This window comes from Salvia splendens, chromosome 1 (genome assembly GCF_004379255.2).
Source record: "Salvia splendens isolate huo1 chromosome 1, SspV2, whole genome shotgun sequence".
Taxonomy (NCBI): domain Eukaryota; kingdom Viridiplantae; phylum Streptophyta; class Magnoliopsida; order Lamiales; family Lamiaceae; genus Salvia; species Salvia splendens.
Genome location: NC_056032.1, coordinates 7,781,985 through 7,902,487, shown reverse-complemented (window position 1 = coordinate 7,902,487; position 120,503 = coordinate 7,781,985). Strand labels below are relative to the sequence as shown.

General features: G+C 38.7%; 11 protein-coding genes and 1 pseudogene across 13 annotated transcripts; 6 read left to right on the top strand and 6 right to left on the bottom strand.

Annotated features, from left to right (window-relative positions):
- The first annotated feature begins 3,388 nt into the window (after positions 1-3,388).
- On the top strand, positions 3,389-5,821 carry LOC121752274 (zinc finger MYM-type protein 1-like). Its single transcript, XM_042147652.1, has one exon. It carries the CDS (start codon positions 3,389-3,391, stop codon positions 5,819-5,821), a length of 2,433 nt encoding a protein of 810 aa, XP_042003586.1.
- Positions 5,822-6,205: 384 nt separating this feature from the next.
- Positions 6,206-9,210, bottom strand: LOC121795166 (flavonol synthase/flavanone 3-hydroxylase-like). The gene is made up of 3 exons (XM_042193621.1): positions 8,656-9,210; positions 6,682-7,009; positions 6,206-6,601 (listed from the first exon to the last, which is right to left on the bottom strand). Exons 1-3 carry the CDS (start codon positions 9,081-9,083, stop codon positions 6,389-6,391), a joined length of 969 nt encoding a protein of 322 aa, XP_042049555.1. The 5' UTR covers positions 9,084-9,210; the 3' UTR covers positions 6,206-6,388.
- A 6,433-nt stretch (positions 9,211-15,643) lies between these two features.
- LOC121795154 (selenoprotein K-like) lies at positions 15,644-17,499 on the bottom strand. The gene is made up of 4 exons (XM_042193613.1): positions 17,356-17,499; positions 16,175-16,278; positions 15,950-16,100; positions 15,644-15,864 (listed from the first exon to the last, which is right to left on the bottom strand). Exons 1-4 carry the CDS (start codon positions 17,372-17,374, stop codon positions 15,827-15,829), a joined length of 312 nt encoding a protein of 103 aa, XP_042049547.1. The 5' UTR covers positions 17,375-17,499; the 3' UTR covers positions 15,644-15,826.
- Positions 17,500-22,901: 5,402 nt separating this feature from the next.
- LOC121795143 (protein KRI1 homolog) lies at positions 22,902-25,069 on the bottom strand. The gene has a single exon (XM_042193603.1). It carries the CDS (start codon positions 25,013-25,015, stop codon positions 23,120-23,122), a length of 1,896 nt encoding a protein of 631 aa, XP_042049537.1. The 5' UTR covers positions 25,016-25,069; the 3' UTR covers positions 22,902-23,119.
- A 995-nt stretch (positions 25,070-26,064) lies between these two features.
- LOC121799075 lies at positions 26,065-28,446 on the top strand. Its single transcript, XM_042198407.1, has 7 exons — positions 26,065-26,207; positions 26,310-26,451; positions 26,921-27,022; positions 27,182-27,306; positions 27,434-27,720; positions 27,795-27,885; positions 27,984-28,446. Exons 1-7 carry the CDS (start codon positions 26,094-26,096, stop codon positions 28,359-28,361), a joined length of 1,239 nt encoding a protein of 412 aa, XP_042054341.1. The 5' UTR covers positions 26,065-26,093; the 3' UTR covers positions 28,362-28,446.
- A 1,980-nt stretch (positions 28,447-30,426) lies between these two features.
- LOC121751467 (uncharacterized mitochondrial protein AtMg00810-like) lies at positions 30,427-31,368 on the bottom strand. Its single transcript, XM_042146544.1, has one exon. It carries the CDS (start codon positions 31,366-31,368, stop codon positions 30,427-30,429), a length of 942 nt encoding a protein of 313 aa, XP_042002478.1.
- Positions 31,369-46,722: 15,354 nt separating this feature from the next.
- On the top strand, positions 46,723-58,960 carry LOC121811266. 2 transcript variants are annotated; one of them, XR_006052517.1, is made up of 4 exons: positions 46,723-46,875; positions 57,774-57,842; positions 58,552-58,729; positions 58,848-58,960. XR_006052517.1 is itself a non-coding variant. In XM_042212096.1 (3 exons), the coding sequence occupies exons 1-3, from the start codon at positions 46,723-46,725 to the stop codon at positions 58,642-58,644; spliced, it is 315 nt and encodes a 104-aa protein (XP_042068030.1). In that variant the 3' UTR covers positions 58,645-58,960. The 2 variants fall into 2 exon arrangements, 1 of the variants encoding a protein (XP_042068030.1); XM_042212096.1 differs by having other exon boundaries at positions 58,552-58,960.
- A 20,613-nt stretch (positions 58,961-79,573) lies between these two features.
- LOC121804645 (protein NODULATION SIGNALING PATHWAY 2-like) lies at positions 79,574-81,163 on the top strand. Its single transcript, XM_042204278.1, has one exon. It carries the CDS (start codon positions 79,624-79,626, stop codon positions 81,049-81,051), a length of 1,428 nt encoding a protein of 475 aa, XP_042060212.1. The 5' UTR covers positions 79,574-79,623; the 3' UTR covers positions 81,052-81,163.
- A 13,226-nt stretch (positions 81,164-94,389) lies between these two features.
- Positions 94,390-96,338, top strand: LOC121795136 (MORN repeat-containing protein 1-like). The gene is made up of 3 exons (XM_042193591.1): positions 94,390-95,452; positions 95,615-95,843; positions 95,926-96,338. The coding sequence occupies exons 1-3, from the start codon at positions 94,560-94,562 to the stop codon at positions 96,088-96,090; spliced, it is 1,287 nt and encodes a 428-aa protein (XP_042049525.1). The 5' UTR covers positions 94,390-94,559; the 3' UTR covers positions 96,091-96,338.
- Positions 96,339-102,602: 6,264 nt separating this feature from the next.
- Positions 102,603-104,006, top strand: LOC121811246 (probable E3 ubiquitin-protein ligase RHC1A). 2 transcript variants are annotated; one of them, XM_042212067.1, is made up of 2 exons: positions 102,603-103,727; positions 103,876-104,006. In XM_042212067.1, the coding sequence occupies exons 1-2, from the start codon at positions 102,758-102,760 to the stop codon at positions 103,905-103,907; spliced, it is 1,002 nt and encodes a 333-aa protein (XP_042068001.1). In that variant the 5' UTR covers positions 102,603-102,757; the 3' UTR covers positions 103,908-104,006. The 2 variants fall into 2 exon arrangements, with proteins under 2 accessions (XP_042068001.1, XP_042068010.1); XM_042212076.1 differs by having other exon boundaries at positions 103,879-103,996.
- An 83-nt stretch (positions 104,007-104,089) lies between these two features.
- Positions 104,090-108,926, bottom strand: LOC121747339 (annotated as a pseudogene).
- Positions 108,927-112,509: 3,583 nt separating this feature from the next.
- LOC121798493 (ethylene-responsive transcription factor ERF014-like) lies at positions 112,510-113,838 on the bottom strand. Its single transcript, XM_042197532.1, has one exon. The coding sequence runs from the start codon at positions 113,766-113,768 to the stop codon at positions 113,133-113,135; it is 636 nt and encodes a 211-aa protein (XP_042053466.1). The 5' UTR covers positions 113,769-113,838; the 3' UTR covers positions 112,510-113,132.
- Between the last annotated feature and the right edge of the window lie 6,665 nt (positions 113,839-120,503).

Sequence of the window (120,503 nt, the reverse complement as noted above, 5' to 3'; positions counted from 1 at the left end):
TTTTTGATTATTTGAAAATTTGATCAAGAAGTATATAAATTTATTTTTTCAAGTATATAAATCTCAATACATATTATTAGTATCTTTCAAATAATCAAATTAAAAATACGACCTTATATAATAAGCTATCGACAAAACTGGAGAGAACAAGTTCATGGAGCTTATTTACTCAAAATCTGCATTACAACCGCATGAACTTGATTTTCCTTATAGAATGGAAACCAAAGCCGTAAATACGTCTCACTTTACATTGATAGATGCAATAATTGATCGTATTATAGTATTGAAAAGAATTCAATTTTTTTGTTTAAATCGCTATATTTTTTGTGTGTGGGAATCTACATTTGACACGAGAAAATGTTTAAGATATTATGTTGGCCCTCAGTATTAAATCATGGCTATGTCTCTGGTTGCATAAACTGATATCTAATTTGTAGTAATAATTGTTAATTAGTTTGTACGCCATGAATTGTCGGTATGAGGTTTCTGCTCTTGAGTAGTAGATCGAATATTTGAGTTACCACAAAGATTGGTGTGTTCATGAAAGAGTCCTATTTTTTCAATCACATTGTCCACCACTTTTCTACTTAAACTATTCAAAGCACTATTAATATAAATTTTGAAATGTTTTTTATTCACAATAAATCAAACATCTTTAGTGGAGTACCACTTAGTGCTACAATTCATTATGTTTGTTTTGAAGAGAGAGGTGTGTACCACAATATTTTACTGGGCTCATTCATTCATGTATTCATTAAATTGGGTTAATCTAATGAACTTATTTGGGCCTAAAGCGGGTCATATTACTTTATGTGTTTATGGAGTTTGATACTAAATATTCATACTAGTTACTAGTAATACTCAAAGATGTTTTCTGAAATTGATGACTTATATATTTTATTATAAATATGTTATCGTATCAAATACTGGTTGCTCTATTTCTATTTTTATTTATTTATTAGAAATGTATATGCCATGGTATTGGAGCGTGACACATCGGCTCATAGCTAGAGAAATTATATTCTGTGACCTTGAATATTAGTAGAAGATCTTCTTCTACTATAAATAAATACTCACTGATTAATTAGATATTCTAACGAATTAAATAGAGTTTTAATATATATATGACAAATTAATTTTAGAAAGTTTAATAATATTTCTAGTTAAATATATACTATTAAGAATAAAAGAATTTATATGATGTCAGTAGCTCAATCTATAATTAATTCGCTAAAATAAATTCAGAAATAAAAATTATTTATGTATTCAGTTCCTACTACTACCAAATTTGCTACTACAAAATTATTTATTTGTTGTGGTTTCATTGTAAAAATATAAGAAATACTAATTTACATGAAATCTAATTTCATAAATTGTTTACTTATGTGAATTTTGCTAATTATTCAAATTTAATATGATTTGGAATTCATTAGCCAATGAGAAAATTTTAAAATTTAGACATGCAATAGTTCTATTTCACCCTCATATAGTATTAGTAATCGTATTTTATTTAATTCTAATAGATATTTGATGTGTAATTTTAGGTCTTTCTAAATCAGAATAGATATGCACTCAAGTTCACAAAATTATCCCTAATATTATCACTTCACTGCAAGAGTACAGCTTCGTGTGTAGTAATTTAAGGTGTCGATCCACAGGGAAGGTAAGTTCGTTTAACCCCAAATAAAAAAACACAGTAAAGATGAAGGCTTTTATTTGAAGTTTGTTTTCTGAAAATAATGAAAAATAAAGTTGAATTCAAATTAACACAAGTGAGACAATTGTTACTCCAAACACTTGTAAACAAGAATCCTATGCATTCAATTCTATCTTATACGTTCGGGGCAATTTAAAATTATTCAACCTGCAAGCACTAAACATGCTAAGCATCAACTAGTCAAAGAATAGTGAAACACTTACTCTTTAAACCAAATTCAATAATCCTAAGAACCATACGGAAGCGCGAGATTCAAAGTACAATTGCAATTAAGAAAAAACCATTATCAAGTTGTCATCTAAACAATTCCAATTGATAATTCATTACCACCACAATCCATCTCAATTCAAGCTAAATAGACATTAAATCAAGACTATAGAATTATCACTAAAAATGCACCTAAAGTAATAAATTCATTCAATTAAATAAGTAGTAATAACGAACATGAGATAAAAACGAGCATAGAATAAATCACGAAATCAAAATGTCATACTACGTGTTTGGAGCAATAATTGAGTTCTTAGCCTATCATAATTAAACTAGGAACAACAATAATGAATGAAACCATGGATCAATTTCGGAGAAGTTGAGGATGATGAATTGTTGAAGTTCCCTTCTTTGCAAAATTAGTCTCCAGCACTTCACGCCAAGTGCTCCCAATATATTTCTCCAAATTCCCTCAAGCAGCTCCTTCAATATCTCCAATTAATTTCCCCCTTTTTTTCTCTCAAAAGTCGCGTCCTCATCAAAAGTGGCTGCTCCCCCTTTTATATCTTTTTTTCCCTTTTCCAAATAGGTCACGCCTAGAATTAGTTGTCAAATTCCCCTAAGTCTCGCCTCCTTTTCTTGTTCTTTTAGGTATAAATATTAAAGCCAATTAAAATATCATTTTCTTTCCTTAAACCATGCGATTCCTTCCGTGAATGGAGCAGAGGCGGACATAAGAAGAGCCATGGAACCCCCAATATTTTTTAAAAATTCCAAGGGTATTTTAGTAATTTCACATTTAAATTAAATTAAATATTATTTTATATTAAATTATAGTTAAACCTAGATAATTAACCTTCTCGGCCAATATTCACTCCCGGCGCCGCTACCAATCTTCCATCTTTTTCCAATAACCAATACATAAATTTTCTCCATCTCTAGAATTAACGGCACTAAGGCAATTCCGTATTCTGATGTTCACTTCCAGTTTCCATTGTTGTCTTGTTGAATAGCTGAGTTGCTGTTGGTTTGGCAGTTCAGAAAACAAGTGAGAGAAAAATTGTTTTGCATTCTTAAAATTGGGTGTTTGTGGCTTTGAGCTTTATATTGTATTTGTATATATCTTCTAGTTCTAGATATAGAATAACATTTAATTTTGTTTGTTTGTGATTGTCATATTGAGCTTTTTATTTAATTATGTACTGTTTCATTTTCATTGAGTTAGTAGTGATGTAGTGGTCCCCCATTTAATTTTGTGGTATATTTTCATTTAACAAAAGAGGTATGTTATGCTTATATTTTAATATTGGAGTTCCCCTATGTATAATTCTGTTCGAGAAAGTTTGTAATATAATGCCTTTCCTTATTTTTGTTTTGATTTGTAAATGGCATCCTTTCATTTGGTTATGTGATTTTTTTTACAATATGCATTTATTAATTGTGCATTTTATTATATGTAGGGTGATGCATCATTTTTTCAAGAAAGTTTCTCCTGTTACCGCGGTTTTATCTCCGTCAAAGAATGAACCTCCACTTCTCCAACCACAAGAGTTACCTAATGAAGACAGAAATAAAGTTGATCTAGATGATGGATCCGCACTTCTCCAACCTCAAGAGTTACCGAGTGAAGACAAAGATAAAGTCGATTTAGAGAAGCTTCCAAGTGATCCCGAGGAACGACCTGACATAATGAGTTATCCACCAAACTCAATAGAAGACATTCGTAGAGCTTATTTACTAAGAGGTCCATGTCAACCACGCAAGCATAATTTCCTTTCTACAAGCAATGGAAATCGAAAACGTAAATTTGTCTCACTTTGGTTTGATGAATTTAAGAGCTGGTTGGAGTATAGTGTTACCAAGGAAGCTGCTTATTGCTTATATTGCTATCTTTTCTCAAGACTCCATCGAAATGGACAAGATGCCTTTGTATCTAAGGGATTTACTGCTTGGGGCAAGAAAAAAAGATTAAGAGATCATGTTGGAAATCATACAAGTGAGCATAATAGGTGTAGATTAGCATGTCAGGATTTGATGAACCAACCCCAGCACATTGAAGTCTCTCTACTAAAGCAGTCAACACAATCGAAGCTTAATTATCGTTGCAGATTGAATGCAACGATTGTTTCACTTCGTTATCTTATCATGCAAGGAATGCCTTCTCGCGGACATGATGAGTCCGAAGAATCCTTAAATCAAGGTAATTTTCTTGAGCTTTTGAAAGTTATTGCCTCTTGCAGCGATGAGATATCTAGTGTTGTACTAAAAAATGCTCCTGACAATCTCAAACTAACATCACCGAGAATTCAGAAGGACATCATAAATGCATTTGGTGTTGAGACAACAAAACTTATTGTACAAGATATGGGAAATGATTTTTTCTCCATATTAATCAATGAGTGTCGAGATATATCAGTCAAAGAGCAAATGGGTGTTGTGGTACGATATGTGGACAAGAATGGATGTGTTATGGAACGCTTTCTCGGTGTAGTGCATGTCAGAAACACGGTTGCAACCTCACTTGAGAAGGCACTTGATTCTTTGTTATCTATGTATGATTTAAGTGTATCTAGTTTGAGAGGACAAGGATATGATGGTGCAAGCAACATGAGAGGTGAATTCAATGGATTGAAAAGTTTGATACTCAGGAGAAATCCCAGTGCCTATTATGTACATTGTTTTGCTCACCAGCTTCAACTCACAATTGTCGATGTTGCCAAAAAGCATACAAGTATCGGATCTTTTTATAATGTTATCAACCGTTTGTGTAATGTTGTTGGAGGTTCTTGTAAGCGCAAAGATATACTTAGAGAAAAACAGAGAGAGAATATTCTAGAAAAGATTGCAAGTGATGAAATTACCACCGGGACAGGATTGAATCAAGAGATGTCATTAAAGCGGCCTGGAGATACTCGTTGGAGTTCACATTATGGTACGCTTATCAACTTGATTCATTTGTTTTCTTCTATTGCTGATGTTCTTGAATATGTGGGGGAGAATGGTGATGATTCGTATAGGGCTGAAGCGGATGATGTGTCAGAAATTATTAATCGCTTTGAGTTTATTTTTGTGTTACATCTTATGAAGCAAATCTTGGGAATCACACATGAGCTCTCTCAAGTGCTACAAAAAAAGGATCAAGACATTGTTAACGCAATGAATCTTGTCAAAGTAGCAAAAGCACGTTTGCAAATAATGAGGGAAGAAGGTTGGGAAGTTTTGCTTACTGATGTTTCTAAGTTTTGTGACAAATATGAGATAATTGTGCTTGACATGGATAATGAGTTTGTACCTCGAGGAAGAGTACGTAGAACTCAAAAAATGAAGAATCTCCACTATTATCGAGTTGAGATATTTTGTTCTGTGATTGACATGCAAGCTCAAGAGTTAAATCATCGTTTTGGTGAAACTAACACGGACTTACTTTTATGTATGGCATGTTTCGATCCTAGAGATTCATTTTCTGCATTTGATTTGGAGAAGCTGCTTCGCCTTGCTAGTTATTATCCATCAGAATTTTCTGGAGTTGCTTTGGATGAGCTTGAAAATCAACTTCAAAGCTTTATTTTTGATATGCGGATAGATGAAAATTTTTCACAGGTATCTGGAATCGGTGGTCTTGCTCAGAAGATGGTTTCTACAAGAAATCATGAAATCTTCCCATTGGTTTATTTGTTAGTCAAGTTGTCATTGATCTTGTCGGTTGCTACTGCCTCAGTGGAAAGAGCATTTTCAGCAATGAAATTCATCAAGAGTTCTCTACGTAATAGTATGGGAGACCAACTGTTACAAGATTGCTTAGTTCCTTACATTGAAAATGATGTATTTGTTAATGTTACTAATGAAACTATTATGCAGCGATTCCAGAAGATGAAGAATAGAAGAGAAATGTTATGATATGTTTGTTTTTTACTTTAATATTTAAACATTAATATTTAATTTTATATTTTTCTAATTTTATTATAAATTATTTTTGGACCCCCATCGTTAAAATCCTGCGTCCGCCACTGGATTGGAGTGCCTTTTTCAATCATGATTCTGCAATATTATAGCACCTCCTACCAAGAAAACATATAATATAAATTAGGCTTCTACTAATCAATTAATAAACCAACAATCCCATTCCATGCATCCAAAAATCAATTAACAAAAGATAGTCAGATTTAAATTATTAATTGACATGTACAGATGATTTAATTAAAAATGCAGGAAATATTAGAATAACATAATCAACTATTTGATTTACATCAATATTCAATTTATAAAAAGACACCCAACAACAACTGCAATATTTATCAATTAATACAACCCATGCCAAAATACATAGCCGAAAGTTCGTACAAATCTAACTAATTAATCTCCAAACATTTTCACATATAGTACAATGGATGTTTATTGTTGATTACCCTCGTTATTAATAGTTAATTTAAGGAAATGTAAAAGAGGGTAATTAATTAATTAAAGTCACTGAGGTATATTGTTGAGCTTGCAATAGGCATAATCACTAAACTTCTTGGTCTTATATTTGGGCTGATTTTCTTGATTTAGAAGCTTAGGAAGAGGTCCAATTTCAAGATGTGGAGGTGGCTCCATGAAAACTGGCCATGATATTCTTGTAACATCCTTGTTTACTACTGATCTGTGTAGCACTGCTTTGTATTTTCCATTGCTCAATATCTATCCAAAACAAAAAGATTATTATGTAAATTAAACCCTAATAATATAATGTATAAAGTTTAAAATGTACTATTAAGTACCTCAATTTGGTCTCCAATGTGGATGATCAATGCATTAGGGATGTATGCAACATCGTACCAATGTTGGTCTCGGTGGACTTGGAGTCCTTGGACTTGATTCGGCACTAAAATTGTTACGGCACAGAGATCGGTGTGTGCGGGCACCCCGAGAACTAAGTCAGGGCGGGGGCACGGCGGGTAGTAGTTGATCTTCAAGTTGTAGACGAGCTCATCGCCTCCCACCGCTATCTTCAACTCGTCCGGCGCTAGCCCTAGCCCTAATGACAGGCACCCGAGCAGCTTCTCCACCACTTGATGCAGATTTTTTCCGTACTCTTCGGTCGCTTTCCTGTCATTTCAATAATAATCATTCATCGTTTATGCCTGTTACAGACCAATCAGAAGAACTTGTCTAAGAAAACTAGCATTTTAGGTGAGATAACAGATGTGTTCTATTAACCTCATACCAATTGCTTTACACAATCAATTCTCCTTTTAAGTATTGTTTGGTATCCATGTTTAACTAGAATAAATGGATTAATCCACACTCTACTTGCTATTTTTGCGAATTAAATTATCCACATAGCTTGTGGTAGGTCCCTAGCCCGAAAGGGCTCGCATTTTGATTTTGTTGAGTTATTTAACCCACTAAATTAGTCCGTTAATATACTTGCATCGAAACAACCTGATTAACAATACTCCTATACCCTTGTCTTTTTCTAATACATGTACTGCTGTCTCACTCTAAGTGACACATTTTCCTTTTTGAGATGTCACACTTTAAATGATACTAGTATATTTCTAAATATAGAAATATAACTTTATCTACTTTTTCCTCTCTCTTACTTAATTCTCTCCATTATACTCATAAAACAACGATACATAAAATCATGTGCTGAATTAGAAATGTTCAAGTTAAAGTGGGACGGAGGGAGTGTTAAATATGTAAGTAAATATTGATATTTAATAAGGTTAACTTTGTCCGGTCACAATTTAAACACGTACTAGTATACTACCTATAACCTATTATAGCAGACTAAGTAATTTAAACACGTAGTATTAACTATTATAGCAGACAAAGTAATTTACTACTTAATTAATTTAACACACCAAAAACCCATCCTAGCTATTATAGCAGACTTAGTACTTTAAAACCTACTATAGCATAGTAAGTAATTTACTTCATTAATTTAACATAAAACACCCATTAACATAATTTATAACTTACCAGACCTATCTCAACCTAGCTATCAAATGAGCTCCTAACTGCCAATAGGGGTGGCAAATCGTGCGGGTTGGGTCGTTATCGAGCCAACTTGATAGCAATCCAACCCAATAAGCCTAACCCATACCGACCTGTTAAGAAAACTGTCAATCTGAATACGAACCCGACCTACTACCTTCAAACCCAAACACGACCCGCACCCGACACGAAGTCGTTAATGACACGATATAATATGGGCCCACATGACACAATAACAACACGAACCTTATATTATATGATTAAACCTGATTTTAAACTTGATTCACGTGATAAAATCCGTTAACAAGAAATTAAACAATTAAATTAAAAAATAATATTTAAAAAATAACAAAAATAATAATACTATTAATGAGTTAACCATATCCAACCCGGACCCAATCCGAAATAATCGGATTCTTAGCGGGTCGATAAGGACGCAAACCCAATGAAGCTTGACTCAAACGCATTAATTTCGGGCGAATTCGTGTCGGATTATCGTTTAATGTCAAAAATTGTTGGCCCTAAGTGTCAGTGTCTTAGTTGGTCAAGGTTGGTTCCTTTGCCACCTCTCTGAATCATTGGGCCTCAACGAAAGCACTAATATTACAAACAAAATGAGAGAGAGTTTATCTAGTCTATAAACCTCATCCGAGTTGCTTCGCACAACCGATACGAAACACCATTAACAAACACGCAATCCAAGAACCAAGCAACGCCACAACCCAATAATGCAAACAAAAAGAAAACAATACCTATAATCGGATGGATTCTTTGGCCAGAAACGATAATCAACAGCTTTAGGAGGCCATATTTTGTTGAACAAATGATCAACCCAACCATTCCTCAGCCTACTCCCATACCCATCGATGTTCTTGCTCTCCGGATCCTTCGCATACGCCATCTTCTCATCGTTCGAAAGCTCGAAGAACTGCCGCCCAACCCTCTGCAAATCCTCAATCACTTCCCCAGAAATTCTGTGATTCACAATCTGGAAAAGCCCCCATTTGCTGCTCGCCTCAAACACCGCCTTCACCAGGGTTTCCGAGTCGCCAGCGCCGCTGAAATCCACCACCGGGACCTCTGCCGCCGCCCCCTGGAACGTCGTGAAGCGGGGCTGCTCCGCCTCCGGCCGGATGAACTCCGGAGGCAGTTCTTGATTTAGGTCTGCAACATTTTCCATTTTTTTTCTCTTTCTAATATAGTAGTATCTAAATTTTTGGTTTTTGCTATGTAGTTGGTTTCGTATCCTTAAATAGTTGAGAATAGCGATCTTACATCATTCTAGAAAAACAGAAATAACAGAAATAACAACTTGTCGTCACATCTATCACATAGAATTGGTGGAAGGAATTAATTATAAGTGGAGTACATAAATTATAATGTAATATTCTTAAGTTTTTTTAATTTAATTGAATTTAATTAAAAATTAGTTTTCTTATTTATTGTGTTATATGTAGCAATAAGAAAGAAGTGATATAGAAAATTTATGTCAATTCGTAACATGATTTTTAACTTGATTCGAATGAAATTGTATTTAAATTTATAAATATTTAAGTTAAAATTTCAATTTTTTTTGAAGTGTTGCAAAATTCTTAGTATGAAATTTATTTTAAATCAATTAATATTTATAAATCGATTTTCAATGTAAAATATTTTTAAAAAGTTCGATTATGTACGTACAATTATGTACATTTATCACTACCCAAGTAAGTATTAGGGTTCATTTTGTTGTTGGGATAAATTTTAATCAGCATTAGAGAATGATTAAACTAATATATAAAAGTGAAACTCGCATTCCACTAACTTTTTCTATCCACTTTACACAATTTCTTAAAAACTGCACTGAACTAAAATGAGACTCTTATTCGCGGACGGAGGGAGTATATACAAACTCAAATACAAAATTTATGAAAAGAGAAATAAAATTTTATAAATAAAACAAATACAAAATGTGTCCGAGTCCTTGAAAAAAGTGGAAATTTTAACTTTACAAAATCAATCGATATCCAATAACACCATAAGAACCAATAAACATAAAATTAAATAAAATCCAATCCAATTACCAACAATAAATATAATTATATATCCAAAATATATGAAAAAAAGTTCATACTCAAACATCTCAACGTTATACGTAGTGGAGTAATAAATATACAAACATTCCAAATTCCACATTTTAATTGTTTAATGTATTTGAGAACTAACAATTGAATTAAACTAAATTCACAAAGACAATCTCAATAACTATAAGAGCTATAAATCTAGGATTCTAAATAATCCGTTCTAATAAAATGAAAAGATTAATATCTATAGTCTAAATTACAAAAAGTTAGCATTTACTCCATTAATAAATTCGATCACTTTAAATGGATACCAGTTTAAAAGTTTTATGATTTAATTATTGGGTCTGCATAGACCATTTGGCACATGTCCCTCTCTTGATCTCACTTTATATACTAATAGTTCGATCTCTACTCATTAATTTAAAATATAATTTAATATCATAACCATCAACACGGATACCAAAAATTTATTAATTTTGAAACCCTAATAGTCCTTTAATTCCAAGTTATTCATTTTCATTTATTTCTCTATATTTTAGGAAGAAAACATGTGTGGAATAAAAAGAATAATTGCAAATAAATTATAAAATAACATAAAAAAGAATATATTGTGTCAGTTAAATTGTTACGTGGAATAAAATAATTAATAAAGTTGTATCAAATCATTAATAGGGTAAGTGATATAATGAAAACCATATATCTAATACAAACTCAAAACTTTAATCCTAGTCACTAATTATTATAGATCAAGATCAACGCTTATTAGAGCACCCACAACCGTGCTCTTGCCAGCGAGCACGGTTGTGGGCCCGGCCCCACTTTTTCCGCCTGCTCTTCGACAAGAGCACAACACCCACAGTTGTGCTCTTCCGCAAGGACGAGCACAATTCAATTTAAAATTTAATTAAATAAAAACATTTTCTTAATATTAAAATTCATTAAATAACCGAAATAATATTACAAATTACAAATAAAATAAAAAAGACATAATTAAAATCCTAAAAATTAAAAATTACATAATTAAATTCGTAAAATTAAAAAAAAAACACTACTCGTTGCCGAATTTCGCCCACATGTGTTTGATTAAGTCATCTTGTAGCTCAATGTGGGTTCGGGTATCGCGCATTGTGTGCCTTGTTTCGAGCCTCTCCCCCACCGTCGTATGCCGACCTCGGCGTGGGGGAGACCTCGCGGTTGAGCTTCCGGCTTCATCCTCGTCGTAGAAGCTAGTCGCCCTCGGTCCTTCGTCGGCTATAATCATGTTGTGTAAGATAATACACGTGTATATGATGTCGGCGATATTATTCACGTACCATAGCCGAGTCGGGGCCTTCACAATGTTGAATCGGGCTTGAAGGACCCCAAAGACTCTTTCGACGTCTTTCCGCGTGAACTCTTGACGCTGCGCAAAAAGAACCCCGTCTCGGGTCTTGCGGGTTGCTGAGCGTCTTCACGAAAGTCGACCACCTTGGGTAGATACCATCGGCGAGATAGTAACACATGTGGTATGTATTTCCGTTAATGGTGAAGTCGATCGCCGGTGCTACACCATTTATCACATCATTGAAGAGTGGTGAAGAATAGAGCACGTTCAAGTCGTTGTTGGATCCGACAACGCCGAAATATGCATGTCAAATCCATAGGCGGTAGTCGGCGACCGCCTCAAGGATAAGTGTTGGGCCGCCTCCTTTGTGACCGCTTAAGTGTTGCCCCCTCCAAGCAGTCGGGCAATTCTTCCACCTCCAATGCATGCAGTCAATGCTGCCAAGCATTCCGGGAAAGCCATGGACTGATTCGTGAAGACGAAGCAACCATTGGCAATCATCGGTGGTGGGTACCCGAAGGAATTCATCACCGAAAGCTGTACAAACGCCCTCGCAAAAATTTTTTAGACAAAGGATTCCAGTGGACTCACCGACATGCAAATACTCGTCGAAGAGGACGGCTGTTTGCCCAGTAGCGAGTTGTTGGATGGCACACGTACACTTCTGCAATGACGTGATACTTTGCCGGCCGGCTGCATCTGGACCTGTTTGGAAGAATTCAACACGTGCGGACAATGTGTTGACAATTTGCATAAACAATCACTTTGACATGCGAAAACGGCGCCTAAAGTAATCTGCCGGAAACCGCGGCTGGTCGGTAAAATAGTCGACAACGAGCCTTTCGTGGGCTCCCTCCCGGTCACGATGGATGTAGCGGCGAGTTGATCTAGTTCGTTGAGAAGGAGGAGCGGGGGTATTCGCCGCGACATATGCTTCATAAGCGGCACGATGTTGTTCGTAGTATTCTTGTTCTTCGCGCTCCGCTTCCGCCATAAGATGAGTGAAATCCATTTGAGGTTTTGAGTGAGAGATGAAGGTGAAGATAGGTTGTATGAAAATTATGAATGAGAGATGAATGAGAGAAGATTTGATGTGATAAATGGATGATGAATGTGTGTATTTATAGATGATTTTGGGGGAAAAAATAAAAAAAAAATACAGAAAAACGGGCAAAAAAACGGCCATATTTTTGGGATTTGGAAAATATTTTTTTATCAGTTTTTATAATTAAATACCGATTTTTTTAAAAAAATAAAAATATTCAAAGGCAACAGCTATGTCGTTGCCCAATCATAGCACGCCACGTCAGCTGCTCGCTGGCACGGACGTGCTTGATGCATCGAGCAGCGCCGTGCCAGTGGCGCGAGCGCAGCGGCGGACGACCTCCTCCGTGCCGCTTGCCGCTGGCACGGACGGACGGACGCCGTCCATCCACCGTTGCAGATGCTCTTATGTTCCAAGATTAAAATTTCAATAACTTCTATAAATCTGTCAACAGAGGGTATATTAGACACTTTCATAATACGATGAATCATTTAATCATAGAATAATTGTGTAATCCCTATTTCGTCGTTCTCTCTCCTTCCACTATTCAAGTTAATTAAACGTTTCAATTACTCCCCTTTATTCCAACTTTTTGCCTTTTCGTCGTCCTCTCCTTTTCGACTATTCTCCCCCTCGTTCTCTCAACCCTCATTCAACGGCTGCGGTGGCGATTATTTGCGAAGCAGCAGCATAACAAAAGAATCAATGCAATTTCAACGCAAAAAATTACCAACAACATAACAAAATAATCAACAAAATTTAAGCGCAAAAAATCAACACGGATTTCAGAATTCAACAAAAAAACAATAAGATCGATTCAACACAATTTCAACAAAAAACAACACAGATTTTAGAATCAACACAGAATCAATACGATTTTAAAATAATATTCAACTTCAGCAGAACAAAAAAACAACGCAATTTCAACGCAAAAATCACCAACAGCAAAACAAAAGAATCAACAAAATTTCAGCGCAAAAAACCAACAAATATTTCAGAATTCAACAAAAAAGCAACACGGTCGATTCAACACAAATTCTACAAAAAATCTTCATAAAATTAACATAGATTTAGAATCAATCCTATTTCAACACAAAATTCAATATCAACAAAAAATCAACGCAATTAAAGTTTCGACGTCAATTACAGTGGGGTTAAGATCCTTTCGATGATGTGAATATTTTCAGTTTTGGAAGGTGGGAGAGAAATTAGGAACGCATAAACCGTTCAGAAACTTAACTTACGAAAATACTCTCTGTTGACAAAATACATGCTCTTGTTGAGATAGAAATTCTACGCAATATTAACCACAGATCTATTATAATTAATGGATAGGATTAAAGTTTTGAGTTTGTATTAAATATATGGTTTGCATTGTATTAAAACATAAAATTTAATACTCATTTTGATCAATTAGTTGTAATATGAAATTTAATCAAATTGATTGACAATATATTTATGTGTCGTATTATATATAGAAAACATGATTACTATTGCAATACTCGGTTACTATTAGTTTGTAACTATTTTAAATTAATAACCGATAACTATGTCAACAATCTACGTTATAAATATCAACATGAAGACATTTGTATGTCAACAAAATGTAGTTGACATGCGTATGTCTTGTGCTGACATTTATATTTGCATGTCGACATGAAAATATTTTGTATGAAACATTTTTTTTGTTTTGACATTTATAACTTAAGTTGTTGGTATAATTATCAGTTATCAATTAGCAAATAAATATCAACCGATCACATGATTCATATCCCTGTAATACTCAATCTCAATTCTTCGGAGAAAATGTCCAGACATATCCTAGGTAAAAAATAAAATAACATTTCATGTATATATACATTATCATAAGATAAACAATTTATATAAAAAAGAGTAAAGGCCAAAACTGATCCTGAACATATGCTCATTTTATGATTTTGGTCTTATACTTTATATTTGAATTTTTGCATCCTGGACATTTCAACTCGGATCACAATTGGTCATACACTAACAATTCCGTCAATTTTTAAACTGTTTTAACCCGATTTGAACCGATTTTTAAACAGTTTTAACCCGAATGGGACTGTTAAAACCATCAAAATCGGGTTTAAACCGTTTAAAAATAGATTGAATTGTTAGTGTAGGACCAATTGTGATCCGAGTTGAAATGTTCAGGATGCAAAATTTCAAAAGATAAAGTATATGACCAAAATCATAAAATGGGCATATGTTCAGGACCAGTTCTGACCTTTACTCTATAAAAAAAGTTTAAAGATTTAAGAAATGACAAATTATTTCAATCACAGTATAACATGTTTTTAACAAATCCAAATAAAACTATTAGCACACCAGCAAAATACATACACACATATTCACAATCAAATCAAATATAGGAACTATTTAAAATAAATTAATAAAACAATATTAGCACACAAACTGAGTTATTCGACGGGCAAAATTTATAGGCTCCATTGAGAGCTGCTCAACTACCAACTAAAGCAATTACTACTAATTAACAGCCCAACATTATTGTCATATACTCAAATTTCAACAACCTTATTCATTCTACTGTATTTTCCTCAACTTCACCTAAAATCTAATGTCACTCAAGAATATAGTTATCTTCGGTGGGACGAAAGAAATAGGTAATAAACTGTGTGTGAGTTGGCTGAGCTGTAAAAAGGTAAAACCTGAAACTAAAGGTCTCGGATTTGAATCCTCCGCGGCACATATTTTAAATATAAATTCATGTATCCATAAAAAAAGGAGTAACTAACTACTACTCTTACTATTTAATTTGACAAATAAGATTAACTATGGAATTGAGCAAATGATCATTAAATAACTAGTCCCTTTGCCATAACTAGTCTCTTCTAAAAAAGAAAATGTGACATCTTTTATAGTATAAATTAAAAGGAAAGTGAAACGTCTATCATGAGACAGGGGAAGTATTTACTTTGATAAATAAGATTAAAGTCGGGTGCCATAATTGCTAATAGCCTAATTTTATTTTTCAAACGATTTGCTTCCCTTTCTATATTTTTTATTTATATTACGCTTTTCATTCTCATTCTCATTTTTTTCTCTTATTCACACATTTTATGTCAAATGGTAAAACAAAAAATTTCATTCGCATATTACTCGATCTCAAAAGATAATGCCACTCAAATTGGAATCTACTTTTAAAAATAATTATTTAAATATTTTTTTTATTTGTTGTTAATTTTTCCCATGTGATTGACCCACACGAGTTTCGTTTCCCGAATATGTCACTTACGAGCAGAGCATTTACACAGACACACCAGTTGTGAATGTAGAACTACGTAGTAGTTTATTGAAATCAAACAAGCCACTCAGAAGATTAATCTTGATACACACAACAAATAAACATGTAGCCAATTGATAAGTAGCTATTAGCCTTCGGATATACTATAAAAACTTTTTTAACACGGCCAAATTTATTATTAAAAAAACTATCTTACAATATGAAGTTAACCTCCACAGCAAGAGCCACAAGCAGGAGCTGCACCTAAAGCAAGATTTAAATATTCCAAGTCAATGACCAGAATTTGCCACAAGGGGGAACATTAGTAAAAGATGAGGGAAAAACTTACTGTGATCAATTCCTCTAACATTATCCATTCCACGGGGTGGCCCACGTGGACCACCCCCACCATATGGGCCACTTCCTGGTCCTCCTGGACCACCGCCATCCCATTTCTTGCTTGCACCGGAACCTTTCCGGTAGGCTTCAGTCTTCTCCATCTGCACAAGGTACGGGGGAATGAGGACATGATTCGCAGTGAAACTGCTATATTTAGCCAGAAGAATCGGAGTACCGAAAACATCGTGGCAAAGAAGACACCAATCAAGTTGATTATGGCCCAGAAGAAGTCTGTGATTGTTTTCAGTCGCCATATTGTTCTCTTATCTTTGATAACACCTAAAGGGCAGGACAGTCCCTAAGATGTTTTATATGATGCATAGAATGGATGTGCGTCATGTCCATCTATCCATTTATCGATGTTGATGTATGCATGAATGATGCATCAAGTCTCATATCAATGCAAATGAGTTTTTATAAAGTCTGCAGAAGTTACACAAAATAGTGCCTGAAACTAAGGTCCATCTTGGTATGATGGAATGGAATGTGATTCGTACTTCCATTCTATTCATTTGCTTGGTACGATGAATGAAAGAGGGAATGAAATGAAAATGTAAAAGACATGCAAAAATAATGTCATTTCATTCATATCCTAATTCCATTCCCACCCGTATTCCATTCCATCATACCAAGAAGAGAATGGAATGTGATTTCTACTTCCATTCTATTCATTTACTTGGTACGATGGAAATGGAATATAGATGCAAAGAAATTGTAGAAATGACTTTCTAAGAGCTATCAAATATGCTTAAATAACAGTAGAAATTCTGTTCATCTCCCCACCTAAGACAACACAGGGGCCCAAAAATCGGTTTTTTACTCTGATATCCTACGTATGCATAGAACAATAGCATTATTCATTAATTTTACAAAAAACAAACAATACTCCTCAACATGGCAACTCGACTATCATAGCAGATTAATGAGTATATGAAACAAAACTTCTCCTTCACATCTAAAACTTCGCAATACAAAATTATCCAACAATGAATTAAAAGAATTGCATTTTCATCATCTCTAATGATTAAGAATCAGACTTATCCCTAATTTCAATAAACCAAGCAGCAACAACAGGGGTGTTTCGAATTAATGAACGATCTATCATTTTAAGACGATAACACATCGTGGCAAAGGATATTTCTTATCACGAATTCAAATGAGCTGAGCATAAACTATCACTTTGATTCACAATCAATCCATCTGAACCAAAATCATGTAAAATTTGTGCAAAAATAGGATCGCGAAATACAAAAATTCGAAATGAGCATCAAATTAGCTAAAGGATCAGAAGAAAAAACACAACATAGATGAATTAATTCTTAAACGAGCTATCAAAAGGAGTGGGGGGAAATGTACCTCTCTCGACGTATGCCATGGTGGAAGCGACGACTCTTCTCCGGAGTCTTCCTCTTTGTTTATAAAGATGTGGGTAGGAATCAGGTGTTACCGATACCACAAGAGCACGGCTAGGAGGCCATCTCCGATTTTGACACGTAAGTCAACGATGGTTGAGTAGTTAGGGGGTCCACAATGGGTTGTGATCCCTACGTGCAAAATACCACGGCAGGAATGTTATGCACATCCACGCCATTCATTGCTAGAATGAAAAAAATAAAATACAAGTATGTAAACTTATTCAAAGGTGGGGATGTCCACAACATCCCATGCGGCATTTTACACAGTAGGGGATCCCAACCCGTCAACAATAGGGAGCCGCGGTTCCCGTCCAAGGACTTGGCTGAGCCGCGGCTCCCTACAGCTGAGGAAATCGAAGGCCGCGGCGGGGGGACCGACATGGGTGTGCCATGTACTCGGCGCGGAAACGGCTCTTGGGCGCAGCCCGTGGCGCCCTATTGCAGCGGCTGAGAGCCGCGACTCAGCTCAACTTTTTTTTTCTTATTTATTTCCTATAAATATACCCATTCCTCTCATTTTTTCACCTATTCAAATCTCCACTCTTTTAAATTTATCTCTATTCTACTTTCAAAAAATGAATAATTAAATTTTTATTATAGTCCGAAAATTTTTATTCTAATTAAATTAAAATATACCAACAATTGAAAAAATAATTAGATTTGTTGTTGTGGCTTGTCCTCTATTAGGGTGGACAAGTTTTTTTGTGGCCCTGGACAAAAATTTGTGGCTTGGGCTTGGGCATGGGCTAATTATTGTGGACACTCTTAGAGCCCAATCACAGCTCGCCAAATTAAAACAACACGGTTGATTTTAATCACATTGACTTTTTTTTTATACTCCATCCGTTCATGAAATATTGTCCAAGTTTGACTCGGCACGAGTTTTAAGAAATGTGAAGAAAAGTGAGTTGAAAAAGTTTGTGGAATGAGGGTCCCACATTTATAATGGAATGTGAGCATAAGAGCATGCGCAGCGGTGGCGTCCGTCGCCACCGCCGTCCGCGCCGCTGGCACGGACGCCATCCGCCGCCGCTGCGCTCGCGCCGCTGGCACGACGCTGCTCGATGTATCGAGCACGTCCGTGCCAGCGGACGCACACGTGGCGCGCTCCCATTCGTCAACGGCATAGCCGTTGTGTTTAAACATTTTTTATTTTTTAAAAAAAATCGGTATTTAATTATAAATAATGCTAAAAAATAAAAAAAAAATATTTTCCAAATCCCAAAAATATGGCCGTTTTTTCCCGTTTTTTCTGAATTTTTTTGATTTTTTTTTATTTTTTTCCCCAAAATCATCTATAAATACACACATTCATCACTCATTTATCACTTCAATTCATCTCTCATTCATCTCTCATTCATAATTTTTATACAAACTATCAACACATTCAACATTCACTCAACAGCGAGGTCTCCCCCACAGCGAGGACGAAGCCGAAGCCGGAAGCTCAACAGCGAGGTCTCCCCCACGCCGAGGCGAGCATACGACGGTTGGCCAGAGGATCGAGACAAGACACACAATGCGCAATACTCGAATCCACAATCAACTACAAGAAGACCTAATCAACCACATGTGGGCGAAATTCGGCAACGAGTAGTGGTTTTTTTAATTTTTAGGATTTTAATTATGTAATTTTTCATTTTTAGGATTTTAATTATGTAATGTTTAATTTTATTTGTCATTTGTAATATTTATTGTGGTTTTTAAATGAATTTTAATATTATGGAAATGTTATTGTTTAATTAAATTTTAAATTAATTGTGCTCGTCCTTGCGGAAGAGCACAGTTGTGGGTGTTATGCTCTTGCCAGAGAGCAGGCATGAATAGTACCGCCCGGGCCCACAACCGTGCCGCTGGCAAGAGCACGGTTGTGGATGCTCTAAAGAGTTAGTGGAAAATAAAGTCATTTACCAAAAATAGGAAAAAAAAAAGCAAAATGGACAAGTTTTCATGGACGGACTAAACTGAAAAAACTGAACAATATTTTAAGAGAGTAATTTTATTTTATTTTGCAAAATGGGCCAAGTCCATTTTAGCCTTTTTTCTGCAAATTGGAAGCCCAAAAACCCTACATGTATACATAGTTAGTTTATCAATCTGTAGTGTGTAGAATTAGCTGTTTTCTAATATTGTAGTACTACAGTTTCTTTTATAGCACTTGCTTGGCAGTGAGGAGTTATCTTTCTTATAGTGCTGAAATTTGTAATCCAACAAGTGTTATGGAAGATAGATGTGATGAATTTCTATGTATTATCAATTGCCGATTGTGAATGTAAATCCCTCCTATTTTCTTGAACTTGTGGTTTATTTATAAACACTTGGGGTTTTCGGTTTGCAAGATTGAATCCCGGATTAAATATGTAGCATGTTTGGTTCATGAGATTCAATTCCACAGTTCAATCATAGATGGATAATCAATAGATAATTAGTCATAACTAACCCCCTATGACTAATATAATTTCACACCTCAATCCTATATTGTATCTTAGTATTATTTTATCTAGGAAACCGACCACCACCTTTGAGTCATCAATATTGTTTGATTTAGTTGTACTATTGTTTGATACTTAATCTAGAGATGTAATTTATGCTCTTAAGTAATTTACGAGTCTATTCAATCTAAATTAATTTTGAGACAATTTAATCTTTAGCAATTGAAGACATTCTAAATAATGGCATATCATACGAGCTTTAATAGCAGAGAAATTCTTGTAGGTTTAGAGGAAAGTTGAATATCAATTCAAATTTTGTATCAAATATTTTTCAAGTTGCAAGATACCCCATTCGTTCTATAATAGATGTTACACTTTTACTTTTAGTTTGTCCCATTAAAGATATCATTTTTTTTAAACAAGTTTTCTTTCACATGAATATAAATATATTATTTTCTCTCTTCACCTAACATACAAAACATCTCCTAAAATCTCGTGTCATTCACAAATATGTCATCTATTAGGGCATAAATAACGCACCGGGCCGGGACCCAAGTGCGGCCCAGCCCCCGGTCTCGTGCGTTGGAGGAGTCATTTTTGCTGCCTGGGCTGCTCCCGAGGACGCAGTAGCGTCCTGGGGCCACTCCCAGGCTCCGGCCTGGCCGGCTTTGGAGGGGAGCTTTTTCCGGTCTCGGGCCCCAATTTCTTTTTTTTTTTGCATTTGGAAGAGGAAGAAGAGGGGCAACGACAGACCCCCAATTTTCTGATTTTTAATTTTATTTTTTTTTATTTTTGGAAGAGGAAGAAGAGGGAGGGGGAGAGAAAGAGGAAGAAGAGGGGCGACGACCACCCAAATTTTCTGATTTTTAATTTTTTTTAAAAGTAATTTTTTTGCATCTTTTTTTTATGTTCTCATTTTTAATACTCTATTTTTTAGTTTATAATTTATTATTTTTGAATTAAAAATGAATTTCTCATGTTATAATTGTTCAACGTTTTCAATTTTTTCAAGTAAAATAGGTTGAAGTTAGGTTATAGGAGTTGTGGCCTGAGACTCAAATTTAGGGGAATGATGACGTGGAGGGGACTTGAGGCCTGAATCCGGACCAGGGTTGTGGATGGCCTTATGAGACGGAGGAAATACATATTACCCCCCCCCCCCCCCCCCCCCCCGTCCCTGAAAAGTACGAACATTTAGTTCGCCACGGGTTTTAATATAGTAAGTGGTAAACAAAAGAGAGATAAATAATAGTGTAAGTAGTATTAGTGGAGAGTGAGCTCCGAATCATTACTAGTCCATACTTGATAAAATTATTACTCTCTTCGTCCCCAAAGAATATGCACTTTGGGTTCGTCACGTGTTTTAATACAAAATTGATAAAGTAGGAGAGAGGTAGAAAGAAAAAGTAATTAAAGTATTGTTAGTGAGGAGTGAGTCTCACCTCATTAGAGAGAAGAGAGTTTTCAAAATTAGAAAGTATATATCCTTGTGAGACAGACTAAAAAGAAAAGAGTGCATGGGACGTCTATTAAAATAACACAAACAAATTTTATATAGTATAGGAAAACAAAAAAAAGGAAGTGTGGTAAGAGAAGAATCCAGATAAAAGCTGCATACGACACCCATGATCTCTAATCAGGCAAAAATCAGCTCTCTTATATATGAAGCTTTGATGTATTTTACGCAAAGAATTGCGACGTGTGGAGCAATTGCCTCTACCTCAAATCTATATATAAATCTCACCAATGTTACTCATTTTACAACATCTAAATTCCTAATTTTATACGCCTTTGTATTTCGCATTGGAAGGTGGTAGCTGAAGTAATATTTTCATAACCTTTTCAGGTTGGTAATTTATTTATATTTTTGTGTTTTTCATCTTAATATAATTAAATCTTATTTTGCTATTCAATGTTTATCATGTTATAGTATAGTATTTAAGTTGTACTTATACTAATAAAATTGCCTTTTTTTTTCCTACGGAATTGAATCAAGATTAAGTCAGTGACTATATTTGTAGCTTCAATTATTCTTATGATGTTGATCATCACATCTTCATTGGCGGACGACTCAAGTTTTTGCGACCAGAAATGTGCGACCCAATGCTCCAAGGTGGGGCGGGCAGACCGTTGCCTGAAATATTTCCACATATGTTGCGATAAGTGTGGTTGTGTGCCATTGGGAACTTACGGAAACAAGGACAAGTGCCCTTGTTATAGAGACATGAAAAATTCTAAACAACGATATTTCTGGCACAAGAAAAAAAAATGCTCTTACCTATTCGTCTTTGCTTCTTTAAATTAGCTAACGTATCACAATCAAATTCCACTAAACAACGATATTTCTGTCACAAGAAAAAAAATAAAAATACCCGTAAAACCAAAAATCTCCACATTTAATCTTATTTACTTATATTATTTTTTTCTTCTTTTTTGTTATATATTGCATAAATATTTAATTAAGAAATTTATTAAAATAACAAAAATTACATAATTAATAAAGAATTTCTAAATTAAATATGAAAAAAATTACTCATTCTGTCCCAAAAAAATAGACAAACTTGTATATGACACGAGTTTTAATGTGCAATTGGTAGAGTAAGAAATAGATGAAAAAAGTAAGAAAAAGAGAGAAAAAATAGTGTTAGTTGATTGTGAGGTCCACATTATTAAGGATGTGTAATTGGTTAAAAAAAAATTATATTTAGACTTGATCCAATTTTAGAAGATGACCTAAAGTAGTAAAACTAGTTTATTTTTTAGATCGGGTGGAGTATATAATTAAAAAAAAATGAAAACAATGCATAATTCGATTAAAATTCCACAAACATTCGAGGGCCAAAAGAAGTGTCATTAGTTATTTTATAAATAAAATTTTGAATTACTGAAAAATTAAAAATAAATACACATGCGATCGTCCACATCGGCCACACCACCACCAAAAGCGTGCTTAAGCATGCATATGCATGAATCGGCCACATGCTCAGGGGCCTTAGCCCTTAAGCACAAAATTGCGTGCTTAACCCTACCTTAAGCACGGGGATGCAAATTGTTCTTAATAAACACGGCCAAATTCATTCATAATGTTCATCTTCCAAAATTACACACTCTTTTGCTAATGCTGAAACAACCATTCTCATCATAAATGGCCAAACAAAGAAAGAGCAGCAAGCAAAGCAAAAAAGAAAACATTACTAGGCACATCAACAAACAGATTATATGTGTGCTTGCAGAAACACAACACCTTCTAAACATCAAAGTATCCAAAAAAAATCAGTTCTTGCTCTTAGATTTGGATGGAATTTTCCCATATGCCATAAGCCTGGACTGTGATATCTTGAGCTCAGCCTGTTGCTGTTTTCTCTTCCTCTTTCTTGAAACAGTTTTCTCCTCCCCATTCGACTCCACTGGCCGTGATTTCTCACTTCCAACCGCATTAACCTCCACCTCTTTCCCCTTCCCCTTCCCCTTCCCCTTCCTGTCTTCATCAACAGCCTTAGAAGTATTACCCTTTCTGTATTTACTCTCCTTTAGCTGGATAGTCTTGATCCTAGGTACCTTCCATTCCTTCTCCCTATATGGAGCTATCTTCTTCAAAGAGACATACTGATTCAGCTCTTTGTCGTCCAGAGCAAGAATCTCTTCCGCGCTCAATCCAAATCTCTTAGCCTTAACTGGTCTGTATTTGAATCTAGTTTTCAAGTCTCCAATGGTGTCCTCATAATCTAACTTATAGTACTCATCCAATAGCTCCTCTATAACCGCCTTCTCTACTTCGCTCGGCTTGTGCTTCCTCTTCCTCTTACTTCCCCTCTGCTTTCCCTCATCCTCTCCATCTTCTTCCTCCTCCCCACTGGCTAACCTATCTTTAATAATTCGTTCTCTAAACGACTTGAACCCTTCTCCCGACTTATCCACCTCGTCCCAACCCTTGTCAAGTCCAAGCAACTCATCTTCTTTGTCGAAATCTGGTTTCTCAAGCTCCTCATCTTCATCATCATCAGTCCCAAACTGCGGATCAACATCCTCAGCACCATAATACTCCTCACCAAATGCTTCATTCATCTTTTTATCATGTGCTTCAGGATCAAATTCATCCTCCAAATCATCCTTATCTAGAAAGATCCCTTCAGTCCCAGCCACCTCCCTAATCTTCTCTAACTTTTCCTTTATCTCTTTCTTCTTCAGATTCTTCAACCTCTTCAGCTCCTCCTTCCTCTCAAACTCCGCCTGCCCAATCCTCTCCTCTTTCCTCTCCCTCTGTGACTTCCTCGCATTGTCCTTCTTCCTCACGGATCCCTCCACTTTCCTCGAATGCCCCATCACCCTGTCGCCAGCATTCTCCTCAAACCTAAAGTTGAATTCCCTCTCATAATCCTCTTGCTTCTCCACCTCATCCTCATCCTCTGAAATGTTTACATCCACATCGCCATGGCCTTGACTTTTCTCTTCATCAATCCACATCCTTTTCCGAAAATAATCCTTCAAAAACATCTCTTCGTTATCCAACTTCTCATCGTCTCCAAAATACTCATTCATCTTCTCCCCAAGCACATTATCCTCCTCTTCATCTTCCTCATCCTTGGCACTACTCTTCACTCTCAAAAAATCCCCATCATCGTCATCATCAGATTTCCCCTCCTCCAGAGATTTCACAATCTGCTTCCTCAGCTCCTCCTGCTCTTGCGAATAACTCTTCAGCTTATCATTCGCGCCGTCATCCCCAATTATGTCCTCTTCATCACTTAACTCTGGACCCGCCTCAATCAATTGCTTCGAAACGACATCTTTCAAATACATAGGCTTCCCCTTCTTCATGCTAGCAGTATCCTCGTCTTCATCGCTATCCTCGTCATCGGATTCGAACAATTTCGCATCTTGCTCCCTCAAAACCGGGTCTTGATTTTTCACCTTAATCAACGCCTCAAAAAATTTAGTGTCAGTCTTCTTACTCGGTTTCTTCAACTCCTCCTCCCCAGACGACGATTCCTCTGAATCCGAGTCCGATGAGTCGACTCTGCCCTGCTTCTTGAGCGCTTCGTACCTGTGCAGCTCCTCTCGCTTCTTGTTGTGCTCGTAGCGTTTGGCAAATTCCTGGTTGATTTCAATTTTAGATAGGTCTTCGTCTGAAGAATCGCCGTCGCTGTCGAAAAGCTTCAAACGATCCATTTCCGGAGGATTGAAACTTTGAGCAGAAAACAGGTTTTTGAATCGAATTGGGGGTTAAGGTTAGGGTTTTGGTGTATAAATCTCAGATGATTATCTTAAATCTTGTGCCGTACAATTGCAAGCAATAAGGCCCAGTAATCTCATTACAAGGCCCAAATTTAGAATAGGCTTCTCAAAAATAGAACCCATATCTTCAATGTGATGTTTTTTTTTTATATTTTTATTTATTTTTAAATTAGATAATTAATTTAAGGTAAATTGATAAAAAAAAATCGTGAAGTTTGAGTTATAAAATCCACGGAGCGGGTGTTGAAATCGTGAAGTTTGAGTTATAAAATAGTCGTAAATTATAGACGAACTAGATTTTTTGTCCCGGAACAAATCTAAAATTCATGGAATTTTCCAACTGATTATAAGTTGCAGACGGACCCCGTGCGAGGAGCACAAAGCCCAAACTATAGTGGGCTTAATCATAAAATCACATGTATTAAAATATGAGGACTTTATTTTAGTTTTTAAGGATACCGGCTCCTAATATCACGGAACTTCCAAAAAGTTTGTTTTTTTCCCACAAGCTTTCAATTTGGCAAATAATATCACATATTGTTACACGAGTTTGTTATTTTCCACTGGCAAAAAATTTTCGACTAATAATATCATGATATGACTTTTTTTTCGTAATTTCTCGACAACTCGAAATTCAAGTTCTTCAATCTCTGAGGATATTTCTTCTTGAAGCACACCCTCCAAAATTGTTCTTCAATCCATTAGTATAGCCGGAATTTTTTAGCTAGTGAGAAATAACATAATCGAGTAAAAGTTCATGATATTATTTGCCAAATGAAAAGTTTATGGGGGAAAACCAACTTTTTGAAAGTTCTGTAATGTTAGAGGCCAATATCTCTAGTTTTTGTTATCTCTAGTGTATCATAGGATAATTAATCATAGCTCCTATATGACTAAAATAATCTTAGATTATATCCTTGTACTATTATTTTATTTAAGAAACCAAACACTAGCATAAGATACTGCTATTCAAATTATAACACGAAGACGCGGCAAAGCCCTAACTGAAAAAATGGCGACGGCGATCGGCTGGTACGGACCGCTGATTGATCTCTGCAAAGCATCTTCTTATGTTGGGGATTATGTACAGCTCGTAGTCTTCGTTCACCAATTCACCCCTATACAGGTATTTTTCCAAATAATGGATATCTTATGCGTTTTCTACTGCTTAATTAAATCATGGAGTAGTAGTTTATTCATCCGTGTTGATGGATTTCTCCGAGTGCAGTATAAAATTGGTGGAAATGGAGGAGAGGTGGTGAGGATGGACGTTCTGGTGGGGGATGAAACGAGGTCGTATTTTCCGGTGACCATTTGGCAGAAGCATATGAGGTCCCTAATTTCAGTTGGGCGTGTTTTTCTGCTAAGAAGTAATGCTGCTTCTTTTAGTAACGATTACTAGTTTTCTGGTGCATTGGTTTTATTTCTTTCTGATTGTGAATTTATCATGAGCTTTGTCGAAAATGGGATGATTGTAGCATATAATTAGTCTATGGATCGTTGCTGTGATACAACAGTTGGGGAAATTTGTGATAAAGTGTTTTTCTTCTTCTTGCTAAAGGTGTTTGCTTTAGTTAACTTCTCAAGAATCAAGGCCCTGAGAGTTGTATTATTACTGTCACTCGGTCTATCTTCTCGAATCAACTAGCATACATACGAGCCAGATTTTGTTGCTATGCTGTAGTGAATTAGCGTTTTACCTCTTCCAGATTAGGACGGAAGCTCAGTATCTTGCTAATGTTATCGTCCTTCCTGTCCTAAAAGTTTTTCCATTGCTGGCTGCATTTTTATGGATTTCGTTGTTTCGTGGTCTCTTAGTAATCAGTTGAATATATGCAGATCTCAAAATCACAAGATATGGAGATACTATTGAAGCCAGGGCTCTATATTGTTCATCTTTGAAATGTTTGCTTCAGCCAGATGACTTTGTTTCACCCAAGGGTACTCTGTCTCTCTCTCTCTCTCAAATACACACAGGATGCTACACTATGCATCGCTGTCCAGCTAGGGTGCTGCTGTTTATAATATGCTTCAAGTATACTTTTATTTCCTAAGACAGCTAGTTCTTCTTGGCACATTATATTTTTCTGTGGCGTGTAGGTTTGGATAAATTGATAGGAGAGAGTCATGTGGGGATCACTGTGAAGGACAAACTCCGGAAAGTTGCTGGCTGGTTGCAGCGGGCTAACCTTGCTCACTGTGGCAGTATATTGAACTACAATGAAGTGAGTTCAGAACCCCCTTATTCCATTTCTTATACCAAATTCAGATTGGATAAAGATGTTTGAATGATGGAATTTTACTACTTTCTCTATAATGCTCCTTTTGCAAATAATGTGACATAATCCTTAGTGCAGAAGGCAATTGAAAGTAAACTGGAAATTGCATGAAGAGATATGTACCCAGGATTGCTCCTCTCTGTCCGAATTAAGCCAATGTGAGGACTCTTGCAAAGCAAGTTTTCACGCATCCGTTGGTGAAATATTTTTGCCAATTACTTGGGCAGATCTCCGAGAGCCTGAAGCAGAGAGGATGTTTATTAGCAGGCGGCTAAATTCGCTTGGTGAGAACAGTTTGGTTGACGATCTCATAACTATTGGCTGTCAGATATGCGGTGCCCCAGTGAATGACAGACTAGTGTACGTACAAGCATTTGAACGTCTTATTCGTTCAAGCAGAGCATTCATCATACTGATAAGCTTCGTTCTGGCAGGTCAAACACTGAGCATAACACCATTCCTTTATATTGCCAAAGAAGCTCAGACCGTCTCCATATGATAGGGACCATATATAGACCTTTCTTGGTACAACTAATTCTTGAATTTCCTACTGCTGATTATAGATGTTCAGCTGTGAATCCTGTAAACTTGGATTCATGACGTTGTTCTTTCTCATTCTCCAGTTATACCTGTGGGATGACTCAAAATACCTTCCCATTTCTGTGACCAACAAAGCGGCTGAACTTCTGTTTGGTAACATCCCTGCTGAGAAAGTTCTTTCTTCCTATAAACTTCACCGGCCTAGTCCGAGCCATACTGGATTCAAGAAGGATCGTTCTTGTGCCAGAAAAGAGGTCGATAACGAAGGTGAAAAGGGAGGCGGTCATAACCCGAATTTCTACATGATTTGGTTGATTTTATTGCGTAGTCTGTTTCAACATGGTAAAAACAGCCCTTTCAAATTTAAAGTAACAGTTGATACAAATATGGATTGGGAAAATGGGAGGCTTGAGATGGTATCAGTCTCCCTTCCCGCTTTTACAGGAACACCCCAAAATTGAGCATGATAGTTGGAGCCTTGTGTATGAACAATTCAATAGTGAGCAACATTTCTGTTGAAATATTGCAACTGGTTTTATATAGACACAAAATGTATTGCTGGTGTAACAATACATTCAATAATTTAACAGTTATGATCCTATTTGGAGAAGTACAAGGCAAATAAGGTGTATAAAGACTGAAAATATCTGATGGCTAAGCTACAGTACTACGCTAAGAATAAATGCACCAAAACTGGGGCATAGCTTGAACTGACCACTTGTTATAATAGGGAAGTAAAATGGCAGGCTAATCTAAGTAGTTTCTGTAGAATTTGTAAATTTAAACATACATCAAATCAATTCTCAATATAGAGAAGATAGAAAAGATATTTTTCATTGATCAAAATATATGAAAAATTACAGAGAAAGGCAGCTAGCTACTTATTTATACTATGACTCATTGAGCTAAGATGTAGCTACGGTGCACGCTGGTGCATGAGGATGATCACATACGATCATCTCTCGTTTAACTAACTACTAACTAACTAACTAACTGTCAGCTCACAACTGAACTCCTTTTTATTTCTTCGAATCTTCTTCACTTCATTGTCTTCATGCAGTGGCTCTTTTCTTCACTTTCAACACCCCTTCAAGATGGACAATATAAACTCTTAAAGTTCATCTTGTCTAATACCCCTTGAAAAGCAGCAACTCCCAAAGGTTTGGTAAATATGTCAGCTAGCTGCAAAGTATTCCGAATATGCATAGGCTTTATAATCTCATCCAAGTACTTTGCTCTCACTGTATGACAATCTATTTCAATGTGTTTTGTACGTTCATGGAAGACTGGATTAGAACAAATATGAACTGCAGCTTGGTTATCACAATATAGAGGAACAACCTTTTCTGTCTTTATTCCAAAATCTGCCAGAATAGTAGAAGCCCACACAACTTCACAACAAGCTTGAGCCATTGCTCTATATTCAGCTTCTGCTGAGGCAGTGTTGTTAGGGTCGCGGGGCGCCCCGGGGCGATGAGGGGGGACCCCGGGTCGCGGGGCGATGGGGCGACGGGGCGAGAGACCCACGAATCGGGGCGCCAAAATAGCCGAATGATGATTATATTTGTGTCTCTTTTATAAGTTTGTTGCTTGAATGTTTATCACATCAAATAAATCTACATACATCATTATTCCATATTAAAAAAAAAAGATTAGACGGAAAATATAAGTTTTTAAACAAGATAACATGACTAAATAACTGAATTTTATTATTATTATTATTATTATTATTATTATTGTTATTCATTTGTATAAATAATGTATTTACAATTTTTATAAAATGCTAGATAATGAACAAAAATTCAATAAATCTCCATTTTAAAAGTAATTATAAATTGTAAATCACAAGTTACTACATACTACATTTCTAACTTTCTATTCTTAGAAATAGAATTAATTAAAAAAATCACAAATCACTATTGTAATTACAAAAATACAATCTTAAATTGAATAAATAAATAAATTATTCAACTTTAATTTATTATACCTAAATAATTGATTATTTAATTAAAGGGGAAAACATCATTTATATAGTTGTGTTAATAAAAAATGGATTTATAAATAAAATGGAGTACTTTTATTCAGTAGAATAACTAGAAGTAAGTAAAAATACAAATTATAAATGATGAACAATATTATTGAATAGAATAAGATACGAAAATATGTCTGATTAGGTTGTAGGTGCTAGCTCTATCTATATGTGATTTGACACCTTCCACCTTTACTTTTTGTAAGTCTTCACATTTCCCACTAAAACTACTTCATTTCTCTTTCTTCTTCAATCTTTATCTGTATTTTCTATCTCAATTCTCTCACAAACACAGGCTCACTTAACGGGGAACCTAGCAGGATACTGGCCGGCGCTGTTTCCGTCAGTGAAACCGACGATCTTCTTCTTCCTCGCCCCAGCCGCTCGCCCCAGCCGCCCCAACGGCGACCCCTGAATCTCGTCCCACCCATCCACAATGGGGCGACGTCGGTCTCGACCCTTGCGACCCGCGACCCAAGCGCGCTCGGGGCGCGATTTTAACAACACTGTGCTGAGGATCTTGATATAGTATGCTGTTTCTTAGCTCTCCATGATATCAAAGAAGTTCCCAGAAACAAACAATATCCTGTCATTGATCTTCTAGTGTCTGGGCAAGCTGCCCAATCAGCATATGATAATATGCTTAAGGAAGGCTCTAATTTTCTGGAGTGAAACAATCCATGTCCTGGTGTCCCTTTCACATATCTCAGTGTTTTCTCAGCTGCAATCCAATGTTCTTCACAATGTTTAGAAACATATTGACTAAGTTTATGAACAACAAATGTTATATCTGGTCTTGTGATGCAACAATATAGAAGTCTCCCAATTAATCTTCTATATTTTGAAGACTCTTTCATTACTTCTCCTGCATCTTGTCCCAGTTGCTTTGAGGGATCCATAGGGAGTGAAGATGGCTTGCAGCCTAACAAACCAGCATCTCTCAATAAATCCATAGCATATTTTCTCTGAGATACAAGAATGCCATCTTTGCTTCTAGCAATTTCCAATCCCAGAAAATATTTAGGAGTGCCTAAGTCTTTGAACTTAAAATGCTGAGCCAAGAATTCCTTGAAACTTTCAATCTTCTTTCTGTCATTTGTGGCTACCAAGATATCATCTACATAGATTACTATGCCAAAGAATCCCGCACTATCTTTCTTAAAGAAGAATGAATGGTCTGAGGCTGACTGTTGATGCCCAAATCCACTCAAAACTTTAGATAGCTTTAAGTACCATTGTCTTGAAGCTTGTTTGAGACCATATAAAGATTTCTTAAGTCTACAAACAAGTTTGGTCCCTGGTTCACATTCGACCCCCTCAACAGACAGCCCAGGATGTATATTCATGTAAATCTCCTCTTCTAATTCTCCATACAGAAAAGCATTGTTTATATCAAGATGGCAGAGTTCCCAATCATTTATAGCTGCTAGTGGTAGCATAAACTTCACAGTAGTGAGTTTAGCTACAGAGGAAAATGTGTCCAGAAAATCTACACATTCCAATTGTGTATAACCTTTGGCAACTAGTCTTGCCTTATATCTTTCTACTGTTCCATCAGCATGAAATTTCACTTTGAAAACCCATTTACAACCAATGGGTTCTTTCCCAGGTGGAAGAGCTGTGATGTACCAAGTGTCTGTCTTTTTAAGAGCATTCAACTAATCTTGAATAGCTATATGCCATTCTGGAATTGGAGCTGCCTGGGAGTAGTTGGCTGGCTCAAATACTGCAGTCATCAGAATGACATATCGAAGGTATGTTGGGGATAGTTTTGATAAGGTGAAGTAAGATGAAATTGGGTATGGAGTAGTTGAAGAAACTGAGTTACATAGGTAATCAGTTAGATGAGCTGGTGGTGTTGTTATTCTGCCAGCTTTGGTAGTGATGGAAGAAGGTGGTTGCTGATGATTTTCTGAAGAAGATGTGAAGGGATTATTTGATGAAGAAGGATCTTTATTTTGTGCGGCTGAAATATTTTGTGAGGCTAAGTTTGGAGAGTTAGGAAAATTTGATACAGTGAGGTGAGAGTATGGAAATATGTTCTCATGGAAAACAACATTGCGAGTGATAATCTCTCGCATGCTGTCAATCTCAAGAAGTTTGTACCCTTTATATCCAGATGGATACCCAAAAATATACACTTTGAAGCTCTTGGTGAAAACTTGTCTCTGTCCCTATTAAGGGTTGAGGCATAACACAAGCAGCCAAAAACTTTCAAATGAGAATATGAAGGTTGTTTATTGTATAGGATATGGAAAGTTGTCTCTGTTCTACCCCATAACACCACTCCTTTCCATATCCTATACAATAAACAACCTTCATATTCTCATTTGAAAGTTTTTGGCTGCTTGTGTTATGCCTCAACCCTTAATAGGGACAGAGACAAGTTTTCACCAAGAGCTTCAAAGTGTATATTTTTGGGTATCCATCTGGATATAAAGGGTACAAACTTCTTGAGATTGACAGCATGCGAGAGATTATCACTCGCAATGTTGTTTTCCATGAGAACATATTTCCATACTCTCACCTCACTGTATCAAATTTTCCTAACTCTCCAAACTTAGCCTCACAAAATATTTCAGCCGCACAAAATAAAGATCCTTCTTCATCAAATAATCCCTTCACATCTTCTTCAGAAAATCATCAGCAACCACCTTCTTCCATCACTACCAAAGCTGGCAGAATAACAACACCACCAGCTCATCTAACTGATTACCTATGTAACTCAGTTTCTTCAACTACTCCATACCCAATTTCATCTTACTTCACCTTATCAAAACTATCCCCAACATACCTTCGATATGTCATTCTGATGACTGCAGTATTTGAGCCAGCCAACTACTCCCAGGCAGCTCCAATTCCAGAATGACATATAGCTATTCAAGATTAGTTGAATGCTCTTAAAAAGACAGACACTTGGTACATCACAGCTCTTCCACCTGGGAAAGAACCCATTGATTGTAAATGGGTTTTCAAAGTGAAATTTCATGCTGATGGAACAGTAGAAAGATATAAGGCAAGACTAGTTGCCAAAGGTTATACACAATTGGAAGGTGTAGATTTTCTGGACACATTTTCCTCTGTAGCTAAACTCACTACTGTGAAGTTTATGCTACCACTAGCAGCTATAAATGATTGGGAACTCTGCCATCTTGATATAAACAATGCTTTTCTGTATGGAGAATTAGAAGAGGAGATTTACATGAATATACATCCTGGGATGTCTGTTGAGGGGGTCGAATGTGAACCAGGGACCAAACTTGTTTGTAGACTTAAGAAATCTTTATATGGTCTCAAACAAGCTTCAAGACAATGGTACTTAAAGCTATCTGAAGTTTTGAGTGGATTTGAGCTTCAACAGTCAGCCTCAGACCATTCATTCTTCTTTAAGAAAGATAGTGCAGGATTCTTTGGCATAGTAATCTATGTAGATGATATCTTGGTAGCCACAAATGACAGAAAGAAGATTGAAAGTTTCAAGGAATTCTTGGCTCAGCATTTTAAGTTCAAAGACTTAGGCACTCCTAAATATTTTCTGGGATTAGAAATTGCTAGAAGCAAAGATGGCATTCTTCTATCTCAGAGAAAATATGCTATGGATTTATTGAGAGATGCTGGTTTGTTAGGCTGCAAGCCATCTTCACTCCCTATGGATCCCTCAAAGCAACTGGGACAAGATGCAGGAGAAGTAATGAAAGAGTCTTCAAAATATAGAAGATTAATTGGGAGACTTCTATATTGTTGCATCACAAGACCAGATATAACATTTGCTGTTCATAAACTTAGTCAATATGTTTCTAAACATTGTGAAGAACATTGGATAGCAGCTGAGAAAACACTGAGATATGTGAAAGGGACACCAGGACATGGATTGTTTCACTCCAGAAAATCAGAGCCTTCCTTAAGCATATTATCATATGCTGATTGGGCAGCTTGCCCAGACACTAGAAGATCAATGACAGGATATTGTTTGTTTCTGGGAACTTCTTTGATATCATGGAGAGCTAAGAAACAGCATATTATATCAAGATCCTCAGCACAGTGTTGTTAAAATCGCGCCCCGAGCGCGCTTGGGTCGCGGGTCGCAAGGGTCGAGACCGACGTCACCCCATTGTGGATGGGTGGGACGAGATTCAGGGGTTGGGGCGGCTGGGGCGAGGAAGAAGAAGATCGTCGGTTTCACTGACGGAAACAGCGCCGACCAATATCCTGCTAGGTTCCCCGTTAAGTGAGCCTGTGTTTGTGAGAGAATTGAGATAGAAAATACAGATAAAGATTGAAGAAGAAAGAGAAATGAAGTAGTTTTAGTGGGAAATGTGAAGACTTACAAAAAGTAAATGTGGAAGGTGTCAAATCACATATAGACAGAGCTAGCACCTACAACCTAATCAAACATATTTTCGTATCTTATTCTATTCAATAATATTGTTCACCATTTATAATTTGTATTTTTACTTACTTCTAGTTATTCTACTGAATAAAAGTACTCCATTTTATTTATAAATCCATTTTTTATTAACACAACTATATAAATGTTGTTTTCCCCTTTAATTAAATAATCAATTATTTAGGTATAATAAATTAAAGTTGAATAATTTATTTATTTATTCAATTTAAGATTGTATTTTTGTAATTACAATAGTGATTTGTGATTTTTTTAATTAATTCTATTTCTAAGAATAGAAAGTTAGAAATGTAGTATGTAGTAACTTGTGATTTACAATTTATAATTACTTTTAAAATGGAGATTTATTGAATTTTTGTTCATTATCTAGCATTTTATAAAAATTGTAAATACATTATTTATACAAATGAATAACAATAATAATAATAATAATAATAATAATAAAATTCAGTTATTTAGTCATGTTATCTTGTTTAAAAACTTATATTTTCCGTCTAATCTTTTTTTTTTTTAATATGGAATAATGATGTATGTAGATTTATTTGATGTGATAAACATTCAAGCAACAAACTTATAAAAGAGACACAAATATAATCATCATTCGGCTATTCTGGCGCCCCGATTCGTGGGTCTCTCGCCCCATCGCCCCGCGACCCGGGGTCCCCCCTCATCGCCCCGGGGCGCCCCGCGACCCTAACAACACTGCTATCAACCATGGTATGACTCCAATCTGCAGATGCATAAAATGAAATGTTAGAAGCCTCGTTCTTAATCAATCAAAACAGAGATCCCGACTGCTGTAACTTTTTCGAAGCTAAATTCAAGAACTCCACATCTCAGTAAACTTAGAACCAAAACCTTGGTGCTTTTCTTAAAATCAACTAAGAATTTTTAGTGTACTTTGAAAAGTCTTATAACATCAAATTGGTGTGGGCTGTAAAAAAAAGAAAAAGGGGGGAGGGTTCCATTACCACAACACTGTCTTTCAAAGAATTTCCTGCTCTCCAAGAAAGCAACCTTCCTGTAAAAGCAAGCCGACTGTATGAAGCCCCAATTAAGAATTTGGAGTATAAGTAATAAGGCATAAATCTTGCAGCAACTATCAGAATCCCATGTGCAACATCCAAGGGTGCACTAGTTGATCAGATAAGGCATAAATCTTGGAGTATAAGAATCAAGGGGTTGAATATCTTTGATACTACAAAACCAATACTATATGGGGGAGAAGCACTACCAAAAGGGTGCACTAGTTGATCAGATATTGTGGCTACGGGTATCTTCCAGAACCATAAAATCAGCACAAAATAAGAATGAAATGAATAAAAGAGCATGACTAAAAATGGTGCATCTAGGCCAGAAATGGTGCTTGCCATCTCAAGGTTACTCCATTTAAACATAAGAACAAGATAGCTTGAAAAAGTTCGTAGGCTTGACACAAGGTAGCAGCAGAATGAAGAGATGATGCTCATACTTTCTTCCAATGATAATATTAGATATACATCATACAAAAATGGCGAGAGCTGATAATATGATTTAGATCGCCTACCACCAACCACATAATACAGGCGGAACCATGTCAAAGAAGGCCGTGAAGACGAAGAATATGATGACCTTTCCCCAATTATGAACTAGGAAAGATGAAATTATATATACCAACTCTCCTTGTTCAGCAGAATATAAAATAATCATAGTGCTTCAACAATTATGAAACAAAAACTAACAGCTGGTGAAGTCAAATAATTCAGTGATTGACTGAGTAAATTTGAGAATGCAAAGGATCCCCAATCGATAAGCAAGCTGGCACGTTATTACACACATATCTCAATCTGGAAAATGTAAGATATCATAATTCACAAGGCATTTAACTATTGAAAGACTGCAAACGAGTTAATCTCCGATTTCAGAAAAACATTTCCTAGAAAAGAAAACTTGAACTGAAATTATATCCGTACATTTTGCAAGTTCCTTCTCCTTTGCAGCTGCCGTTCTTCTTAGTTTTGCAGCTTGAGCAAATGTTGAAGGCCTGAAAACAATGACAGCATTACGAGTATCCATACCCAATACAAACAGAAACTTCAAATGAAAGCAGCCCAAACTGTTAAATTGTTCGTTTCTGATTGATTGATCTAACTTAAACACTTCACTGTCACCATGTTTGATTGGTTTCCTAGACATACTTATATGCAAGATATTGTAATCGTACGATACTTTTCAAAATGAATAAACAATATGATTGTCCAAATCCAATTAGAACTCTCTCCACAACCAACCTATGGAATAATAATACATTATATTCCTACCTTCAGTAAATCATTTCATTTAATTCAAAGTCTTTTGAGCCCAAGAAGAGAATGCACTTTTACTAATAAATAATTTAATGATCATCTTGGTTCTAAAAAATGATCGTGTATATTAACAATCCAAATAATATACTGCTTCCTCGGAAAATAAGAGAATTTCAACAAGTTAACAGTCTTACTTCCCCTGAAAAATTATTAACTTGCATTAATCAAAGCTGAAATCATAAAAACAAGATAAACCTAGATATCCATTTACCAGAAATCAAGCATACAATCGGCCATATAAAAAACTTTTTTGTTATTAATCACAATCACAACCAAACACAAACTTATAATCACAAATTTATATACATATATATGCAGAGTCGCACTTACTGCGACAAAGTACTGGCCTCCTTCAATAGCTGCTTGATTTCTCGTCACAATTTAGCATCCAAGTTTTGGCCTGATCCTTTCTGTATGAGCCAAAAATACATGTTAAAACGATACCGAAATTATCTATATTTTCACATCACACATTAGATCATAGTGGACGCGGCTATAGCCGCGAGGGTGGGCGGTCAGAGGGCGGATTATAGTGGCGAGGTTGTCCGCCCCGGGGGCGGACGTGGCGGACAGGGTGGGCGGACGGGCGATCGCCGGGTGCGGGGCGAGGACGCGGCGGGGGACATAGCCGTGCCTATAGGCGCGGCGACTATAGTGCGGACATCCGCCGCGGCGCATGCGGTCGCGATTTTAATTTTTTTTTTCCTCTATAAATACCACTCCCCATCACCTATTTTTCACCATTTTCACAAAATCCATCCACTCACTATCTACACAACCACTCTCTAAAAAATGCACCGAGGAGACGACGAATCACCCGACTATCAGGAATCGGGATATGGCAGCAATCCATCAAACCCCTCGGCATATCCTTCGCAGCCATCGGGTTTTGGCGGATATGCTTCTTAGCCGTCGGGCTTTGGCGGATATGCGCCTCTGTCCCAGCATTGGAGTTGGAATTAATCTCCTCTACCGTGGGCATCGAGTCCACCCCTTCCTCCATCTCAGTTGTGGAGGTCTTCTCCAACTCCGCCACTTTTACAGCGGAATCTGAGTCGTTCCGCATTTGGAGATTACAGACCCAACCTAGACGCGCTTCACCAGCCGCGTCCGGGTTCCCCTTTCCAAGCCAGCCAATCTCCGTTCACCGAAGCAGATCAAGACGCATTTGATACTATGATGGGTCTGCTCAGTTCTGGCATCCCAGATACGCCGGCAGCAAGGGTGGAAACGCCCGTTCCGACCTGAGGAGGTAGCGGCAGTCGGGGCGGAGGCGGCAGTCGTTGCACCGGCCACGTCGGTGGGCGCACGGGCAGCGGGGCCGGCATTCCGAGTGGCGAGGGCAGTGGCACTGGCGGTAGCGGTGGCTCTGGTTCTGGGTCCAACCGGGGCAAGCCATACACCAAAGACGAGAGCATTTCCGTGGCGAAGGCTTGGGATGCTATCACTTCGGACCCCGTGGTGGGCACAGATCAGGCCGAGGGGAGCTTTTGGAGGCGCGTCATGTTTGCATATGAGGTGTTCAAACCCGACGGCGCCGAGAGGCGCGACCCAGAACAGCTCCGGAAAAAGTGGGGTAGGATTCTCCATGCGACCAAGCGGTTCGCGTCCATATACGAGAACAACCTTCACCACGCTGAGAGTGGCCGCAGCGCAGTAGATGTTAAGAACCTGTCTGAGGGCCAATACCACACGGAGGGCTGGCCGAAGTTCACCTTGTGGGAAGAGTATCTTATCCTCGCGGATTGTCCGAAATTCAGGTCGATCGTGGCGCACGAGGTGGGAACAGCTCCTGGGCCAAAGCGCACAAGGCACAACCTTGCCGGCGACTACAGCAGTGGAAGCGGCTCGCAAGAGTTCCAGCAGTCCGACGAACAAGTCGAAGAGCCAGCTGATACTCACACTAGGCGACGACGGCCCATGGGACAACAGGCCTCTATCCGCAGCGCCAGAGGGGGTAGAAGTGCCTTCCGCCTATCGGCCGGCGCGTCTGGATCGCGCATCCACCAGTCTGCCCCAATCCCACAGCCCACGGTGCAACCCCACGAGGTATTGGTCAATACCATAGACGTGCAGTTGATGCAACAACTGCAAGACGTACGCAGGTCATACGCAGGGGAAACTGACCCGTACGTCAGGAACGTCTACAAGAGGCTCATTACTCGGATTGAGAGTCGACTGGGGTTGGTTGATAATGCGTCTGGGGATACCGCGGCCGGCAACAGCGAGAGAGGAGGAGGAGAAGGAGAAGAAGAGGAAGACGAGGAAGCCGACTCCGACACCGAGTAGACGGTGGCAGAGTTTTGTAGTTGTATTTTATTTTAATTATTCGTTGTATAATTTTACCGGTTTGCAATACAATGAATATTCGGCCATAATTACCTCGTTTTCTAGTTATTTACACTGCGATTATTTAAATTACATTTGATTGAAACTAAAAATATTTTAAAATGAAAATTGATTATAAAATTTGGGGGCTATTGGAGGTGTCCACTATAGTGCCGGAAATAGAATTTTGGGGCTGTGGACAACAAAATTGGGGCTATGGACAAAAACTGGGGCGGGGCTATTGGGTGTGTCCGCCTTATAGTGGACACCCTTACGAAATGCCATTAATACAATCGATAACGTCCCGAAATTGGAAATCAAAGTCAATAATTCCCCCAAAATAGAAAAAGAAGAAACCTTGTTTTTTTGGGATTCGATGTACTTAGATATGAAGTGGAAAGCAAATACTATGAAAATTGGAAAATCAAAATGTATTGTTTAGGATTAATTAGTGTGTTTAGCCTTTAGTTTTCGGCCTATATAAGGCATCTCATTGTATTTTTGTAGTCACCATTTTGTTAAAAAATGTAGTCCATAAGAGTATCCACTATAAAGCGGACACCCCCCATAGCCTCGCCCCATTTTTTGTCCATAGCCCCAGTTTTGTTGTCCATAGTCCCAAAAAAAATTTTCCGCCACTATAGTGGACACATCCAATAGCCCCCAAATTTTATAATCAATTTTCATTTTATAATGTTTCAAGTAATTATGAATAAATTTATCGGGCTATACGTAATTAGAAGAAGACGACTATACGAATTAAAATTAAAGTTAAAATTATAATTAAAATTAATTTTAATTTTAAAATTACTTTAAAATTTAAAATTAAATTAAAAAAAATTGAAAATCGTCAACCGGCGCGGCGGACAGTGCCGCCACTATAGGCGCCGCGCCTATCGCCGCGTCCGCCCCGGAGGAGCCGCTTCCTCACCCCGTAGTCGGCTGAAGCCCGTCCGCCGCCTACCGCCCCCATTTCGGTGTCCGCCCCGTGGGCGGACACCAACTCCACTATAACCGCCCCCGCTTCCGCCCCCAACCGCGGCTATCCATAGTGGATACCCTAATAAAAACCCTCTCTTTTGTTCTCTCTATTTTCAAGCTCTTCTTCTACAATTTTTTCTTTCATTCTCCTTCAATGGAGATTCATCCTTCATCTCATTCTCTATTTTTCACATGGTATCAGAGCGCAAATCGCTGCGCATATATCGCCTCTGATTACCCCTATCCTATTTTTCTCTTTTGAATCTTCATAGTTGGGAAAATCTTCCACTAACTTTTTCACTCACATTTAATTATAAAACTAAAATACAAAAGTAAATCTATATACCACTAGCTATTTCAACTCATAATTTTTAAACCTCATGTCGAAAACATGAGACTCCTTATCGTGGGGATGGAGGGACTAGTAATTTATTTGGTTGAACAGCTATACCAATGTGGCCTTGAAGAGCTAAACTCATTTATAAAAGAGTCGACTAATTACCACAAAGAATTATCACTGTTTGTTATTCTGCATACTTTCGCAAGTAATAATCAAATTTCTTTGAAGTATTTCATCGAACAGGTTTTGTGTATGATCAATTGAAGTTGAAGTAGCTGGATTTGTTACTTTCAAAATGGCAAAATTAGCATCATTTTTTGGATGAAGGAAGTATTGTAGATGGAATTATCAATTTATAATTGATTTCAAGTGATTATAATTATTATTTTAGACAAATACATCGAACCTATAAACTGTTCGATAAAATGCGTCAAAGAAATGTGAGTGATTTTATGAAATGACAATGTCCAACACGGATACACTAGAAAACTGTTCGATAAAAGGCGTCAAAGAGATGTGAGTGATTTTATGAAAAACTGACAATGTCCAACACGGATACACTAGAAAACTATTCGATAAAATGCGTCAAAGAGATGTGAGTGATTTTATGAAATATACACTAGAAAACTGTTCGATAAAATGCGTCAAAGAGATATTCTTAACAATTAAGGGTTTCTTGTAAAAATATTATAAATAAATAGCTCTATAATCCAAAATATTGCTGGCTTAATATATACTCCACGTCCATCATCTTCTCCTCGGTCAAGGTCAGGAGCTCATGGATGATTCCGACCGCACGCTTCTCGTACCTCTCGACTCCTCCGCACGTGCGAACACGAACACGGACGCTTTCCGTCCTTTCATAAGGCTTTAGGTAGGAAAGGCGTTGCCAGTTCTTCAGCTTCTCCTTAAACCCAGCAACTATCTTAAACCCTGTTGGGAAACTAAAAGCATCTCCAGTGGGTGGATGACCCACTCGGACATCCACTAGGACTTCCCAAAAACACCTCATGCCACGTCACTAGGACTTCCCATCCCACTGCCACGTCACTAGGACATCCCTTTCACAATCCGCCCTTCCCACTAAGACTTCCCGCAATAAAAAAATCACAAATTTACAAATATACGTAACGGAATTATAATTTTGACACGGAATATGGGAAAATTGCAAATGCTTCATTAAAAAAAATTACATAAAAAAAAGAAAAAAATTACATAATAAAAAGAAAAAATTAACATTTCATAAGTATGTTGGACGTCCGATCCGGGAAAAATTAACATTTCATAAGTATACGGGAAAACGAGCCGTATATATAGAGTTTTTTAAAAAAAAATTAATACAGGACGTCCGACCCGGACGTCCGACCCACACCACAATGGCGGACGTCCGCCCGCCCGTCGCCCGCACGTCCGAGGACATCCGATGTCCTTACGGGACGTCCGTATCCTACATTCCACGCCACAATGGCGGACGTCCCGGTCGCCCGTCGCGGATGTCCGACCGGACGTCCGCCATTGGAGATGCTCTAATGGAGAATGAGTACTTCGTCTCGAATTCGCTCAGCCTTCTCTCTCTGTATTCTCTCTCCCTCCATTAATTAATTCACTAATTCCCCACACCAAACCCACACTCATGCACAACAGCCCTACGAGGGTTTCCACGCACTCGCCCACACCACCGGCTGCTCCCTCCACGAAAGGAATATTCCGGCGGCATCCCCTCTCTGCCCCATCGTCCACCCCTCCTTATACCTCCTCAGCAGCGACCTCACATCGTCGTTCACCTCCTCATTAAACGACCACCCCCCTCCATGCATGCGCTGGCACCACCTCGCCGCCGCGTCCCGCCTCTCCACCGACTCATGCGGCGGGCACGCTACCAGGTCCACCACCACCCTCCCCGCCGCCCTCTCCAGCATCAGCCGCTCGTTGCTCGCGCGAGGGAAGCTCTTCTCCAGCTCCTCGAAGTAAACCCTAAACCACCTCAGGTGGCGTTTTGTGAAACACGCCAATCCCACTGGCGTGTATAACTTGGAGAATTTTTGGCCTTTTTTTCCACAACGGAAGGCAACATTCAGTATAGACTCGCCGACCGAATTGGCGTTTTTTGAAACACGTCAGTGGGATTGGGGTTTTTTGTTAAACACGCCAGTGGGATTCGCGTTTTTCAACGTACATGCAATACGACGACACATACGGTTCTTAATTGTAAAACGCCAATACGGTTGGCGTTTTCACTTAAAAACACGCCAACGAGGGTGACGTTTTTCCCATTTATGGAATAGATAACAAAATTGGTACATTTACGTTATTTTAAAGACAAACTAGCCTAGAAACCCGATTTTCCCCTTCATAGTTAGGGTTTGTTCTTAGAATTCAGTTTTTTTTTCATCGGTGATAATCTGTCATTGTTCTTCCGCAAGTCTCTGGAGATTTCGTCTATTACTTCTCACCGGATTCCGTCTCCTCACCGCCGATGTGCTCCAGATCAGTGATTTCTCTATCTTTTGATCTCAATTGAGTTTTTAATTTTTCTTTCAATTCCGATTGTAATCGGTTCTATCTGCTTCAAATCTCTATGTTTGGTGTAGTATGTTGATGTATGGAGTTGTATGCTCCGTTTTTTTTTCAATCCTTTGTTCATTGGATTTGTATGATCCAAGTTTGTATCTCTCCGATTGTATTCGGTTGAGTGTTTTTCATTTTGAGAATACGTTTTTCTCAAATTTGTTGTTGAATCTGAATATGTTTTCTGATTTGTCTCTAATTTTCCGATTATATGTCGGATGTTTGTTTTGTTGTTCACCGATTGTTCGGTATTTCCGATTGTATGTCGGATGTTTGTTTTGTTGTTCACCGATTGTTCGGTATTTCCGATTGTATGTCGGATGTTTGTTTTGTTGTTCACCGATTGTTCGGTATTTCCGATTGTATGTCGGATGTTTGTTTTGTTGTTCACCGATTGTTCGGTTGGATTTGTATGTTGGATTGTTCGGTTTGTGAATGTTTGGGTGAGGAGGAAAGGCTATTTGGTGTTGGTGTGTGTGTTGTTGAATTGGAAATCCTTGTGGAGTGGATTTGGTGGATGGATGCTTTGTTCACAAACATGGTTGCAACTGCAAGACCTTTGTAGTTGTTGATGGTCTTGCGTTGGGTGGGGGATTGGAAGTTAATGTTGGTGATTGCAACAATTGGTGAATTTTGGTTGCAAGATTGGAGTTGCATAATCAAATTTGTTGTTGAGCCTTGATTGTTGAAGCCTGGCCATCTGCCTTGGTCCTCTCTCTGTCTGGCTTTCGGATGAAGGAGGTTGAGCTCTCTCAGCTGAAATATGAAATATGTTTTTGGCTTTGAGACTGATCTTGCGTTGAAGAAACTGATGAGCAGTCTCTGGAATCTTCTGCTTGCTTTTCTGCAAACATGGCCTGGGATAAAAGACGAGTTAGCTGACATCATTCAGCCCCAAGATTTGAAGGAGCTTTGTTCAGTGCTTGTTGTATATTCAGGAGAGGCTTGCCCGAACTCTGAGGAACAGCTACCCCTGCCCTTTCCATCTCAGCCTCTGTTTGACAAGGCTTTGATAAATGTTGGTGGTGATCTTGCGAAGCTTGAGCCTGGTCGTGTTTTCTACTGAAATCGATGCTCGTCTTGCATATGTTTTACTCAAGATGGTTTTTCTCTTGACTTGGAGTTAGAATAAGTTTTATTTAGATCTTTTCCTTTTGTATTGATTTTTTGGTCAAGATGGTTGCATTTGATATGCTTCCATCTTGAGGGAGGCTGTGAAAATTGGAAAATCGAAATGTATTGTTTAGGATTAATTAGTTTGTTTAGCCTTTAGTTTTCAGCCTATATAAGGCATCTCATTGTATTTTTGTAGTCACCATTTTGTTAAAAAATGTAGTTCATAATAAAATCCCCCTCTTTCGTTCTCTCTGTTTTCAAGCTCTTCTTCTACAATTTTTTCTTTCATTCTCCTTCAATGGAGATTCATCCTTCATCTCCTTCTCCATTTTTCACAAATACAAGGATGAAAATCACTGGAGCTGCAATTGATTTCCGTTGCTCCGTTTGAATATCTTCCATTTCTTCGCTTTTCTTTTTCTGGCTGTGTTACCTCTTGTTTTTTTTTCTTCTAATTTTGTGGGAAACAATTTCCGTTTTCCCAGAGAATGAAGAGAAGCCTTAAACGACGTCGTGGGTTGTCAATTTTATCGACGAACCTTACATATATTTACTAGTATTAAATTCTGTTTATTTTACTACACGTATTCGGATTATAAAAGATTTAATCATCAAAAACGATCAATATTGAAGCAAAAATATTTTCCTCCATTTTTTGTTGCGAAATCTTGACATAACTTGTCACTTTAAGTACCAAACTTTTGTGCCATGTAACTTTCGGAGGCCGAAAAATAGACGCAGAATATTTTAGAGATAAACTAAATAACGTGGAGTTTAATTAAATATTTCGTATAGCTTAGAACATCTTTTATAAAATTATGTGTATAGTTTAAACTTTTAATTGATATTTACCCTAATGACTTGGGTGCAAAATTATAGTAGTATTAAAATACCTATGCAAATTGTCTAACCTTTTTGGGTAACTACTACTAAATATTTTTAAAAAAACTACAACTCTATTCCTCATGTGATGTCCATTTCAAGAGCTTATCCATACTTATTTCACTAGAATTAAATTATTACCTCATTTTATTATTGCAAATATAAGTAACAATATAGCAACACTCCAAGAATGATTACCATGGGAAAATGATGTATCAAGCTAATTCAGTTTCTGCACACAAAACAGTCTCAGCTCCCTAAGATAACAGAGAAGTTATGCCAACAAGAGAGAGAAAACCAGCTTGTAACAGACAGACAGTAGAGAGTAGGCCGAGAAGGAGGTGCATCAAGATTGAGCAGTAGCATCGACTGCTGCAGCATTCTGCGCTTCCAAGAGCTTCATCTGGCGCTCTGCGTGTTCCCTCTCGCAAGCATCAATCCCCATGATTATGTCGAGCATGGTACCTGTCGTGCCAAAGAACACGAGGGGTGCCAGAGATTTCCGTTTGATTCCAACTGGGATCGCAATCAGAGCACCCGCCACTGAGAAAATCCATGTCCCCAAAGCACTGACAAACACAAAATGTTGCAAACATATCAAAATCATTACACATCAAACCAACACATATAACAGAAAATATCATTCAGCAAGAGAAATCACAATCTTCTTCCACCCAAAGATCGTTAGATGCAGAATTATAGATTCAATTTACCCATTACAACTCTGCTTAACCAACAACCAACAGATTCTAATACAATATTGTTGCTATAAACAAGCTTCTCACTTCACAACATGCCATATCCATCTCATTCTAGTAGTTAGAAGTTTACATAACCTATCAGAATCAAGACTTCTTCAGAAACCTACCACAAAATAATCATCATCCACAAGCTCTTAAGATTCCCAATCCGAACAGTCATGAGCTGCAAGTGTGTAACCAAGCCACATCACATCTTTCTCAATTGATATCAAACATAGGCCTCACCCTCGTTCAATACCTCAAGTCCTCATGTTTGCTTCTTTGCACAATTCACCGAGGACTAAAAAATAATTATAAATATGTAGTTCAGCTAATGGTTTGCTTTTCCTGTTCAATACAAGCTCAAAGTCCCATCTTTCCATATCCAATCTAATCAACGAGAGGAAGAGCCGATACCCCCATCGATACAAATTATTGATGGTAACAATCCTTCACCAGATTTAATCAATGTGTCAGGCAAAGCAACTCAATCAAGCTTCAACCAAGTACCATCAATCAACCGCCATCCAAGAATCATCAATCATATCCATCACAGCACCAATCATAAAAAAAAATTCTAGTTTTCACAAATTCATCATGCCCTAAGTCAAATCCATAGAGCTACTGCATCAAATAGAGGTTCTAAACAAGTTCCTGATGCATCAATATCCTCAATTTCCTTCTTAAGTGACAAAACCTAACCTCATTTCTACTGTCACTCAAAACAACAAACAGCCACATAATCAAGAATTCCAAGATTTACAGAAGCGAAAAGAGAGATAAGAAAAGATGCATACTTTGAAACAGTGCATTCCTCTAATTTCTTCTCCTCCACTTTACCGGCCATCTTCAATGATTATCAATCACCTTCTTCACGCCCAAAACTCCAATCTGATCAGCACAGGAAATTTCCTTTTTTTACATCAATATATTTCTAGGTAATTTAATTTAGATTAGGCTTTGAATGAGAGGGGATTTCTCACTCTTCATTGGGCTCTTAGTTCATCTATGGGCTTGAGTTCAGCCCAGGACTTGAAATTTGGGCTCAATAATAAAGAGTAAAGAGATAGAGAGGAAGAGAGAGGAAGATGAGGGGAGTTGGGGGTCCGTTATTGTGCATCAGCGATCTGCTAAGCGACGTCGGCGAAGAAAGCTCCGGCGGCCCCCACGATCACGCCTCGCCGCCTGACGCCGCCGACGTTTCTAAAATCCCGGCGTCTGAAATTCCCAAGCTATTCCAGGTATTCTCTTACGTCCACCAATTCCTTGAGCCTGCATTTCCGTCTGGATCCGTGAATTGTTTGGTTTGAAGAAAGTTTCTAGAAACATCCAGCGTCTATTTCGATTTTGGAACTGTACAGTTTTGAATTGAAGGAATTGAATTTCAGATTCATTGCTCAATTGAAGACCAAACAAGCTTTAATTATGAATATGATCAGACAAAATGATGAAACCAAATTGGTTAATGAAAACTGTTAGGATTTGCTTTGCCTAAATTCGACAATAAAAGTGGCAAACGAAAGAGAAAAACGAAAAATAAAGAACACCCAAATTTACGTGGTTCACCAAATATTGGCTACGTCCACGGGCAAAACTAGAGATCCTCGCTATTTCAGAATAGTACAACACTCAAGATAAAACTACCACAATCACTATATATAACGTTGTGCACGTTAGTGTGTGGAATGATTTGTGTGTGTTGGGATGATCTTAGAATGCTACCATGCATTCTATTTATAGGCAAGAGTGCCCACAAATTTTGACATAAATTGCCTACTAAATTTGACAAACAAGAAGTTTGTCATTAATATCCACCGCCTTAAGCCATTCAATTTGACTAACAATCTCCCACTTGAAGACTTGATGAAATCATGTCTTCACACAGTCTCTCTAGTTCTGCCATCCATGTCAGCTTACGTTTCTGCAAGACCAAATGAGGATCTACACCATAGGAACTTGTCTGTTGCGATTGGTTTGGTCAGGACATCTGCTAGATTGTCTTTAGTGTGGATTTTCTGCATATTCACTTGTCCGCTTTCTACCACTTCTCGTACAAAGTGATATTGTACATCTATGTGCTTCGTCCGGGAATGAAAGGCTGGATTCCTTGCAATGTGCAAGGCACTCTGACTATCACAATACAACGATATCACTCGTTGCTTGTGCCTGAGTTCCTCCAAAAGCCTCTGTATCCAAATTGCCTCCTTGCAAGCTTGTGTAGCAGCCATGTATTCAGCTTCCGTTGTAGATAATGCTACCACAGTCTGCAACTTGGAAATCCAGCTCACTGCTCCTCCAGCAAGTGTAAATACATATCCTGTTGTGGATTTTCGCTTATCTTGATCTCCTGCAAAGTCTGAATCGACATATCCCCTAACCGTAAAATCAGATCCCCCAAAACATAAAGCTGCATGTGAGGTCCCTTTAATGTACCCCAGAATCCTTTTTACCGTGCTCCAATGTTCTTTGCCAGGATTTGCCATGTATCTGCTGACTACTCCCACTGCTTGTGCAATGTCTGGTCTTGTGCAGATCATGGCATACATTAGACTCCCTACTGCTGATGCATACGGCATTCGAGACATCTCTTCCCTTTCCGCTTCATTGCTAGGACTCATTGTTGCGGATAACTTGAAATTGAAAGGAAGTGGGGTAGAAATTGGCTTACAGTCTTGCATGTTGAAACGTCGCAAGACCTTCTTTAAATATTTCTCCTGTGAAAGCCAAATCTTCCTTTCATTTCTGTCTCGATGGATTTGCATCCCTAGAATCTTGTTTGCTGGTCCCAAATCTTTCATGTCGAACTCCCTAGCTAACTGTGCCTTTAACTCTTGGACTCGATCTTTGTTGGGGCCTGCTACCAACATGTCGTCCACATACAACAGCAAGATAATGAAATCATTATCCCCTTTAAACCTTTTGTAATACGTACAATAGTCTGAACTGAGTCTGTCATACTCCAGGGTTAAAATGAAAGAATCAAATCTCTTGTACCAACATCTCGGCGCCTGTTTGAGACCATACAGAGATTTGTTCAACCTGCAAAACAAGTTCTCCTTGTCTTTTTCAACAAAGCCTTCTGGTTGGAGCATATAAATTTCTTCTTCAAGTTCTCCATGAAGAAATGCAGTTTTAACATCCAGCTGCTCCAAGTGCAAATCAAATGTAGCACACAAGGCCAGTACAACTCTTATAGTTGTAAGTCGAACCACGGGAGAAATATTTCACTGAAATCAATGCCTTCTTTCTGAGCATATCCTTTCACCACCAATCGAGCACGATATCGTTCCACTTGATCATTGTTATTACGCTTGATCTTGTACACCCATCTATTTCCAATAGCTTTTCTTCCAGATGGAAGTGGAACTAGATCCCATGTCTTGTTCTTATGTAGAGCCTTCACCTCCTCTTGCATTGCTGCCGTCCATTTGGATGCTTCTGGACAATTAATTGCCTCCATGAACGTTGATGGTTCATCATCCTCAATTAGAAGACAATATGCAACATTGCTCTCAGTTTCATAGTCTGAGAGCCAAGCAGGTAGTTTTCTCTCACGAGATGGCCTCTGGACTTGAGTTTCTTCAATCTCGTTTGGATCATCATTGCTCGGCTCTGGTGTTTCTGTTGAGAAAACCGGGTAATTTTCTCTCAAATAATGAAATGAACCGATTCAGTAATTTCAGAGTTAACCCAATGGGGTCTACTCGATAAAATTACTTCTCCAAATAAATTCTTTGGAAAGACTGGTGAGGACACTGTCCCTCTTAAATACCAGATTTCTAACAGAATTTATCAGTCGGTGTATTTATCACAATATAAAAACACCCAAAAGAACCGTACAAAACACTACTACCAAACCCGCAAATAATATTGAATACAATACTACTACAGAAAATAAACCCAGAAATAAATGCGGAACAAAATAGATAATAAAGAAAGAACACACCCGGAACTTTGATAACGGAGTTCGGCCAAATTGCCTACGTCTCCGAGCACCCTCTGCAGAGCCCACTTATATATTTAAATGGAGAAGAGTACAATTTGGGATGTTTTACAAATGAGGGGGGAGTTCCTTTTATAAGGCAACTTACCCCCCCAACTATTAACTCCCACCGATGTGGGAATGAAATTTGTCAAATTTCAACAAATCTCCACCTTGACAAAATTTCAAATTCCACCGAACACAAATCTTCTCCCCCAAAACAAACGACTCGCGGTGCTTTCATATTGGCGCAGTTAAGCGCCAGCTCCAAATCGCAGAATATTAACCAAGTCCAAACAATGTTCAAACTTGGTTCTCGTTACCACCTTAGTCAACATATCTGCAGGATTCTCCAAAGTCGGAACCTTTCTGATGACAATTTCCTCTTCTTCGAGAATTTCCCGCATAAAATGATAGCGAACATCAATGTGCTTCGTCCTTGCATGAAAGACCTGATTCTTTGCTAAATGAATAGCACTCTGGCTGTTAGAATATACTTCAAGTTGTTTCTGACCAACACCCAATTCTTTCAGCAACCCGTGAAGCCAAATCGCCTCCTTCACAGCTTCAGTAATGGCCATGTACTCTGCCTCTGTCGTAGACAAAGCTACCGTTGACTGCAAGGTAGACTTCCAACTAATTGGCGCATTCGCTAAAGTGAACAAATAGCCCGTAGTAGATCTTCGCTTATCCAAATCACCAGCATAGTGGGAATCACAATATCCAACTGCAAAATGACCAAGTGATTTATCCTGCTCAAACAACAAACCAATATCTACAGTATCTTTGATATACCGCAGGATCCATTTCACAGCTTGCCAATGACCCTTTCCTGGATCATGCATGTATCTGCTCACAGTACCAACGGCCTGTGAAATGTCTGATCTTGTACACACCATTGCATACATCAAGCTTCCAACTGCGTTAGCATAGGGAACCTTCGCCATATATTCTCGCTCATCTTCCGTATTTGGAGATAACTGAGAACTAAGTTTCAAATGAGGAGCAAGTGGGGTACTTACAGGTTTGGAATCATCATTTATATCAAAACGCTGTAGTACTTTGGTCAAATACTGCTTCTGTGTCAGCCAAAGCTTGCCTCCCTCTCTATCCCTAGTAATCTCCATACCGAGAATCTTCTTGGCTTCCCCCAAATCCTTCATCTCGAACTCTTTACTCAACTGAGCCTTCAATCTGTCAATTTCAACTTGGCTCTTTGATGCTATCAGCATATCATCAACGTATAAGAGTAGGTAGATGTAGGAACCATCTTGAAGTCTGCGCAAATACACACAGTGGTCGTATTTGCTTCTTGTGTACATCTGATCCTTCATAAACTTGTCAAACCGTTTGTACCACTGTCTTGAAGACTGCTTCAATCCGTACAACGATTTGTTCAACTTGCAAACCCAATTTTCTTTACCAGCAACCTTGAATCCCTCCGGTTGGGTCATATAGATTTCCTCCTTCAGATCACCGTGTAAAAACGCGGTCTTCACATCAAGTTGAGCTAGCTCCAAATTCAACTGCGCTACCAAAGCCAACAAAATTCTAATGGAGGAATGTTTAACAACAGGAGAAAATACCTCATTGTAATCAATTCCCTCCTTCTGGGCGTAGCCTTTAGCTACCAATCTTGCTTTGTAGCGAACATCATTTCTGTCAGGAAATCCCTCTTTCTTTGCAAAAACCCATTTACATCCAATTGTCTTCCTGCCTTCCGGCAATGGCATCAGCTTCCATGTCTTGTTCTTCTGAAGAGATTGCATCTCTTCTTCCAAAGCACCTTTCCAACCGTCGCTTTCTGAACTTTCAATAGCTTTCGAAAAGATACATGGAACATCATCAACAACTGGAAGCGCATATGCTACCATATCCGCAAATCGAGCAGGTTTCTTATTTTCCCGCCTCGTTCGCCTGACTGCAATTGGCTCTGATTGCTGCGAAGGTTCTTGGGGTGGAACCTCTTCATCATCTGACTCTTCTTCTTCCATAGGAGAGTCATTTGTGGTGTTCGTAGTTGGGATCACAACTGCTTCTTCGAACTCCACCTGCTTCGGTGTATACTCCACCTGCTGCGAAGTATCACTACTATTTGGATTTACCTTATTCAACATGGAAGATTCATCAAAGGTAACATCCCTACTTACAATCGTCTTCTTAGACTCCAAACACCATAACCGATATCCTTTAACACCAGCACTGAAACCCATAAACAAAGCCTTCTTTGCACGTGGATCCAATTTTGACTCAGTCACATGATAATATGCAATAGAACCAAAAATAAGCAAAGAATCATAATCAGTTGCAGGTTTACCGGACCATACCTCTAAAGGAGTCTTGCCATCAATGGCAGAACATGGCAAACGATTGACAATGTGTTGAGCGTATGTGATGGCCTCAGCCCAAAATTTTCTGTCTAGCCCAGCATTAGACAGCATACAACGAACTTTCTCCACTAGTGTTCGATTCATACGCTCTGACACTCCATTCTGTTGTGGTGTATTTCTCACTGTGAAGTGCCGAACTATGCCACACTCCTGGCATACATCTTGGAAAGGATCACTCTTGTATTCTCCACCGTTGTCTGATCGGAGAACCTTGATCTTCCTCCCCATCTGATTTTCAACTTGAGCTTTCCATTTCAGAAAAATCCCAAGGACTTCATTTTTGCTCTTCATAGTGTACACCCAAACTCTCCTGGAAAAATCATCAACAAAAGTGACAAAATAGTGTCTACCTCCAAGTGACGGAGTCTTGGCAGGTCCCCACACATCTGAGTGCACGTAATCCAGAATTCCCTTCGTATTATGGATTGCAGTGCCAAATTTCACTCTTCGCTGTTTTCCCAGAACACAATGCTCGCAAAACTCTAATTTGCAAGACTTCGTACCTTTCAATAATCCTTGCTTAGCGAGAATTTGCAATGATCTCTCACCAGCATGTCCCAATCGCAAATGCCAAAGCTTCGTCGCCTCTGCATCCTTCTTATTACTCGAAGTTGCAGTTGCTACTGTCCCAACAACTGTACTACCTTGGTAGTAATACAAATTGTTCTTTCTCACGCCTTTCAACATCACCAATGCTCCTGAAGTTGCTTTAAGAATTCCATCTCGCATCATCACAACTAGGCCTTTAGATTCTAAGGCCCCCAATGAGATGAGATTCTTCTTCAACTGGGGCACGTACCGCACATCCTTCAAAATTCTGGTGGATCCATCCTGATTCCGTAGCTTGATTGAGCCTATCCCAGCTGTCTTACATGGACTGTCATTCCTTATGTAAACAAGTCCGCCATTGAGTTCTTCGAAATCAAAGAACCACTCCCTGATGGGACACATATGATAGGTGCAACCTGAATCCAATATCCACTCGTCTGGATGCGATGTTGAAGGTGAAACCGTCAAAGAAAAATCTGACTCCGCATCATTTTTGCATTCAGCAACATTTGCATCTTGCGAAGCCTTTTCTTTCTTCTTCAACTTTGGGCAGTCTTTCTTCCAATGTCCTTTCTCATAACAGAAAGCACACTCATCTTTGGCAACTCGCCTTTTCGATTTGGACCTTCCTCTTCTCTCCTTTGATCGGCCTTGTTGACGACCTCTTGCCACTAATGCTTCATCTGTAACTGCTTTGCCTTTCATTTTATCTGCCTTTCGCAATTCATGACTATACAAAGCAGAACATACAGTATCTAAAGACACATTCTCTTTACCGTGGAGTAATGTGGTCTCCAGATGTTCAAATTCATCAGGTAGAGACGACAACAGCATCAATGCCAGATCCTCATCCTCAAATTTCACATCTAAATTTAGCAGGTCTGCTACTAATTGGTTAAACAAAGTAATGTGTTCATTCATAGTGGTACCTGATCGGTATTCAAATCGGAACAACCTTTTCTTCATAAGGAGCTTATTCTGACCACTCTTCTTCAGAAATTTGTCCTCCAGTGTCTTCCACAATCTATGTGCAGAAGTCTCATTCTTGACAGCATACTTCTGCTCCCTGGATAGACACGACCGAATTGTTCCACAAGCTAACCGATTTATGGTACTCCAATCTTTATCATCTATATCTTCTGGTTTCTTTTCTTCAATGGCAATGTCAAGACCTTGCTGGAAAAGAGAGTCTAGAACCTCCCCCTGCCACATACCAAAATGGCCAGTACCGTCAAATATCTCCACCGTCAATTTCATATTTGACAGTGGAAACCTCGACCACGATGACGAAGAACTAGCCTTGTTTTCTTGATCATTACCCGCCATTACAGACTCAAAATAAAGTATTCAATATTACAGACAAATAGAACCAAGGACGAACCTTGGCTCTGATACCACTTGTTGAGAAAACCGGGTAATTTTCTCTCAAATAATGAAATGAACCGATTCAGTAATTTCAGAGTTAACCCAATGGGGTCTACTCGATAAAATTACTTCTCCAAATAAATTCTTTGGAAAGACTGGTGAGGACACTGTCCCTCTTAAATACCAGATTCCTAACAGAATTTATCAGTCGGTGTATTTATCACAATATAAAAACACCCAAAAGAACCGTACAAAACACTACTACCAAACCCGCAAATAATATTGAATACAATACTACTACAGAAAATAAACCCAGAAATAAATGCGGAACAAAATAGATAATAAAGAAAGAACACACCCGGAACTTTGATAACGGAGTTCGGCCAAATTGCCTACGTCTCCGAGCACCCTCTGCAGAGCCCACTTATATATTTAAATGGAGAAGAGTACAATTTGGGATGTTTTACAAATGAGGGGGGGAGTTCCTTTTATAAGGCAACTTACCCCCCCAACTATTAACTCCCACCGATGTGGGAATTGAAATTTGTCAAATTTCAACAGTTTCTTCAGAGGAATCCTTCTCCTTGTCGATCCAATCCACTTGAATCTCAGCAGATTGTACATTCTCATTTCTCGTGCTATCATTTTCAGCTTCTTGCAACTGATCTTCTGCAAACTTTACATCCCTGCTGATGATCACCTTGTGGTCAGTAGGATCCCACAGGCGATACCCCTTTACTCCATCAGCATACCCCAAGAAAATACATTTTCTAGATCTTGGATCTAGTTTTGTAACTTCTTGGGTGTTGTACATCACATATGCTGGACATCCAAAAGTATGAATGCGTGAATAGTTTGCTGGCTTCCCCGTCCACATCTCCATTGGTGTCTTCAACTCAATAGCTGTTGACGGTGACCGATTTACAACATAGCATGCAGTTTTTACTGCTTCTGCCCAATATGATTTAGACAATCCAGCAGTTCTTAACATGGCTCTTGTTCTATCCAGAAGAGTCCTATTCATTCGCTCCGCTACGCCGTTTTGTTGAGGAGTGTAAGGCACTGAAAATTGCCGTTTGATACCTTCCTCTTTACAAAAGCTAACGAACTCATCACTGGTGTATTCTCCACCATTGTCAGTCCTTAAGCACTTGATTTTCTTTTCGGCTTCCAGTTCTACTTGCGCCTTGAATACTTTGAAGATTGAAAATACGTCTCCCTTTCTCTTGATTGGATACACCCAACATCTCCGGGAGTAATCATCAATAAATGACACAAAGTATTCAGCTCCTCCTAAGGACTTAACCGGCGCTTTCCAGACATCAGAATGGATAAGCTCCAGTATGGATTTACTTCTAGAACTGGAGTTGTTGAACTGCAATCTGTGCTGCTTGCTTGTAACACAATGCTCACAAAAGGGTAAAGAAACCTTTGTGAGATCACGGAGCAACCCTTGCTCAGCGAGAATCTTCAAACCTCGTTCCGTCAAATGACCAAGTTTTCGGTGCCATAGCATCGTTGATTCTTCTGCTTTGCTTGTCACGACCGCTGCTTCTCCATGTTGAAATGTGTCTCCTTTAAGCATGTACAGATTGGATCCAACTTTCTCCGCCTTCATCACCACAAGTACACCTTTGATGACCTTCAAGATCCCATTTTCGATGCGACTCTTGCATCCAAGATCATCCAGTTGTCCCAAAGACAACAAATTTTTCTTGAGTCCTCTAACATGTCGTACATCCTGAATAGTACGTACTGTACCATCAAACATTTTTATTTTGATAGTACCAACTCCAGCAATCTCCAAGGCTTGATCGTTGCCCATGTACACCGATCCTCCCGGAATACATTCATATTTGTGAAACCATTCCCTCCGGGGTGTCATGTGCCATGTTGCTCCCGAGTCTAGGAGCCAGACATCAGAGTACGCCTTTCTGCCCTCTGCTTGGGTTGATACTTCACCGTACAGTACTTCTCCATCATCTGAAGCACTTGCTACACAACTTTGAGCATTTGATTTTTCATGCTCTCCACCCTTCTTCTTGTTCCAACAATCTCTCTTCAAATGACCCTTTTTGCCGCAGCCAAAGCACTTGATATTTTTCAAGTGTCTCGACTTCGATCTACCTTTGTTGTGACTCCCACTGGGGCCACGCTCCATCGATCTCCCCCTCGTTACTGATAAAGCCTCTGCTTGGTGTGAACTCACATGTTGATCTTCTTTGTTTTTGCGTCGGCTTTCTTCTTCAAGAACAGAGGCAGCAACATTGTCGAAGATTAATTGGTCCGCCACAAGGTTGTTTGTGAGGTTGATAACAAGTTGATCGTATGAATCAGGTAGACTCTGAAGCAGGAGCTCTGCGCGTTCAGCTTCTTGGATTGTGTGGCTCAACGTGGTCAGTTGAGAGAACATGGTGTTGAGAGTGTTGATATGGTCAGTCACTGTTGTTGACTCCGCCATTCTCAGGGTATATAATCTCCTTTTCAAGAAGATTTTGTTATGCAGCGACTTTGCCTCGTACAATTTGGTTAATGTGTCCCAAATTTCTTTTGATGTTTTCTTCTCCGCTACACTGGATAATACTCCATCAGCAAGTGCCAAGTGTAGATTGGCAATTGCATTGCCATCCACCTCGTTCCACTTGTCATCCGTCATGTCCGCGGGTTTGACACCAATTGCTGCAAGGCAATTGTCTTTTCTCAAAATTGCCATCATCTTCAATTTCCATAGAGCAAAATTGCTCCCATTGAACTTTTCAATGTCGAATTTGGCCGCCATGGTTTGAATCCACCACCAGAAGGAATTTCCGACTGCTATTTTATTTGAACAAAATTTCCGCTCGCCAATTAATCAAGCTAATCCTGTTGGCACAATAACCACACAAAACAATGATTTGGCGGTATAACCTGCCTTTCAGAAAATTAGCTTAGGAGGTAGCACCTTCCATAAATTATAAAATCAAGGAGGTAGAACCTTCCATAAAATAGGCGGTAGAACCATCCGTAATAAATAGCAATCCTTAACCAATTGCTCTGATACCACTGTTAGGATTTGCTTTGCCTAAATTCGACAATAAAAGTGGCAAACGAAAGAGAAAAACGAAAAATAAAGAACACCCAAATTTACGTGGTTCACCAAATATTGGCTACGTCCACGGGCAAAACTAGAGATCCTCGCTATTTCAGAATAGTACAACACTCAAGATAAAACTACCACAATCACTATATATAACGTTGTGCACGTTAGTGTGTGGAATGATTTGTGTGTGTTGGGATGATCTTAGAATGCTACCAAGCATTCTATTTATAGGCAAGAGTGCCCACAAATTTTGACATAAATTGCCTACTAAATTTGACAAACAAGAAGTTTGTCATTAATATCCACCGCCTTAAGCCATTCAATTTGACTAACAAAAACCTGTATTACTCTTTATTGTGTTACTTAATTATGTTTCTATAAAAAAAAAATCATTTCCATTAGAATTACTTTGCAATTTCTGATCTTTTAGACTCCTATACACACTTGGCAGCTAGGGATTAATTTGTTTTGGTTGAATTTATACAACATAAAACTTAACAACATACTCAAAGTTCCTTGTTGGCTTCCATATGTATTCATCATTATGCGTCTCTATCAAAATTACGTGGAATTAATGCGCTTGAAATTTGATATCTTTGTACTCTCTGAATAATAATCTTGAGAATGCTAATTCCTCAATCTGATTTTCGTATCTACATTGTTACGCTACTAGAAACCATTTGTATGTGGAAATATGAGCTAATATGCCTCAAATTATCAATCCTTGTCTAACATGAAGTTAGCTTAAACATTTGGTTTGGTTGCTATTTTCAGGAAAATTTCAATGAACTGAAAGGGGCACTTGAGGGTGACGATCACTCATGGACTGCTCTAACGCTCAAGGTAAACTGCTCCCCTTTATTGGACCTATGGTCACACGTTACCCGGTTTGTAGGTAATTTGCCATTTGCTTATTGCAGTTCTTGCAAAATTATCAACAGTTAAATGTGATGAAGAAGCTTCAGTGTTATCACGCATCTTGGAGTTCTAGATTAAAAGTTAGCAAAAGGCTAGTTAGCATTAAAGAAACCAGTCTAAAGTTTCTATCGTTTTTTATAGTACGATTTCTTTCAGTCTATTAGTTACTACTCATATTTAGTTGGAACATGAAAGTAATCTATGCTTAACTTTTTTGGACGAGTCACACATAATACCATTTCTGATCATTCAGTTGAAAACTATATAGTTCGATTGTTGCTTATGATCGCTAGATAAATGTCCTTTGCTTATTGCAATTTTCGCAAAATTACCAGCAGTTAAACGTTATGAAGAAGCTTGATTGTTGTTATCACACATCTCTGAGCTCTATATAAAAAGAAAGCTAAAGGCCAGTTAACATTAAAGAAACCAGTCGTCTTATCATTTTTTGTATGGTTTCTACCAGTTGATCACTTATGAAGTTAGAACATGAGAGTAATCTATGCTTCACTGTTTTGGACGGAGCCACACATTTCACAATTCGGATGTTGTTTATGTAGTTCTTGCTCTAGTTTTAGCATAGTATATGATAAATTTGCTAAATAATCATGCATTTTCACTGCAATATATATAGCTGTGTGCTGCGCTGGAAACTGCAAACAAGTTGGTTGATTCTACCGATTCCCATGTCGCCTCCTTGTCGGAAAAGGTTGAGGAGCTGGAATGAATTGTCACTCGGAGAGATTCTGCCATAGCAGAAGCCAAAGCTATCCAAGATTCTCCTACAGTATGAGAAGCAGCTTCGGCTAAGGGTAAGGATTTAGCTTTAGGGATGGATGATCATAGCCTATTTGTGTGTTAATGTTCATGATGAAATCAAAGGGCTATTTACATAAATCACATCTGATTATATCTCTTGGTTTTGAGCAGATTTGTGATGCTACGGATGGTGGTGTAGTGTAACATCCTATTCCTACCTTTGTTCATCTCATTTTAAAAACAAAGAAAGAAAGAAAGATAGTGTAACATCCTACCTTTGTTCATCTCATTGTTGCTTGTATGAACAGTCGTCTTTTCATGCGACAACCAAATCAAAATCAAAATCAAAATCAAAATCAAATTAAGGGAAACATTTTAAAACTTATATAGGCGTCGGTAAGTCTGAATCTATCTTGAAAATCGAATCAAACTAAAATAAAATTGTTTGTTCGGATGGATTAAATTTTCAAATTGAATTATCTCGGTTTTGGGTTCTCGACTTCTAGTTTGAGTTTTAATTAAAAGGAGTTCACTGGACGTAAAATCACGAAAGTTGTTCAAATTTTGATTAATTCTGCAGCTTTCATATATGAGAGAATAACAATGTAAATGTGTATTATTGTGATGGTGTGGATGAAGAAACAAAGTTGTTTTGAGGCTAAAATAACTTTTAAATTAAATACTAAATATAAAATAAAATAAATTTAGTTGATATAATAATTATTGGAATTTTGTGTTTAATCATACAAAACAAACCAAAAATGACCTATTCTTCGTGACTTTTTAGGAATACAAAAATTGAGACGCAATTATTTGCGTTGAATTTTTTTTTAAAATAACAACAATTTAGGACACAAAATAAAGCATTCCTAAATGAAGGACAAAGTAACTTAATCTTTTGTTTGTTTAGGACGCTTCCATTTGCATGCGTCCTCTAATTTTAGTTGTGGCACTAACAATAAGAATGTGTTTCGAAGCATTGATGGTATATTTAGAAACACAAATAAGCGTCCTTAATTGCATTAAAAAATGTCCTTCATGGTTTTTTTTAGTACGAACTTTTAGCACACCCGTCAGCTTTCCCATACCCATTACCGCATCCCATCCACAATAGGCGCCCAGCGACCGCCCAGCCGAGCGCCGGCGCTGGGCGATTCGCTGGGCGGTCTATTGCAGCCGCCCAGCGGCTGAGTGGAGAGAGAAACCGCGCAGCGCTGGGCGGTTATGTGGCGCTGGGCGGTCGGCTGGGCGGTCCGTTCGGCGCTATTGCAGCGCCCGGATCGCCCAGCGCACCGCCTAGCGCGAAAATTAATTTTTTTTTTCCGAAACACTATATATACGCGCTTTGCTCGTCATTTTCATTCGCACCACTTGTTTTAACGAGTACTCTCTCTATCTTAATTTCTGTTCAAGATCAACAACGGGAAATGGATCTCAACAACGAGCCTAGTTCCGGGAGTAGCGGGTCACAAACTCCGACGATCCCTGTGGGAAGTGGATGGGGTCAGGTGCCCGGGTACTACAACATGTACCCGTGGCAGCAGATGATGCCCGGGGCCCCAATGGGGGGGAGTCCGCCGGGGGGGTTTCCGCCGATACCGGGGTGGGTACCCGGGATGCAGATGATGCCCGGGGGAGCACCGGCGACACAGTGGACTCCGGGGGTCGTACCGGCGACACAGTGGACTCCGGGGGTCGTACCGGCTACACAGGGGACTCCGGGGGTCGTACCGGCTACACAGGGGACTCCTGGGGGGTCCCCGGCGACGGCGGGGGATGTCTATCGCCCCAGTTTTGATTTTTCGACTGGGTCTTCGCACACATCGACCCAAACACCCTTGGGGTTTGATAGTTTCTCCTTAGATGAGTTGGGGTTTGATACTCTCGGAGCTCCGGAGACTCTAGTTCAAGGGGGGGCAGTGCCGGGGCGTGGCGCCCCAAAGAAGAAGGGCAAGAAGAAGGTCGGCGAGTCGTCGCAGCCGGGTGAGGAGGAGGTACGGAGGAGGTGGACGGACGACGAGAACGTCGCGCTCAGCAAGGCGTGGGTGAGTGTTTGCGACGATCCTCTCGTTTCGAACGAGCAAAGGATCGTCAACATGTGGGGCAAGATAGCAGCAGCCTACCAGAGATTTTGCCCGGAGGGGAGGCCCCGCAACGGGGAGGATTGCCGGAAGGGCTGGAACCGAATCAGGGCGGCGGTCTCCCGATTTTCGGGTTTGTACACCAACGCACTCCGCATGATGAGCAGTGGCCAAACGGAGGATGACTGCAGGAGAATAGCGGAGAAAGCCTTCCCACTGAAGGGTTTATACAAGGACTTCACCTACTGGAACTGCTATCTTGTACTGAGCGAGTCCGAGAAGTTCCGAGTAGGTGTCGACTCTGGCTGGCCGAAGAAGCAACGACTGAACTACACCGGCGATTACAGCAGCAGCAACGGAGGTTCCCACGACCTCCCCGAGACGACGCAGGAGTTCCCCACGCCGCGTTCGGTCGGTGGCCGACCTCGCCCGATTGGGCGCAAGCGCGCTCAGCAGGAGGCGAGAGGGAACGCCGGGGCTTCCCAGGAGGTCCAGTCGGCATCCCCCCTTGGCCAATCCACCCAGGAGCTCAAATTCTTCGCTCGCGCCCAAACGCACGCTCAGTTGATCAAGACGATGGCCGAATGGCGGGTGGCGACGGATCCCGTGGAGAAGAGCGTGCTTCAAACCTTGCTCATGAGCCTGCAGGACGAGTTGGAGGCTATACGGAGGGAGACCGGTGGCGGCGGCAGCGGCGTAGGCGGCGGAGGCGACGGCGATGGTGGCGGCGGCGATGGTGGCAACGGAGGCGACAGCGACGGAGGCGACGACGACGGAGACGAGGAGTGAATTGTCACTCTTTTTTATTAATGTATTTTTTTAAAAAATTAATGTACTTTTTTTAAATTATTGTACTTGTTTAAATTTTAATAGTATTATTAAACTTTTCCCGTATATGTCTCGTAAATTAAATTCCGTATATTGTGTGATTGTTAATTATATCATTTTATATAATTGTTATTAGTGATGTGGCTATTGATGTGGCTGGGCTATTTATGATGTGGCAGGAGGATTTTTAGTGCTGATGATGTGGCAGTGGCTAGGCTATGGCTGGGCTATTGCTGGGCTATTCCTATTGTTGATGGCCTAAAGCCTTGTCTCTGTGGAGTGAGTTGTTTTTTTGGTGTGTTACATTAGCTAATCGAACTATTTAAAAGTTTCAGGATCTCTTTGAAATGCATCAATAATAGAGTAACCAGAAAAGAAGAAAAAAGAGAGAGAGCCTACAACTTTTTCCTGATGAAATCAAAATTTAAAAACTCATTGAAAAGTTGATTGGTAATATCATATTGTAATACAGAAAAACACAACAGTACTACTATAATACTATTGTTTGTATATTCGATCATAAGATAAGTTTGTAATTTGGTCATTAATTTATATGAAAGGATTCCAGGAATGGAAATAAAACAATATCATGCCACCTCCCCAAAGGGAATGTTCGAAGGATATTTCGTCCCAATTTATTTTATAAGTGAGTGGGTTGACATTATTCTTTAACAAAAATAATTTAAATATTTTGTTTAATGTGTCGATAGTTTTCGAATAAATAAATGTAGACTGATGAGCACAATTGAGAACCTTTTTTGATTGCGTCGTCACAGCTTTATATTACTCCATAAAAACCAACAACTTGGAGAATTCAAACAAATGACTGTATTTGTTTTTTCAGCAAGTTTCAGTTAATAAGATTATTATTAATATGGTCAAATATTTTTATTTTAATTAAGTGGATCTAATCTCAACTTGGAAGTACATCATATATATATTATATATAGACATATAATCGTTTAATTTATGATAAGAAAAATGAATATATTCCCATCAGATATGACATGCAAGCCCCTCTTTCTTTAGATAGCTGAATTATAAGTTAATTTAATGATTCTTAAATTGCACCAAAATTAATTATTCATTTTAAATTTTTTTGCTTATCAGAAAAACCTTATATAAATTCGAGTATTATAGTTCTCTAAAAGATGCAATAAAACGTTAATCCAATTTACTAAAAGCTAGTGAAATGGAAGATTCTTAGCATAACCAATCTCTTAATTCCTATATAAATAAATGGCCTTTGACTAAATTCTAAATTTAAGGACCAAGTACAAACACACTCATCCACAAAAAAGAAAAAAATTGTATCAACTTGTAAGAACGTTGTCACATTTTTTTATTTAATATTATTTCTATAAGTCACAATTATTAAAGTTGAGACACAACCTATCTTTTCCGACGAACGTGCTAGATTGTTTCTATTTTTCATAGAAATAGAAACTTTGGAGAAATGTTGTGACATATGATAATTAATTTAGTTTTTGTAATGTAGCAGGCGATCAGTTGTGATAGGTTGGTGTTTAGGACTAATTATAGGGATTTGACTATTGATTTCACTTATCTCATGTCATTATGATGTTAAGTCCAATTTATATATTTAGTGTGAAGATAGTTGTTGTATATTTCATTAACGATCATACTCTCTAGTAGTACATTTTTTTACTTTAGATTTTTTGTGGGAGGGGAGGGGAGGGGTTTAACTAATGTCAGAATTTAACTATGGTATTGTTTTTTTACTTTTAAGTTTATATTTAGACATTGATGAATAGTATGATTAAAAAATGAGGAATCTTTAAGATAAACTCTTGTAATTGTTCCATTATCTACTCAAATGAAATTTTAAACAAAATAACGGAAATTCAATATTACTGGAGTACTACTATTATTTACATATAAGTCAAAGAATAGAGACGAAAAGTGTTAAGCTAGAGGATTAAACATGCTTTATTAATTCCTTCTATTCATACAAATAATGTAACAATACAACTTCTATTAGCACAAGCAAGCGAGAGGAAAACGTTACACATCTTTTCTTTAGTTGCAACATCACTAGCAAGGAATACATGTTAAACGGTTCGATAAGAAACTATGGTTCTCCATGTTCTGTGTCATTGTTTCACATATTCGGATTAGACGAAGTAATGCAGTTTTTCAAAATTTCAACCACGGCCAAACAAGATATCGCATTATAGTACACCATATTGAAACCTACATGGCTAAACAAGATCACATTAAATTCACAACAAATGTAGATGAAATGAAGTTATCCACTTGACCTCAAATTACATGAATTGAGATGCTAAGACCATCTGCAACGATGTCCCTTATCCGTCCCTTAACCGTCTCTTAAATTATTATTCTTGGGCCCCACTGTACTTTTTACTCCATCTCTTAACTAAGGGACGGAACCTGCAACCCCTCATCCCTTATCCGTCCCTTAACTGTCTCTTAAATTACTATTCATTCAATTTCATTTTTTATTTTTATTTCCAACAAATTCAACTAATAAAAACACACTTCATTAAATAAAATAAAATTACAACATAAAATAAAAATACAACTTAAAATTCAAAAAAATAAAAAAAAAACACATAATTAAAATCCAAAAAAAATAAAAATTACATAATTTAAAATACAATTTTAAAGAAAATAAAAAAAAATACTCTGCCGGCGAATCATCCCCCGAAGGCGGTGGAGGTGCACTGAAGCCACCTGGAGGCGGAATACCAAGTTGTCTTGCCATAAACTCAATTCCGGCAAGATAGGCTTGGTATTGGGGAGGCGTCATGCGGGAAGTGTCCGCCATTGTGGCGGTCATGTACATGGCCATTAGGGAGTTCAAGGGTGCCCCCGAGCCCGCCTAGCTTGATTCGGCTCGGCCCCTCCTCCCTCTAGCCGCCTTCGCCGCATTTCTCACTTGCGGCTGACGGCGCCCACGGGAGGACCCCCCCTCCCAGCATCGTCTGCCATGCCCTAAACCTCCTGCAAGGCAAACTCTTGTGCGGGGCTGCCCGAACCGCCCTCACTAGACGAGTATTGGCCACCCGCAGTGTGCTTCGTGCGCTTCAAGGTAGAGCCCGAGCTGGACCGGACACCGCCAGCCCACCTTTCCTCGTCTTTGACGACCTCCCAAACATCGACATGTTTGAATTGTTTGCCAGTGTGGTCGAAGTAGACTCGCAAAGCCGACCTCAGAATGTCGGCTCCCGTTGCTCCGCTTAGGTAATGAGCTGCTTCACTCTTGTAGATGGCGCAGAATTTTTTTACCTCTCTATCGACTCGGTCAAAGTGAGCGCGGAGCATCTTAAATGTACGGCGGCGGGACCCCTTCGGCTTAATCTCGTGGTAAGCCTCGGTGACCATTTCCTAGAAGCACTTCCGGGATTGTTGATTCCCGACGATGGGATCGTACGAGACGCTGATCCAGGCGTTGTACACAGCAAGCATTTCCTTGGGGTTGTACGGATGCCGGCCTAGATCCTCCTCCTCGTCTGCCTCCGCCCTGGAGCTTCCACCGCCTCAACCCCCTTCCGGATTGGGTTCAACCGAATAATCCTCCTGAATCTGAGATAATCCCTGCGAATACCTCGGGGCGGAGGAACAGGCGTATGCATCCACATCAAAATGGGGTTGGTACCCCCCAGCGTCGACAAACCCTGGGTGCCCGGCGTCGACGAACCGGAACCACCACCCAGGACATGTACATGCCCCCAGTCGCCGAACGCGTTGATGACAAACCCGCCGGAGCCGCCACCGCCAGAGTTTCCGTCACCGGACATTTTGTGATAAGAGGTTAGATGAAAATTGGAGAGGAAATGGAGATGATTTGGGAAGAATAGATGTGTATTTGTGTGTGAAATGAGTATGAATTAGGAGTATTTATAGAGTAAAAAAATTAAATAAAAAATAAAAATAAATAAAAAATAAAAATAAATAAAAAACGGTAATATTACCATTTTTTGATTTTTGATTTTTATTTTTTAAATTCGAATTTAAAAAAATAATTTATTGCATCAGCGTGACGTGCCCACTCGCGGGCCGGCGAGTGGGCGTCACGCATGGCGCCGAAGCGCGCCACGTCGCGCGGGCGCGTGGCGAGATGGCTCGCCATCCGTCTCAGCGGGACGGGACGCTCGGCGGGCTGGGGACGAGACGAGATGCTGCAACGCGTCTCGCCGCCATCTCGTCACGGCATGACGGGTTACGAGCCACCCGCGTGACGCGTTGCGGGTGGCCTAAGAGCATGCACAACGGTGGACGCCGGCCCCGCGTCCGTCCGCGCCGCTGGCAAGGACGAGGCTCGCCGCCGTGCGCTCGCGCTGTGCTAGCGAGCAGGCGACGTGGCGGCACGCGATTGGGCAACGGCGTAGCTGTTACCTTTGAATTTTTTTATTTAAAATTCGTTATTTAATTTTTAAAAATGATAAAAAATATATTTTTTCCAAATCACAAAAATATGGCCATTTTTTTGCCCGTTTTTCTGATTTTTTTTTTTTATATTTTTTTCCCCAAAATCATCTATAAATACACACATTCATCATCCATTTATCACTTCAAATCATCTCTCATTCATCTCTAATTCATAATTCTCATACAAACTATCAACACATTCATCCATCACTCAAAACCTCAAATGGATTTCACCCATCTTTTGGCAAAGCGGAGCGCGAAAAACAAGAATACTACGAACAACATCGGGCCGCTTACGAAGCATATGTCGCGGTGAATACAGCCGCTCCTCCTCCTCAACGAACTAGATCAACTCGCCTCTACATCCATCGTGATCGGGAGGGAGCTCACGAAAGGCTCGTTACCGACTATTTTGCCGACCAGCCGCGGTTTCCGGCAGATTACTTCAGGTGCCGTTTTCGCATGTCAAAGCGCATGTTCATGCTAATTGTCAACACATTGTCCGCCCGTGTTGGATTCTTCCAAACATGTCCAGATGCAGCCAACCGGCAAAGTATCACGCCGTTGCAGAAGTGTACGTGTGTCATCCGACAACTCGCTACTGGGCAAACGGCCAACCTCTTCGACGAGTATTTGCATGTCGGTGAGTCCACTGGAATCCTTTGTCTAAAGAATTTTTGCGAGGGCATTCGTTCAGCTTTCGGTGATGAATTCCTTCGGGTACCCACCACCGATGATTGCCAACGGTTGCTTCGTCTTCACGAATCAGTCCATGGCTTTCCCGGAATGCTTGGCAGCATTGACTGCATGCATTGGAGGTGGAAGAATTGCCCGACTGCTTGGAGGGGGCAACACTTAAGCGGTCACAAAGGCGGCGGCCCAACACTTATCCTTGAGGCGGTCGCCGACTACCGCCTATGGATTTGGCATGCATATTTCGGCGTTGCCGGATCCAACAACGACTTGAACGTGCTCTATTCTTCACCACTCTTCAATGATGTGATGAATGGTGTAGCACCGGCGATCGACTTCACCGTCAACGGAACTACATACCACATGGGTTACTATCTCGCCGATGGTATCTACCCAAGGTGGTCGACTTTCGTTAAGACGCTCAGCAACCCGCACGACCCGAGATGGGTTCTTTTTGCGCAGCGTCAAGAGTCCGCGCGGAAAGACGTCGAAAGAGCCTTCGGGGTCCTTCAAGCCCGATTCAACATTGTGAAGGCCCCGGCTCGACTGTGGTACGTGAATAATATCGCCGACATCATGTTCACGTGTATTATCTTACACAACATGATTATAGCCGACGAAGGACCGAGGGCGGCTAGCTTCTACGACGAGGATGAAGCCGAAAGCTCAACCGCGAGGACTCCCCCACGTCGAGGTGCGCATACGACAGTTGGCCAGAGGATCGAGACAAGGCACACAATGCGCGATACCCGAACCCACATTCAGCTACAAGAAGACCTAATCAAACACATGTGGGCGAAATTCGGCAACGAGTAGTGGTTTTTTTAATTTTAGGATTTTAATTATGTAATTTTTAATTTCTAGTATTTTAATTATGTCTTTTTAAATTTATTTGTAATTTGTAATGTTATTTCATTTTTTTAATGAATTTTCATATTATGGAAATGTTTTTGTTTAATTGAATTTTAAATTGAATTGTGCTCGTCCTTGCGGAAGAGTACAACTGTGGGTGTTGTGCTCTTGCCAGAGAGCATGTAGGAATAGTGGCGCCGGGCCCATAACCGTGCTCGCTGGCAAGAGCACGGTTGTGGTGGATGCTCTAAAGGTGATAGAAACTGTACCAAAATATATGTATAGGGCCACTTTTTGTGATAGTAACGCCTTTGACTGGTCTTTGAAAAACAAAATGTACTACTCCATAATTCACCGACTTGTGAACCATTCATATATTTTGCATTTGTGTTGCATAGTAACTCTCTCAATTAGCTTACCCAATTAAAATGTATAGAGACACTTACCCTATTTTCTTGAATTTTCTCATTGGTTCTCCTCAGTGTGATTTCTTTAAGTTTGGGGCCCTAGATGTGATTGCATGCTTTCTTGAAATTAAAATTAGGGTTAAATTGTAACTATCAAGCAAATGCCCATATTTGACTTGCTATATGTCCAAAAAACACCTTTAACTGAAGCAAACATTATTGCACAAAATTGTAATTTAAAAAAAATCCTATTTGTGATGTGATCATTTTATTTGTTCTTTTGTATTGCCCAATGAATTTGTGATTAGGCATACGAGTGCGTGGAGATATTGAAAGTGACTCCAACGGTCCGTATTATCATTTGTTTGGGAATTGAAATAAGGATTAATATTGAATTATGTACTGAATTTTAGAGCGATATATTGTCACATTCTAAATTTATTTGTCTTTGTTAATTACTATTCTCTCCTTCCCCCATAGTTTGTCCCAATTTGACCCAGCACAAGTTTTAAAAATTGTTTGACTTTGTATTAAATGATTATAAGAGTCTCACATTAAGGAGATTGAGGGTGTATTTAATGTTTATTTTTTTGATAAGATTTCAAGTGAGACAAACTTTGTGGGACAGACGAAAATGGTAAAATGAGAGACAAACTTTGGGGGACGGAGAGAATACTAAAAAGTACTGAAAAGTACTACTCAATCTTTTCAATGCTCGATCAAATTTTGGAGGTAACTTGTTAGCTTCATGCCTAGTAAATTTAACCACAAAGAATCATTGGCAGCACACTTTGGATCTAGTAGGGATGGAGTCAGAATTTTAATGTTGAGCACTACAAATATTTTTGAATAACATTAACAAAGAAATCATTTTTAATAATTAAAAGGAAATAAGCAATCATTTATAAGTTGGTCTCTCATACATAAAGAACTATTAATGAGTTTCGTTGCTGAAAAAATTCTTTCTATTGAGGCAGCGAAACGGACAAGATTTTCAAATAATAAAGAGAAAGGATATATCAACATTCTTTTGAACTCACGTAATTGAGAGAAAATATACATACTTTGAAACATAACAATCCTCTAATTTTTTTTATCTTCCTCTTTTCCAACCATCTGCATTGATAATCACTCAGTTTATTCACGCCTCCTACCAACAATCATAGGCATTAAACAAGAGAAGAATAAAATATGTGCCGTAAAGATTTTACTATTTTTATTTTTAAAATTAAAATTACTAAAATACCCTTGACTTTTAAAAAATTATGGAGGGACCATGCCCCCAAATGTCTCCTTCCCTCCACAATTGATCTAGGGTTTCATAATCAGTCAAATAGCCGGAAAAATATCCACATCACATACTAATTAAATCACAAAATGACTATTTACATAATTAACTTAACCAATCCTTGTAAATTAAAACAACAAAATTATTTCAACATCGTACAGTAGCTCACACAATACGTCGTACGTATGAATTCACAAAGAAAAACTAAAGCAATATGTTGAAATGTTATATGGTGAAGACGTGGCCGGTCTGGCCGGCGAGAGGCTGAGCTAAAATAACACCATCACTAAACTTAAAAAAATATTCAATATTAGACTTAGTCAAACCATAATGTGGCCAGCCACACAATGGCATTTTCGTAAATAATTATAAAAGTTAATGCAAAAAATTAATAGCAATAGTTAGTGCTAAGATGTTTTTACGTGACAGCCATTTTCTCACCATTTCAAAAGATAATGAATGTTTTTGACTTTCCAATTTATATATACGTCATTCTCTCTCCATAATAATTACTAGTATTATCTTTTCTAAGAAAATTAATAGTAATAAATCTTTAAATTTGGCACAATCTTCAATACGTTAGAACAAATTATATATCATACAGTATTTGTACTGTGATATTACATTCTAGTTTTAGTTACCCATATTTGTCGTTAATGAGTAATGACTTACTTATTTTTCCTTAACATGTTAACATTCATATTTTTATTAATTTATTTCATACACTATTATTTCAAGCCCCACTAATAAAGATAATTAATTTTTGAATTATTTCATTAAATGGAATGAAATATAAAGTTTAGTACTCCTTAAGAAATAAATTGATTTAGGAACTAATTTGATACGTGCTCTGTAGTTTAGTGGTCGTTTATAATATTAACCCATGATTATTAATATAAATAAGTATATTGATCAAAGCTCAATTTTACTTAATTTTAAATATACAAACATTTAGAGTATTTTAAGTAAATATGAAAAATAAAAGTATTACCACGATGCGTTGATATTATAAATATAAGAAAGAATTAAATTAATTATCATGTAACATTAATAAATATTGAATGATCCAATTGAATAAATTCTAGTCTCTTCATATTTATATTTCATAACTAAGGGTACAATTGTACAAATAAAATTAATACTTTTTAGAAGCATTAATTTCAGCGAAATGACATTAAATACACTATCTTTTATTAATTTTTTATTTTTGTGGCTTATCATAATATGGCCATTTAGCACTACTTTTTATTTTATTTCGATTTATAATCAATCACACTTTATTGGAATAACTCGATCGTTACGGCCGTAAATAAGCGTTAGTATAGAATATGTGACACAAAACGGTTATAACCAATTTTATCAAAAACAACTGAGGTTTCGCTTTGATGATTTCCAAGCTAATAGGATAACTTAGTGGGTTTTTGAAGTTTAGTTAATTAAGTTAGTGATTTTTGGCCTGCCTGTTTTAGCAGTTATCTTCATTTTTACTTTTGCTGCAACTTTGCTTTGTTGGAACGATGAGTCATGTTTCATCAAGGTCGGAATGTAGGGGGAAAAGACAGTGAGATTTTTTTAGATTTTTGCTAAAAGTGTTTGAGAGAAGAATATTAAACGGCTGCATTAACTTTAACTAGTACTTCCTCCCGACCTCAGAGCCTAGTCCCATTCAAAGCTTAACGTGATTTTACGTAGGTATTGTTTAGCATGTTAAGTAAAATTCAAACTTATATTAAGAGGCTGTAACATTTATTTACCAGAGTGGTAAAGAAACAAGTTTATTTTACAAATGTAAATAATTAAGATTCTTTTTCTGAGTACCTTAATTTTAGTCTGATACTAGATTTATGTCAGAACCAAGACATATTCAGAGAGTTGGTGACCAGAATTCGAGAGCTGTTATATTTTCCTTATACAAATTAAATGGAATAAATGAGTGAATCGAGAGGGAAAATATGAGAAAAAAACCGTGCATTTGCATCCCTGGACATATGTATCAGGCCATCCACAACGCTGTTCCTATACCGCTCCTTAAACCACTATTTGAGGGCCCCACTGTACTTTTTTACTCCATTCCTTAACTAAGGAACGGAACCTGCAACCCTCCGTTCCTTAACCGTTCCTTAACCGTTCCTTAAATTACTATTCATTCAATTTCATTTTTTTTATTTCCAACTAAATTCAATTAAAAAAACACACTTTATTAAAAAACAAACACACTTTATTAAAAAACACACAACATTAAAAAAAATTACAACTTAAACTTAAAAAAATAAAAAACACACAATTAAAATCCTAAAAAAATAAAAGTACACAATTTTAATAATTTCATCCGCCAAAATTTGCCCAAATGTGCTCAATTAGATCCTGTTGGAGTTGGGTGTGGGCACTAGAGTCGCGTGTCCTTGCACGAATAGATAACCGTTCTTGTATAGACGGATGCGCTCCACTTCGAGGCGGACTACTTGCGGTTGAGCTTCCGGGGGATTCGTCGTCGAACCAATTTCCCGCCTCGGGTCCTTCGTCTTGGACAATCATGTTGTGCAAGTTTATGCACGTATACATGATGTCGACCATGTTTTCCATGAACCACGTACGAGCCGGGGCTTTGATGATGTTGAAGCGCGCTTGGAGAACCCCGAACGCCCTCTCCACATCCTTGCGAGCAGCCTCCTGCTTCTGCGCAAAAAGAGCCTGCTTTGGGTCTTCACGAAGGTAGGCCACTTCGGGTAGATGCCATCGGCGAGATAGTACCCCATTTTATAAAGCCGATTGTTGGCGACGAAGTTGATGGCCGGCGCTTTACCATCCAAAACTTCGGTCAAGAGGTCGGACTGGTGGAGCACGTTTACGTCGTTGTTCGACCCGGGGACCCCGAAGTACGCGTGCCAGATCCAAAGGCGGTAGTCGGCAACGGCCTCAAGTATAACGGTTGGGTGGGTGCCTTTGTGGCCGCTCGTGTAGGACCCCTTCCACGCCACCGGGCAATTCTTCCATTGACAGTGCATGCAATCGACGCTGCCGAGCATCCCGGGGAATCCGTGCACTGTTTCGTGAAGGTTGAGCAGGAACTGACAATCGGCCGTGCTTGGCCTCCGGAGAAATTCGTCGGTGAAGGCTGCCCAGACGACTTTGCAGAATTTGAGCAAGCACATTCGCCCAGTGCTGTCTCCGATGTGGAGGTATTCGTCGAACATGTTGGCCGTTTGTCCAGTCGCAAGCTGGCGGATTGCTGCAGTACATTTCTGCAGCGTCGTGTGGCTGGGACGGCCGACCGCGTCGTACCCTTCCTGGAAGAACTCTTCCCGGGCTGCCAAAGTATTCGCGATGTGGAGAAATAAAGGTTTCCCCATGCGGAAACGGCGACGGAAGTACGTATCTCCCCAAACCGGGTTATCGCAGAAGTAGTCGCGTACTAACCTTGCAGCGGCTTCCTCCCGGTTACGATGGATGTACGTACGGGAGCGTCGTTGGGGCAGCGCGGCTTCTTGAGCCGAGAAGGGAGTTCGGTCTTGAGCCGAGAAGGGAGTTCGGTCTTGAGCCGAGAAGGGAGTTCGGTCTTGAGCCGAGAAGGGAGTTCGGTCTTGAGCCGAGAAGGGAGTTCGGTCTTGAGCCGAGAAGGAAGAAGCAACCTAGCCGAACTAGCCGTTGGAGCAGCAGTTAGTTAGCTGAGATGTAGCGGTTATTCTTCTTGTTTTCTTGATTCTTGTTGTAGTTAGTTAGTAGCAGTTGCTACTTGATTGTAGAGCTTTAAATAGCTCAAAAACCGTGTATGTAGTTTAGGAGTTTAATCAATAAAGAGTTTTCCAGTTTCTCTCCAAGATTATCATCTTCAATACTCAAAGTGTGAGTGTGTGTGTTTCTGCATTGTGTGATCTCATACAACAGTGAGTGTGTGTGTGATCTTCTTGAGTGTGTGTAAGCCTTGTGTGTCTAAATCACAACAAGTGGCGCCGTCTGTGGGAAAGGGATATTGAAGCTGATTTGCAGAGGATCAAACGGTTTCAGAGATGGCAGCAAGGCTTGATGCAGAAAAGTTCACAGGCAAGAATGATTATAGCCTGTGGAAGATGAAGATGAAGGCGGTTTTGATTCAACAAGGCTTGGCTGCAGTTCTTGCAAAACCAGAGGAGAAAGGAAAGGCTCCAGTGCTTGATGATAAAGCTCAGGCAAAGATGGAGGAGATGCAGCTCAAGGCACATTCTGCAGTGATTCTGTGCCTTGGAGATAAGGTCTTGAGGGATGTTCAAGAAGCCAAGACTGCGGTGGAGATCTTGGACAAGTTGGATGAAGTTTACTTGGCCAAATCCTTGGCTAACCGGCTGTATCTCAAGAAGAGGCTGTATGCCTATAGTTTTTCTGGAGATAGGTCCATCATTGAGCAGCTAGAGGAGTTCAACAAGATCATTGATGACCTGGGATCTGTTGATGTCAAGATTTCAGATGAGGATAAGGCCATTCTCACATTGAATGCCTTGCCTAGCTCGTATGACCAGTTAAGTGATGCAATTATCTATGGAAGAGATAAACCTATCACCTATGCAGAAGTCTATTCAGCCTTGATGGCCAAAGAACTCCAGAAGACAGCCAACAGAGGCTCTGCAAGCTCCAATGTTCAAGCTGCAGAGGCCTTGAATGTGAAGAAGTTCAAGAAGCAGAACTTCAAAAAGAAGTTTGAGGGCCCTAAACCCTCAAGTTCTGATGCTCAGAAGGAGACCAGAGCTTGCTATTGGTGCAAGAAACCTGGACATTTGAAGAAAGATTGTCATGCATGGAAGAGAAAGATGGCCTCTGAGGGACACAACCAATCTGATTGTGTGGAGAGTGCTGATCCCCCGGCTCAACTTATGAATATTAGTGACAGTGGGGTCAGTCACAGGTGGATAATGGACTCGGGGTGCAGCTTCCATATGTGCCCCAATAGAAGCTGGTTTCATGATCTTCAAGAAGCATCGGGTACGGTTGTTCTTGGAAATAATCATACTTGTCAGATAAAAGGGATAGGGAAGGTGAAGCTAAGCCTACAAGATGGCTCTGTGAAGATCCTGACTGGGGTGAGGTATATTCCAGAAGTGAAGAGGAACCTCATCTCATTGGGAATGCTGGAGCAGAGGGGGTTCACTATATTAATGAGTCAAGGAAAATTGTTTGTGAAATCTGGAGATGCAGTGATGATGGAGGCTGACAGAGAGCATATTCTCTATTATTTGAAGGCTAAGGCTGTTGATGGAGAAAGCAATGCTGTGTCAGATGATTCCCTAATGCTATGGCATAAGAGGCTGGGCCATCCAGCAGAAGGAAGCTTGAAAGAACTCATCAAGAAGGGCCTGATCTCTGGAGATTTCAACAAGATGGACCCCTGTGAGCAGTGTATACTTGGAAAAGCAAAGAAGGCACCCTATCCTACAGGTATTCACTCTTCTACAGCCCCTTTAGACTACATACATAGTGATCTTTGGGGGCCTTCACCGGTGTGTTCAATTGGTGGAGGAAAGTATTATCTAGCTATCATTGATGACTATACAAGGAAGTTGTGGGTATATATTCTTAAGGAAAAATCTGAAACACTCACTAAGTTCAAGATATGGTGTAAGGAGGTGGAGCTAGAGAAAGGAAGGAGTGTTAAATGTTTAAGAACTGACAATGGCTTGGAATTCTTGTCTGCTGAATTTGATATATTTTGCAAGGAGAAGGGTATGAAGAGGCACCGTACTGTTCCTGGTAATCCCCAGCAAAATGGTGTTGTGGAGAGGATGAATAGGACTATCCTAGAGAGGGTGAGGTGCCTGCTTCTTGGCTCTGGTTTGAGCAGCAGGTTCTGGGGAGAGGCAGTGTATACAGCAGCCTATCTCATCAATAAATGCCCATCTACTGCCCTGAAATCTGAAACTCCTGATTACATGTGGTATGGAGCTCATAGTGACTACTCAAAATACAAGGTGTTTGGGTGTGCAGCCTATGCTCATGCTAGGCAAAGTAAGCTTGAAGCTAGGGCTCTGAAATGTATCTTGCTGGGATATCAGAGGGGTGTTAAGGGGTATAGGCTCTGGTGTATTGAGCCTGGTAGGCAGAAGGTGGTGGTGAGTAGGGATGTGGTGTTCTTGGAGGATCAGATGCCCTACTTGAAAGATAAGCTGGACTCCAGTGACTCCAGTGAAGTTGAGAGTGATTTCTTCAATGTGGAGCCTATGGGAGTTGGCCTAGGAGCAGGTGGAGACACTGACTCAGAAAATGAACCTGATCCAGAGGGTGATGGTGCTCCAGCTCAAGGTAGAAGAAATGATGAGCCTACAGCAGATCCTACCAGAGAGTACCAGATTGCAAGAGATAGGGGAAGGAGAAATGCAAAGCCTCCTGAGAAATTTGCAGATATGGTCTATTATGCACTGTGTGCTGCTGAGAGTATTGATATTGCTGATCCTCTCACCTATAAAGAGGCCATGAGAAGCAAAGACAGAGAGAGATGGATAGAGGCCATGAATAAAGAAATAGAGTCTTTACTCAAGAACAAAACCTGGATTTTGGTGGACAAATCCAAGCTGAATACAGATGGAAAGGAGAGGAAGCTGATCAGTTGCAAGTGGTTATTTAAAAAGAAGGTAGAGACCACTGATAAAGACAGAATCAGGTTCAAAGCAAGGCTGGTGGCAAGGGGATTTACACAGCAAGAAGGAGTTGACTTCAATGAGGTGTTTGCTCCGGTTGTTAAGCACACTTCTATTAGGATTTTGTTGGCTGTGGTGAATCAGCTAGATTGGGAATTGCAGCAGCTTGATGTGAAGACTGCCTTCCTAAATGGAGACCTAGAGGAGACTATCTTCATGGATCAGCCAGAGGGCTATGTGAAGAGTGGTGAAGAAAGCAAGGTGTGCTTGCTACAAAAGAGTCTTTATGGTCTTAAGCAAAGTCCTAGACAGTGGAACAAGAAGTTTGATGCACAAATGAAGAAGATTGGCTTCATTAGATCAGAGTTTGATGATTGCATCTACATCAAGAGGAAGGGCAAAACACCTATTGCCTATCTATTGCTATATGTGGATGATATGCTACTTGCAGGACCTTCTATGACAGAAATTCAGCAAGTCAAGGAGGATTTGAAGTCTAGCTTTGAAATGAAGGATCTAGGAGAGTCAAGGAAGATCCTAGGCATACACATTCAGAGAGACAGAGGCTGCAAGAAGCTGTGGATGCTTCAAACTGACTATATTGAGAAAGTTTTGCAGAGATTCAAAATGGAAAATGCAAAAGCTGCATCAACTCCTCTGTCCCAGAGTTTTAAGCTTTCAAAGGAGCAGGCCCCTAAATCTAAGCAAGAGGCTGAGGAGATGGAGTCTATTCCTTATGCTAGTGTGGTTGGAAGTGTTATGTATACTATGATCTGTACCAGACCAGATCTGGCACATGCTATCTCAGTGACTAGCAGATACATGGCTGACCCGGGGAAGGAGCATTGGAATGCTCTTAAGTGGATATTGAGGTACATGAAGTCAACCAGTGGCTGGGGAATTGTCTTCAATGGCTGGGAAGGTGAATCTGAGGAGGTTGTGCAGGGCTATTGTGATGCAGACTATGCTGCAAACCTGGACAACAGAAAGTCCCAAACAGGTTATCTTTTCACCATGTTTGGAACTGTAATCAGCTGGAAATCAGGTTTGCAAAGTGTTGTTGCTCTCTCAACAACAGAATCAGAGTATATAGCTCTCACTGCAGCTGTACAGGAGAGCTTTTGGATTCAGGGAGTGATTTCTGACTTTGGTTTTGACCAAAAGACAATGGTGATTCATTGTGACAGCAGCTCAGCTATGTGCTTGGCTAAACATCCGGGTTTTCATGAAAGGAGCAAGCACATAGACATAAAGTTGCATTTTATTAGGGATGAGATTGAGAAAGGGAGAGTGAAGGTGATTAAGATTAACACCTTGCACAATCCGGCTGACATGCTAACAAAGTCTCTAGGTAGAGACAAGTTTGATCATTGCAAGAAGTTGATCAATGTTTGTGCAAGAACTAAGATGAGCCCTCAGGTGGAGAATTGTAATAATGGAGTGCTCATTTCAGTTGGAAGAAGAAGGCAGAGTTCGGTAAGCTCGGCTTTGAGCTGGAACTAGCCGAGAAGAAGAAGGCAGAAGAAGGAAGCTCGGCTTTGAGCTGGAACTAGCCGAGAAGGAAGTTCGGTTGTGAGCCGAGAAGGGAGTTCGGTCTTGAGCCGAGAAGGGAGTTCGGTCTTGAGCCGAGAAGGGAGTTCGGTCTTGAGCCGAGAAGGGAGTTCGGTCTTGAGCCGAGAAGGAAGAAGCAACCTAGCCGAACTAGCCGTTGGAGCAGCAGTTAGTTAGCTGAGATGTAGCGGTTATTCTTCTTGTTTTCTTGATTCTTGTTGTAGTTAGTTAGTAGCAGTTGCTACTTGATTGTAGAGCTTTAAATAGCTCAAAAACCGTGTATGTAGTTTAGGAGTTTAATCAATAAAGAGTTTTCCAGTTTCTCTCCAAGATTATCATCTTCAATACTCAAAGTGTGAGTGTGTGTGTTTCTGCATTGTGTGATCTCATACAACAGTGAGTGTGTGTGTGATCTTCTTGAGTGTGTGTAAGCCTTGTGTGTCTAAATCACAACAGTATAGGAACGGCATGGGCACGGAATGGCGACGGAACGGAGCCTGCAACGCGTGCCGCCGCGGAACCATTCCGCCGGAACGGCATAGGAACCGCAACGGCACAGCGTTGCGGGTGCCCTCAAGATGCACAAAGATCACAGATGCAGCTAGAAATGTTAAACAATTCAAGTGTAAAAACTACTAGAGGTTCATATGAGAACCTTATTTACGGTGAGATTGTGATTAATATTTTCAGTCATTGAATTCTGGATATATATCATGAATGCATTTCACTTGTTAGATGAATCTATATATCTATGCTCCAATCTTAGAGGAATCAAAAAATTTAGTAGTACTATTTTTTTACTAAGTTTTACTGATCCGTACAAAAATGTTTCACAGGACAAGACTTATGTTCACCGTTAAATTAGCTTATATTATCATGATAAATACATATTCACACTTAACACTTAAGTAGGTGCAAACATATATACATATCACGCAGTAGAAATGTGATAAGTGGCTGACTACTCTCCGTCCCACAATAATTGTCACTCTTTTCCATTTCGATCCGTCCCACAATAATTGTCACACTTCATTTTTACCATAAATGGTAAGTATGTCTCATATTCCATTAACTCACTTTACTCACATTTTATTATAAAACCAATATAAAAAAGTGGGTCTCACATTCCACTAACTTTTCCAACCAACTTTTCCTTACATTTCTTAAAACTCGTGCCCACAATAAGAGTGACAATTATTGTAGGCACGGAGGGAGTATTTGCTAATTGCTAATTGGCTAATTATATCAACAGCCTACGTTATAAATGTTAACACGAAGACATTTGTATGTCAACTAATTACTTGACATACAAATGTCTTCGTGTTAACATCTATAATATAGGCGGTTGAAATAGGTAGCAATTAGCAATTTAAGATAGTTAGCAACATACCAGGACCTCACATAGTATATGCTACTCCTTCCGTCCCACGTTACTTGAGGTGTTTCTTTTCGGGGCGGGATTTAAGAAAGTTGTGTTTAGTGATTTAAATAAAGTAGAGGAGAGAATAAAGTAAGAGAAAAAATAAAGTAGGTGAGATTAGGTGTTTTGTTTTTAGCTAAAAAGAAAAATGACTAAGTAACTTGGGACAACCCAAAAAGAAATACTCCCTCCGTCCCCGATTAATTGTCACTCTTTTGCATTTCGATCCGTCCCTCAATAATTGTCACACTTCATTTTTTACCATAAAGGGTAAATAGATCTCACATTCCACTAATTCACTTCACTCACATTTTATTATAAAGCCAATATAAAAAAGTAGGTCTCACATTAAACTAATTTTTTCAACCAATTTTTCTTTACATTTCTTAAAACTCGTGTCCTGTCAAAGAGTGACAATTAATCGGGGACGGGGGAATACAATAATGAGTACTAACTTTTTACAATCATTGATGCCTTAACCTCCAACCAATATGGTTCAATAAATAATTCAAACTCACTCACCGGTTGGAATTGATCAGGGTGGTTCTTGTACACATTAAGGCTCTAAGAAATTATTGATCACCATGATTAAGACCTTAATTATAATAAATTTGAAGTATTAGGGTCCCATAATTACATCATAACCCCACCTCCACTAAACACCCTTTAAATTGAATCCGATCACTCTGTCCTTACCATCACCTCCTTCCCCAACCCATTCCATTTTAGTAGCTTCACATCACACACTTCTTCAAAAAAATTAAACATTTTCCACAAAAATCACGTTGTGATTTAATTCAGCTATAGCTATGTCAATGGTGATGGACCTCGGCTTTCCAAGCTTCGATTATAGCACGACCACCATGACAGCCGCATCCGCGGACGAGGGCTGCAACTGGAACACCTGGTCGCCGGTGGTCGACTGGAAGGCGCTCTCCGGCGACCAGGAAGACTTCCAAAACCTCATTGATTCAATGATGGATGAAAATGTAGTGTTGCACCCTATTGATCAACTTGAAGAAACAGAGGAAGAAGAAGAGTACAACAATTTATCCCCAGAGTACAACATGGCGGAGGCCGAGGACTCGAAGGGGGTGCGACTCATCCACCTCCTCACGGCGGCAGCGGAGGCAGTGGTGGGCCCCAACGAGTGCCGCGGATTGGCCAGGGTGATATTGGTTCGGCTCAAGGAGTTGGTGTCGCCAACCGACGGCACCAACATGGAGAGGCTCGCGGCCTACTTCACCGACGCCTTGCAGGCGCTGCTCGACGCTGCCTCCGGAGGAAAACATCCCCTCGGCGTCGAGCACCACCGGACCGACGTCCTCGCGGCGTTCCAATTGCTGCAGGACATGTCCCCTTATGTCAAATTTGGCCATTTCACGGCCAATCAAGCAATATTGGAGGCTGTGACTCATGATCGTAGGGTCCACATAGTGGACTATGACATCATGGAGGGGATCCAGTGGGCCCCACTAATGCAGGCCCTCGCCTCGAGGAAAGACGGCCCACCGGCCCCTCACCTCAGGATCACCGCGGTCTCGAGGAGTGGGACCGGGCGCCGCTCGTTCAGCGCCGTCCAGGAGACTGGGCGGCGCCTGGCGAACTTTGCGGCCTCGATTGGGAAACCGTTCTCGTTCCACCAATGCCGGCTGGATGCTGACGAGACGTTCAGGCCATCCTCTTTGAAATTGGTTAGAGGAGAAGCCCTGGTGGTCAATTGTATGTTGCACTTGCCACATTTTACTCACCGGGCCCCGGATTCAATCGCATCATTTCTATCCGGGGCTAGGACCCTAAACCCGAGGCTAATTACCCTAGTGGAGGAGGAGACGGCCCCCCCGAGCGAAGGGGGATTCTTGGGCCGGTTCATGGACCTTTTGCACCACTTCTCGGCCATTTATGACTCGTTGGAGGCAGGATTCCCGATGCAGTGGCGGGCTCGAGCTTTAGTGGAGAGAGTTTTTCTCGGGCCACGGATTATGGGGTCGTTGGCCCGGATGTACCGGGCCCGAGAGACGGGGGAAGGATGCTCTTGGGGGCAATGGATGGGTGCAGTTGGGTTTCATCCGGTGAACATAAGTTTTGCCAATCATTGTCAAGCTAAATTGCTATTGGGACTATACAATGATGGGTATAGGGTTGAGGAATTGACATCTAATAAATTAGTTCTTGGATGGAAGTTACGGCGCCTACTTTCTGCTTCTATTTGGACATCTCAAGATTGTGATTTGTAATTTAATTTAATTTGAGTTTGAGTTTGAGTTTGAGTTTGTTTTATTTGGAATTGTCGCATATTTGATATATCTATGTACATATATTTGAGATTGAGAGAATGTATATTAGAGAAATTTTGAGCTCAATTTGGTTGGATGAATCTATCTTGTTCTGAAAGTCCTGTGATTGAATTTCTTTAAGTAGTGATGTTGTTTTTTCTTGTGAAAAAACAAGAAATTTGTGATGCGATGTGTCACTTGTGAAAGAACCAAAGTTCCCAAATTTGACACAGTCTAGGCTATAGATATGAAGCAAACAAGGCAAATTGTATGATTTAACTAGTTCTTATCTTCAACAATGAAATTTAAATTATGGTTACCAATTTGAAAATAGAAAATACGGTACATATATCTTGTTAATAGTACTATATTGTGTGTGAAAAAATGTCTTCTTTTGCTATTTTAGGATGTCTGTGATTTAATGTCTTATTTATTTTTTTCTTTTTGGTAAAAGGATCTCACTATTCAACTAACTCATTTACATTCACATTTTAATTATAAAATCAATATATAAAAATGGGGACCACATTCCACTAGTTCAATTTTTTACTTTCTCTTCATAAAGTCAAACAATTTTTTAAAATTCGTATCAAGTTAAAATGAGACTATAAATGATGGACAGAAGGAGTAATCCCTTCCACCAAATTAATTGATATATTTTTGGATAAATTGTTTCAAAAGTCATGAACTTTGCCAAAAGTGTGGTTTTTCCCATCAACTTTAAAAGTTGCATGAAAAGTCATGAACTTTATCGGGTGTTGCAAATTTCCCGTCCGACCCGACCCGGTAAAGTTCATGACTTTTGAAGCAATTTACCCTATATTTTTTCATCATGCAATTCAAGAAATTGGTGTTTAATGAATTAAGTGGAATGAGATAAAATTGAGAGCTGAGTACTTCTTCCATCCCAAGTTAATAGTAGTAGTACTCTCTCCGTCTCACTCAAGAGAAAAGAGAGGAGGTTATTTCCAAAATCGGAAAGTGAATCTTGATTGGGACAAACAAAAATGGAAAGGTGGTCATCTTGAATGAGACGGAGGGTGCATTAGTTAGTTTTGGAATAACAAATTATTATATCATAATTTTGGAATATTATATTTACAGAAATAAATGTTTTGGCTGATTAATACAAAAATATGAAATATAAGTTTTGACATTCCATCATTTTATATATGCTAATCATGAAGTATTATGTGATAACAATTTTTGTATTTTAAAGCAAATATCAATACAATAGTGAAATTATAGGAGGGATACTCTGTAACACGTAGAATAGAAGATCATCTCCTCTTATTAAACGAGTCATTTCTAGTACAATTAATTTAAAACTTTTTTGTATATTTTGCGTCTCTGTGAACAAGAAGAATGGAATTAAACTTAATTAAGACACACTTATGGATAATATTCCTTCTCCGCCAAAAAAATTGGTGAGAGGGGAATATGAACGTACAAACTTGGTTGATTGTATGAGCCAATGATCTTGCATTCTATCCAATGTGGTCTACCATATTTAATAGCCCACCATCCAGCTAAATAAAAGTTTTAGTAATTAATGACAAACAATTGAAGGCACAAGAACTTGATAAATCTTAATTAACATATAGATTTATTGATTAAGAGCTCAATAAAATTACAATAACATATTATAGCATGGATCGATGTCAAAGTTTTCAGGTTCAATTCCAACATGACACGATAACTATTAACCCAAACGTCTAAAAAAACAAAATATAGCTTCCCTTTACAATTATGGCGCGGGACAATAAAATTTGAATTATACTCCAATATTTACAAAAAAAAATATAGTAAAATATTACTCAATACTTATATCTAATTTTTAGACAAGTACATAATTGTTTTATGTGACACGTATTATTAAGCAATAAAGATATCTTGATGGAAATGGTATCAGTGTAGATTCCTCGAATGTACCTTTCATTAACAAAAACTAATCGAGTCTTCCAAATTTTCATGACATCAGAACATATTAATATATTGTAAAATCTGCTTTTAATTAATTAAATACTAGTAATATTCTACTCCCCCGTCTCTGATCATGCATTCAATTTAGCTGGTAAATTAATTTTTAGCAAGGATGATGAGTTGGTTGTTACCAATTGAAACCATTATGTTAATAGAAAAATTATGTAATGGGTGATTATATGTGTTGCAGACTTCGAAAATGATTATATTGAGTTTTTAGATGAATAATTTTTCTTTTATATAGACTAATTTTTATGTGAGTTCTTATTTTGACCTATAACAATGTGCCATGAAAATGAGTAGTAAAATGATCTCTATAAACATTAATTAACATGCATGAAATAGTTTAACCAAAATATGTTTCTAAGAGTGAGCAAAAGGATTAAAGGATAGACAAATTGGTGGGCACAAAGAATATCTCTTATCACGTATTAAAACACAACCCTTTATTATAACCTAAAACGACATGACAAAAATGAAATAAGAGATGTAAAGATGATTCAGGTGTCAAAAAGAAAACTAGAAATTAAAAAGTGAAAATCTCAATAAATAAACAACAAAAATAGAGAGATGAAGGATATTCAAACTCTCAATCCGATCTAAGACATCATTCAACTTGAAATCTTAAAATAATCAAATTAGAGAGTAGCAAATGATGAAAGTTAATTTGACGAAATATAAGATTTTTATATTTCAATTTTCCACTTACGGAGGTCTTATCCAGTATTAACAGCTCACTATTTTTATGGTTCATACTAACAACTCACTATTTTTATGGTTCATACTAACACATATCTGCATATATCTCACTTATTTATATATATATATAGGGGAGTGTTATTCTCCTATTCATCCCTTAGATCCTTTATTCTTCTTAATATGGGCCGTTAGATCTCATTTATCAACGGTCCAGATGATCTGCATTACTACACTATAATGATGCATTATTAGTCGGTGTGCATTATTCAACTGAAAATCTGCATTATTACACAATAATGGTGCATGGGTTTTGATCTATGCAAAACTAGATTTAAATACAGAAACGCAGAACAATATCATAATTAGGTCACTTTTAGGTCATAATTAGGTAATTTGTAGGTCATGCTAACAAAGCATGACCTAAAACGATCTTAGCATGACATTAAATCCAAATATTATAATATGACCTAACATTGTTTAATTATGACCTTCCGTGTTTTTGGTTAATTATTGACCATTAGATCATCTAATCCTAGGGCCAAGATTTGGTCTGCATTTCTGGATTTAAACACATACTTATTTTGATCATCTCCCTATATATATATATATATATATATATATATATATATATATGTGTGTGTGTGTGTGTGTGTGATCAAATACTAACTTTTTATAGTAATAACTAATAACTAAATATCAATTTTATATGTTAAAAATATCAACACAAAAACATAAATTTATCAATCTTTCTTGTGTTGATAAATTATGTCTTTGTGATGATATTTAAATTTACATGTTGTATTGATATAATTATGTCTTTGTGTTGATAATTTTAATACGCAATATTGAAAGTTATTAGTTATTACTGTAAATTAGTTAGTACACTAACGCAACCCTATAGTATGAACTTTGAGTTAGTGACATGTAACAAATATGCATTTGTAAAAAAAATTATACTCCCTCCATCCCCAAATAGTATGAACAGTTGTTTGTCATTAATCAATAGAGTACATAAATAGTACAACAAGTTAGTTTCACTAGCTTCTTTCTTTTTTCTTCTTTTTTATTTTATTTTTCAAATTTATAGCTTAAAGTAGTTAAAAATGAAATTTAATTAGCAATTGTGAGTGGATGGAACTCATGAATAGGTGAAGTTTGGAGGACTCATTTGCAATTATGAGAAGTATTTTGAAAACTAGATAAAACGGTTATGAAACTAATTCTTGAAGTTGAAGAGCTCATCACCGTGGATATAAGAAGGGGATTAGCCGCTGCTTCATTATCAGATTCTCAATTCTTCATCGGTTACAACAAGAAAACAGAGAGCACTTTCTTTGTGAGGCATCTTCCATTCTAGGGTTTCATCGGTTGTGATTACCATGAATTCTTGTGTGCGTATGAGAGGTGTTTGAGTGCTTGTAATCTCTCGAGTGTTTGTGTTGTAGCTACCGATTTGTTTCTGTGAATAAAGTCTCCGATCACATTTTTCTCCGTGGACGTAGGTGGTAACACCGAACCACGTAAATCCTTGCCTTGTTCGTTTCTTAGCTCGTTTGCAACTCGATTTGTCGATCAATCTTCTAACAAATTGGCGTCGTCTGTGGGAACGAGGATCTTGGGTGATTGATCGACGCGATGGCTTCTGTAAAGTTCGAGATTGAAAAGTTCACTGGTAAGAATGATTTTGGATTATGGCGTCTCAAGGTGAAGGCCATAATGATGCAGCAAGGTCTGTGGGAGATCTTGAAGGATGGGAAGGAGCTGCCGCTTGATAAAGCGGATGAAAAGGAGGATGCGAAGGCGCAAGATCTCCAAAATAAGGCTTACAGCACGCTGATCCTCAGCCTCAATGATCGAGTGTTGAGGGAAGTCTCAAAGGAGAAGACTGCAGCTGCGGTGTGGAAGAAGCTTGAGTCACTTTACATGACTAAGTCTCTAGCAAACAGACTTCATCTGAAACAAAGATTGTTCACCTTCAAGATATCAGAGGGAAGGAGCATCTTGGAGCAACTTGAGGAATTTGGTAAATGCGTAGATGATCTTGAAAACATAGATGAGCAGATCAAGGATGAAGATAAGGCGCTTATGCTACTGAATTCTTTGCCGAAGTGTTATGAGCAATTTAAGGATGCTATTCTTCTTGGCAGAGATTCCAAGATCACCTATGAGGAAGTATATTCTGCCCTCAAGCTTAAGGAGTTCCAGAAGTCAGCATTTAAGCCACTGGATCAGGCTGCAGAGAGCCTGAATATCAAAGGTTCATTCTCCAAGAAGCGGTTCAAGAAGAAAGGGAATGGAACCAAGTCCAAGCAATATCAGTCTAAAGAGACTGATGTGAATGAGAGTCGAAGTTGTCACTGATGCAAAAAGCCGGGGCACACCAAGAAAGACTGCTATGGCTGGAAAAGAAAGCAAGCTGCTGAGGCTGAGAAGAGTGCCAACACCGCCGATATTACTGAAGATGTGGAAGAGGCAGAAGCCCTCAACATCACTGAGAAACACATCATGACTTCTTGGGTGATGGATTCCGGATGTAGCTTTCATATGATTTCCAAGAAGGCTTGGCTCACTGATATGGAGGAATCTAGTGGAGATCTACTGCTTGGAAACGACCACATCTGCAAGGTGGAGGGGATGGGAAAGATCAGATTCATCATGCATGATGGATCAGTGAGAACTCTCTCTGAAGTGAGGTACATCCCTTCCATTAAAAGAAATTTGATCTCTCTTGGTACATTAGAAAGAAAGGGAATGAGTTTCTCTTCCTCGGGTGGTTACATGAGGGTTATCAAGAATGGCAAGGTTGTAATGAGAGCAAAGAGAACTAACAGCCTATACTATCTTGAAAGCCAATGTTGTGGTCAATGAGCTTGGCAGAGAAGTTGAGCCTGAAGTCTTGGCACCTCAGATTGGGCCACCTAAGTGAATCTGGTCTAAAAGAGTTCGGCAAGAAAGGAGTCATCAAGCTCAATGCAGATGAAAGATTAAGCAGCTGTGAGGAATGCATTTTGAGAAAGAGCAAGAAGCAAGCCTTCAAGTCAGCAAAGCAGAATTCTGGATCACCAATAGACTATGCTCATAGTGATATCTGGGGGCCTTCTTCAGTCCAAAGTATAGGTGAAGGCAGGTACTTTCTTTCTATAATCGATGATTATTCTAGGAAGTTGTGGGTTTTCATTATGAGGGAGAAGTCAGAGGCCTTCAAGAAATTCCAAGAATGGTGTGCAGAGGTTGAACTAGAGAAGGGCAGCTGGTTAAAGTGTCTCAGAACAGACAACGGATTGGAGTACCTATCATCTGAGTTTGATCAGTTTTGCAAGGAGAAAGGGATCAAGAGGCATAGGACTGTTCCAAACAACCCACAGCAGAATGGAGTTGCTGAGAGGACTAATAGGACAGTGTTGGAGAGAGTAAGGTGCATGCTATTCTCATCTGGAATGGCCAAGAGTTTCTGGGCAGAGGCTGCATCCACAGCTGCAGTGATTATCAACAAATCTCCATCATCAGCTCTTGATTATAGTACACCCGATGAAAAGTGGTATAGATCTGCAGGAGATTACTCAAAGTTGAGGACCTTTGGTTGTAGAGCTTATGTTCATGTCAGACAGAGCAAGCTGGAACCTAGAGCTGTCAAATGTGTGATGTTAGGTTACCAAAAGGGGGTGAAGGGATATAGGCTCTGGTCCACAGAGCCTGAGGGCTCAAAGGTTGTTGTGAGCAGAGATGTAGTGTTCAGAGAGAAGGAGATGCCTTTTCTAAAGAAGAGCAAGGATACTACTCAGTTTGAGGTGGAGCTTCCAGAGAATGGAGATGAAGCTGTTGATGCTAGGCATGAGGAAAGTTCAGCTGGAGGTGACAGTAGCCCACTGGATCATAATGAAGCTCAGACAACAAGAACCAACCCTCCACTCATAGTCAAATCAAAAAGGCAGATTAAGCTTCCATCCAGATTTAATGACTATGACATGATGTATTATGCTTTGTGTGTCGCAGAAGAAATAGAGTATCATGAGCCCTCAACCTACAAAGAGGCAATGAGAAGTCGTGAGAAGGATAAGTGGATGAAAGTAATGCAAGAAGATATCGATTCACTATACAAGAACAGAACTTGGGTATTGGTGCTGAGGCCACTTCATCAGAAAGCTGATGGTTCCAAGTGGATTTTCAAGAAAAAGATAGAAGCCTTCCAGAATAATAAAGTCAGATTTAAAGCAAGATTGGTGGCAAAGGGCTATACACAAAGGGAGAGAATTGATTATAATGAGGTGTTCTCACCCGTGGTAAAGCATAGCTCCATAAGAATCCTCTTGGCCATCATTGTAGAAAAAGATTGGGAGCTTCATCAATTGGATGTCAAGACCGCTTTTCTGCATGGAACTCTGGAAGAAACCATATATATGGAGCAGCCCAAGGGTTTTGTGAAGCCAGGAGATGAAGGGAAAGTGTGTATGCTCAAAAGATCACTATATGGGTTGAAACAAAGCTCAAGACAGTGGTACTTGAGATTTGGAGAGTATATGCAGAAGATAGGATTTGAAAGGTCTTTATATGATAGCTGCGTTTTTATTAAGAAGCAGGGTGGAGTTGCTGCAGCTTATCTACTCCTATACGTGGATGATATGCTAGTGGCAGCAGCCACTGAAGCTGAAGTGAAGTCAGTGAAGAAGCAGCTGGAAGTTGAGTTTGAAATGAAAGATTTGGGGCAGGCTAAGCGCATACTTGGCATGGATATAGTGAGAGCAAGGAGTAAGAAGAAGCTTTGGCTCACCCAATCAGATTATGTCAAGAAGGTTTTAGCCAAATTTCAGATGGACTCTTCAAAGGTTGTGAGTGTTCCACTGGCCCAACAATTCAAACTGAGCAGAGAGCAATGCCCAAGGACTGAATCAGAAAGGAATGAGATGGATAAGATACCTTACTCAAGTATAGTGGGAAGCATAATGTACACTATGGTGTGTACTCGGCCAGACTCAGCCATGCAGTGAGTGTGGCTAGCAGATTCATGTCAGATCCTGGGATTGAGCATTGGCATGCTTTAAAATGGATTCTGAGGTACTTGAGAGGCACAACTGATTATGGGATTGAGTTTGGGACTGGGAAAGGAGATCAAAAGGAGGCCTTGATAGGCTTCTGCGATTCAGATTATGCAGTGAGTGTTGACACAAGAAAGTCCCAATCTGGCTATGTTTTCTGTCTTTATGGAAGTGTGGTGAGCTGGAAATCAAGTTTACAATCTGTAGTTGCATTATCTACTACGGAGGCTGAGTATATTGCTATGGCAGAGACGGTCAATGAGAGCTTTTGGCTCAAGGGAATTCTAGCAGATTTTGGTGTTGAACAAGATTCTGTGGAGATAAGATGTGACAGTAGCAGCGCTATCTGCTTGTCCAAACACCAAACCTTTCATGAGAGAAGTAAACATGTGGATGTAAGATTACATTTCATCCGGGATGAAGTGAGTAAAGGTTCAGTCAAGATTGCCAAGGTTTCCACAGAGGAGAACGCGGCAGACATGCTCACCAAGGCATTGCCGAGCTCTAAGCTGAAGTATTGCTTGGAGCTGATCAACCTGGTTCAATGCTGATGAGATAAATGAGACAAGTGGTCAGAGGCTATTCATGGGATCCAAGGTGGAGATTTGTGAGTGGATGGAACTCATGAATAGGTGAAGTTTGGAGGACTCATTTGCAATTATGAGAAGTATTTTGAAAAGTAGTTAAAACGGTTATGAAACTAATTCTTGAAGTTGAAGAGCTCATCACCGTGGATATAAGAAGGGGATTAGCCGCTGCTTCATTATCAGATTCTCAATTCTTCATCGGTTACAACAAGAAAACAGAGAGCACTTTCTTTGTGAGGCATCTTCCATTCTAGGGTTTCATCGGTTGTGATTACCATGAATTCTTGTGTGCGTATGAGAGGTGTTTGAGTGCTTGTAATCTCTCGAGTGTTTGTGTTGTAGCTACCGATTTGTTTCTGTGAATAAAGTCTCCGATCACATTTTTCTCTGTGGACGTAGGTGGTAACACCGAACCACGTAAATCCTTGCCTTGTTCGTTTCTTAGCTCGTTTGCAACTCGATTTGTCGATCAATCTTCTAACAGCAATAATCATTTTAATTCTTCCTTGCAAGATGTTTTTCTACAGCAATAATCATTTTAATTCTTCCTTGCAAGATGTTTTTCTACAAATAAACTAATAAGGCCTCTTCTTAAATTTTCACTTTAAACCAAATAATAATACACATCTTCGTAAGATACGAGTTTCAATAAAAGTAAGGTACTAATATATTTTGCGAGCGACTGAGAGACATAACACTACTTTATAATTTTTTGTTATACTAGTTAATTAATCTTGATAATGGTTGACCATATTTAATTTTTTATAAATAAATGAATAAAATAAGGAAGTATATATAAAGAAAATGTGTATACAAAGAAAAAGGCTTTTTGCTGTAATTTATGAAAGAAAATGAAGTTTAAACAACGCTTACATCTTAATTTCCTAATTTTGGGAAAATTTTAGTTCTGATTGCTTGTTTTGGTGCAATTTCAGGAGAATTAAAGAAAAATGGAAGGAATTGTCTTTAGAAAATCAAATTTTGGTTCGATTCAAAGACATAGAAAAAGGTGAAAGTTAATCGGAAAAGGGCCCATCAAAGGCACGCCCCCGACCACAGCTTATGGACCCAAAACGTGGACACGAAATATTTTTGCTCCAAATCCATGAAAGCCCAATCAATCTAAAAATAATAGGGAATTAGAAATATGGAAGGAATTTATTTAGTTTGATATTTCCTTCCTACTGTAATAATTATTCATTTTGATTTTCGGTACGAGTCTTAATAAATGTTAAGGAAAGTGGATTGAAAGTTAGTGGAATACGGGTCTCACTTTTATATATTAATTTTATAATAAAATGTGAGCGAAATGAGTTAGTGGAATGTGAGACATACTTATTATTTATGGTAAAAAATAAAAATGGACAATTAATGGGGGACAGATGAAAAATGGCAAAAGTGAAAGGTGTTTTTTATTCAATCCATTATTAGTAGAAGCAAATAAATCAAGCCAACAGAAAACGTTAATGATTAAGAGCAATAATATTTGGAGTTGTTATGAGTAGGTTTGTGCTTTGAATAGTAGTTAACTGGAATAAATAGCTAATTGATTGAGTATTAAATTGATAAAACACTAATGAATCATTAGTATTCTTTTATATGAAAATAAGTCGATTATATAGTATATTTTTCGTAAAAAACACGATATAGTTTTAAAATAAATGTGCGACTTCCAACTTGCAATTTTCGTCAACTTTCTAAGTTGTTTAGTAAGTAGTAACCTGTCTTTAGAAATGGTCAAAATAATACAGATAATAATATCCCAATTTTTATGTCAATATTTCCCAACAAACTATATTTGTTGTGCCGTTGATATTAATTCATTACAACTTAATAGAGAACTATATACTATAGTACTTATTGAAAATGAGATAATAAATGGTTGATGGTTGCTGATCTAGTACATAAATTAGTTAATCTTGTTGCAAAAGATTATGAATTCATATGTCGCGTTACAAAATAAATGGAGAATTTATTGATTTTAAAAATTTATTTATGTTCTGCAGCTTCCCAAATCCCAATTATTTCACCACACATGAGTTACTATACTTTTTTTACTTTTTTCCATTTTTGAAAATAAAAAAACAAATACAGTCATCAATTTTGGCTACTTGACGAAACAATTGGACCAACTTTTTATCCCTAAATCATTCTCTTTAAATATATTTTTTTCCCACTTGACACCCTTGTCAAACAAGGATGTTCAAATTGCCCTTTTAGAAATATAGAAACGTATTAAAGATTCTACTATCATATAATAAATGTGTATTGAACTTTTCAATTCAAACAAACTTTAGTAACTTTATTTTCCTTACATTTGTTAACAAAATTGGTGTTCCAGGTAGATAACAACTCTTACTCATTGTTGTATAGCAATATCATCCAATTTCATTCATTGCTCCAAATCATCAATAGGTAGAAAAAGGAAAACATTTAAGTTTAAACAAAAAGTACAAAAACAGAAATATCAACAGAATTGTGCAGCCAAGACACTACTACTACTAATAATACTCCTACTATCAAATACTAATAAAATAATGCTGCAACAAAATTTTCTCCCATGAATTTTCATTAAATAATGTTAGTAATATTATTTATTTTATTATTATATTTTAATAATCGATAATTTAAATTTTAGAAATAATTAATCAAATATGTTCAAATTTTGTCATTTTTTTAGCATTAGAGCATCTGCATCGGTTCTCTCTGAGACGGACGGCGTCTGTGCCGCTGGCGCGGCAGCACCGTGTTCGCCGCTGTGCTCTTGCCGCTGGCACGGCGCTGCTCGATGCATCGAGCACGTCCTTGCCGCTAAGCAGGCGACGTGGTGCGTTTCTATTCGCTAACGGATTAGCCATTGGATTTTCTATTTTTTTAAATCGAAAATAATACCAAAAATAATTTTAAAAAAATATTTTCGGATTCCCAAAAATATAGCCGTTTTATTACCGTTTTTTTTAAATTTTTTTGATTTTTTTAAAAAATATTTAATCCCAAAATCATCTATAAATACACACATTCATCATCCATTTTCACATCAAATTATCTCTCATTCATATTTTTTCATACAACTCATCTACATCTTCCTCTCTCACTCAAACCCTCTCTAAAAATTCAAAAATAGATTTCACCGATATCATGGCGGAAGCGGAGCGCGAAGAACAAGAATACTATGAACAATATCGTGCCGCCTATGAAGCCTACGTCGCCGCCGCTACCCCCGCCACTCCTCCTCGACCAACCAGATCAAATCGCTGCTACATCCCTCGTGACCGGGAGGGAGCCCACGAAAGGCTCGTTGCCGACTATTTTTCCGACCAGCCGCGGTTTCCGGAAGATTACTTCTGGCACCGTTTTCGCATGTCAAAACGGTTGTTTATGCGTATTGTTAACACATTGTCCGCCCGTGTTGAATACTTTCAATCACGTAGAGACGCAACCGGTCGGCAAAGTCTCTCGGCGTTGCAGAAGTGTACTTGTGCCCTCCGACAACTTGCTACTAGGCAAACGGCTGACCTCTTCGACGAGTATTTGCATGTGGGTGAGTCAACTGGAATCCTATGCCTCAAAAAGTTTTGAGACGGAGCTCGTTCTGCTTTCGGTGAGGAATTCCTTCGGGCATCCACCACCGAAGATTGTCAACGGTTGCTTCATCTTTACGAAACAGTCCACAGTTTTCTCGGTATGCTTGGCAGCATTGACTGCATGCATTGGAAGTAGAAGAATTGCCCGAATGCTTGGAGGGGGCAACACTTAAGCGGCCACAAAGGCGGCGACCCCACGCTTATCCTTGAAGCAGTCGCCGACTACCGCCTATGGATTTGGCATGCATATTTCGGTGTTGCCAGATCCAACAACGACTTGAACGTGCTCTATTCTTCACCATTCTTCAATGATGTTTTGAATAGTGTAGCACCGGTGATCGACTTCACCGTCAACGGAAATCCATACCACATGGGTTACTATCTCGCCGATGGTATCTACCCAAGATGGTCAACTTTCGTGAAGTCGTTCAGCAATCCGCAAGACCCGAGACAGGTTCTTTTTTCGCAGCGTCAAGTGTCTGCTCGGAAAGACGTCGAAAGAGCTTTTGGGGTCCTTCAAGGCTGATTCAACATTATGAAGGCTCCGTCTCGGCTGTGGTACGTTAAGAATATCGCCGACATCATGTACACATGTATTATCTTGCACAACATGATTATAGCTGACGAAGGACCGAGGGCGGCTAACTTTTACGATGATGATGAAGCCGGAAGCTCAACTGCGAGGTCTCCCCCACGCCGAGGTGTGCATACGACGGTCCACGAGAGGATCGAAACAAGAAACATAATGCGCAATACCAGTACCCACATTGAGCTACAAGAAGACCTAATCAAACACATTTGAGCGAAATTAGGCCACGAGTAGTGGGTTTTTTTAATTTTATGAATTTAATTATGTAATTTTTAATTTTTAGGATTTTAATTATGCAATTTTTAATTTTTAGGACTTTAATTATGTAATTTTTAATTTTTAGGATTTTAATTATGTAATTTTTTATTTTTTAGTAATTTGTAATAATATTACGGATATTTTTAATAAATTTTAATATCATGAAAATGTTTTTATTTAAATTGGATAATAGAATAGTGGGTTCGGACCCATTTCAATACTCTTGCTAAAGAGCATGGAGGCAAGAGCATGGACGAGATGCTAATGCATTTTGTTTGTTACTTTTTATGTAAATAGTTCGAAATCATGGAAAAAGAAGTTATTCCCATCCAGAGTCTTTTCAGTGGCACGTGCCAAGTCATGATAGAGAGGTGAATCTAGATCGGACGACTGAGATTTCCTGCAGGATGCCGCGATCGGACGACGTAGAATCGTAGACCAATATTGACCCGTAGATCCCTCATTCACGGTCCATATCAAGTACAGCGGGCCCCACGCCTCCTCTCCTTTCTGCGACATATAAATATCAACATTAAACTCGCCCCACTCCCTGAATAATTCCCAAACCCAAATCAAAACTATCACACGCACTTTCTCTCTCTAAAAAAAATTAAAAATATAAACTGCTCACATTCTCCACTGGTTTTCCGCCACCGGAAATGAAACCGGCGCCGGAGAAATTGACGATACGCCTATCGAGGCCGCTTTAGTTGGACGGCGGAGAAATCGAGGGCCGATGATGAAACTGGAGAGCGAATTTCATCAGAAAATGGACGGTCAGACGAAGCTCACTCGAACGAATTCATCACTCCTCCGCTCATCCCCCACCATCCGCTCATCCATCCACAGCTTGTCTTCTGTGAGCGAGATCGCGCCCGATTCCCACGCGGAGGATCTCGAGGAGCAGAAGCCCCACAGCAGGCCGCTTCCACCTCCGGCTCGCTCCGGTGCGCCGGTGGCCGTCGCCTCCCTCCTCCTTCTCTACGCGCTCTTCGCCTTCTTCACTTCGGACGATTTAGCCACTTCGGAGAATCTGCTCTCAGCTTTAATTTTCGTCGCGGTGTTGCTGTTCCTGTTGTCGAGAAACAAGGGTTTCGTGAGCAGGAATGTCAATTTCATCAAGCAAATTTGCGATGAGTATGGGAAGAGGTTAGGGTTTCTGTCGAGAACTCACTCGAAGCCTGTGCAATGGTTCATCGGCGAGGCGGAATCGGAGGAATTGGAACAATGCAGGGTGGAGAGGAGTAGTAGGAAGATTGTTCGGGAAGGTGTGGAGTTTTACAGCAATGGCGATTTCTACGAAGGGGAGTTTCATAAGGGGACGTGTAATGGGAGTGGTGTGTACAATTACTTTGTGAATGGGAGGTATGAAGGGGATTGGATCGATGGGAAATACGATGGTTATGGGATCGAGAGCTGGGCGAGAGGGAGCAGGTACAGAGGGCAGTATCGGCAGGGGTTGCGCCATGGATATGGAGTGTATAAGTTTTACACAGGGGATTCTTATGCTGGAGAGTGGTGCAATGGGCAGAGCCATGGCGTTGGAGCTCAGACTTGTGGCGATGGGAGCTGCTTCGTCGGCGAGTTCAAATGTGGGGTTAAGCATGGCCTTGGATGCTACCATTTCAGGTCAAAGGGATTTGATTGATTTTGATAAAGAAGTGATATTTGAATATGGTGATGGAGATGTTTTTGTTTGCTTGGAGATGATCTAGTGTTTATCTTGTTTGATTTATTGAATTCATTAAATGCCACTCCACTTCAACTCATACAGTATTCTTTTATATACAGGAATGGAGATAGATACTTCGGTGAGTACTTTGGGGATAAAATCCATGGCTTCGGGGTCTATCACTTCGCCAACGGCCATTTCTACGAAGGGTCGTGGCACGAAGGCCGGAAGCAAGGCTACGGAATGTACACCTTCCGAAATGGTGAGGCCAGATGTGGAGAATGGGATGATGGCAATCTCAGTATCCCACTCACCCCACTCACTGATGCAGTTCTTCGAGCAGTTCAGGTGAATCACACGAACACGAACGCCCAAAACATTAACACTCTTTTTAATGTCACAAGTATTAAATTGTTGCGTTGATCTGCAGGCTGCTAGGAAGACTGCGGAGAATGCAATCCACCTCCGCCGGGTTGATGAGCAAGTGAACAAGTCTGTGGTGGCCGCAAACAGGGCTTCCACCGCAGCCAGAGTCGCTGCCATCAAAGCTGTTCAGAATAGGATTCATGGGCAATTTTGTGATACCAACTTGTGAGATGTTAACTGGTAAATGTAAGTTTACCAGCACTGATTTTCCACATCGAAAACGGGCACCCTGCTGAAGGCTGAAAGCCAACTCCAGTGGTTGAGATTTGGTTAACTATTCTCTAACTTGTACATAGATCATCACCATGTATACTACTCCTAGTTAGTGCACATATATGTGTATGCTGAATCCAGCCCTTTGTCTAATTGTAGCCAAATTTTCAGATTTACTTTTACATGCTTTGTGTTCTTATCTTATATGGTGGGGTTGAAGTTGGATTATTGTTATTATTATTACATGGAGCATGTGGTCTGCTGTGTATTGGTGGATTGAAGAAGCAGCAATGTGTTTGAGAGGTGGAGAGAGTAATTAGTTTTTTAGGCGGGGAAAAGGGTGGATAACTCAATATCTTGTGTTTGAAGGGAAATGAGATCAATTATTGCACTCCATTTTTGTTCTCTCTCTCGATAATTATTCAGTAGTATGTACTACTACCATTTTTTCCCACTTCTATTCCTCAACCAAAGGATGCTATGTCTTGTTAGATCGATCTGTCATACGTGCGAATAGGGGTTCTATCGTCGGCCAATCCATGGATGACATGTGGCATGTTTCGATAAAAAATGTTAATAAATCTAAAAGTTGTGAATGCTAATTGAGTCATTAGGGTTATTCGCATGTAAAGTTACAAAGTCCGGTGTACGCTTAGCACCTTTCAGAATTTGAATGGTTACGTTTTTTGAGCAACTGTGATGCTGAGTTGGTGTACACATGTAAAATTTTGGCTATCTGGATATATAGCAGTGCAAACGTGTAGTAATGTGATGATGTGACTGTTAAATAATGTCGTTTTGAGACTAAGAAATTAAAAATATTAAATAAATTAAACATGGTTAGATTAGGTAGTTGGAAATTTTTGAAACTTTGTGATTTATCATTCAAATTCAAATTCCAAGAGGTGTGAACAAACTAAAAGTGATCTATTTTTTTTTTGTAATTTTGTAGGCAATAGACCCATTTTAACTTCTACTCTTTTTTAGCATAAGAACATACTACCAAATACTCCTACGTTTTAACTTTTTTTTCACATGATAGTATCCAATGTTGTTTCATTAAACATTCGAAAGAGCATCATGTGCCTTTTGATCTCAAGTGGAGATATAATGCAAGCTATCTTTTCATTGTTATATCCAAGCACATGCATAGTAGTGGCTGTGGGGTTTTCTTAGGTAAATTCTTTCCAAAAAAAATCTCAACTTTTTATTTTCATGTTTAATCAAAGTAAGATTTTTGAAATGAGGAAAAGGGCAAAAGTTTTTGCTAGTTTATAGTTTTTCTAATCTAAGCCTGTTTAGATTCGTTTGTTCTCTTTTCCCTTTTATTATTTGTTTTTTAGCTATCTTGAACCATAGATTCAAAACTATTGCGAATTTCATTTCTTTTACATCAAAGAACCAACAAAACACCTCCCACATGCAAAGCAACAAATGAAATTAAGCAATGTTTACTGTGATGAATTTAATATTTCTTCGATGATTACATAATTTTTTGCTTCTTTGACTGATGTTGTGATATATGATTGGTTATATATGGAATTTGCTTGAATAGTGTGATGTTGCACTAATTGTGTGTGCTTTGTGTTTGATCATAGTATATATAATATGGGTATAGGTTTCATAATTATCAGTATATATTTGGCAAAATGCACCACAAATAATAGTATATATCGTTTAATGTGTTACATAAGATGCTACACAAATATGTTATATGTATATGGTTCATCTTCATGGGTGTATATTATAATTGATGATAGATAAATTATAGCATAAGATTAGGGTCAAATAAATCTGTACTCATCTTAAAATTAACATTGTCCTTAATTACTCTACATAATCTTCATGTGCCATCACAATTTAGTTACAAGCTAGGAAACTCCATCAAATAAATAGTATCAATAAATGCGTGGTTGCAGATATATATAACAACCGTCTACTATTCTACTCCCAATCAATCTCATCTCTTACAGAAAACTGTATAAATTATTAAAAAATATGACAGATTTAAAATTTATTATTCTGTCGTGTAGTATATCTCTGCATTAAAAATAAGTCTAGAATTTCTCTTTAAAAAAATCCAATGCTTTCTTTTTGGGGTTCAAATTCTGAAAATTCACAACGATTGTTTATTTATGCTTTTTATGGATCTGGTCAATTTCAAAAAGAGACTTATTATTCTTTTTCCTTATATGTTATTGTGACATTATCAATCGACATTCATAATATATTATCAATATGAACATAATTCTAAAGAGTCACATTTAATGTTTATCATTAGACATTCTTTTTTTGATGAGAATATAATTCTAAAGTGTCACATTTAATGTTTATCATTAGAAATTCCTTTTATTTGGCTGGGATACATATGGTATATTCAGAAAATTCCAAATCTTGTATTGTTACTTATTGATACTTTCTTATAACAAAAAAAAATGTATTTTTTTATTATTATATCTGAAATTTTGAAAATTAAATTAGTTGGCAAAGACACTATTAGTTAGTGTAATAATAAGGCAATTTTAGTTGCCTTCTTAGTCTTAGGTGACCCTACTTATCCATCATTCCACTTGTAAATTAGTTTATTCAATTATCTTGTATGGACCATAGCAAATATATAATGTTTCATGATTCATCCTCATATATATATATCAAACATAATTGTGTACATAATATTCGACGTTGCCATAATTAATCAACAATCTAACTTTCTCCGTCCATCTTACCCTGCAATTAATTTCTTAAATAAATTATGAAAATGTAGATTACAAGCAAATATCAAAATATTTAATAAAATATCATTTAGAGTTTATACTTTGAATAAATTAGGTTTTAGACATGGTATGTGCCATAGCCACGTGCACCTCGTAATTATATCTACTTCACTAGGTATACAAATTGTTATTTATAAGATAATGATTTATCTATATATGATATGTTAATTGTGTAAAATAATTATTACTTGTTTTACTATTATGTTTTCCCATGCATAATGCTTTTTTTATTAATATTAGTATGCGAATTTGCAACAAAAAGAACAAATAGACAATGTTATCAATTTGTGACATATTCTTTGCTTTACTAAGATCTCTTTTGATGATGGCATTTTGACCTTTATTTTATGCCAGCAAAATCATTATGGAATACGGTTTTGTGAATGTCACTTCAAAGTTTATAATGGGGTGGGCAGATGTGTCACTTCAAAAAAAAAACAATTAATGAATAATAATAATAATAATAATAATAATAATAATAATAATAATAATTCAGTTTAAGAGTAAATTAGCTAATTTTGTTGTTGGGTTTAGTAGTGTTTTGCATTTTTAGAAGTGTTTTGCATTTTTTCGGATTTATTTTCTTATTATTTGTTGCGGGTCTATAAGTTTGGGATCTTTGCATTTACTCTTGCTCGTTTTATTTTTGGGCTCGAGTTTTTTCATATAAAAACAAGGTCGGGCCAACAAAAATTTAAACTAACCCTAAATTCAAACAAAAACATTATTTTCCTTTACTTTTTCTCATTTATTTATTTGTGTATTACAAGAAGACTCTGAAAATGAATTCTAACTCTCATTTAAGTTGTCTTCATGCTTCAGTCTAATTAATTGAACCTCCCAAACGGTTCACTAAATGCAAACAACTAAATTGACTTTTACTTTCATATGTAATAGATTATATTTGAAAAAAGATTTTCAAATATTGAAAAGTCAAAAAGTTTATGAATCTGACTTGATAAAAGTGGGAAAAAGAAATCTTAAGTTAATGGCAAAGAAAATGAATGAATATAGATGAATAATTTCACCATCAAATGATTTATTAATAGGTAAGTCACCTAACACAGTCCCTCCTTTTGACTTTATTGGATTTTGATTTTATTTAATGAAGGTGTCACAAAAATCAAATTTAGCTTCTACCTATCTTAGATTTCCATTATATTTTTAAGTTTTACATATGATTGCATCATTAAATTTTTAGTTTGACTAGCACTACAACAGTATATTTTAGGTTACATAAGATCAAATCCTTGTTACAATAACCTGTTAATTATGTTTACTATTACTACAGTTTTGTTTAGGAAAAATACACTAGTTTAGCTTTCACATATGAGTTTGTAATAAAATGTGTCAAAATTTCACTTTATACTAAATGCATACAAGGAAATATTATGCATATATATCCCATATGTATCAGCCAGTACGTACCGATCGATAATTAAATTATGTTATTCTATTATACATTAACAAATTGAAGTAGTACTATATTGAAAATGAAAGTTGAAACTATGTAATCCCTGTCAAAATTGGCATGCCTTTAAATTATGATTGGCCTATGTTTAATTAATCCAAAATAGGTTTATCATGCAACTTTTGACTGTTCAAAGCAGATAAGTGTTGAAATCCAGTAATTAATTTAATACATATATTTTCGTGAAAGTTAAGCTCTAGAATCTGGCGATCGAACACAATCATCATACTTCGCATCAACTTTCGTAATTCATATAAGTATAAATTTATAAATACGCGTAACTAAATTGATACAACGCTTCACATTAAATCATACAGAGGTTCAACAATATTTATGTCATTATGTGTGTATAAATCTAAAGAAAAGCTTAATTAATTATGGACACGATTACAATTCCAACAAAGTTCATTTCCATTTATCAATTAAAAATGTCGAGCAATACATCAAATTGTTCGTCATAATGATGCCAACAAAGTCCAAACATGAATCAAATAAATTGTTATACAAACAATAAATTGAAATTGTAGCTATAAACTGAAATTCATTAAAAGTTCAGGCTATAGATTATAATTAACCCTAAATTAAATGCAAAACTAAACCATTATTCAATGCCGAAAAAATTTCTAGAGTTATTTATATATAGATTGCTATTTTAAAGTAAATAAAGAATTATTTTCAGCCCTTAAATTGTAAAGAATTTCGGTGGATTATCTATTTCTCATGGAAGATGAAAGTTCTATATGTATTACTTCATTATTTTCACTACAAATTCATCACATTTCAAACTTGATTTTATTTTTCCCAACTCTTTTATCCATCTATATATCTATTCATATAGTAGTACAAAGGTAGTGGTCAACATGAAATGTTAGTTGAGAATTTGTTTCAAAACATTAATGACAATATGTTTTTTCTTTGTACTGCACAACCATGTGGTGAAAATGTTAGGTTTCTGATACTGTATATATTTAAGAGAAGCAGCATTAACCAAATCCCATTAATTAATATACACTCAGTTCTTGTGTTTCATTTAGATTTGGGTAGTCTGGTATAATATTTAATTTTTATTGGCATTATTGAAGAATAAATTAAATGGTCTGCCTCCCCAACAGAGCATTTACTTGTTTGTCATAACTTATTTTTTAGCACCAATATTACCAAGCTTTGTATTTTTATTAGTAATATTGAAACCTCAAAACTTATAGTTATGTTGCATTCCATTATAGGTTTCTTGTTTTGCAAATTTTCTTGGGCTTTACTAATATATTTTATTTTGGCGAGGGTACTTTACATATTAATTCATTAAAAGCAAATGAAAATGAGGAATTTCATAAAGTTAAGAAGCTCTTAAATAATTTAAATGCATGAACAAATGGATCATACAAGAAAGTAGTAATGGCTTACAACACAAGGAGAAAAAGGTAATATTCCTAATTTTCATAATTTATTAAATTAATTTGCCCTGGTTGAAATATTTAATAGACTACACACAAGTACAGTATTGTCTAAAATGGGCTTGGATGCAGGCCCAATCCAACTGTATTTGCTATTGGACTTAGAACATCTCCAATCATTTACGCTAAATTAAAACTTATTTTAATGTAAATGTCACATCAAATATGATTTTACTCCAATCATTTACACTAAAGTCAAACTTAAAAGAATATTCTCTATATTATGCCTTTTTTAATCACAAAATTTGAAAAACTTTTAAGTTTTGGTTTAGTATAAACCTAAAGATAGGTATTTTTTTCTCAAAAACTAAAAATGGGGTTGGTTTTTTAGTACTATTGGAGCTAATTACATATCCTCTTTTAAGTTTTAATGTACCCTTGGAGATGGTCTTAGAAACTCGAACATTTTAATTTTCTATTAAGTTAGAATTACAAACTTGACACGAGGACACCTATCATGCAACCTTATGTCTCTTTTATTTGGAGTACTGTTTATTGAGTAATCGATCATTAATAATGATTCTACCATTTTTATTAACAAATAAATAGAAATTTAAAGTTTAGAGACTCAAATTTGAGACTCATAGTCTTATGCATTAACCACTCTACCACATGTTTCTTCATAACCTATTGCTTGAAAAGGAAGAGTGTTATCAATTAAGTTGTGTTTGATAGTTTAGTTTGAAATATAAACTCGATCAAATCGATTTGCTAAGCAAGACAAGAGGACTTCCATTTTATGTGTGATGCTTTACTTTTTAAACAAGCAGAAACAAAGTAGGAATCTCTTCATGCAGCTTCAAAAAGCCATGCTTTTTCCCCTAAATAGAACAACTCTCTTATTCCATTTATATAAGCCATGCATCTCCTTGGAAATTTCAGATTCTTTTCCCATTTTCTGCGTAATATTTGCATACACTCATCATGTCTCTGAGCCCTCCAAGAGCCAACGGCAATGGGAGAAGCTCCAACCTCTACTGGTGTTACCAGTGCCACCGGACGGTCAGGATCGCGCCTGAGGACCCATCCAGTATCGTCTGTCCCCGCTGCCTAGGCCAATTTCTCTACGAAATCGACATGGCGAGGCCGCAGCCGGTTCTTGAATTCACCGCGTTCGATCCCTCTCCGGAGGCCCGGATTCTTGAAGCATTGGCCCTCATGCTGGATCATCCACTTGGGCTAGAGGACAGCCCGAATGAACGGGCCTCAATTATGGGCCAAACACGGGTTCATGGGCGGCGAAGACGGCGTCATAGGGAGCCGGAAGAGGAGGGAAATGAAAGCTGGTTCCGGAGGAGAGGTCCTTCGTTTGGTGAGGAGGAAGACGACGGTTGGGGTCCAGATAGCGGGATTATAGCCCGGCCTAGAACCTGGATTATTCTCCGGCCAACAGGCCATATCCCTGCAAACAGAAATAGGCCGAGAGAAAGGCTAGTCCCACCAGGAGTAGACCCTAGAAACTACTTCACCGGGCCAGGACTGCAAGGGCTCATCGAGGAGATAACTCAGAACGACAGGCCGGGACCGCCACCAGCTCCAGATTCAGCTATTGATGCTATTCCAACAATTAAAATTGCACAAACACATCTGGAGACAGACACTGAATGCCCAGTTTGCAAGGAAGAATTAAAAGTTGGGTTGGAAGCAAGAGAGTTACCATGCAAGCACATCTTCCATTCTGACTGCATTGTTCCATGGCTGAGGCTGCATAATTCTTGCCCAGTATGCCGCCATGAAATCCAGACTCCGAATCAAACTTGTGAAGATGAATCCAACCAAGTTCACGTTGAAGACAGGAGGTGCCCACGGCTGAGGCGGCTGGCAGACATGTGGCCATTCCGCTCTAGATATCGGCCACTTCGCCCACGTGGAAATGGGTCTGGAGATCACCACGGTGAGAACTGAACTAAACTAAGAATGGACTGCAAAGAAAACTGTACAAATTCTATAATGTGTAAATGTATACCAAATTGAAAAGCAATAATAACATCAAGCTGTCCCGATTATACTGTCATGTAATTAGTTACATCTACCTGTTTCAGCAGCTGAATCATGGAGGTGTAATATACTGTAGAGCACACAGCAAACAGACAAGAAAATTGATATTTACTATGGCTCTGGTGTTCAAGATCAGCAGTGATGATGTATTATAGAAGGCATAGGAATACTTCAGGACACTTATAATTAAGAATTGTCATGATATGTTGGAATAAAGAATCACATCATTCGAATCAAATTGCATTTGAAAAATGAAATTAGACCATTCCAGTTAGCTTTTTTTCTGATAGTTGGTTTCTACGCATTTTCTATGAATGTGGGTAATTTTACATTCTCTTTGGCTGATGATGAATGCCCGCTTTGAAGCCTTCTGTATATGCCACGTTCTTGAATATTATCTGCAACAATTTGCATGTAAGCAAAATTAATTTGGAGTCCTCACAGTTTGCAAGCTATCAGTGTTACATTAGAGATATACTACTATAATCTATACGTAATAGGAATACTGAGAAAATTTGAGACTCACATCAAGATTCTTCAACTCCATGCCAAGTTGTTTGCTTATATTGTTCGAAACTATAGTTGCAAGTTGCTCCCGATATTTCTCTATGTTCTCGTCCTCTTTTATCTGTACTGAATATGGTTAGATGTCACAGAAGAGTCACTAACTAATAGATTCAAAATACCATTATAACCGACCTCTGAGAGAACTATGGTTCTAGTCTTTTCCAGAATCTCATCAACAAATTTATCAGGGTCAGCGTAAGTGATCGACGAGTTCATAGTCCCAGAAGGTTTCTCCTTTGTGGAAGCATTGGATGGTTTGCAGGTTTTGGCCCTGTGAAAAATTAAGAATTGATGTCAAATTCCATGCTTCATCCATGACACACAGCTATTTTGAGGGGATAATAAGAAGAATATGAAAGGATGAAAGAAATTTCCCATTGCAATCTAAAATTATATTATTCATCCAGTCATTCAATCACATTTACTAATCAAAAATCAACAGCTTCCCAACAAAAAACATGCTGACATTATGCAGCCTAACAAGACTTTTGTTCCAGGAAAGTTGGCTGGTCGTCATTTGGAATCTAACAATTTATCTGGTACCAATTTGTCTTGATTAGAGTGTGGGATAGTATATCTTAAAAAACATGCATATTTTGGGCTAGAAAGTGAAATTTACGTTTTTTAAATATGTAACAGATTTTTTTAGAAATATCAGAACTGCGCAGAGTTACATCAAGGGGTGCCCAGACACTCATTTAGCATAAACTATTTTACAAACATTACTCTCCAGTCTGTACAGATATCATTCATATAAAAATCCTGACAACAATACCCCACATCACAAATTTGATCTTCCGCATCTTCCTTAAACTAACAAGACTAAATTCCTCAAATATTTTCGTAATTCTTCCAGGAAAACACTCCAACATACTGCATGTATGAAAATTCTCTAGAAAATCCCTCTTTTGGTAGTCCAGTTCTCAAAATCCAATGTGTACAGGCAAGAACTTTATTAAACTCAAAATAAACAAAATATTATGATCACGTACCAATTGACATGTCATTTGACAACGGATGGAAGAAACAGCATTCTTGACTTTTAAATCCTTTATCTAACAACAAAGAAACATGCCTTCACAAAGAGCAAAAATGAACTATTTCAATAAGCAATTTCATACTCCAGAAAGAGGCAGTGAAAACTTATATACATACATACATGAATCCAGAAAAAAATATGAAATGTACCTTGCTCATTCATTCACAAGTGCAAAGGAGTAACACAACCTAGGGGTACCTACAATAAATAAAATAAATGCATAGAGAATTAGAGATATAAGCTCAATTATCGTTAGAATCAGTAACCACATCAAGAGAATTTGACGATTATCCTACTACTCAGTGACATTGCAAGCAATACATGTCCCCATGGAAACTAATAGTAATAATTTTGAAAATAATACAGGAAAATTCAAAAGTAAAATTAGAAGTTAGTACTTACTTCTAAAAAGAAACGTATATCATTTAAATTTTTACTTCAAATGAAAAATTAATAATTAAACATGTCTACCTCACAAAATTCTCTACTATATATTCTTCTCGAAATCACTGCATGGTAGCTAAATTTGGACCATTCACTATCTCATTTGGTGCAATATGCCCAGTTAATTTACATAATAAAATACAGAATATTTAATCACGACACCAGTTGCTTCCCGAGTATGCACTAAAATTCACATAAAAATACTATATGTTCATTAATAAGTTGATAACAAAAAAACTTAGATGAGCTTAATCCAGCTGCAAATGGTAGTGAGAGCATTGCAAGAATATAAGTTTTATTCCCTCAGAAAAAAATTCACATAAACTCTAGCTATAATTAAAATATTAAATCTCACTAATAAAATAAGCCAGTGAATAACATCATTAATATAAGATTGCATAGATTAAGAAGCAAATACGTGAAGAACCTCTGAGAGTGCCTCTTCTGGAGCCATTCTTACACCTCCTTTTCCCAGACCAAGTCTCTGAGAAAGAACTGCATAGTTCTTCAACATAATTAGTAAATTGACATTACAAAGTTACTTTTCTTCAGAGACGCCAACGACACAACACACCAGAGATATGAGAGACAGATAGACTACCAATGAAAAAGCATATATACCTTTCAAATCTACCATTGTGTCCGTCAAAGCAGAAAAAATTTAGTATCTTTGTTTCTTGTCCTGGGTATAACAGGGTGCCAACATTGAGGACTTTGAGATGAATAAGCAAGAACAAGCACCTTAGCATCTATGACTATCTAACCTTCAAGAACAAGTTCTTGCTCAGTGCACCTTTCATATTCCCAACATACTTTGCCTGATGTCAACAACAAGCTCACTTCATATTAGAAAAAACAAAGAAACATAGAATTAGCCTCAACTGTCTGTTACCTGAGCTTCCACTGTCAATACAACAGGATGCCCATATTGGGAGAAACCTATTTGAAGCTCCTGAGGAGAAATCAGCAAAGAGATTACAAACGAAGCAGTAAATTTTAACAAATATACCTACCCTCTGATGGAAAACTGGAACCAACTTCATCATAAGATCACTAACTTGAAAACAGCATTTCCAGAATAACCGCAAATAATAACCCCACGGGTTATCTACAACTGTTTAATTGTTAAAACTGGATTAAAATATTCTATTTTACAACTATATACACAGATACACTTGGAGAAATCATATCTTAATAGAACAAACACACAGCAAGCCGCACTACGGCAAATTCATGACTTAAAAGTGTTCAGTTTCTGATAACCAACTTGTGTTTCAATACACTAACCTTCTTAAACTAATTTAGAACGGTTTAATGTTACTGATGCCATGCCACATTGTAATAATGACAGAAATAGCATTCCAATTAGATCAATTAAACTAATCAACCGGATGCACTTGAAACTAACCAAATAAATTAATCCAGCTCATTCTACTTCGACGCTACATTTTCTAAAAAACATAGTACAAGCAAGATGAAGTTCCGCCCTCAAATCAAAATTTACATTAATGCGAGAGCATAAAAGCATTCGCAACAAAAAAAATCCAATTCAATTTGAATATCGACTGAAACATAAACTCGCCAAATCACAAGCTTTGCTCCATTGCAACAATTGAACAATGTGATCAATGATTAGAAGAAAAAATGAAGCTGTAAGCGAGCAAGGAGCTGCTCCTTCGTATAAGACATCTCTCCTCCGGTGGTTGGATTTTTCCCAAAGCGACTGTTTGAAATTTGCAGTATTTCTTCAGTCGTGAGAGAGGGCAAAAATATTTCATTTTGTTTCAATTTGTATGTTTGTATTAATACCCTCAACCTTTTTTGTATGTATTTTATTTCAGCCCTTCGTTAGAGATTAATTTTGTGACAACATGAACTACGTTTGGTATAGAAGATATTTATGAGGTATGTTTGGTACGTAATAGGTTATGAGCGGAAGCCATGAAGTAAAGGAAAAGAAGATGATAGCTGAAAGTGGATATTTTGAATAATGATGAAATTCACAATGAGCTACAGATAACTCTACGGATATATATATAACCTATCAAAAGAAATCTAAAAGCAGAGTACTCTAACAAACTACAATTATCAATCAATAGCAATTCAACACGATGCAAGAATAGCAGGACCACATGCCACGTGCTGCATCTCTTTTCTCTTATCCAACTTCATCGGAGGTGGTCCTAGAAGCACATCTTTCCAGCTGGCTTGAGTCGTCTCCTCCTTCTTAGCTTGCTTCACATCAGCAAGGTTAACACTTCCCCTCAATTGGAGGGAGGCGAGAGAGCAAACTCCTAACTTGTTTCTGAGCCTCGTGAAGAATTGGAGACTGAGTGGCTTGGTTAGTATGTCAGCAACCTGATCAAGTGAAGGAACATGTCTGAGATCTATTTCCTTTGCAGCCAACTTGTCTCGAACAAAGTGGATATCCAGTTCAATATGCTTAGCTCTTGAGTGAAGTACAGGATTGGAGGCTAATGCAATAGTGCTCAAATTATCCTCCCAAACCACAAGAGGTGTCTACATTGGTATATCAAGCTCCTCCAGCAATGATGTTGTTGGGTATCGGTGGTGCACACCCGAACTCCACATTAGTATGATATTGTCCGCTTTGGGCAAAGCCCTTACGGTTTTGCTCTTGAGGTACTCCCCAAAAGGCCTCATACTAATGGAGTTGGGGTAGCCCATTTATATGCTTGCAACTCTTGTCTATTCTCCGATGTGGGATATGGTTTGCTTCACCACAGATATAATCCATGTAATCTCAGACACGGCATGGGCTAAGCTTCTATATTCTGCCTCAGTGCTAGACCTCGACACGACCTTTTGCTTTTTGGCACACCAAGAGATCAAATTATCACCAAAATACACACAATAACCAGTGGTTGATCTCTTATCATTAATGTCTGATGCTCAATCCGAGTCAGAAAAACCAGAGATTTTGAAATTTGAAGCCTTAACATGTAAGCCATAGTCAGCAGTGCCACTGAGGTACCTAAGAATTCTCTTAACAGCTCTCCAATTAGTATCTAGAGGGCAAGCCATGTATTGACTTACTTTGTTGACTGAAAAGCTAAGAGCATCTCCAATGGTAATAGGTCAGTCATAGGCTAGCCACAAACTCCTCCTACCATATCATCAGCACTAAAAACTCCTCCTGCCACATCATCAGGACAAGCAACTGGACAAGTAATAGGCTAGCCACAATAAACAAAATTATAAAAAACAAATAATTAACAATCACACAAAATAGGGAATTAAATTTACGACACAAATACGGGAAAATTCAATAATAATGTTTAAATTAAAAAAAGTACATTAATTAAAAAAAATCTAACGACGTGCAGTCATCCGCGCCCACAACTCTTCAATTAAATCCTTTTGGAGTCGAATATGAGCATCACTTGGCGCATGTCGGCATGTGCCTTGAGGCGGCCGACTTCATCGTAAGGTACCCCCCTTCGTACGTTGGGGGCGGCCACGCCGTGGCTTGGGCCAGCTTCATTAGCATTGTCATTGGCCCAACTAGTCAGTTGTACACCTTCATCTTCGACAATCATATTGTGCAGGATAATACAGGCGTACATTATATCAACAATGCAGTCGACATGCCACAAACGCGTATACATAGTGTTTCGAAAAAAGAAAAAAAAATTGAGTTGGTCGATCGCTCGCCGATCGGGAGCCTGCAATGGCAGCCAGCCGACCGGCGAGCGGATCGGCCAGCACCCGAAAATCGGCGTCGGGTCGCCGATTTTTTTGCCGAAATGGCGCTCGCCGGTTTCAATGGTTCGGCGAGCGGACCGGCCAGCGCCGGGAATCGGCTAGCCTGTCCGCTCGCCGCCATTGGAGATGCTCTAAGTTTAGGCCTTGTGATTGTTGCATATTGCAATGCACCAACCACACTTCTATAAAGCTTTCCATCAATGGTTGGTTCTGTTAGGATCGTCGACTGCAACATTATTTTGATATTGTCCGCTTTGGGTCAAGCCCGCACGGATTTGTTTTTGGGTCACTCCCAAAAGGCCTCAAACTAATTGGGGTTGGACAGGAATTATATACACCTTCCAACTTCCCATACTCATCCGATGTGGGATGGGTTTGTACCCCAACAAACCTCCCCTCAAACCGAGACCACATCGGGGATACCACTTGTTAGGATCGTCGACTGCAACATTAGTTTGATATTGTCCGCTTTGGGTCAAACCCGCACGGATTTGTTTTTGGGTCACTCCCAAAAGGCCTCAAACTAATTGGGGTTGGACAGGAATTATATACACCTTCCAACTTCCCATACTCATCCGATGTGGGATGGGTTTGTACCCCAACAAACCTCCCCTCAAACCGAGACCACATCGGGAACGCAGTCGACACGAACATGGGTCGTTCTAGCCCTGGCCCCTGGGTCATCCTGGGCCCGACTCTAACCCGAGTCCTTCAGGGCCCGACCCTAACCGGGGCTCATCCAGGCACAACCCATAGCCACCTGGGCTCTGATACCACTTGTTAGGATCGTCGACTGCAACATTAGTTTGATATTGTCCGCTTTGGGTCAAACCCGCACGGATTTGTTTTTTGGGTCACTCCCAAAAGGCCTCAAACTAATTGGGGTTGGACAGGAATTATATACACCTTCCAACTTCCCATACTCATCCGATGTGGGATGGGTTTGTACCCCAACAAACCTCCCCTCAAACCGAGACCACATCGGGAACGCAGTCGACACGAACATGGGTCGTTCCAGCCCTGGCCCCTGGGTCATCCTGGGCCCGACTCTAACCCGAGTCCTTCAGGGCCCGACCCTAACCGGGGCTCATCCAGGCACAACCCATAGCCACCTGGGCTCTGATACCACTTGTTAGGATCGTCGACTGCAACATTAGTTTGATATTGTCCGCTTTGGGTCAAACCCGCACGGATTTGTTTTTGGGTCACTTCCAAAAGGCCTCAAACTAATTGGGGTTGGACAGGAATTATATACACCTTCCAACTTCCCATACTCATCCGATGTGGGATGGGTTTGTACCCCAACAAACCTCCCCTCAAACCGAGACCACATTGGGAACGCAGTCGACACGAACATGGGTCGTTCCAGCCCTGGCCCCTGGGTCATCCTGGGCCCGACTCTAACCCGAGTCCTTCAGGGCCCCACCCTAACCGGGGCTCATCCAGGCACAACCCATAGCCACCTGGGCTCTGATACCACTTGTTAGGATCGTCGACTGCAACATTAGTTTGATATTGTCCGCTTTGGGTCAAGCCCGCACGGATTTGTTTTTGGCTCACTCCCAAAAGGCCTCAAACTAATTGGGGTTGGACAGGAATTATATACACCTTCAACTTCTCATACTCATCCGATGTGGGATGGGTTTGTACCCCAACAGGTTCTCCTTCTACCTTGCCTATTTGAATAAGCATAGTGGGACTCAGATAATTGGGCTTGTGGGTCTTTTATCCATAATAAAGGCCACTGTTCATAGGTGTGAAAGCTATTCGAGATTAATTGTTCCAACCACATTCAATTTTGGTTTTACACACTTTAAACATTATTATTGTGATAATAAGTAGTATTTTTTTAGATTATGGAAAATCAATATACCTGAAAAAAGTGTGGTGTAGGGTAATATTATTATTACTATTGCAACAATTAATTGTATGTGCAATTCTTTTTCATACTATCCCAATAGTTATTGGATTCATTCATAATAGGTGATAGTGGAAGCGACTTTTGTTATATAGTACTATTTGATTAAATTCGTTATTGAATTTAACTCTTTTGATGTGTGTCGAATGTATTGGATGGTAATAGGAAAGAAAAAGATGTGTCACATAGCACAACACAAGAGCGACTTAGGATTCCCCAAAGACAAATATACACACATGGCGATCACAAGCTTAGACTCATTTAAAAAAGAAGATTGGATTTCTTTTCTTTTCTTGATGAATAGATGCTCCATTGCACATGATATGTTTGCAAAGAATAAAATTCAAATAATAAGCTTTGTGGGCTCTATCCCATGTTCACTATATATCATCATCACTCACTCGAAAATCCACTTTGGTATAATTATAAAAAAAATCTTCCATATTTATTCTCATATTTAATTATTATATTATGCGTAATTACATAGCACCATGCATGATTATCAATTAGAATATGGATGCTATTGAAATGTAGTGTAGGGTAGAAACTATTTCTTCTGCCAAACCTCTCTACATACTAGCATTTAATACAATACGATAAAAATTGGTCAATTTAAAATTTTTTGAACATTTTTTTTAAAAAAAATTGACATGACCAAGTACAGTGTAAGAGAAAAGATAGGAAATGGAGCCATGCATTTTTAACTTCTCTAAAAATAGACAGATCCATGTGCAAAATCATACGATCTTGAAATAACTCTTACGTTATAGGCGTATATGTCGTTTCTATCATTTACTTTTAATTTCAAAATAATTAAAATCTATTCAAATTAAACTCGATTTCGTCACACTACAATTATCTATATATGTTTGATTTATATAAATTATTCAAGTGCGTAATTTGAAGTATATTTTAGTTTATCATATTCATCTCCTTGTCATAAAAAATAAAGATAAAAGTAGGAAGTAATATGAACTACTAGTATTTAAATACCTTGTAAAAGATCCATCAATATTCTTGGAATAACTCAGAAAATACAACTTCTTTCTATACATATGTTACTCATGTATACCATGAATGAATTACAAACAACAAAGCTCACACACTATTGACAAGGAAACCCATACGAATGAGTAAGACGTTTTTAATTTTCTTCACCCAATAGATTGGGCTCAAGTCATCACGGGACAAACGAGAACTATTATCGATCATCCTTACAGAAACCACACAGTCACACGTGAAACTTAATTAGAAAAATGGTGTATGCAGTCAATTCACTTAAAAGAGCCCATAAAACATGATACTCTATTGAATAGAACCCTCAAACAATCTATAAAAAATTCCAAAAATATATGTATGTATAATTCAGCCTAAATCAAAATTCACTTAAAAGAGCCCTTAAAACATACTCCACCACTCTATTGCGAATTGAACCCCCAAACAATCAATAATATTCCAAACATTTTTTTCCTAATCCAATATATATATGTATATATTATTCGGCCTAAGTCAGTAATGTCTTCATGAAATAAACTGAAGATCATCCAATGAATGAACAGATAAACAACAAATATATATAATAAACAGAAAAAAAAAGACTCGAATCTTCAACAGAAGCTCCAGAGAGGAATATCTCCATCTTCATAGGAATAATCCTCCATCATCAAAGGATCAAAAAACACCCCATTAAGCATCTCATTGTACTTAGGGGAATCAAAGTTGTACCACGCCGCCATGCTCGGCTCCTCCATCTGGACCTCATACGGCGCCGCCGCCGAAATCCGGTCGTCTTCGATCCGGCTCGGAGACGAAGACGACGCCGAGCTCGGAGATGGAGGGCTAGGGTTTCTAAAGCCTTCTAGAACCTCCGCATTGGCTGCAGCGGCGGCGACTCTCTGGATGGATTTGGGCGACATGTTTTGATCGGTGGTGTTGATGAGATTATTGGAAGATGAGGGGAAGTTGAGATTGGCGGATGAGCCTTTGAGGCATAGAAGGGCGGCGTCGTATGCACGTGCCGCCGCCTCCGCCGTGGAGTAGGAGCCGAGCCAAATCCTCGTTTTCTGATTGGGCGCTCTGATCTCGGAAACCCATGATCCCCAGCTTCTCATCCTCACTCCCTTGAATTTCTTCTTGCATTGGGGGATTGGGTTTTTCCGCGATGATGACGACGACAACGACGATGAAGAAGAAGAAGAAGAAGAAGATGATGATGTTGAAAGCTTGGTTTCTGTCTTCACCATTTCTGGGAGATTAAGGGGGTTTTTTGTGTGAGTTTTTTTTTTCTTGTTTTTTCCTAGTTTTGCTGCTTGAAATGGGATAATGGTGTTGTGGTGGAAGGAGGGAAGTGGTGATATTTATAGATTATTTTTAATGGGGGAGATTTAGGGAAAATATAAAAAAAATTGTAGAGTTTTAATTTGGTCAAGGTTTAGTTAAATGTGACAGATATTTGCCAGTGTTAATTCTGGGATTAATATAAAGAGAAGAGATGCTTCGTACTTACTCATATGATAATGACTTTTCTAACCTACTCATTAACACTACTACTAAAGTTTGTAACTTCTAATTAATAGAGTGGTGAAAAGTGTAAACAAAATATAATAGAGAAAGCCAGTAATTTTATACTCTATCCGTCCAAAAAAAATAAGACTAATTTTACTATTTTGAATTGTCCACCAAAATTAGATCAATTTCAAAATATGAAAATTTTTAAATAATTAAATATTAATGTGAATCTCACTGTCCACCGTCAATACTTCCATCACATTTTTTCCCTCTTTTATTTAAAACTAGTATATCATTTATGAGGCATCCATTTTGAAACTGTTGACGTGTGAAAAAGAGAATAAAAAGAGCAAATATGCTTCAATTACTAACATGGTGAGACAGCTTGATTTTTCAAAGAGCAACAGAGTTGCTCAGAAAAAGGGTAGACTTTGGCAGTTGTAGCATATGCATTACAATCAGAAACCAACATGGGAAGCTCCTAATAAATATTTTATATCATGGAATTTAATTTGTCTTTCACCATTTAAGAGTTCTTGACTTGGACAACAAGTAATCCCTTCTTACAAGATGTGTTTATGATGATAAGGTTGTCCATAGCGGTAGGAAGAGATAGTGCATAAGCCATTGCTGGCATAAAGTGGTGAAAAATAAGTGAACCTCGGGAATTTAATTTAACATACACCATTTAAAGAGTTCTTATTTGTACAGTCAAATACAGTGAATAATGTCGGTAAGCGAAGGCGGTGCCGGTGCCGGTGCCGGTGCGTCAACCATTACTGGCAACAAATGAGGAAGAAAGAAAGATAGAAAAGTTCAAGCCGAAGAATTGAGGCAAAACTGCCACGCTCATAACTTCAAAGGTCAAAATTAATTAGCAATTACAGTTTTCCGACAAGTGAGTTAGTGACCTCGTCCGCAATTGGAGCGACTAACTTTTACCCGCTTAGAGCATCCACATCCGTGCTCTTGCCAACGAGTACGGATGTGGGCCCGGTCCCACTTTTACTCCTTACTCTTAGGCAAGAGCACAACACCCACATTCGTGCTCTTCCGCAAGGACAAGCTCAATGGTCTCACCATTCTATTATTCAATTTAAATAAAAATATTTCCACAAAATTAAAATGCATTAAAAATACCTGGAATAATATTACAAAGTACAAAAAAATTAAAAATTACATAATTAAAACACTAAAAATTAAAAATTATATAATTAAAATACTTAAAATTAAAAATTACATAATTAAAATCCTAAAAATTAAAAATTACATAATTAAACACCTAAAAAATAAAGATTACCCCCGTGGATGACTATTCATCCGGCTCTACCCCCAATGTTCTTTGGACACCCCGTATCATCGCCACATGCGATCGAAGTTACTCGAGGGTCATAGTTGACCTATCGGCCAAACTGAGTTGGGCCAAAATCCCCCACAACGAGTTGGTGGGGGGTTGAGGTGGCACATAGGGAGCGAGAGCGGGGGCGGATGGAGTTGCAGCGCGACGGCGGTTGGCCGCCGCCTTCTTCATTCCTTGCGGCCAGCGTTGGGAACTGCTCGGGCTGGCATCGGGGCTACCCAAGTTAGCTCCTGCAAGTTGGCTAGCTACATCCTCGGAGTCGGCGTCAGATAGGGATAGCGACCTCGACCGTTTGGAGGAGGAGCTAGAGGAGGATGATACGCCTCCCCTATACTTCGGATGCGCCCGCATCTCCTGCCAATTGTTGAGGTACTTGAACGGCTTGTAGTTCATGGATTGGTAGGTCGCCAAGGCGGAACTGATGATGTCAAGCTCACTCCGGCCGCTCCCCGCCGACTGCTTTTCCTGGAGGTAATACCCCTGTATCTTTTGGATTTCTTCGTTGGCTCTGTATATGGCATTGCACAGCATACTCTAGTTGCGCTCGATTGTTCCAGTCGGCCGGTTTTGATTATACCGGCGACAGATGCGCCACCAATAATGGTCACCGGATTGGTTCGTGCCAACCTCCGGATCTTCGGAGATTGACAAGTACGCTTTGAATAATTGCTCCATCTCCCCCGGAGTGTACGTGGTGCGGACACCACGAGTAGGAAGAGGAGGAGTTTGAGAGGGGCCGCTCCCTCCCGCTCTAGGTACAGGTGGTTCGGGTGTCCACCCGTATTGCCCTTCAGGGGCATCTTGGTCGTCGATCAAGTAAGACCGGTAGCCACCAGGAACTTGCGAACCTTGGGTTTGAGGAGGTGCCGAATATACCATTTTCAGACTAGGAAATGGTTGTGAACCGAACCAATCGGGGTTCCAACCGTGGGAGCCGGAGGGGTGATCGCCGGAGCCGGGCATTTTTTTTGTTGCGAGTGAAAGAAAGATTGAGAATTGTAAGAATAGAAATGAGAGAATTTAGATGAGAATTGTGTAGTGTGGTGTGAATTTTTGGTGTGGAAGTGGGGGTATTTATAGATGAAAATGTGTATTTTTGGGGGAAAATTAAAAAATAAATTAAAAGTGGGTAGAAAACGGATATAATTTTTTGGGAAGTGGGAAAATATTTTTTATTTTTAATCGGATTTTTAATTAAAATCCGATTTTTTTTAAAAAATCAAATTGCCAACGACATTGCCGTTGGCCAATGGACGGCTGACACGTGGGCTGCTCGCTGGCACGGACGTGCTCGATGCATCGAGCAGCGTCGTGCCAGCGGCAAGAGCGCAGCGGCAAGCAGCGGGTGTCGCGCCGTTGGCATGGACGGCTGCGCTCAACCGTTGTGGATGCTGTTAAAAGACACTAACTCTAAGTAACATAGTACTCCATCCGTCCCCTAAAAATAGAACTTTTTTAAATGGCACAAATTTTAATGTAAAATTCTTAAACTAAGAAAGAGATAGAAAGAAAAACGTGTTAGTGAAAAATGGGTTTCACCTAATTAGAGTAAAAAAATTCTTAAAAATAAAAGTTTCTATTTTTAGGGGATGAATCAAAAAGGAAGAAAAAAATATTTTTAGGGACTGATGAAGTAATATATTACGGTGGTGTTCAATTTCCAAGATAAAATAATACCAAGATACAATCTAAGATTGAGTTGTGAGATTATTTTAGTCTAGGGGAATAGCTATGACTAATTATCCCATGATTATCCATCTAGGATTGAGTTGTGGGGTTGAATCTCATGAATCAAACACACTACAAATTTAATCTCGGATACAATCTTGCAACCGAACACCTCTTATGTACGTTAATAGTACTAGATTTTTAGATTTTTATAGTAATTTTTATGTATCTATCTAGAGAATCTTATAAAAATCACCTGGGAAAAAGACTTGGTAATAACTTGAAAAAAATTACCATAAAGTGGAGAATGGAGACATTTGATCACATGGAGTAGGGATATATTTTAATGGAGATTTAGGGTAACATATCTTAGACCAAGTACTTAATAATAATGGGCTATAATTCATGGCAATATATGTGCATATTCTACTCTACTAGTGAAGAATAATGCAATTCTAGAGAGAGAAACTTAGGATTCTGTTCATGAGCAGCTTCCAGGATTTTGCAGGATGCTTATGGGGGAGTGTGCTTCTCAGTTGTCTGAACATAATCCATCACTAAATATACATTAAATATGAATAGAATAAAATAAAACAATGAATGTAATGTAGTACTTATTTTTTTTTCTTTTTAGTACGCGTTATGATGTCTAAACATAGTATTGATACATTATTTTCTTTTAACCATTTCCAGGAAGAAAAAAACAGCTGGTGCTTTTCTGTCATCAAGAAACTCCTCAAAACGCGTTTCTCTCTCATCCTCTCCCACTCTCTCTAACACGAAATTTGAAATAATTACAAATAGTCTATTCAATTCATATATACTAGTATACTATATATGAACCGACGAAATTAGTGGAATTTGAGTTTTAATTAATCTCATTTTTTACTATTAATATTTTTCCAATGTTTTTTATTTATATTTTTACTATTTTATTAATTTTAAATTAATTTTTTTGTAGAAAAGGGATTATGTCATTTTAAAATTAAATAATGAGAAAATTAATTAACAGAAAAAATGGGACTTAATTTATTAAAATTGAAAATAAGATTTTTTTTTGGTGAGTGAAAATAAGATTTTTTTAATGGTGTATGAATCGTATGATAGATTAGGGGTGGCAAATCGTGCGTGTCGGGTCGTTATCGTGTCGACACGATAACAACAAACACGAACACGACCTGTTAAGAAAACCCCAAACACGAACACGAACACGACCCGCTACCCTCAAACCCGAACACGACACGAATACGACACGAACCCATTAACGACACGAATCACTTCGGGTCAACACGACACGATAACAACACGTATTGGAAAGTGATTAAATATTTAAATGATTTAAATGAGATATGACCATATGAGACTATGATAGTCAATTTAATAAATATTGAAAAATGAAAATAATAAGGATTAATAATATTAAAATATTATTTGTTAACGGATAACACGAACCTGACATGAACACGTATTGTTAACGGATAACACGAACCCGACACGAACACGACACGAAATTTTCGTGTCCTTAATGGGTCGATCCGATAAGGACACGAACCCAATAAGCTCTGACCCAAACCCATTAATTTCATACCGGTTCGTGTCGTGTTATCGTGTCGTGTCAAAAATTGCCAGCCCTATGATAGATCAAATGATGAAATGGGATTTTATTGAATGATGAAGAAGTAATATTTTGCAAAGAATATAACGGATTTTGTAGTGGGATTCAAATGGAGTATTAGAAAGATTATGCTTCATTTTACAATTTACTCCCTACGTCCTACTAACATGACTCAATTTCCTTTTTTAGCTTGTCTCAACCAAGATGATCTCTTACTTAAAATAAAAATATTTTTATCTCTACTTTATTTTCTTTCTCATACTTTACTTTATCCACCTAACATATAAAATAAAGATACATAAAATCATGTACCGTCCAAAAAATGGGTCATTTTCGGAGGGAGTAATTATTTTGAGTGTTTAGAGCATCCGCAATGGCGGACGTCCACGCGGAATTCCCATCGGCGTGCGGGAATTCCGTGGCAGACGTCCGTCATTGCGCATCCCAGGCACGGATACGGAATTCCGTGAAGGAATTCGCAGTTCCGCGGCGTTCCGCGGAATTCCGTGTGGACGACCGCCATTGCGTTGACGCTCGCGGAATTCCCTTTTAATGCATTAAATATTTTTTTCGGTTCCTATATATACATCCCGTTGAACTTCATTTCATTCGCACCACTTGTATTAACAAGTTTTTCTCTCTCTAAAAATACATATCTTGAGAATCAACAATGGAGCACCATTTTCTCATCGGCGGGACTACGTCGATGTCCGTTGTGATGCCTCAAATGCCGGGGATGATGCCCCAGTCTCAAATGCCATCGGGAATAATGCCCGAGTACTACAACATGTACCCGTCGTGGTACGGGATGATGCCCCAGATGCAGGGGTCGCCTGTCGCTGCGGAAGGAGTAGGCAGGGGGTCCCCCAATCGACGGTCGACAACGTCTATCGGCCCTTTATGAATTTACTAGCGACGGACAACCCGCTGAGTTCTCATCTCGAGACTCAGTTTGCTGGCGTCGACACGTTCTCGTTCGAGGAGTTGGGGCTTTCTCCGGTCCGGGATACTCCCTCCAACGCACCACCGGCGACGGGGAGGGCAGGGAGGACGGGGCGTCCCGATGTACGGAGGTGAGGTGGGGGAGGGATCCAGCGGGAGCAAGAGGACCGTCTGGAGCATGGACGAGTGCGTCGCGCTGGCAAAGGCGTGGATCAGTGTAGTGGAGGATCCATACGTCGGGGCGAACCAGCACATCAACCGGATGTGGTGGCGCATTAGCCACAGCTGCCTCCAGTTCAAACCGAAAGGGGGGAAGGTGCACAACTCGAAGCAATGCCGGAAACAGTGGGAGCGGTTGAAGAGGCAGCTCAGCCGATTTGCCGGCATTTACACAAACAACCTCCGCTCGGCAACCAGCGGCATGTTTGCCGAGGATGTGAAGCTGCTGGCTCATCGGCAGTTCCCCGACGCTGAGAAGGGCTTATTGGGCAGTGTTTCTTGTGGTGCATTCTTCACCCAAGTTCACTGCGGGTGTTGAATCCGACTGGCCGAAGCGGACGAAGATCAGTGCCTCCGGAGAGTACAGTAGAAGTGCTGGTTCCGCGGAACTTCCCCCTCCCGAGTCAGAGTTCCCCACACCCACATCTGAGGCGCGCCGCCGTCGCCCGGTTGGGCAAAAAACCGTGGCGCGGATGTCGAGGATAAGCACCAGCGGATCCGCCGAGGCCCAATCGGCAGCACCCCCCCCCCCCAAAACGATCCCGAGAACCCCTCATTCGCCTGCATCGCCGCACATGAAACCTTGTTACGTGCGATGGTTGAATGGCGCCAAGAGACCGACCCCCATTACAAGCGGAAGCTTAAGCCCCTCCTCGATAGTATGCG

What these genes read in the sequence shown, in the direction of transcription:
- LOC121752274 (XM_042147652.1), top strand. Translation starts at nt 3,389, where the DNA reads ATGCATCATTTTTTCAAGAAAGTTTCTCCTGTTACCGCGGTTTTATCT.
- LOC121795166 (XM_042193621.1), bottom strand. Translation starts at nt 9,083, where the DNA reads ATGGAAAATGTTGCAGACCTAAATCAAGAACTGCCTCCGGAGTTCATC. An exon ending in AAGAATCCATCCGATTATAG is followed by an intron (nt 7,010 to 8,655) that starts GTATTGTTTTCT and finishes TTGAAATGACAG; the next exon opens with GAAAGCGACCGAAGAGTACG. An exon ending in ACATTGGAGACCAAATTGAG is followed by an intron (nt 6,602 to 6,681) that starts GTACTTAATAGT and finishes TGTTTTGGATAG; the next exon opens with ATATTGAGCAATGGAAAATA.
- LOC121795154 (XM_042193613.1), bottom strand. An exon ending in TCTTTGCCACGATGTTTTCG is followed by an intron (nt 16,101 to 16,174) that starts GTACTCCGATTC and finishes TACCTTGTGCAG; the next exon opens with ATGGAGAAGACTGAAGCCTA. An exon ending in TGTTAGAGGAATTGATCACA is followed by an intron (nt 15,865 to 15,949) that starts GTAAGTTTTTCC and finishes ATCTTGCTTTAG; the next exon opens with GTGCAGCTCCTGCTTGTGGC.
- LOC121795143 (XM_042193603.1), bottom strand. Translation starts at nt 25,015, where the DNA reads ATGGATCGTTTGAAGCTTTTCGACAGCGACGGCGATTCTTCAGACGAA.
- LOC121799075 (XM_042198407.1), top strand. Translation starts at nt 26,094, where the DNA reads ATGGCGACGGCGATCGGCTGGTACGGACCGCTGATTGATCTCTGCAAA. An exon ending in GCGTGTTTTTCTGCTAAGAA is followed by an intron (nt 26,452 to 26,920) that starts GTAATGCTGCTT and finishes GAATATATGCAG; the next exon opens with ATCTCAAAATCACAAGATAT. An exon ending in CCATATATAGACCTTTCTTG is followed by an intron (nt 27,886 to 27,983) that starts GTACAACTAATT and finishes CTCATTCTCCAG; the next exon opens with TTATACCTGTGGGATGACTC.
- LOC121751467 (XM_042146544.1), bottom strand. Translation starts at nt 31,368, where the DNA reads ATGCTACCACTAGCAGCTATAAATGATTGGGAACTCTGCCATCTTGAT.
- LOC121811266 (XM_042212096.1), top strand. Translation starts at nt 46,723, where the DNA reads ATGAGGGGAGTTGGGGGTCCGTTATTGTGCATCAGCGATCTGCTAAGC. An exon ending in AAATTCCCAAGCTATTCCAG is followed by an intron (nt 46,876 to 57,773) that starts GTATTCTCTTAC and finishes TGCTATTTTCAG; the next exon opens with GAAAATTTCAATGAACTGAA. An exon ending in GGACTGCTCTAACGCTCAAG is followed by an intron (nt 57,843 to 58,551) that starts GTAAACTGCTCC and finishes CAATATATATAG; the next exon opens with CTGTGTGCTGCGCTGGAAAC.
- LOC121804645 (XM_042204278.1), top strand. Translation starts at nt 79,624, where the DNA reads ATGTCAATGGTGATGGACCTCGGCTTTCCAAGCTTCGATTATAGCACG.
- LOC121795136 (XM_042193591.1), top strand. Translation starts at nt 94,560, where the DNA reads ATGATGAAACTGGAGAGCGAATTTCATCAGAAAATGGACGGTCAGACG. An exon ending in CTTGGATGCTACCATTTCAG is followed by an intron (nt 95,453 to 95,614) that starts GTCAAAGGGATT and finishes TTTTATATACAG; the next exon opens with GAATGGAGATAGATACTTCG. An exon ending in CAGTTCTTCGAGCAGTTCAG is followed by an intron (nt 95,844 to 95,925) that starts GTGAATCACACG and finishes GTTGATCTGCAG; the next exon opens with GCTGCTAGGAAGACTGCGGA.
- LOC121811246 (XM_042212067.1), top strand. Translation starts at nt 102,758, where the DNA reads ATGTCTCTGAGCCCTCCAAGAGCCAACGGCAATGGGAGAAGCTCCAAC. An exon ending in TGGGTCTGGAGATCACCACG is followed by an intron (nt 103,728 to 103,875) that starts GTGAGAACTGAA and finishes TACCTGTTTCAG; the next exon opens with CAGCTGAATCATGGAGGTGT.
- LOC121798493 (XM_042197532.1), bottom strand. Translation starts at nt 113,768, where the DNA reads ATGGTGAAGACAGAAACCAAGCTTTCAACATCATCATCTTCTTCTTCT.